The sequence below is a fragment of the Ischnura elegans genome, chromosome 7, assembly GCF_921293095.1.
Source record: "Ischnura elegans chromosome 7, ioIscEleg1.1, whole genome shotgun sequence".
NCBI lineage: Eukaryota > Metazoa > Arthropoda > Insecta > Odonata > Coenagrionidae > Ischnura > Ischnura elegans.
In genome coordinates, this window is record NC_060252.1 from 58013513 (window position 1) to 58157691 (window position 144179).

The 144179-nt window shown below is 39.2% G+C and overlaps 2 protein-coding genes across 4 annotated transcripts; both read right to left on the reverse strand.

Annotated features, from left to right (window-relative positions):
- Window positions 1–49293: 49293 nt before the first annotated feature.
- Window positions 49294–55380, reverse strand: LOC124162581 (proteasome maturation protein). The gene is made up of 4 exons (XM_046539159.1): window positions 55231–55380; window positions 54961–55058; window positions 52925–52985; window positions 49294–49770 (listed from the first exon to the last, which is right to left on the reverse strand). Exons 1-4 carry the CDS (start codon window positions 55231–55233, stop codon window positions 49507–49509), a joined length of 426 nt encoding a protein of 141 aa, XP_046395115.1. The 5' UTR covers window positions 55234–55380; the 3' UTR covers window positions 49294–49506.
- A 5704-nt stretch (window positions 55381–61084) lies between these two features.
- On the reverse strand, window positions 61085–115163 carry LOC124162389 (protein bric-a-brac 1-like). 3 transcript variants are annotated; one of them, XM_046538909.1, is made up of 5 exons: window positions 114631–115163; window positions 71374–72542; window positions 69794–69880; window positions 68477–68534; window positions 61085–67531 (listed from the first exon to the last, which is right to left on the reverse strand). In XM_046538909.1, exons 1-5 carry the CDS (start codon window positions 114638–114640, stop codon window positions 66540–66542), a joined length of 2316 nt encoding a protein of 771 aa, XP_046394865.1. In that variant the 5' UTR covers window positions 114641–115163; the 3' UTR covers window positions 61085–66539. The 3 variants fall into 3 exon arrangements, with proteins under 3 accessions (XP_046394865.1, XP_046394866.1, XP_046394863.1); XM_046538910.1 differs by lacking the exon at window positions 114631–115163 and adding an exon at window positions 79931–80009; XM_046538907.1 differs by lacking the exon at window positions 114631–115163 and having other exon boundaries at window positions 71374–72788.
- Window positions 115164–144179: the final 29016 nt, after the last annotated feature.

The window sequence follows — 144179 nt, forward strand, 5'->3', positions numbered from 1 at the left end:
GGTGTGAAGTCCGTTTACACGGGGCACGTCATTGTGCAATCTGACGAATGCACGAAGGCGCAATCAACAATACGTCGTTTAAAGTTGCTAGAACACATGCGAGAATGCGATACGGCAAAATAGCCCCTGATCTAATTCCAAGCTCGCATTCTCGCAATTTCGATATGTTTTCAGTGCTAAACTGCGGAGTGTAAAACGACTTTAAGTAAATGTGTTAAATGCATGAAAATAAAATAAAACCTGTAATAATTTGGCCTTCGCATTTTTTCATGTTCCATTCCAATCCATCAAAATTTTTCATGCTTTCGCACATTTCACTTGTACATGTTGACGTATCTACTGTGATACCAGGCCTCAAGGAATGGAATATCTTATGTCCAAAACAACATGTGCCTGCTTTGCCACCAAAAGGTGATCCTGCCGCTTGGGAAAAGTGCTACTATGTCTCAATGATTCAGGGGATGCAACCCCCCCATGAGTTTTTGCACCCACTGAAGGCTCTTCTGTACCTTCTCTGGAGACAAGAGACTCTGAAGGGAAGGAAGGAAGAGTTAAAAACTCATAACGGTTCATAGACTAGCAGTCATTGTGGAGAGCAGGGTTTTCCATCAGCGGTTCCTTAGGAAAATAACCTAATTTTCCTTGCTAGGGGTTTTGTCCAACCTGCGCAATGACGTGCCCCGTGTGCCTTTACGCTTTCAAGTTCAGTTATCCATCCATCAGTCGTAAAATTTAAACCTCTCCGAGCCGTGATTCATAAGCTGATGATATCACCAGGTATCTTGGGACACTCCTTTCCAGTGATGTCAAGAAAATAAGAAAAAATAAGCTAATTATGGGTAACTTTCACTTTTTGTGTAATTTTTATCCACCAAACTCCTTTTAAAAAAATCTAATGCCACCAATTCAACTCCAAAATAGTACGTTGAGAAACGGTGTCAGCGTAGGCTCTTTTGCACCATACATTGCACAATTATAAGCTTAATACTACTTCAATTTTCAGTAATTTCCGCAGTGTCATCGCTTGAATGTTTGACCTTTTTCTGCATCTGACATACTATTGTCAACAGGAGAAAAGGCAAATCGATAATAAACACGTTGGAATTGCAATAGTTAAAAATCAAATCGACAAATATTTAGAGGCTGCATAATATTTTCATCAAGCTAATTCAAAATAACCTTTCAGAAAGCGTCATTATCAGGTATTTATACTGGAGTACTGAGTAGAATTCCACGGAGTGAATATCTAGTGAAGGGAATGAATAACCTTGGAAAGGGGGGTTGAAATACATATTACACATCAGTGGCGTAACTGTGGGTGGGGGTGAGGAGATAGATCCCCGCCTCAAAGCCTGAGAGAAATTAAAAAATATTTAAAACTATTGTCTAGTTTTGACATAAAATAACTGGATCTGCTTAAAGTTACATTTTAAGTGCCGAAATGATGTAAAATCTATTTCCAAGCATGTCATTCTTCAAAAATTTGCCTGAACATTCCTGTCAATGTATAAGAATCGCCTTATCAACTATTTTCAGTGTCAACTTCTTTATTTCCGGTTACTACCGAGTTGGTTGCTATGACGATGACAATGGTTTCAATGTCACTACTGTCAGCCTCTTCAGGTCAGTTACTGTTAAGCGAATAATATGCAAATTAAAAATGAAGAGAAAAGTTCAGGATATAAATTACCTGCGAAATTATGTGTAAGTATGCATGCTCTTTCCTTTATTTTCTGTAAAAAGTTTCCTGAAAAAAGTTTCCTGGGGGGTCGCCCCTCCCACGCTCCACCAAAGCATATTACTAGTTACGCCACTGTAACACATACAAAATCGGCCGATGAAATACTTAACCATCCGAGCAAATAATAATAAAGAAATGATGTTTACTGCAATAAATAAAATAGATTTTCCTAAAAATTAGTTATGAAATTTTATGTTATCCCCGAAAATAAAGATTTTTATCGTAAAAATACGCCTTTGAAATTTGAAATGTCTGCGGTAATTCGGAATCCATTGTAAAAATAAGCTACCATTCTCTTTGTGGATGGCATAAAATGAACGAAACATATCTCAAGTGTAATCAGCACAGTTTCAGATTCATTCCATCACTGCACAATTACTTTTAAAATTACGTTATTTACAAAAACTGCTTAAAATTGTATCCCCTACCACCTCCTGAAGTATTTCAGATTCCTCCTGAAACACCTTAAATAATAATATTATCATAGTAATAATAAAATAATGGCTCGGTTAAAAGATAAACACCATCACTGGTCACCGATTTTCGTACAAATATTTGTTCTCGTGCACGTCAGTCGTCACTTGGTCTATTCATAGCATAAGACGCCTTTTTCTGTCATTCTTGCCGTTCACTAGTATTTCTACGATGGTCTTCATTAAGGAATATTAGTGGCAGAGCCCTGAAGAAGCTAGGACTCAAAATTCGCTATCTCACTCTTCACTGCTGTGGTATTCCATTTTAAGGTGTCTTGGATAGTTAACTTTTACTTATGCCACTACTCTTTTACATAACGCGACCCGAGTTTCGATGAGTAATCACCATCTTCAGGCGTAAATTATTGTATATTTATTTTATTATTGCTACTTAGTTACCTAACGGAGGAAGAGATGAATTTGAAACGGACGCCAATATAGGGGAAAATGATAGGTTTTATAATTTGGGTATGGGTTTAAAATATTCGTTTATCAGATTGCTGTCCTGACTTTCAATATTTTTTTATAATTTTCAACTGCTCTCTAGAGTCTAATTCACGGCGGTCATTGCATAACTTTAAAATATTCATTTTAATATCGCTCCTTTGGCAGTTGCATATTAAGTGTTTAGCAAAATTACATTTACCATGTTTGTTATTTTTGTAAGCACTTAAATGTTCTTTCTTCCTGACTTCGAAGTTTTTTTCACCCTGAGAAGACTGCTTGTAAATGTAAGGCTCCGATAGACCAATAAGACTGATGATGAGTGTATTCGTTGAAATGCAGCGATTGCAATGGCGTCTACGTGGGGCAGACAGAAAGAAGGTCTCTTCTTCCGTTAGGTAACTACGTAAAAATAATAAGATAAATACATCATAATTTGAGCCTGAAGATGATGCTTACTCATCGAAAACTGGGTCGCGTTATGTAAAAAGGTAGTGATATAAGTAATAGTGAAATATCCAAGAAAACTTAAAGCCAGGATTCGTCAAGCGTAATGGAGGAAGATTTTCGGACAAGAAAATAAAGAAGAGGAGCTATTTCATACTCGTCCGGCCACACCTTGGATATGCGGCAAGCATATGGGATCCGGTGCAGATATACTTAATCCTTGAACTTAATTAAACACAAAGAAAGCTGCGCAATTATTCAAAAACGTCTACGGGCGTACACAAAGCGTTATAAAGATGGAAAATGAATTAGGTTGGGAGCCGCTTGAGACTAGGAGGCTACGCACAAGGCTTATATTGCTTGAGCAATTGAGAATGGATATATTTAAGAGCAACAAGGAGAACATGATATTAGAACCACACTACATTCCCAGATCTGACAGAAACGATAAATTGAGGGAGATATTGCCGAACGGATAGTTATGGGAATTCGTTTTTCCCGCGAAACATAAAGGGCTTTAATAAATGCTATGGGTAGTTTCATTTGAGCATTTTCTTTTTTGCGTAAACGACTGGTGTCCTAAAAACCCCCGCCACACGCCTGTTGAGGCAGCTTGCGGGGTAGTATGTAGTTGTAGATGGAGCCATTATGGTATAAGATGTGATCATATTTCATTTAAAGCTCGCGGCCACCACTAGTAAATGCCTGGAAGGTTGTCGAGTGGAAGGGAGGGAGGGGTTTTAAAGCCGACATACTCATCACCTCCCCTTGTTTCATAGATTAAGTTAGCCCTCTTCCTGCCTCCTCGCTTTCCCAATACTCGATTACGAATTACAGCTCTCCTCAGTTCTTCAATACAGCCTCCAGTTACGTAGTGACGAAAAAATGTCGGTCGAAAAAGATTTTTCGAGAAATCGATTGTTTATCGAAGTAGAAAGCTCGACTTTTTGACTACAAACGAAATTTAAACCAAAAGATCGATAAATCGAAAAAAATCGGCGGTTCTTTAAAAAACAGTTAGTATAAAAAATGTTTATTTTTCTTTCGAAAAACATTTCTCATACACATTTGAGTTGCAGTAAAAAACCTACCTTCAATTATAATCGAAATCGCCTTTTCCAACACTACAGCCACTCTCTCATTTCTTTTCTCCTAAAAAGGAATTTTCTCTTCTCGCCGACCCTGCTCAAAACGCTTATGATCCTTCTCCTCTCCGTCAATCTCACCTCCCGCAGTTTTAGGAGGTAGTTACAAGCGCATTCATACTTTGTCATTTTTATGAAAATTTCCAAGCACATTAAGATCTCAAAATTATGCCTCGTAGACTAACAACTACAAACAATATGCTTTCCGAGCTATGAACTCGATTGCTTTAGGCTCAACATTGTGATGTCTCTTTTCATTGTCAGAATGAAATTTAAAAAATCTCATTCTTACTCTTACTCCCAGGGCTAATTATATCCTAATTGAAATTTTGCCGCACCAACAATCTCCAACCCTTTTTGTCAGTTGCTCTACTCTGAAGCTCCAACCTTCTCCAAATCAGATTTTAGTTGGTCCCACCATCTCTCTCTTGGTCTTTCTTTCGGTTCTAAGTCCATCTGTGTTTGCTTTTAGAACCTCTTTCAACTTACTTCCGTCTTCTTTTCTCAGCTTGTGGCCAAACTATTGTATTCTTCGGCCCCTAATTTCACCATTGTGATTTTATTCTGAACGTTTAAAAAAAGAAAATTTATATAAATTGCCAAGTGAAATTAATCTTCCACGCAACCGGTCGATTTCAATTAAAATTCTGTGGAATTTTATAAATTTATACTTTGATTGCGATATCCGAGTTATATTCGGGAAATTTAAACTTAAACGGCATTTTTACAGGTTCTTACGGCGCTTCTTGCTGAGCATGCGAAAAATGTTTTTTAGTGCTAGAATAAATGCCATTGTGCAAAACACTGATATGATGTCGTAATATCTTAAGACTCACGATAAAGTTTGAACGTACGCCTGTGACAGATCTTTAATGGTCGTTCTTGAGACGCTAATCACAGAGATCACTCTCACAACAGAGTCGTTGACTCAGACCCAAAATTTCAATTCGTTATAAGATTCGGAAGATGGAGGGAAAGATAAGTCAAGGCCCAACCACTCATTGTCACTCCCACAATTGCAATTCGTTATAAGAATTCGATAGATGGAGGGTAAGATGAGTTACGACGAAAAACAATCTTCTCCATTCAGCCATTCGCTCGTAAGTGCCAAATATTAAGGCACTAAAGTTGAGATCCGTTACTCATAAGTTGGTTACGTCATTAGTGATCTATCTCATTCAATCGCTCTGAAAGAACCTTTCATTCAGGGATGGAATCGCTCAGAAGGGTGTATATACAACGGCGAACCATGCGAAGTCGATGAGTGGCGGATATGTCATGAACCGCTGTACAAGAGTTGGTGACGTCATCAAATTCACCGGGGAAAGGGTTAAGGCCGTCGATATTTCGTCGTGAACAGCTTGTGAAGTATTCGATGTATCGAATGGAATAATACTGATATCTTTACTTTTCAAACTATCACAATCGACAGTAAAATGAAATCGGCGAGCAAGCTCCTTTACTACCATTTAAATGTCAACCTCGTTTCTAGCTACAGTATTGAGTACGTAATAGAAATGATCCGTGAATATTTTTCCAAGAAGTACCCACCCGCAAAATTCCGTTTAAATACCAGACCCGATCGTTTGATGTTCTCCTTCCGAGCGCAGTTTTTTTTTTTGACGAAAAATTCTAAGGTTGAAATTTCTTAATTGGATTTTAAACTGTTCCTTAAATGCATTTGATGTCATTTGAAGGGGAAAAACTTTGTTCCCTAAATACTACTGTGGAAGGAATAGACCTTGATTAAAAAACGATAATAATATCTCACACTGCCTTCCAAATATCTTCACTATATTCACGCAGATTGCAGTCAGTTGTTACGCGTCCTATGGCTAGGGATAGGAAGATCTAAGCGCTAGGATTTACTTTAAAAGTATAGCATAAAAAACCATTTCATCCAGCTAGTTAGGGTCATAGAGCTAGGGTGGATCGAAGAGTTAAGATTCAGCAGCCAAATAGCACAGTTTTTTGTGCTATTTTTATATTGTTAAAATTTCTCAATATTATGGCAACTACTTATGCTCGCAAGTAATGCTGGAATATTTTCCATCGAGACTCACAATCAGTGGCTGGGCGTTGAAGAGGCTCCTCTATCTGCGCAGACTTTCCCACTTTATCCGAAAATTTGACCAGCGGAAGGGGTATTTTTCGCCGCAAAAACGTCCTCCTTTTTTAAAAGAGGGGAATGATATATTTATAGCCTGGGTTTCCCCCTGTTATCCTCCTACTCCGGGGGTAGACGAACTTTTGTTTCGCTCCTCTGTAATCCCACTTTCCTTTATCGAGCGCTCGCAAAATACCATAGCCTAGGGCAGTGATACTTATCGAAAAGTACCCACTCGGTATGGGAGAGAGAAAGAAGATTTATCTTGGAAGATTTTCCAAAATCTAACAGTGAGCTGCAGCGGTCTGTTTGAAAGCAACGCAGTATTAGTACCCCCATTTATCTCAGCTGAAAGTAACGATTGTTACCGGTTGTTTTCTTACTGAAAGCAAAGTCACTAAAAGTAAAACGGAGCTAAGGCAGGTCTGTGAGAATTTGTGCTCGAACTCACACAGTGGTTATTCGCATGAAGCAAAATAAAAATAATACCAGATATTTTGAAATCACTAAGATGACACAAAATATATTTATCTAATTTTTAGAAAAGTAACTGTGTCATCTGAGTCATGATGGAAAAAATTCCAGTATTATAGGCGAGTTTAAATAATTGCCATTATTTAATAATTTAAACTCAATAATGAAAGCTACTACTGAGGCCGATTAACTTTTGACGTGTGCGGGGAAGTCTATTGACATTTTTAAGGGAGATTATTCGGGTTTTGCTTGGATATCTTCAACAACTTTGTTAAATAGAACGCATTTAAATGGCTTCGTTCAATTTATAAGTCAAATTTTTTTAGGTCTCTTTTTTGAAAGTTGTGACTTTTCCCATCTAAATTCAAGTAAAATATTTTTGTGATATTATCTAACTTATCCTTATAAAATTCAAATTAAGACAAATCGAAAAGGAAAAAAATAGCACCTTTTAGGTCCAGCATACAAACATATCTTTAATTCTGTGAAGATTCACTGAAGAACCAAGGACTTTTGAGCGACAATAATTCCCAAATATTCGCGGCTTTTTAGACGACTTGTCCCCTTAAATTGAGGACTATTTTCAGCGGTCTACAAAATGGCACATTGCTATATTTCACAGGTACAGTTCAATGGTCAAAAAAGAATTTAATTTATCAATTTGGAAGATTCAGTAATAATTTGTAAAAATATCTGCCTTATGAACTTTTGGGTAGCGCTCACGGGCCGTGAATTCATTTCCCCGCCCTTCTTTTCCGTTTTTCATACCGTGCAAGTGGGGTTACATGCATGGTTAAAATTTTGGGAGTAATAGGTCAGAATTTTAATTTATTTTTTATTTATTCCGGTACAACCGAAAACAGCACCATAGAAACATTTGAAAATGGTAGAGTGTACACGTCGAAACCTGGCTCAGTCAATTAAACTTTTGTAGAACATACAACTCATTTATCTTTTATTATGTTTCATGTCACTAAGTTCCACCAAATATCGCCAACCAGCCTTAAGTTGAGCACCATTGGCCTTTTATATCGGGGCTTTTAATTAAACGATTAAACGTACACGAGCATCTATTCCGTGGATAGGGGCCTACCCAGGCGGGACTCGAACCCGCAACCTCTTGTGTGGCAGGCAAGGACTTTACCCCGCTGCCACCGAGGTCGACAGATGTTTGATCACCATTAAAAAAGGGTGGACTGTGCTACTACTTTTCCAATTAAACATTGACGTCTTCAAAGCGGAAGTTGCCAGACGAGGTGGACAGGAGGCAGAGGATGGGGATGAACTGTGGGGTAAGTGATTCCTGATAACTCAGAGTGAAGGGAGCATGATGGGTAAACAGGGATGGGTTGGGTAGAGAACAGGGTTCATGTATGGGATGATGAGAGGTGGTCCGCATCTCGCGCTAAAGATAGAGATGCGGCTGGAAGCTTTAAGTCATTTAGGATATGAAAGCGGACTAGCCAACGCAAACACCGAGTTCTCCTAAGCGTACTCAAAGAGCGAAAATTCCTCAGTGGATAAATTCCCTTTATAAATTAACTTACTCCGCAAAATTATACGTTGGGCGGAGGTTTATTAACTTTTGTGGTACCATTCAAGGAAAGTAAAAAAAGTTCCTTATTAAAACAAATTTAAGATTACTGTTGAAAGAGCCGAACAGAAGAAGAAATATATAAAAATTAAAAATCGTCATAAAATTAAGGCATAATTGTAAACAATTGATAACGTGTGTAAAATTATACGGAAGACTAGCCAACGATATAACAGTGTCAATATTCACCTCATACGGGCAACCGTTAAATAGAAAAACTTTTTTCATCAGAAATACAGCGGGAGAAGTATGAAACTTAAGATTAATGCTCAAAGAGAATTACTCAATAACATATATAAATTTGATAAAGCTATTAATGTACGCTTGGCATTGGTCAATGTTTAAAGCAAGGATTTAGTTAGAAAGGCTTAAAAGTCGGTAATTTTATAGTTTATGCACTAATATTTAGCGTACTATACGGTAAACACTTTTCAGACATATTAATCAAAGCGCAATAAAACAAGAAAGGTAACGGTACTTTTATCATAAAAATAGCTTAAAGGGTATGGTTTTCGTAAGCATTCTAATTTGAAACTCCACTTTGCTTTTGGTAGGGACAGTGGTTAACTGTTTCCAATTGGTAACCTCTGATACGCGAAGGTTAAGCAGTATAAGTGATAATATCTGCAGCGTTTTTGCCGTGGTTCTTGGCTGGAGCTTTCGCTAACTTGCTGCGTGGCTACATGAGTGTGCCCCTCATCGTAGAGAGGGTGATAGCCTAGCTGCGGTTTTATCGACCGTTGAGGGTATGGGATGCGCACCCTGAGGTCGGCGCCCTATTGTGCCCTTTCACCTTTGTCTCTTCACGGATATTAACGAAATCGCAGATACAATGCCACTCGCTAAATGACCATTGTAAGAAGTGTCATCGGCGTTAAATACAATGCTATGGGTTGGTAAATACAGAGTAGATGGGTTATTTTAAAGGGTATTTACCGTGAAAGCGGACAAACGATGCCATGTGCACATACCCGGGATATATAGTGCGAAGTGTTCAGGCTTCATTTGATCGAATCACACATCTTTAGTGCGAAATAATTCATTTTGTAATGTTCCACAAAACTTTATTATTCCGACACTGGGTTTCAATTACTAGAAAGTCATTATCAATATCATTACCCTTGCTGTAATAATATCATTCGCGTGGGATCAGGTCGTTGTGGTGGCTAGAGTGTTGGCTTCCCACCCGGCGGGCTAGGGCTCAAATCCCGGCGGTGGCAGAGAATTTTCAGAGATTGCCCGATCCCTGCTTTAATATTGTGTGGAGGACATTTCAAGCGCAACACTCCGTCCGTCGGATGGGACGCTAAGCCGTGGTCCTCTTTCATTAAGACCAGGATAATACCGACGCCGGGTTTCTCTGCATCCTTCCTTCTACACCCTTCCCTCATGGCGCAAATGACCTCGGCTGTCGGTCGCCTACTTCAAAATACCATACCTATACATATATCATTAGCCATGGTATTACTATCTAGCAGTTGAAACCCAGGTTCGGAATAATAAAGTTTTGTGGAACATTACAAAGTGAATTATATCGCACTATAGATATGCGGTTCCACCAACTGAAGCCTGAACACTTGATATGTACTTGTAATACTTTTCCAGAGAGAAATTTTTGCATCTGAAACTAATTCATTCATGGTTCCGTGAGTTTTATGGTGAAGCAGGGCTTTTTTGAGGTCTAAAAGATAAATTGATTATCAAAGGACTTTAAATTCGCCACAGACTGACTCCAAAATTATTTTTTGTCAATCTATTGAAAAATGTTATTCATGCCCTCACCCCATTGACTATTTCCCTGAAGGTACGAAATCAACCATGTGAGATTTCGTGGAACATCAAGATCATTAATAATTAAAAAAAATATAATACATAATTAAATTTTCTTGAAATTATAGTTTCCTTAACCTTTTCTTCGTCACAACTTGTACGACCACCGCTTTCCCTCTCTATTTTTGATCCTGGGTACCCTTGGTTATGTGTTATACCACGAGGCTTACATGGCTATCACGTTTTCTCTAAATTTGGTCACTTCCTATTCATCAGTCCTTTCTGGGCAACTACTTGCCTCTCACCGAAGGAAAATTTTCCCCACTCCCTTTATACGTTTTACATGTTGCGAGTCCCTAGCTAGTGTCAGTCGAACCTCACCCACATCAGTCAAGTCGGGTCTTATCGAATACCGCCGTATCTAGGAGACCAAGAGAAAGCGGGAGCTAATTCGGTCGTAAAATCATCAGCGGGAGGTGGGCAATATTTTTCTCGCCTTGAGAGCCTTTCGACGAATTAAAAGTTTAATAATTGCTTCAATTGGGTCTTATTAACGTCTCATCATTATCATTGGTCATTACAACTTCTCTGAGATAAATTACGTTTGTGCATACACCAGGATATGATTTCTCTATGTGCCCCCAAAATAAATTTTCCGGTGGAAAATAAAAAAGTGGTAAAATTGACCATGTCGCAGCGATTATTTTAAAGGTACTAGTATGGCCAGCCACCATAAATTTAAATTACCATCATGTACGCGCTGCTGCTCTGCTAGTCTTAAGCTTCACTAAGATAGACAATACTTTCTCTTCTAACGCAAAGAAAATTTTTAGTACTTAGTAAAAGATAAAGATTTTAAAGGGTGATAACTCAGTGGATAAGTAGGGGTAAATTTCAGACCTTTTCGTTGGAGTTCAATTTCTGAGTTACCAAGGGAGGAATCAGATAGGCAAACCACTCCGGGATGAAATTTATAATCACTGTTCGGCACACTATTGGTAGAATCAACTGCATTTATTAGCTGCAATTTATTTCACACTGTAAATAAGGCATTTTTTTGTTTGTGGCGGACTTAGTACTAAAACTTTTCTCTGCGTCAGAAGAGAAAATTATGTGCCTGCTAGAACTGATCACGTTAAAGAATAAAATAACGCAGTTATTAATTCCATGAAATGCGGTTACCATACGCTTGTGGAAAAACCAGTCCCAGCCAAACTGCAGAACAAATCAAACGAGCAGAAAGTGAAAAATGATCCTGCGTCTATCACTGCCAATACCTCGCTTCGAATTTGAGGTCAAGTGCACCCGTATGGGCGAGGAAACATGTTGAAGTGCCCTAGTAGGGACATGCCTGTCTCTGATTTGATCTGCGTCCCTTATGTTGGTTTGCTTATAATTCAATTCCCAGCATGCATCTGCAGCCCACGCATAGGCTTGACGGAATGTATGGTAGGCGAATTTTTCATCTTGTACCGTTCCTCCGATACCTCGTCCGCTTAACATGCTACTGGCAACGATCACCAAAGAAGAAAATGGGCAGTAGGTATATCATATTTGAATTGAAAGAAATTTGAATAAGTACTTCGTTGAAATAAAAGGTAGTTGCACTTAATAATAAATAATGATATAAGTGTAATGAGTGCAACTACATTTTATTTCAACGAAGTACCTACTTACTCAAAATTATTATTATTATTATTTGCTTTTCTCTTCTGACGCAGAGGAAATTTTTTGTACAAGGCGATATCGTAAATTAAAAGGTAGTTGATTATTACACTGTTCCCTTTGTCTCCTTGTTATTCAGATCTCCTTTAGCTAGCTTCTCTTCGATGAGTCGTTACAAAGTTGTGATTCATTTTCATGCGGTGCGATATATCTGGGTTAAGAATTGTGGAAGTAATTATTTTTGCGCAGTTTTGTTTAATTCCTGCATGATTACGCTGGTGGATTACTTCACAGTTCACTACCAAAGATTTTAAAGGGCGATGACTCAGTGGATGAGCATGGATAAATTTCAGACCTTTTCGTAGTTATTCAATTTCTGAATTAGCAAAGGAGGAATCAGATAGGCTGACCACTCCGATATGAATTTTATAATCACTGTTCGGCAAACTCTTAGAAAAATTAGCTGCTTAATTTATTTTACACTGTAAATAATGCAGTTTTTTGTTTGTGACGGAAGTTTTCTTAGAGGAGACATCACTTACCACAGATTTGACGTAACTTTAGAGATTTTGCCGACGAATGACATGAAGAGCCACTGATACGATATTGGTGGATAAGAGCAACGAACTTTTATTTCAATGTGTCGAACTTCCACTATATAACTCCAGAATCGGTTGAAGTACTTCGTTCTAATCCAGGTGTCTTATTCCGGCCTTATATCCTGGAATCAGATAATTTTGGAATAACAATGGCAAGTTATAGGAGAAGCAGGACGTTCTAGCCAGGTCGGCTGGTCGGTAATCGCGCGGGGACCCGACCTTAGGGGGCTCCCTCAACGATCGCGTCTTCCGTAAAGCGTATATGAAAGGTGCAATATAAAAACACTCAATTACTTAAACCAAAGCTCTTTATAATTACAAAATTCTGCGTTTTCAAAGTTGCTTTACATTGTATGAATAATCAGGGTTAAAAGATTATTCTAAAACTAAATAAAACATAGGTGTCAGAAAATAAAAGAGAACCTTTCATAACGATTATTAGAAAAGGTTATCAAAGAGATTCTTTAGATTTCATCGCAGTGTCAAGGAAAAAAAATTTCTAAATAAAAGACAATGGAACTGAACCATAATGCATTATAATATTTTATAAGCTGTGAAATTCTCACTTATTATAGCATTTTTTCTTATGAAATTGCTATTTTAAATTAATTATTATCTGGTTTTTAATGGCCATAATAGCGTCAAAATATATTTCCGAGAATGAAATTTCCAAAAAAATTTCCGGGGTAGGACCCCCGGGGGACCCCAATCACCCCAGCCCGCCCTGATTAGAGACATACTTTTTCGGCGATGAATGTTCTCATTGACAGAAATATCGCAGCACGAGTAGGTTTTACAACTATTCATTTAATTTCGAAGATAAGTACGGCAGAGGCAGTGGCGTAACTATGGGGGTATGAGGGGATAGATCCCCCCGAAGCCTCAAAGAAATAAAAAAATATTTAAAAGTATTGTCTAGTTTTGACATATGATAACTACATCTGCCTAAAGTTAAATCTTTAGTGTCAAAATGATGTATAATGTATTTCCAGGCATGTCAATTTTCAAAAATTTTACCAGAGGGGTCGCCACATCCAAGGCGTATTCCTTTACGCGATTGGGCAGAGGGGAAATAATGGGATTTTTAAAATATGCTAATGGAACTTTGGAGCGGGTTTAAGTTCATCTCCAATTTGCAAAGAGCTCATGTGGAATAGTACAAGTTCCATTTCGGGTGATGAGGAGTGGATTGTTGATGCCTTGAAAGGTCTCCACAGATAGGAGGATTTTTTACACAAGAATTAAAGTAGATGCTGCATGAATACTTTTTACCTGTAATAAAACTTATCCATTCTCGATCCTAAAATAAGACTATTGCGAAGTTAATCATAAATACATTAAGAGGTAACAAAATAATTCAGGTCATGTATTTCACTCACTTGGTCATACGCAATACGATTAAAAAAATCTCTGCAGTATAGAAATGAGGAAATCGTGGCACCAGCTAAAGGGTGTTTCGCAGATGACAGAATTGATTGCGAAAACCTTACGTAAAGGGACACAGAAAAGACTGGAGGAAGAGTATCAGGAGGAAGAGTTACTGCCTTACGTAAAAGGACTGACATATGTAACAGACACTTTTATAGTAACTTTTATAGGCAATTATAAGCCAATAGTCTCGTTCTAGACCATGGTTATCCAATTCTGAAATAATCGAAAGCTCAATTTACGGTAGAATGAGGAGATAACTAACTTAAAATCACAGCTGGTATAGATCTGGACAGTGGTTAATCTTGTAAATAGTTTGAAAAGGCACTTAGTTTGGACTCCGGGCAGAATACGATGGTTCTTCCACGACGCTCCTCCAATAATAAAGAATAGTAAGAAGAATATTGATAGTATTCCCCTGGAGAAATTTCAGGAATGCATCACAAAGGAATATCATTTGGCTTAGATAAAAAACTTATACCCCTACCAAAACCAAATATAACGTTGAGTAAATGATATTTTTTGTATGTAGGACCAAAGATATACAATGTATTACCCCAGTCATGTACTTACTATTTCAAAGTCTGGGAAGACATTTTTGGGAAATGCATATCCTTACCTTCTTACCAAAGGGAGTTTAGTGCAAATATTGTAGTACATAATCGATGTAAATAAGTTATAACTAAACTGTTAGTTCAAGTCACGCACTTACACTGTAAAGAGATAGTCATGGTATCAATACTATCATGGTATCTATATGTATATTCCAGTAAAAGCATAATATTTATTATTATATGATGGTAGCCTTGAACAGTTTCTCCTTCAAGGCTGCCTAAAATTACTCTAAATTTGCTATTGGAAAGGAAATTTGTTCTACGGAGTAATAAAACTTATTTCTTGTTATTACTTACTTAATTATGTCACCTTTTTATTTGTCAGCATGATAAAGTAATCGAAATTTAATAAATGGCCACACCCAGTAGATAAAAAAGCTCATGAGTTTTAGTTAGGTACCAACGACGCGACGGCAAAAGTATTGATGTCTTCAAATGTCTTTAACACATTCAGTGCGGATGACATATATATATGTCATGAGGGCTTTTCCACTCAGGCGGATGACATAAATGTATGTCTTCGGGAGTACGTTTTTCCGCTGGTCACTAGGGTGCTCCGAGCGCGCCTAGCGTTACTTTTTCACCCTCCCGCAGTTCGGGAGTGACCTTACACCATTGCGGAAGTGTCCGTTTCTAGTTCTACGTGTTCCTTCATTTTTAGTGTTTTTTTGTTTACTTTACTGCTGTTTTTGGAAAAATTTGGAAGGTGAGATTTTTCTTTTCATTTCCTTCGTCTCTTTTTCATCATTCTTATCGTAAATATCATAATCATGTCTTACATATGAATTATTTTTTTTAATTTGTTTTTTTACCTTAATTTTTAATTTATTCATATTTTATGTGCTATCACAAAAATTATGATTAGACTAACTTTTTTATTAAAGATATTTATCCCCGTTTCGTACTCACTACATTATAAAAAATGATCTAAGTACGGTGCTTCAGTTGATGATGTTATATTTGAATTTCTTTTGCTAGGAACATTTTTTATTAATGCAAATTACGTTTATCCTGCGTGATTTTTTTGGGTCATTTTCCTACTTTTACGGCATATTTCCCCATTCTTTTCCCTAGGTCAATTACCAATCCTCTATTCATTTCGATTTTATTTCATTTTCTGAGTTATTCATACGTGTTGGGTTAGTTGCAGATTTTCTTCCTTTACATAAAAAAATAACATATTGATGGCGTATGCAACACTGCATTACATTATCTACAGTATTGGTCTGTATTTTTTTACTCGTTTATTTGTTTCCTTAGCTTTGTAAACGAAATTGCGGAAAAGAATAGACTCAGAGGTATTTTAAGCATTACGGCATTTAACCATTATTTATTCCCTTGAAATAGTATTTTTATCTTATTTTTTAATTTATTCATATCTTATGTGCAACCACAAAAATTATTATCAGTCTTAGTTTTTGTTAATAACGTGTATTCCCGTCTCAAAACTTACTATTTTATTCCAAAACGTTTCCATGTGGTCCAAAAGGTCGTCTTTAATACTTTATTAATAATTTTAAAATAATTATTTCAAATTACGTTTTTTTTACATAATTTGGGTTTTTTTCCTAATTTTACGGCATATTTTCTCAGTCATTGCTCCGCATCAATTACTTGTCCTCTGATCATTATGGTGTTTTCATTTTGTAGGTCATAAATACATTCTAGTGTTAGGTACAGATACAGTCTTAATTTTCATAAAAACTAAGGTATTAATCACATATGCAACACTGTATTACACAAATTGTACTATTTTGCTGGATAATTTTTAAGGCTCATGGTTGGAGTCCCTCCCTACCAGCGGCACTCCCAGAGATTATTTCAACTTGCCAATGATATTTTATTTGAAATAATCCTCTCATAGACAGAGAAAAATGCAGAAAGCATTTTCCTCCGAGATCCTTCACCAAGGGCCTTCACTAAGGGCATAATGGATTGGAAGCTGTTGGACAGGGAGAACTGGAAACTTGGCTGGGCCTTCTTCTCCACATGGGCGCAATTAGGGTAACACGATTTCTAACGATTGGAGGTCAGAATTAGTGTGAGTACCGATATTCGGGAGAAAATGTGCCGTGATGGGTTTTTAGGAATGATGCAGGCTCTTCAGTTCTCCGCTAACCGTGAAGGCATCCATAGGACAGTGACTGCAATTTGCCCAGAATGTGAAGGTCAACCAGGGCTCTGTCTAAGGCCTTGCTTTCAAATATATCATAAAAATTTGTGAGAATTTTTATTGAAATGTTTCAATTTTGCAATAACTCTGAGGTAACATAGATTAAAAAAATTTTTATCCCATAAATTTATATTTTTCTTGCCGTTCATTGTGTGTTCTACTTCTGTGACTTGAAAAAATTAAATCTACGGCTGTTGAAACAAAAAAAATACACGTAAAGACTAATTCCAAGATATTTCCGCCATTAACCTAAGGAATCAATGGTAGAAGAAGTATTATAAACGGAAATATGAAAAGTTCACCCCTTCATACAAGGAAAATTGCATGTGTGTAATGCGGGTTGCGTGAATTGTCAATTACTGGTGACGGGTGGCATACATGTATGTCATTAGGGTTTTTTACAAATTGCTTGAAATAGAAACAAAAAAAATTGCAAATTCTGTAGTATTACTTCCAAGATCACCGTTATGAAGGAAAATCACCCATCCGTCACTGGAGGTTTCGGTGAAAATATCATCCGCATTGAATGTGTTAAGGCGCATAAAACAACCCGGGGGACTGCATTTATGGCATTTCACAGAATATCGGCCAAGTTCTGGTATCAGAGCAGATGGATCGATGTTTTTCCTCCGCCATCGTCATCGTCGTTGTATAATACCCTTGATTATGGTATCAGACCAAGCCATCGAAACGTCAGATCGTGGCGTGTTTGAAATTCAGAGCAATTTTTTTCCAATGGTGTCATTTCAGCGCATCAATCCTTCTGAATTCTATCGATACCATTGCAATAGTTTCGCTGGAAAATTGTTAATGAGCCTCACTAGTGTCATTTACATCCACGAAATTAGATATTCTCAACTAAAACTTCATAGGCTAGACAATTGGCAATGTTGAGGTGTACCATCCGCTGGTGATGAAATTGCTAGTATAAGGTTTTATGCTCATCTTCGGTTACACCATAATAGTACTTGCAATGATTATTTTCTAACTATATGACGTCTTAAGATCTACACTATTAAAAAAAATTCCAAAAATATCCACTATGACATTATTATGCCGTCAAATGGGCCTAATAGATGGCGCTTTTGTTAATTCAGAGGTAAGTGATAATATTTTGCAGCATATTTAAATTCAATTCTAAAGCAATTCCCTGAAATAAGTCTTGAAAACGTGACCAAAAGAAAACGTTGCATCTTCGTGCATAATCCATCAAAAACTTTTAAAAGGTTTTATGGAAAGTAATCACTTAATGATCACCAGTAACTTGTTCATTAAAATTAATTAATTGTAAATTGCAAAAAATTAAAACTTTAGAATAGCAATTTTAACGGAGCTTAGCTACTTATTAATATCCAGCCCATCTCTGGTACTGATTCATGTATCCTCTGAAGACGCAAGGGCAATTACGATAGCCTCAAACTCACATGGTGAAAACCACACTCACTCAAGCCATCAAATACCTAATATCAAAGTAGACGTTAATAGTAGGGAAATAACAATCGCGGAGTAATCAAGGGTTCGAAAAGTGGAGCTGCAGAAGATTGTTGATGATCAAATGGATCGACGGAGTAAGTAATGAGGAAGTCCTAAGAAGAATAGGAGAGAAGAGAAGCCTCCTGAAAACCTTAAAAAGAAGAAGAAACAACTTTATAGGCCATATCTTAAGACATGATGGCCTGATGAAGACAATCGTCGAGGAATAAGTGGATCGTAAGAAAGGGATAGGAAGACATCCAATTAAAAATATGGAACTAATAAAGAAGGATGTGAAGGAGAAGAAATACGAAGGTGTGAAAAGATTAGGTGATAGGAGAATTGAGTGGAGAGCTACGTCAAACCAATCTTAGGATTCAAAAAAGGCTATTCGGGCTTCCAGCCGGGTGGTCTCCCTCCAATCTGCCGACGTTTCGGAACACGAGTCGGGTTCCATCCTCAGGGCTAATGGTGAGTGGATGAAGTTTCTTAGGATTGTTGATCAGTGATAATGATGAGACGTAAATAGTAAGCGCTTGAAGTAATTACTAAAATTTTAAGTCGTCGAAAGCCTCTCATGGCGAGAAAAAATATTGCCTCTCCCCGCTGATGATTTTACGACTGAATTCGTCACCGCTTTCTCTTGGCCTCCTGATTCGACTCTAAGACCCGACTCGATTGATGTGGGTGAGGTTCGACTGATACAAGCTGGAGATTCGCAACACGTGAAATGTATAATGAGAGTGGGGAAAAGTTTCCTTCGGTGAGAGGCAAGTAGTTGCTCAGAAAGGACTGATGAATAGAAGTAACCAAATTTAGAGAAAACGTGATAGCCATGTAAGCCTCGTGGTATAACACATTTCTGCTATCCGGCAAATGACGAAACTCAATCCGATGGGCTACCAATTCACAGCGATGACCTTCACGTAAGCTATGTTCGTATTCATCCTAAAACTCCTTGAGAAAATATAAATGGTTTAAGTGAGAACTGATTTCTATTAATGAGGGGCAGTCTTTTAATTTCGTAAGAATCTCATGGAAGTTAGAATACTTTAATTACGGTTAACCTTGAACTACGGCTATTCCAATCCCATTTTGTATATTTCCCTTGCTTGAAGGCCCGTTTACACGGTAAATTAACACATACGAGTTAATGTGTGAATGCAAGTACGATTCTGGTGGACCAGAACGGAGCATGTTCAAATCCATGAACCAAATTTAAACAGGTTCTATTTTATGGTCATGCATTCGTATAAATTGTGTGGTTACACGGTGCATTTTCGTATTCATTCACCCGCTCATAAATTGTGACAATAACTCATAAATGTGAATGTACCGTGTAAACCAGTGGCGCCGAATTCATGGGGCCTGAGGGGGCCCGAGCCCCCTCAAAAAATCGTTATGGGTGTGAGGAAAAAATGTACCAGGCTTGTCGATTTTCCCCGGAGTGTCCAGATACCGAGATTCGAGTAATCAGGGTTCTAATGTTGATCATATGACACTTTTAAAAGGCTTAAAAAGCTTAAAACTCACTACTTATAAAATTTCCCGGGGCAAGATCCCCAGTTCGGGCCCCCCCAATACTTTTTGTAAATCGGCGTCCCTGGTGTAAACAGACCGTGATACACGGCACCTTCCAGAAACTCAATATCGATTGCTAACTTCTAACAGCACGTATCTCAAAATTTGGCCGGTCTGAGTTAATACTGTTACTAAAAAATAAAATTTAAACAAAAAACAACTCTTTGTTGGTAAATGTGTGCTTCTTTTCCAGTTTTATATAGCTTTGGTTTTTTAATTCCAATTAAAATTATGTACAATTGAAAAAATTAAATTGTTTTTTTGCTCTCCTGAAAAGTTGATGTTTTTGATGTACGCATTGTTAGAACTTAGCCATCGATATTCTCTTTTCCTCGCTGTCCCGTGGAATAAAAAAATCATTTTTTTTATTCCAAGAATTTAGCTACTCGAAAACCATCCAGACGCATAAAAGATGAAAACAATTATTTACACTGTCCATGCAAGGACAGGACATGTATCGTGGAGTTAAGAAATAGATTTTATCATGCGTGAATTAATTTTATTTAAAAATGAAAAGCGATAGGGATCACTGCAATTACCAATGCACCTCAAACGACGGTATGAACCTTGAGTAATAAATATAGAGGTAATATTAAATATTTTTGTAGACCTTACAATTTATTTTTCCAGTGCAATGAAGTTTTCACCTTCAAGTTCACCAGTGACGTCATGGCCAAATTAGCACAGACGGAACGCACTTTCTTAACTTTTTCAGAAGTGAAATATTGCTCTGTGTGTTTTTATTACAAGTTATTATTTGCATTTTATTGCAATTTTTTTTGTTTTTACGAATGTACAAATTTTGAGGTGACAAAATTGATAAAAGTGTTGTTTGACTACTTTGCCTCTTGTTAACCACCACTGAAGTTCACCATTTAAAAATAGGATTTTATGATTCTTGAGGTATTATTACGAGAGATAGTATACGTTTTATACACCTCACCTTTATATGTTTTGCCATTTTTACTATATTGATATAGGTACTTTTATTTTCATAACTCAAAATGTACTTTTATGAGCTGCAATATTTTTCTAAACCAAAATAAACAATAAGGTGCCTTCTTTTTTAAGATTTCTCTTTCGTCGACAAGTTCCGTGGCTGTCTTTTTTTTTCATCTGTCATTTTTCAAATTGAGGTTATTTCTCAAAAGTTACAGAAAAAGTCATGATGTGACTCAGCTAGAGGAAGCAGGTAAGAAAACGAGGAACCTCATACGGCTAGAGGCGTCCAACTCAAGCGCAAATCAAATTTGCGAGAGTAATTTTTAATTAATAAGAAGAGGGATTTTTCTCAGCCGATCGTAAAATAAGGACAATAGAGTTGATTTCTCCCTTCACTGGAATTCGTGGAATGGCACACGATCCAAAAGATATTATTCGGCTCCACGAAGCCTTTGCTGACCGTATTTGGAGTACAAACTGCCCGAATTCCAAAAGAGACTTAGTCCGCGAATAAGCTGAATAGATTCTCCGCGACGCATGATACACTCTGGCGAACATTCTTGCGAAAGGAAACAATGTGCGCCCCAGGCGTCTTTCATCTATAAATTGCTTGCAGAGCACGGTCGCCTCAGAGGGAACCGTTTGGAGAGAGACACGGTTGGTTATGAAACGAGGCCATCGGCATATTAGCGAAAAAATATTCAATCTCCAGTGCAGGGAGTGGAGAGCTATGTCTACATCCCGTAATGGATGTTCTAGCAATGGAAGGGGATCGTAGAATGGTACACATGTCTAGCAGCGGATCAGTATAGGGAAAATTGGGTATGGCTAGGGGGCTCGAAAAAAATCGACACTTCATGTTCGAAAAAAATTAGGTCTAAACAAAAACATGTTTATTATTCATTCGAAAAACACTCGAAATACACATTTGAGTGACACAAAAAAACCCAAATACCACTTGCAATACATGCTTGAATCATTGGCAGTCAAAATTTATAAATGCATGTACATTAAAGTCTGGGGATTATCTCAAGGAACCATTCGACTTCACTAAAATTTTTAAGACAGATTAACAGACTGTGATCCTTTCTTCATGATCGAAGGCGTGCCTTTCCAAATTTACCGGCCTCAGACAAAAGTCTTTCGCATGGTACGGATGACGTTATCATACTCAGCACTCTGATCGCGAATTAGAACGTGTTAGGATATTCACTATTTTCTATCTTATGTATCTTCTCTATCTCTATATCTTCTCTATGAGCACTACGGGTACTGAGATCAAACGAAATGGACAAGATCGAAGTTAAAAATCGAATTCGGATTGAAATTCGAAGATCATTGCTCGATCTTGATTTCCTCGATCTTTGAATATTAAAACTCGATTTTCGATTTTTCATTATACCTATACTACGGGGGCACAAGTCGTTCGTAATACGATCGACCAGGTTTCGTACGCTCTCGTTAGCGGAACGCAATGATATAAATTTCAATGGAAGGGATTTGATGAAACTTAATGAAAGAGATACCGATGTGATGGATACCGAACCATGAGCGTAAATGTTTTTTTTTAATTCAAGGTAAGTGACATTAGTATAAAATATGTAATTTAAAGCGCTGTTATAATTTTGGTTTCCTAACCTTTTCTGTATTATAACTAGAACAACCACGGCTAGCCCACTCTAGTTTTGATCCATGGGTACGCCCTTCTACCGAACCCACATTAATTTAAGTTATTCCACTAAGGCGATCACTTCAGCGATAAGCAGGGACGAAGAGTGACCGCAGAGGCAGTGCGTGGAACTGTGTTCTGGTGGCTGTGCTGTTTGCCGAGCTGTAATGTTTAATTCACTAGCATGGTGATTTAGGCACTGCAGACTGCAGGGATTTAAAGGTAGAATCTCATGAGGTCACAATTAAATATTTGAACCAAGAATATTACCAAAGAGGATCCTCAAGTCGGCCTCTTAATGTGTGGTCACCCACCGCGAATTTAAATGGGTTTACAAAGGTCGCCACTCGCGTTACTATTGGACAAATTGATATGAGTTTCACGGGGAAATTAGGGATGTAAACCGAAATTAATATACTTGATGATGTGATATATCATATTCATAACTTTTCAATGCTATTCCTTGCAATTACAAACAATATTATGCAAAGTATTGGAAAAGAGCGAATCGCATTGTACTTATCACTGCGCCGCGGACATTTTTGAAAACCGATTAAAATGTGACCGAAGTGGCGACAGAAATCAGATTTCTATGGGCCTCCTCTACGCATTTCTCTTGATTTGAGCCCTTTTCTGAATTAAACGTTACCTCTCATCTCTTCTTAAACGCCCTTTCCAACCTTTCCATTTTTCTCATCAATCTTTATGATGCTCATTCAAAGTTCAGAACCAGTACCATTTAACGCCAGATTAACCACTACATGTCCTACAATCCTATCCGCGAAAGGCTCTCGTATTCTGCCGCCTCATGGTCCATAGCTGCTTATAATTTACTCTAATTCTCCTCGTAAAGTTATGGCCCAAGGCGACGCGTACGAGAGATTTATTTGAAAATGTGTTCAATATTTTATAAAATTATTATTATATTTTTTTACTTCTGGTCCAACCTAGATTAACCAAAGCCTAAGATAAATTTTCCAATACATTTTCCCAATGTTATAGGCTTAAAGAATTCATCAAACAATTTTGGATAAGATTTAGATCTTCTCCTATAACAAATGAGTGCCTTTTGTATTGACTTATAACGAACGGTAGTCGTGGTATATCGTCTGTATGTGTATGGTTTTTGAAGCGACAAAAATCGAGATTGGCGGAGGAAATTTTGTTGCATAAGTCAGCAATGATGATCCAAAACTGAAAACCCGTTGCTGGAATCAGGTAAAATTACTTTGAGCAAACAGTTATTGATTTCAAGTATTAATCCTTTTTCTAATAAACTCAGATAAAAATATTTAGAACAGACAAGGGCATTCCATGCTTTTTTAATGTCGATTTTATCATTCGTTATCATTGTAGCTGATATTGATGGAATATATATATTTTAGTACATATACGCATTAGGTATACGAATACACTGGACATCACGAGACCCATAGCAAGAATTTGAAGCAGAAAGGAGTAATTAACTTCATTAAAATTCATCATAAATGGAAAAATTAATACAGTATTAACCGGCTTGTAATTACTTAAAGTTACACAACTATAATATATAAGTGTACTATGAAAGTTAGCTACAATGGAAAGAAGCGAGAACTATAAAGGATAGAAGAGAAAGGCTAGATTACCTGTCAAATTACTTTGTATCAAAAGAGGAACAATTTCTAAGTTTACCAAAAAATGATCATTGGCGGTATTTCTATTACTTTTTCTTCAAAACTAGCCATTGCTTGCTCTCTTTGTACTGAATTACTCGTTTCTGAAAAGTAATTCGAGTATTTTTCATGGGTAGAGGTTTCGTACTGGATAATTTTAGAAGAAAATAAGCAAAAACACATGGAAAAAATTTCATCGTCGTGGCGAGTTTATGTTGTAGGTTGAGAATGCAGTAATTGCATAACAATGTATCGTCCATAATAATTCAATAATCGGATAACCTTCATTAAAGAGATAATAATCTTAATTTTTTCGAAGAAACTGCTACGTCGAACAGAATTTTCAGCTGTTAATAAATATAATATGAGAAACTAAAAAGTTAACTATCCCGCGCCTTAATGTATTTAAGTAAGGTAATAATTAAGAAAATACTAATATACCGTGGCCTTAAAGGTGAAATCTCATTGTGTTGAATCTTATTTCTTTGCGACCTTGTAAATTAATGCTACTCATTGCGCGTCGCCAATGCCTCAAGGAACCATATGAACCATACTTTGAGGTCAGCAAAGTCTACAGCATACTTTAATTGAATAAATTATTTATTCCTTATTGATTCAGGTCAATGCCCACATAATTAAAACTTATATTTGGTGATAATACCAAAAATTAAGTAATCACATTTCCTGCCCATACTGGGCCTTCACCTTAGAACTTTTATCTGATAATTTGATGTTTAAATGGGAAGAAGGGAACAATATTATACTTTAGATAAAATATTCCTATGGCCGTTTTACAAGCAATGCGTAGGTTTGAACTGCATTAATTTCCCATTTTGGCGTGAAATTGCGCGAATGCACAAATGAGTTTGGAACAGGCGCTATTTTACTTACCATCTCACGTCCATGCATGTTCGCATACGTTCTAACAGTTCACAACGCAATTTTGACTTCGCCTTCGTACACACGTCAGATTGTGCAATTACGTGCCCCGTTAAAAACTGCCATAAGGACGACACAATTCTAACTGCGGTCAATTCCTCGAGAAAATTACTTAAATGCGCGGGGCAATGCAAATATCTTGTCTGCGACGACTCTTTTGACCTTTGTTTACACATAACAGCCAAGGAAAAATAACGGGTTTATTTATTACGTTCCGACGGCTTTGAAACAACTCAAATGGCGCCAGCCTTATTTCTATTGTTTCCGAGAGATCCTCGGCAAGAGGACTCCGTTCCCTCTGCCGTTTCCCAGCAGAAATCGACGAGGAAAACACTCGGTAGAGAGGGGGGAGTGAAACGATATCTGCGACAGTTTGAAATCCTTAAAAATAGAGCAGAAACGGAATACAAAGAAGAGGAGGAAAGCGGACCAGAGGGACGGGGTGGAAGAATGTAGACAGAGAATAGAAAGATGACTGTGCGTTGCGTAAGATAGCGAAATCGGGGCAGCGGGAAATGGCGGGAAACCTCCTGCCGCCTTCATGTTCGCCGGGCAGCGACGTCCCCTCAAACCGTGGCCGCTGCTGCAACCGGGAGAGGGGTGGGATCCATCCGCGCCGCGACTGCTCTCTGGCTGTCGCCCGCCGACGGGATAAAACACCTGCGAATGGCTTTTATTTCCCCGATCCTCTCGCATCGCTCGTGATCACCTCCTGCGCCGTCTGCAGCGACGCACGAAGCAAACGAGGACCAACTTCAGGCGAAAGGCTTCGCTCGCAGCTCCGTATCAACCTCTTCCACTTCAATTCATTTTATGAATATCATTCTCCAACCTAAATTTATTTTTCCTGTGGTTCTTCTTAAATGGAATGGTATGGTAATGAAATTTTATTTTGCCGTTTGTAATCAGCGTAGAACAGTGAAATAAAAAGAGATTATTATTTCATATTGTTCACAAACGAATACTCTTCCCGTAAGAACATCAAGAGTACAGCATTCGCTACTCGCATAAAATCATTTTTTCCTGCCAATGCATCATATTTCATGAAATGTGAGTTCTTTGTGCACATTGTGCATGTTTTGACATTGTAAAACTTTCAAAATATTTCTATTGTTCCCCTAATTTTGTGCTAAAATTATGAAAACCTGATGACGAGCTACATTCGTCATTTCAGCGTGTGGTCTGTTATTCTATGTATCATCTTGCATCTAAATTGAATCCAAAATTTCTGGTTTCCTTCTCTGTTATAATTTAAATTTAAGGTTATTTCTACCGAGGTAAATTATTGGATACTGCAATAATGTAACTAATAGATCGGATTAAACGAAGACTATAAGCTGTGAAAAATGGATTGGTTAAAAAAATATCGATTTCGAAATTCATTCTCAACTTGTAATGTAACCGCGTCTCACCTGTTATGGAGTGGGTAGTTTCTAACATGTTATAATCTCATTCCGCTAGTTACATTTCCCGGTCTTGTCCACTTTTTCTCCTCATACGGCCACGCCTTAACACTATTTCTTCAACTTTTCATCGTCTTCGTTGCTGTGTGTTTAGTTTGCCATATGTCACCATTTTGTACAACTTCAGGAAAATTTTCAGCATTTTATGGGCACTCAGAGCCTTTCATTTATTTTATACTTTATTGTTTTAAAATTGAACCATAACATTACAATTGTGCTCTACATTATCAATTGCCCGACTCTAATCAAACTACGTCAATATTTCATTACTTATATTCCTTTTTAAGCGGTGAATTATGGAATATTATTCACATTCTTATTTTTATTTAATAATTATTTGCAATTATCACTCCCAGTCCGTGCTCCTTTTCCGCATCATTTATTTAAGCTATTCGTATCCTTCTATACTCTACTATGATCATTTTTATTTTATTATCTTTCCGTGGCCACTTCTTTTATGCGGCTTAATTAATTTTTATTTCTTATGAATTAATTATAATAAATAAAATTGATTATAATAAAGAAAATAAAAATTGTATGTAAATATCTGATAATTTTATTTATAATTACAATTCACATTATAATTAATATAAAAATACATAAAAATTATATTTCATAAAATATCTATATTAATTTTTATTATTTAAATTGAGAAATTCTTTTTTTTAGTTTTCAGGATTTCCAGATAAAATCAGATAATCATGATTATTTTTATATTATTATAATTCCATTGTCACTGTTATTTACGGCTGGAATAATGAGGAACATTTTTTTAATAAGCTTGCACGGTTTCCAGGTAACATCAGATTGACACGAAATTTTCTCCAAAAGTGCATTTCAATGTCACCTCACGCCAGTGACGCGCACCATTTCGTTTTGCTGGTCGAGAGGCGGAGAAGTTTCGTTAACCGACGCGAGCTCCTGCCTCGTCCTCCCGAGGAAAACAATGCCACTATAAAGTCGCAAGAGGTATCGACAACGAATCGCCTCCTTTTCGCGAACTCCCCTCAACCTTGGCCGACGTGCAAAAATCACTCCGCGGCCCAAACACACGGATAGTTCCACCGACACGGAATTGCGTCGAATTCGCAAACATAAGGACGGCGGAGGTCTCTTTTTGTCTACTAGCGAAGTCTCCTTCGTCTATTCCGAAGGAGGAGGAGCAAGAGGAGGGGCTTCCTAGCACTCCCTTGCGCTCCTAACGTACCAGATCGGCATGAAACGGGAGGAGGTGCACTTCTCAATAGCATTCCTCGGCTCCCGAGTCGAGGCTTGGTGAGCGGCGGAGGAAGAAGAAGACCTCGGCCTCATAGATCCCCATTACCGGGAGGGCATAAACAAGACGTGACGGACGGCGTCTGCGTCTCCAGCGGGAACAGACGCGGCGCAGACAGGAGCGATTTGTGCAATCGATAGGGAGGTGTCGGCGAAAAAAAGGCGCAAAACCGACTCGCCCGCTTACATTCTCCACAGTCGTCTCGCTCCTCAAGGTAGCCGGACATCAGCGTTGCTCGTTCTTACTTTTACTTCGCTCTTTCAAATATTTTCATTTCGTAATCGGCCTGAGAAGTGCACCAATCCAAGTCAGATCGCAGCCAAAGTCTTTGTTTAGACCGTGTCGGGGCTCTCTGCTGTTCACGTTTTGGGGTTGAAGAAGCCGCCGCAATCAAACCTCCGTTCCTACCCATCGTGCGGAGGCACTAATTTCGTTTGTTCCCCCGAATGGGCTTAATCGCAAATTAACTCAGAAGATAAGAATGTGAGTACGTTGTTCAACAAGAGAACCATAAAGTAGGCGGTGTAAGATTCTTATGTCCACCTAGTTTCCCCAGTTCGCTCCTTATATGAAAAGAATTTCTATCATGATACCTAGATACTTTTATTTTGTCTCATCAAATATACACTTCCAATCAATTTTTCAAGGTTAAAAAAGTGATTCTCCGCGAGCATCATATCCTAAGAACACACGAGTGTAATTGTCGCCTGAGTGAACTATAATTTAATTATCAATGGAATACCTGAATGCTGTTGCGAATGTTTACACTATTCTTTTCGATGCTTTATTGATACTGAAAGTAAAGTTAGAAAAATCCTCGCAATTGGCGATTTTATCTGATAAAACGTAAGCAGTGAGTGAATGCACGTAATATATATCCACTGTAACTCTCGGGGTGATTAAAAAAATTATGGAATATTCATGTCAACCGAGACCAATCATCATCATTACGAAATTCAGAATTAAATGTGAATTTGAATATTTTCATAACTGCTAAAATAAACCAACTTTTCCGCGCTGAGTGATTGGGTTATGAAGAGAGTATTTTATGAATAATTTTTAGTGAATGAGGTTATTATGTGGGTGACATTGGCAAAAAAAATCCCAATATTTCCGAAAAATGGCGTACCTCATTTTCTTTATTTGTAGAAGCAAGATACAACGATAGACACAACATTTCGAGCGAATGAACCCACGCATTCTGTTCATCAACTAGCATTCGAATTTTATTCAAAATTCCAGTGCAGCTTCTTTGTTATAGTTTAAATGTAACGTTATTTCTTCCGAGGGAAATACATGTACTTATTATGAATGTAATAGATCGGATTGAACGAAGACTATAAGCTGTGAAAATGCATCATTGGATTGGTTAAGTAAATGTTGATTTCCCATTTTTTTTCTCAATTTGTAATGAAACAGCGTCAACATCTTGAAGACACGCGAATCTCAGCTACTTATACCAGGATGTTGATTCATGTTACTACGAAATCTAGAAACTTGATAGACCAATGAGAATCACAGTCCTTGAAAATCAGAATGATTATCCTGAAAGGAGTATACTGTTATGCTCCGTGAAGAGGTCTTTGTGTTTTTGGCAATCAATATCAGCTTGAGTGAACAGAAGTGAGCTGATCTCCACGTAACTCATCTTTAGCAGGGTTTCCGAATGAGGAAAAATTAATAATATTTAAAATAATTATAAATTGATAGTAATACTAATATCCTTGAAAATAATAACGGGGGGGAATTTGTCAGCGATACTAAACATCGTTTTCACTCTCAATTCCAAATCAGGAAAAATAAATCGAGAAAAAATTACTTCGTAGAGATACTTCTTTTGCATAAGGATCTAGTGCGTGTGCAGCAAATTAAGATCCTGTTAAGGTAAAGAAGAGTGGACGCACTGTATTCAGATTCATAGTTAACATCAGGGGCTCATGTATGGAATATAGTGACAATAATACTGAAAAAGATAAATATAAAAAATATCTCCAATTAGGTCAATGAAAGAAGAGTAACCTCATCCAAAGCTTTTTACTGTTAATTGATAAAGATGACACAAAAAAACAGAAATTGAGCTTGATGTAAATGTAATGGATCGGATTAAACGAAGGCTAAAAACTGTGAAAAATGGATAGTCAAAAACATGTTGATTTCGCAAATTTATTCTCGAATAGCAATGTAACCGCGTGGACATCGGAGGAAAAAAAGTGAGAAAAAAAACGATTATTTCCGAAATTTTCGGTCCAAAATTAAAACCAAAATGTTTTCACTAAATCGCACGGCACTTCCGTCTTCGCGATGTAGGCGCGTCTTTCTGCGAAGAAGACGGGAGAGGGTGCAGTTTTCCAGATCTCCAGAAGCGGCGGATGATCGCCGCTTCCGAAGTATCCTGCATTGGTCACTATTTTGGGAATTCACTCCGCGGGACGCAAATCCCGAAAGGTAACATTCTCCCAATCATTCCCAAAGTCAGCGGTTTTGGCTGAGATCGAGCAAGCGACTCACTAGTTGGCACTGGACACCCTCTATATCCTCAAGGAGTTCAGAGCTCGTGCACACGTACGTGAATCACATATGGCTTGGCGCGCATTTTTTTAAAGGTTTAATTGGGCTGCAAGCCCATTTATTTTCAGCAGCCAAGCAAGCGAAGGCTGGAGAATTTGCGGTATCAACAAAGATCTGCTTTTCCAATGCCACGGGGAGTACGGGCGGATTCATTATAAAATTTGGGGGGGAGGTCATGACCTGGGTTCGGCGAGTATGGAATACCCCACGGGAGAGGGGGATTTTTACAGTAGGGAGTGCTCTACGCTGCTGCTACGATGAATGCAACTCAAACTTCTCTCACGTATGGGACTTGTAGCCAAGCATTTTACATATACTCCCATTACTCCTTGATATAAAAACTATTAAACTAATTGAAATTAAAAATTTCTAGTAGGGGGTCATGACCTAATGACCCACCCCCTAAATTCGCCCCTGGTGAGGAGATGGGACGGTTTTCACTTTTCCCAATTTATGTCACCACCATGGGCGAAGTTCAGAGTTTTATGTTGGAGGGCCAGCAATACTGCGGGGGGTTTTGGGGCTGTGGAACGGAGAAAACCCAGTGAAACGGAGAAAACCACAGTGAAACGGAGGTTATTCTATAGCCCCTGAATGTTCCTGGAAACTTCCTTTATGTTAGCCTCTGAAAGCAGCATTTTAAGTACTATCTAAGACGAAAATTTACTTAAACATTTGATATTTTTGTTTTCACTGTACTTGAATGTTCAGGTTTCATACTTTTTTTGAAGAAATTATCATTTAAGTTAGGGAATAGGGGCATAGAGTAAGTATATTCGGTATCCCTATCCCCCTAGAGTATATATATATATACTATCTATATACTATACTATACATACACTATAGTATATATATACATATAAATTCAGAGGTAAGGAAAGAAAGGGATAGGAACATGGAATAGAAAAAGGACGAGGACAACGGTAATACACACAGTAACGGATACAGAAAGAATTACGTGCAAAAGGTATTTTGAGCTACCTAAACTATTATCGTAATGAAAAATAATCAAGCTAAATGTAAAATTTCAGATAGTTTTACTTAAACTGATTATAGGCATATACAAGACAATGCTATCTAATGATATAAAAAAGTAAAAATTGTGGTTCTGCAAAGTTCGGCAGTGAGGGTAGCCCCTCAAGGGGGGGCGTGTGCCCGTTGTGCCCCCCCTTATGTATCCGCCACTAAACACACACATTTCTATAGTCAGTATAAATAGAATTTCCCTTCCCATATACCGATGTTCATTTCATTGGGGGAGGCCCTCCCTCATATTCGCCCATTAGGCGACAACAACCTTTTTCAACACTGAAAACTGATTCGCAAAGCATAACGGCAGAGTTAGACCACCCTGCGGTGTAGCCTTGGTGATGAGAAGCAGTCTCACCAGCCAGGACACTTCAGGAATATTTGTCAATTGCAGTTATGTGATTCAGTCTGACAGGTTCTCTCTATCTTCAACCCATACTCTTTCTAAAAATGCTTAAGGATAACTTAAGACATTGGATTGATAATAGTAGGAGAGGCCAAGATCATCCTAAGATTAGGCGAACTCACTTTCAAAAGAACACTCCACCTTATTTCTTATTTAAATACCTGTTAATGATAGGGCATAGTATCACTGCATGCCACGTTCATGTCCTCATGCACAAATTATTGAATTAATTTCATACTTATCATTTTTAATTTCCCTCATTTCAGACACGTCTTTTTTGCAATAAGACGCGCCTACATCGCTAAGACAGAAGTACCATGCGATATTATACTCATTGTTAAATTCACTATCATTAGTCCCACCAATCATTCTTCTGTTGATTAAATTAAATGGTGAAAGTTAAGAATAATACAATAGACCCTCGCTTTGGTATATTAATCTGTTCCAATCGTAAAGCAAATACCATTGAATGTTGAATCAGCATTATTATTTCCCAACGAGGAATAAGTTTAAAGATAATCAGAGTACGTAATTTTAAAATGTATTTCATTAACAGATTATGCATAAATGTACGTAATTGATGATAAAGTGCTAGAGTCAATACGAAACATGTGAAATTTGAGACTTGAAAAGGGCACAAAAACCAGCTCAGATTTTGTGCTGAATCCATTGAAAGTCAGATCTATTATAAAGTGGAGGTTTACTGCATGATCACACAAAAATACACCTGAATTGGAGGAAAATGAAGAAAGACTGAAGTAAAAATATGTGTAAGTATACTTTGGGACAAAAATATGCCTTTGGCATAAATAGTCATCTGGGTGTTCCTTCTCCACTGAGGGATTTCCATTAATAAAAATAATACGAAGACTTCCATTCCTGTGTCTATGCTACCTGGAACTTCAGTATACACTGCAACAGTGAAGTGCTTAGCGGTGAAGAATCTGTTCCATCAATTAAGCTGTTTGAACCAGTTTCAGTATCCTGAGTCAAATCCTTCTTGAATAAGGGCCCGAAAAATGCTCCTTAAGCTGATGATGCTCCAAATCCATACAATGATGGGATTTGGCAGGTAAGTATAGATAATAGCATCCTTGAAGAATAAAGTGAAGCAGTAAAAAGGGATTATTCTGCCGCAAGATGCTGAATTGTGAATTTGAGACCCAGGCTTTCTACCTTCCTAAAGAGGTCAATTCAGTGAAGCGATGTTTGCAGGTCCCTCGTAACAGTGGCATCCTCATTTAAAACTTATTACTTATTTTCAAAGTTATTTACAGCAGCATCCTCATTTCCGAGGAGGTAGGGGGCCCTGATTTCTTTTACACCTTAACGGAGACTACTTTCAACATCTCTAAAGAGTAGTTTGTTCCCAAATCAGACGTTGACCCTTATAATGCCAGCGGGCCAATCCATCAGCCTGGGGGATATGTGTGAAGAGTACCAAGGGCCGATCTATCGGCCGGGTTTTTTTTACACTCACGCCTTTTATTTTTTGTTTTTCATGTAGCTTTGGTAACTATTTTTAGTATCTGTCATTCTTTAATATACCTGTACCTTTTGAGAGCAAATAAAAAAATAGTTTCTGAAAATGCGTATTAGGCTTTATGTAAATTTTTAAGCACAAACCTACAAATTCGCCAAAAAAAAGCCCTGGCATTATTCAGCATACCGGGAAAAATAGGCTGGCACTAAAGGGTTAAAATAATTGGGAGTCCATAAATAAAAAATTGATGAAAGATACCATTTCAATTTTGGAAAATAAATTCACCGACGAAAGCATTGCCACCCAGATGTCTGATAACTATGAATGCATGGACTAAAATGCTAGGTAGTTGCTGTCTAGGTAGATGAGCTTTCCATTACTGATCAAACATTGATAATGTTTGAAAAATCAGCAATCAACATCATTGAGCCTCAACCTCTGTTAGACCACAGAGGAATATTCTCATGTAAAATTTTGGTAAAGATTCATTTTGACTAATTCAACATCAATTTATAGTGGATAGTAATGCCTTACAACTCATGACACAATATATGATTTTCAATGTTATGGCAACAAGTTCTAAATTTTCTTAGAATTTTTAAATTTCTGCACCAGCACTAGGTTGAAGAATATTGAAATAAAAATAATTAAATAATATTCAATTGGAAGTGTTTAAGAAGAACAATATTCCACATTAAGTCGTCATTAGTAATACCCTCACTGTGTGTTGCACCAATGTGAAGAAAATTTTAACTACCAAAGGCAACTTTTATACATCACACAGATGCTTCTAAGAAACCTGAACCAAACAAAACTCTGTACTTGCCAGAGGTACACCCAACAATCATGAGAAAAGGGGACAGTAGATGTTGCAACTGAGTGGCAAAGGAATTCACTGATCTAGAAGGCAAAAATAAACACATGACCCTTCTTTTTTTCCTGAAATAAGTTTCTACAGTCTATGAAACATTGCCGGCCTCGGTGACGGAGGGGTAACATTCTCGCCTGCCAAAGAAGAGGTCGCGGGTTCGAGTCCCGCCTGGGTAGGTTTCCCCGATCCAGGGCATGGTCGTTTGTGTACGTTTAATTGTTACATTTGTTGAACACCCCGGTGTAAAATGGCCAATACGAGCTGTATCCGGTGGTTTGAGAATAAATAAAATAAAATAAGAAAGATGAGTTTTGCTGAAGTAATTACATTCTTCTGTATGTAGAATCAGTGGCATTAATAGAGCCCCATTTCTGGGGCGTCTCTAAGAGCCAATGGCCTTACATTCACTCCTGAGGAAACTACCATTAGCAACTTTTTCATCTTCTTGGCCACAATGCAGAGCATAGCCATGGTGACCAGAGGCCATTGCTACTGTCAGGGCACTTCAGAAATATTCTTCAAACTCAGGTACACGATTTCAGACAAAACGGTTTAACTATTGTCTCCCATACGCATTCTAGATTCAATAGTTCTTAGCAATAACTTAAGATGGTTGATCAATAATACAATAGAATAGAATAGAATAGATATTTATTATGCTCTGGGAAAAAACCCTTGGAGCAAAAAACACAATTTACAAAAATAATGGCTCATCAAAGCAAAAAGTTCATGAAAAATGTCAAGTAAAGTTGTTTGATACGCACCTATAAAAAAGAAATAACACGTAACAAGGATTGAAATTTGACATCATAGGCAGACGGAATATAGTACATAATACATAATAATGATACATAATAGGCTGTATTTTCGTGGGAGTTTATTTTAGCTCTCCACTGAGTAAATCCATGTACAATTTAATTTTAAAAGCATGGATGGAGCCCCTCTGTCTAAGATCCTCAGGGAGAGAATTCCAGAATTTTGATCCCGTTATCAGAAATGATTTCTGGTAGATATTAGTACGTGGAGTAGGATAACATAAATAGTCATTTTTGCGAGATGACATATGGGTGGTTACTGATCTGTTCATAAAGATTTCCCGGAGATAATTAGGGATTCTCTCTCTGAAAATCTTAAAAAGAAGAGCACCGAGTAGATATTTCCTTCGATTACAAAGATTTAGCCAACCAAGGCTGATTCTGTACTGTGATACATGAACATCCTTTCTTAAATTGAATACATATCTTACACATGAATTAAGTAGCCTTTGTAACTTTTTATCCAGCTCTTTAGGCATGTCATTATAAACAAGACTACAATAGTCAAAGGAAGGGAATACCAGGGTAGAAATTAACATTTTTCGGGTGGATATAGGAAGTAAGTGCTTGTGCAGTTTTAGTTGATACAGTGTGATATTGACTTTATTACAGATTTCGTTCACATGTTGGTTCCAAGACAAATTTTTTGTGAGGGTTAGTCCAAGAGTGCGAACAGAGTCGCTGAACGGTATTTGATGGTCACCAACTACAACTGGAGGAAGGTGATTATAATCTATTTTGTTTAGGATCCTTGAGCTACCGATGATTATTGCTTTCGTCTTCAAACAGTTCAGTATGAGGTGGTTTTTACCCACCCATTTTGTGATTTCTCTCACGTCATGATTCACTAGATTAATACTATCAGCTATGTTTTTAATCGAAGTATGGATGTATATTTGAAGGTCATCTGCATATATCATATATTTACAATTTTTAATCGCAATTGAAATGTCATTGACAAATATAGAAAATAGCAGAGGTCCCAGGACAGATCCTTGAGGAACTCCGAAAGATACTGGAGCCCATGCGGATAAGTTATTTTCAGGTCCTAAGACTGCTTGAAATCTATTGCCTAGGTAGGAGCAGAACCAGTTTAAAGCTGAACAAGAGAAACCAAGCTTCACCATCTTATGGATTAGTAGATTATGATCAACTCGATCGAATGCTTTACTGAAATCAAAAAGAACTAGTATTGTAACCATACGCTTATCAATATGAAGTCGAATGTCATCGGTTATCTTTAGTAGTGCCGTCTGCGTACTGTATCCATGCCGAAAACCTGATTGCATAGCGTCAAGTTTGTTATTGTTATTTAGGTACTCTGTAACTTGCTTGAAAACAATTCTCTCCAACATTTTCGACAGGGCGCACAGAATAGAGATTGGCCGGAAGTCAGAAGGTAATTTTGCATTTTTTGTCTTCTTTATCGGACGAATAAGTGCTTTTTTCCACTCCGATGGAAATACTGAATTATCGAGAGAATGGTTGAAAATTTCAAGGATGTAAGGTAATAGGGCATATTTGGCAAGTTGAATAATCTTTACTGGAATGTCGTCAACTCCAGTGGCATTTGACTTGGAGAACTCCAATACTTCGATCAGAGTCTCAGGAGTTACGTGCTTAAAGTAAAAGTTGTTATCACTGAATGGTATAACTCGCTCAAGTCTGGAGTTAGCTGGGGCATCATTATGACTAATCGTAGTTGACAAAAAGTAGGAGTTTAGCTGATCGAGAGTTATATTTGGGGGTAGAGAAGAGTCCCGTCTTCGAACCAGCCCAAGATTTCGAAGCTCACGCCAAATCAATTTCGGGTCTCTCTGCGAGGAAAGCTTCGAGGAATAAAACTGGCGTTTACTGTCATTGATGGCTGATTTAACGCGAACATTTAACATTTAACGCGATACATGGGGGTATGATCAATGTAAGGCTGAACTAACTCATTCTAAATAAGGATTTCCCATGATATTTTGTACGTAAAGCTATATAAATAAAAGAAAGTAGAAAATCGTGTTAGTTAGAACACTTATAACTCGAGAAAGGCTGCACTGATTTTAATGATATCAGGTTATTTGGATTCGTCTCAGCCCCGGATAACATATAGAACATTAAAAAATTGGAAAAGTTCACACAAAAAAATCATCTTTTTCTTAGGGATATGTTTTTAGAAGTTAGTTACACAACAATAATTGAGAAGCTGGTCAAAACTACAAATTAAATTATTTGTTTTGTTTTTACCAATTTAATAACTGAACTTCGTAACAATATAACATTTTTATTACTAAATATATTTTAAATATTGAAATAGAAAAAGGACGAGGACAACGGTGCTGTGGTAGGTGGAAAAAAGCCAGAAATCAGAGGGTAAAAATGCGGCCTGACTGGGATTCGAACCCAGAACCTCCTGGTTGCCGGCCAGGTGCTCTACCAGTTGCGCTACCAGGACGCTTAGATTTACCATGATTTCGGCGGGGGTTTATACACAGAAAACTCCCTTTGCTGTGGCCCACGAGAGTAACCAATAGATGGCACTGGGGCAGCTCACCACTCACCAAGGGAAGGAATGGACGAGGACACAAGGATGAAAGGAAAGGTACACACTCACACGATAGTGGGAAAGAGACAGGAACACGCGTTTCGGGGCACGCAGAGCCCAAGTGAAATAAGCCAATATGGCCGATACACTACTTCATTCATTCACACATCTACTCTATTCCATGTTCCTATCCCTTTCTTTCCTTACCTTTGAATTTATATGTATGTTTGCGCTTAAGGCGCCGTGTGAATGAATGAAGTAAAATATTGAAATTATATATTAAAATTGAATTCAAGCTAATTGTAAGCCCAGCTTGAGTTGACGCTTCAACAGTGTTTGTAAACAAATCTCCAAGCAATAAGGTAGTTTCCTTCATCAAAGAAAACGAAAGGCATTGATTGCGATTCGTTACACACCATTAGTGTATTCAAAATATACAAATTATTTGGTTTTAGAATCCCCAGTTTAGACGAATGGCAATGGTCAATTTTAATTGCATTTGAAAAGGGCCAGATTGGCGTCCATGCGATGCCACTCCACGTGACGTCAAAGGGACCTAGTTTCTATACAAGTAGATAAGAGTTCTACATCGTCTGAGATTACCATTGCATGCATGAGGCACAGAGCTCGGGGAAACATGTCTTAATAATCACCATAATTAAGCCAAGCGCTACCTACTAGCAGGGTACTCTGCTACCTGCTAGCAGCCTGCATCAGCAGCCATAGCCTCACACCAACGTGGCCTCACACGGCGGCAGCCAGAACCCGAATGACGTCACACGGGCTTTTCCCAGCATTCATACTTAGCTGTCCCATTTTCGCACACTTGAAAATGTTCACTTTTCATTTAGTTGCAAAAAATAGATATCGTCAAATAAAAATCTAAAAGTGTGAAGGAGTAATAATCTTTCGATTTAGGCAATAAAAAAATAAAAGGAAACCACCCTATTGTTGACAATTGGTAATGTCCGTGTTCCTGTCGAGGAATAGAGCAGTTTGGTTGTGGAAGTGCTGATGGAAATGAGGTTAAAGATCTGGAACTTCTGGAAAGACTGTATCCATTTAAGGAGAGAGTCAAAATTTTTTCCCTGATTTTGAAATTTATTTTGTTGCAGAAAATTATAATTGGTCATTGTGTGTCTCTTAAGCCTTGAGTTGGACAATTTAATGCATTGGAAAAAACCCGTGGAGGAGAAACTCCATTCATTTTATGAAAACAATTTCTGGACCTTGATAGATGAGCCTGAGGACAAGAATATTGTTAAATATAAGAGCCAGCTAGTCTTCAAGCTAAAAAGAGATTTTGAAGATCATTTTTCCTCATTGATAGCTCATTTGGTTGCAAAGGGTTGCTCTAAACATTATGCGGCTGATTATAAGAAAACAATTGCTCCAGTCATAAGATGTAGTGCCTAGATACTTCTGTTTACTCTTTCTATGCACATGAATCTAGGAATGCATCACCTTAATGTATCTATGGACTTAAATGAAAACTTAATATTAAAATGAAAATATTTATGTACATACAAGAATGTTTTGATATTGATGGCAAAGTATGTAAACCGCACAAGGGATTTTGGTATGAGAAAGCCAATGAAATATAATTTTTCCTTTCGGTAACAACCTTGACACAATGGAAAGACTTGCACTTTCCTATGACTTGGAGAGCTACACTGGTGGGAATACATAATTCTCAAATAGGTAGGGCACCCATTTCATTTACGTTGAAGAAGAGGAGCCAGAGGTAGATCCAAGGTAGTCCACATGATGGTGTCACATAAAAAACACAGCTGCAAAGGACGTGGGGAAACTCTACAACTATCTCTTTCCTGAAAACATGGAAAACAATTAAATGAGCCCTGGATTTTATTCCAGGACTAAGCCCTTTAGAATAGGTGTTGTTCACGGAAGCAAGGTCCTCGAGGTCCTGACAATGCGAAACCATTGCAAAGACTTATCATCAGTAGCAGCATACAAGAAAGAAGAAAAGACGACCAAGAAGATGGAGAAGAGGAAGTCAGCAACAAATGTAAGGGCAATGATGAGGGAGGGTAGGCTTGAAAATATAAAAAGAGAGATGGAGAAAGGGAGGATAGTTATCTTATGATTCTGCAAAGCAAGGTGGAAGGATAATAGGGACTACTGGAGTGGCGGGTATAGGATTATACATATTAAGTGGTGGGGAGAAGTCAATGAGGGATAGTTCTGATATTAAACGGGGAGATTGCTAAGAGAATGGTATGTATACAGCAGGTAAGCAATATGATTTTAGAGGTAGAAATCGAGACACAACCCACCAACCTTGTGGTGGTTCCAGCGTACATATCAACCATAGTGAGTAGAAAGTAGATGGGGAGTATGGACAGCTTAAGGAAATAATTATGGAAGTCCCTGGTAAGAAAAATCTGGAGGTGATGGGGGACTGTAACATTTAGTCGGAGAAGGCAGGAATGGAAACGAAATAAGAGTATATCGATTAGGAACACGAAAAGACCTGGGGGAGAAAGCAGTACAATTTTGCTGAAGGAAAAAGTTATTTCTCTACAACACATGGTGTAAACATAATTATGGAAGGAGGTACACAAGGAAGAGTCCAGTGAATATGGGGAGATACTGAATAGATCATGTTATGGTAATGCAGGGGTTTAGGAATAGTGAGAGCAGCTTCCCTGTGGTGGATGAGCATTTAGACCACAGCCTACATAGTTCTAATGAAATGTAAAGTAAAATTCAAAAGACCAAGGAAAATTAGAATGGCAAGAAAATGGAAAGTCGAAGTCTTGAAGGGAAGGGAATACCAAGAACTGGTGTTGCATGATACAATTTAAGAATTATTAATGCATTAAATAAGAAGATGATGTAAAGAGGCTTCCCCCACCTTAATTGTGAAACACTATTTCACATGATCAGCTAGCCATGAGCATAAATGAATGCATTGTATTAAACTAAAACATTCCATCTCTTGTCAAAAAATTTTAAACTCTTGCAATCACAAGCTAAACATATTTGTCATAGATATGGCAACAAGTTTTCTATTTGGGGGTAAAAAAAAGGTAGAGATGGGTTGAATAGCAGATTTCTCGAACTCGAATATTAATTCATTGCTCAGATATTCGAATATCTCGAATTGCGCAAAGCCTATTAAACGTACGTTTTTTCTTCTATTTCACTGGATGAATGTATAAATAAAAATGTACACAGTGGAACCTCGATCTATCGTTTTTCAAGTGGATGGAAAAAAAAAAAACGATGAATGCGGGAATGTTTGACTAGGTTGCCTATGCAGCAGGAAACCCAAAATTTTGGCAAGTAATTGTGATTTCCTTTAAAGGATTCAAACAGGAATTTATCTGATTAATGGAATATTTTAATTTTATGGAAACAATTTGGGCATATAGTTGATTCAACTAACATCTCCTTCAAATGTCCTAAGGGGACACACCACCTCGCGAAAAAATGATTGCATGCCGTCTCGGCATTTACACTGCTACGATGGATTTCTGTCTGATGTATACATTCTTATCTACCTAACGCCATTTCAGCGGCACGCCCTACTGATACCTACTCGGCTTCATCCAACTTCTTATTTTCAACAGGTAGCTCGCTTTACCCCCACTCCTACTGTCAAGTGCTAGCGGACAATCCGAGGTGTTTTGCAAACTATACGCGATTCTCCACTGGATTTTCTTCTTCAATTATTTTCAGTCCATCTTTGGAAGTTCTCATGAGATAAGCAGATGAATTTGAATTGCTAGCAGGGAGAAACCAAATATCCTGAGAAAATATCCCTTCGTCTGTAACTGTAACAATGGAGATTTATAGCATAACTCATAAATTGTAACTTGATATATGTTTTCGGAAAAAAATACAGCATCAACTTCCAAGAAGCTCAGCTGCAAGGATATCGAGTTTCGCCAGAACGCTAAGTCTCTGTCGTATTTTGACATTTATTTCCTTGAGTAAAATGCTTAAGTCAGAAATACGTCGTGTTTGGTCTTATTCTTTTTTAACTTACGCGCACATAAGTAATATTTAAATCCAATAAGGTGTAATATCAATTGCCGAAAGTCATTGTTAGACACCTTTTTTTGGGCTAATAGATGACTCAGGCAGCAGTTGACCTCCAGAAATGGGGAACTTCGAAGCAGTTATAGGCAGAAAAGGTCAGCGGGGAGGAGGAGGGAAGGGTGAAACAAGATTCTATTATTCTCCTGTAACTTGATATTTTCTTTTGAAGCCTTTGATTTATGGTCTTCGTTATACGAACCCTGCGCGAGCTGGGGCCTTTTGTTTGATTTCGGAGAGGAGGAAAGCATCTTAGGAGGAGGGGCTGAGAGCTGATGGATGGAGGGGGTAGCAGATTTTGGGAATTTTGCTGCGTAGTTACTATCCCACAGCACTGAGGTTCTCGGAAACCGGGGATTTTCGGATTTTTTCAACTGATCATTTTTGGTTCCCCACGTATTTAAGGTTTTACCTTTAGCATAATTATTTGAGATCTCGTATATCGAATACTAGAAAGTATTCGAGTATTTCTTTCTAGTATTCGAGGTATTCGCGAATACTATTTGCACATCTAAAAAAAAAGGCATTATGAAAAAAAACAATATCAATCTTATAGTGTAGCTTACGTATGTAAAATATCAGTGTAAGATCAAATGAAATGGTTGCAAGATCTGCCTGTAGTTACTGTCTCTCTTCAGAAAAGCTGGCACAGCTCTGTACCAAGCTTTTAGCTCTACTAGTCATATTAGTCTTGTTTAGGTCATAGTGTTTGCCGAAAGGCGAAAAAAGTGACAATTTCTGGAAACTGGACGAATATAAGTATGCCAGAACACACAAAGTGGATTGGAATTTGGTTGAAGATGCATAAAATTATAAAATGCAGATAACCAAGATGAGCATTTAACACATTCCGTGCTGACCGTTTTTTGAAGAAATTGCCCTGTGGCTGACTTTTTGGCAAAAATTTGTTTTTTTTTTATTATTATTTTAACGACGTGATCTTATGATTTGTGATGCCTGCTACATGTTTTTGCACTTTTTTAAAAAAAATAACCCTTCATTTCTTGAAAATTTGAAATTTAAATTTTCAAAGTATCCTGTCAAACCTTTGATACCTTCCCGCAACACACCTACATGATTCCCACATTTCTTTGCTCTTTGTCAGTACTGTAGCGAAAACCCGTTCAGACTTTATCACTTTCTCGAAAAAACTAATGGAAATAGTAATGCAGCAAACGTTATTTTTATAATCTGGAAATGATACATTCAAATACGATTTTAAATGTTTTATTGCTCAAAAGAAAATATTGTGAGTATTACCAATATTTCCAGCAAATGTGTTGCTCCCCATTATGGAAAAATTATTATGAACAATATGATATCCTTTGGATAAGATTTTATAATGATAAACATTGGTTTATAAATGAAAGGGAAAATTTGTATAAAAGAAGAATTGTTGCAACGAAACATATTGTTTTACAAATCAAAAATTGACCAGCATTTTTAGAATAATTTTTCAGTTACTAAATACTTCGCATAAAATAATATCTTTTTAAATAAATATTGAAATAGAAAATATAAAAGGTAAACATTAAAAAATAATTTTTTTCTGCTGGGTAAATAATTTTCTGCACCACAAATTCTTGTGATACTTCTGGAAACAGTCAAGACACAATCGAGGATCAGGTAGGCAGGTGGGGCTATAATATGATGTGTCCTGGTGGACATTCTTCTTGAAGCACTGCCTACATCTCTTCTGTTTTCGTCTTTTTCATATAATCGGGTAAATGTCCTAATAAGCCCTTGGTTTTGGTTGAGGCAGGCTAGGATGACTATCTCCTCAAAGGGATCGAAGGTACAGATATTGTCATAAGAGATTCTATAACTGGAATTAGAAAGTCGATGAGAGGAATTTTTCAAAAATTTTCTTTGAATAAAAATTACGTTTCAGCAACAGTGATTTCAGTTGGTGGATTCCCAATTTTTAGTACCATTTGATGGATTTCCTTTCAATGGGAAAGTCAGACATCATTTGATCCCAATGATCGAGGCCACAATTGTAATTGCTGTATTCAACCACCGCATGTGGCTTTCTCGGCGTGCACCCTCGTTTTTTCGTAGATTCGTTCATTTTTTGCACTGAATTCAGCGATGACCATCCGCATTTCCCTCTTATCCGTCCACCTTAGGATACCGATTTTATACTCATGAAAGGCCTCCACCACCTCACCTTTCTTTAATTCATAGCAGAGCACCAAAAGAGGAATAACTTTCTTGCCTCTCCTCAGTGTCCCCGTCAAGTTAGGTTTCCCATTTGGATGGAGTCTAGAACTGGCTACACTGTTATAAAAGTTATCAATATAAAAGGATTAGCCTCAGTCTAAATGATCCTCCATCATTTCTTTACCATCTTCTCCGAATGCCCTTTTCCAGACACTTCTGAGTTGGAGGACCTGCAGCGCCAAACCCTTTGCTTGCGTCAACATATACAACTTTATTGCGTACCTGTAGCGCTTTCCCCTCACATATTCACTATATCCCAGCCTAGCTCTCCATGGAACCATAGACTTCCAAACTTAGGTCACGTGAGCGGGTCACTACTTTTTCCATTGATTCCTTGAATGCGTCTATATGGGGCTAATTTTGAATAATCAGTGGGCCAGAGGAGTGTTAGAGTCAGAGAACGTAGATAGGTTCTTGTTGATTTGAAGGGCTTGGAGAATCGACATGAATTGATCAAGCGACTTCTCTCTCCTGAAGCAATGCAAGTCATATAAAGATTGAGCTTTTTAATTATTGAAGATACGGGAAATTTTGATAATTCTTGTATGAAAAATAAGGCCAAAAAGTGGGGAAATTCTTCTATGGTTAAATATTTTCATCTAGTAAATTTCCTTCAGGACACGTATAGCCCATTTTATATCCTCGGATGTATATATCCTCGGGCCGGATCAGTTTCTCCGAGTTCGGCGACATGTGACTGGGTTAGTGGAAATTGTTCTCTTAGGCTTTTTTTTGTTGGGGAGGATGCCAAATAGAATGCTTGTAAGTATTTCAGATATTATGGAAAAAATCAAGTAATGAGTCTCTAATTCAAATGCTAGTGAACATAAGGATGGGGAAGTCTGGCTATTGTGCATGAAATGTAAATAGTAAAAATAAATTGCAATGTGGAACCAGGACTTTACTGAAGTTATTGTAAAATTTATGCAAATACACTTATTATTTCATGCATAGCAGCAAATAAACATAGGGATAACATCAAATTTTGCCATGATGAAATCATAGCAAATAAAATTCACTCAGAAACTTTAAAAGTATAAAAACGGAAGCATTTATTAATATCGTAAGGATAAAAATACACATACCTGGAGTATGTCCGAAATTAGGCAACCAGCTAAGCAATTTACCACGATAGCGTTAATTGAAGTTAAAAATAAAAATAACAACAAGGGAAAAATATTTGTATTCCTTCTTGTAAAAACCAATTAAATAAGCACAATCTAATCATTGCGTTAAAAGTCATAAATAAAGATAAAATACCTTGTAATAAAGTAATTACCTATCCTCGTCAAATGCAAAAGTATCTTTTTATTATTTCGCTTTGAATATTTGTAAAAGTTTTTTTTTTAAGGTATAATAAAAATTGTGAGAATATATAACTGTTTTCTGCATTATAAAATGAAAGTAATAAAAAATACATTGTAAAAAGCCACTCCCAAAGACGTCCTTGCAGAGAAAAACCAGGTAAAATAGAAAAACACAGAAAAAATCGAAAAAAAAATTTTTCGGAGCTTTCCGCACGGCAAACAGGCAAAGAGTGGTGACTGACCCTCTCCCATGCCCTAACAGCGGTGGCTGGCGCTCAGGGCGGAATATAACGCAAAAGGGAATCATGACGTAGCGTCTACGTCATCAGCCACTGGGTAGTGGCTGCCATGACGTAGACGCTACGTCATCAGCACGGAACGTGTTAAACCCAAGCAGTAAAAAACGGGCAGGAAGCCTATTATCCCAAATGGTCGAAGAGGACCTTAGATGTATTTCTCAGTTTTTCTCTTCCAATGTGCTGACCTCAGTGGTGCCAGGATAACATCCCCAACAGCCACCCTAGAGTTTATGGGTTCGAATACCACTGGGATGGATTTATCACTATCCAGGGCACAGATGTAGGTGATTGTCAAACAAGTTAATGGTAAGACAGAACTATCTGGTCCTGAATTCAATTGTAATAAATTCCACATTATTAAAATTAAAACTTAGATAAACTTCACTTATCAACTAATGAGGCTGTGCTAATATATGTACTTCAAATGAGTCCATATAGTTTAACACAGCAAACTACATACTATAGGAGCCGTTTTCTGCATGGACATGTAAAGATACAAAACTTGCAAAGTCTTACTTATATTTGACTTGAAAGTTGTTGTTCACTACATACTTTAAATTTAACAGTGTTCTTTCACCAATTATAATAAGAATATTTCGTGACCCTAGAGATGCTTATTTAGTGAATGGTCATTATCAACCTCTAGGGAAAATAAGTGAAATACCTACACGAGTACCCTTGATGGATTCTATTGCGAGGTTGCATCTTATTTTTTCACTATTTTTCTAATCTTTTTCTTGTATTTCCCTTATACTAAGTAACTGAAACTTACAAAAAATTTGTTCAATTCATTTAAGTAGAGATTATTTGGAGAGGAAGGGTACTCACATAGTGAAGAGGTAAGAGGCGGAGATAGACGTAGAGGTGTACCTTGTGGTTCACCAGGAGGTCGCGTGAGACTGCTTTCAAAGACAAACATGTTTGTCTTTCGAGCGGTGTATTGCGAGATGTATCAGGAGGCTTCTCCGTGATTGGTGCGTTCCAGGCACGTTTTATTTGACATCCTAATGTTTTCCTGAAATTTGTCTCGGTAATACTTAAGTTGCAAATATAGATGGTGATTTTCCCTCAGATTTTGTCGCGCTTCATTTATGGGCTGAGCACTGAATTTGGGATTACTTGAAGACCAATCAGCCACCACTTACATGCTGATGACATGTCGTCACCATCACCACTACTATTGCTTAACATTGTAAAAAGGTTACAACTAACCAAATAACCATTATACTTGATGCTACATGGTGAAAGACTGGCTTGTGGTCGAGACTATGGGAAAGCTGCGTGCATAAACCTCTTTACTATGCGATACTACCTCTACCTCCACCTCAATCTCCATCTCTACCTCTATCTCCACCTCCTCACTATGCAGGTACCCTAAATGTAAGCCACTACACATCGCACATGCAGCTAATGGTTAGGGGTGCTGATACGGGGCTGGATGACACAGAAAAAGTGGTCAAAATTCACTCCGTAATCAGCTGCCCGAGTGGTTATGCAAGATAGGAATTGAATTTCAACAAATAATGTGTACGTAAGAATTCAATAACCATGCAACATCCTAAAGAGATCTTATTAGGTTTTGCAAAGTTTTAAGATCATAATAATGTCCACATAGTGCAGGATCTAATCATGTCACTGAGATTTGATCCAAAGAAACCCTCTGGTTTGTTAAATGATGATTTACACACTACACCAACAAAACGATTATACCCTTAGGCATTTCCATATCCCAATTCGTCGGCTGTGTACAGATGTGCCGACGAGTATACACTCCATTCTAGGTGAGATGTGGGCAAGTCATACTTCAGAGAACAGGAGGAAGAATTTAAATTTAAAAAAATGCATTATAGGAGAAGTCTTGTACACATTGTCATATGCAATGGATAAGATTACCCGGTGTAAGGGAAATATAGTTTTCAAAATTCCCAGCTGTATGAGAGTATCACGGGAACAAAATTTTGCAAGATGGATGCCTTCAAGTAGTTCCTGAGCTGGCCACTTTCAGATGCCAATGAAATTTGCATTAATTTTCTCCACCACAGTGCATAGTGGAAATAAGGCTGGCATCAAAAACATATTAAATTACGTAATAGGAAGTCTTGGGCACACATTTTGTTGTTACAGACCAAATGAAGGAAATGTGTTCATTGAAAAATAAATCTAACTCCATAAAAAAAACATGCAAAATCATCTTTCACAATACATCATTTTAGTACTTAATTGTTTACCACTGAGGCAATGTTAAACTAAGAAACTGTTTAAAATACATTATAAAAGCAGCTTTTTAACTTCTTTCCCAATTTCTGAAACACAACATGTTACTGGGGAAAATGAAGGGTAGAATGAGATTTCATACCCCATTACTGCTAGTGGTCGTTTTCCACTTCACTAAATAAGTTTAAAAAATTAAAAATACATAAGTTTCATGCTATTTTAGGGTTCAAACAGCATTAGTAAACTAAATTTGCATAAATATCATTAAAAAAACAATTTTGAAATCCTGGGCATTTAGGGGTATCACATCCACCAGAGATACAGAGTCGGGGCTCACAACTATGAGATGGCGTTGACGTCCATTACATCAACAGGATGGGTGTTGTGGGCGCGGCAGCTGTTATTTAGTTTCACTAAATTAGAAATGCGCCAGCTGTCTAAAGGCCGTTTCACACGGGGCATGTAATTGCACAATCTGATGTGTGTACAGAGGTGCAGTTAAAACTGTGTCGCATAAAGCGATGAATTGCTAGAACACATGCTAGAATGCATGGACAAGAGATGACAAAAGAGCCCCTGGTCTAATTTTGTTTGTGCATTTGCACAATTTCACACCACATTGAGAAATTAATCCACCTCTAACCTGTGCCATAACATGCCCAATGTAAAATGGCCTTAAGAGGGAATAAGGGTGGAATAGTCAAGTGAGTGCCTACGAATATTGGAAAAGTTGTTTCATGGACCTCTGAGAAGGTTCATTAAATCCCCCCAGCACACAAGAATGCATTTTAGTAGAAATGCTTGAAGGGTGTAACAACATAATATTTTTCACTCCACATAAAATTCCACACAAAAAAGACGAATCCACATAATATTTTTTTGAGTGGAGATACCCCTCTCCCTTTCTCCTCATCTGCAAGGCAGACGCACCTTTCCTCTTTTCGAGAAATCATAAAATACCCTGAAATCATAGACTCGGGGGAGAGACCCACCCTCGCTTGGTGAAGGCTATGCTCTCCGGGACACTGTACATTCTTTGTCAAATAAAGTCTCTTCCCAATAGCATCACTTTGATTTCAATCCTTTGGTACCTATTAACCCTTATCAGAGAATGGACTTGGCCACTTGGGTTGATTTCTCCATTTCAATTGTATACACTGTTTTGTCGGGACACGACAACGGACATAATAGAGTTTATCAAGTAAATAGGTGACGTGTTTCATTACTGCAGTGTTTAGAGTACTGGTTCACCATACCAGTGACCCAGGTACTTAACCCTTTTACTGCCAGCCCATTTTGGGTGGGATGTGCGAAGACTGCCAAGGCTATTTACCAGAATTTGCAACATTTCAGATTTTAAAAATTTCAGCTACTTAATTTTATTTAATACATCCAGATTTTTTCCCAATACTTAAGATATATTTATATCTTATAACCATAAATAGATTATGGGGATTTACTTAAATTAAAACTGTTGAAAAGGCCACAATCACGAAAAAAAAATGCAAATAAGTCAGTCCCATATATCGGCCCCTGGCAGTTTTCGCTCAACCAGCTAGGGCTGATTTATCGGCCCAGTGGCAGTAAAAGGGTTAAAACTTAGTAAATATGATAAGAATAAAAATATTTGCTCCTATCATCTTCTTTCGTTAATGGCCCCTTAAAGTCAATCCTGAAATTTCATTCCTTCCACTAATGATAAGACAAGCACATATAATATCCTGGTACAACTATAACTACACAGAATAAAATGACGATTTTTCTCTCCATGAAGAATTATTTCATTGCACATGCATCAATAGCAACAAAAATTTAAGAAAAAATTTTATTACCAGATTGGTACAATGGAATAAAACCATGTCTCCATACTTGCCTCACACTTTTCACAGAACAAAAAACTTAAATTTGAAATGTTTACTGCACAAATGTGAAAGGTCGAATACTCAATTAAGCCACAGTAAACACGAATCCTGTAACATATAGTAATTACTTATCAATGAATGGGAAAACAAGAACTTGATTGTCTATAAGATACCCATTTGTTTTTCAACAACTGCATGTGGTTGGCCTGCAACTTCCCGAAATTCACAGGTATTCAGAATGTCTTCAAAGCCAATTTCTTCATCCCTACCAAGGAGAACATCAAGAGATGGCCTGGAGCTAGGCAAAAATGGAAGACGTCCAACTCTGGAAACAGCCTTCCGTTCCATCTGAAGCCGCAGGGGGGCATGTAGACCTTGAGTATTCCTTAGAATGTTGAAGTCTATTACCTCCTTTCTGGCAAGGTACTGCAAGAAAACGAGACAATTTAACTGAACATACCGTACAAGACGGAAACATACTGGCTTTGGTAATAATAGAAACTAAAAATGATGAAAACTATGATCCTTTTCTAATATCTATACGACTGGCCAGTCATGCAAGCTGGGAAGAGAGAGATTGAGAGACAGGGATTGCCATGTTTCCTCAAAAGACTTAGCCCGTGAATGGAAACAAAAGAGTGTTTCAAAAACTCTCTTCCCACTTGGCAACACAGGAGAATGTTTATACAAGTGAATGATATATGAAGGTATCAAGTGGTCACCAATACTGTAGGTGGTTGTGAAACTGAAAAAATAAACGGTGGTTCAACTGAAAAAATATGATCTTTTACAAATATATTTGCGACTGACCTAGTCATGCAAGCGCAGAATGTTATGGGCGGCAGGAAGTGGGAGCTGCAACACTAGGGATGTGAGATAGGGATGCAAGCGTTGCCATGTTTCTCAAAAGTTTTTGCCATTGCATGATCAAGATTGTGTCACAAACTCTCCTACCACTTGGCAACACAGCTAGTTTACTCACGAAGCTTACACCACAGAGGTCTAAAAGCAATTGAATTTCCCAGAGGCTAGCCCCCACCTATTGTCATTTGGACAGTTTTCAGGAAGTCACATGCCCTTCACCCTCACACCCCAATACACTTGGGCCCGACTCTCAGTCACAGAGATATTTGAAATGAACTCTAGTTGCCACCCAGGCAGACTTATTGCAGGGAGTCGCCACAAAGAATTTTTTTTGACATTTCTCTAAATTAGTAATAATAATAACAACAACAATAATTCGTCTTTATTGTGCAAGATTGGGACTAGAAAGTCCAATCTTCCATCTAATCCCTCGTCAAACATTAAACTTTTGCAGTTGAATACATTTTCAAGTTGCTCATGAAATTACATGCAGAAAAATTACACGAAGAGAGACAGAAGTACGCTTTTCAATCAACAAACAAAATTATAAGTTAACAAAGTTACCAATTACCAAGTGTAAACAAATGTGAGCAAACGTAGGAAAAACCTAAGGATAATGTCCTTATCGGAAAAAACCCACTGCAGGAAAATGCCCACACAAGAGGGTGTCGTTAAAAACCTGCGAAAACCTACTGAGAAAGAGCTAATGTAAACATGGGTATCTAAAAATACAAGAAATTACAAAGAAATGTCACCCAGTACCTAGAAAGAAAAAGAAAATTAGATGAAGCTGGAGGAGATAAGTGTTGAATTTTTCCTACTGTTCCCATGATGTTACATGTCTCGTTGTTGTTCTCAAAGAAGTTTTACGTGCAGTGCCCTTTTGAAGTAGGCGAGTGAGGATGATTTACATAGCAGTAAGTCAATGTTGTTCCACTCACGGCATGCAGTCACAATGAATGATTTATTGAATCCGAGTGTCCGGTATCGGTATCTACCGATTCGATCGATAGATTTTTCTTCCTCATAGGAAAATCTACTAGAATTGGTAGAATATTAATTGCTTATGCTTGGTTTCACTAATAGTAGGGCCCCCTTCGCTTCTATAGCGTTGGGGTGTTTTTCCCTCGTCCCATCCCTACCGTACCTTTCCCTTCCCAGAGGCGTCGGCGGGCTCCCATCGCGGCGGCGCCTCTATCCTTTTTCCTTCCCCTCCCCGGGTGTCTGGGCGTAAAAGCCACTGGCTTCGTTCCCAGCCCCGGTGCATTGTATCCTTCAAAGGGTTCACCTAGAACCCTCAAACTCTCTATCCGGTATAGGTATCCAAAGATTTGATCGATGGGCTTTCCTAATGTATAGGAAAATCCTCCAAAATCGTTGGCACATTAATGGCTGATGCCGGGTTTCACTATTTAGTGGGGCCTGGTCACTTCTATAGCAGCAAGGGTATACCCCGTCCCTCCCTTCCCTCCCTATCCCTGAGGCATTGTTGGGCTATCACGGTGGCGCCTCTTTCCTTTTTCCTTCCATTCCAAACCCCTCCCCGGGAGCGCGGGCACATCAGTTAAGTAACAGGGTCCCGGCCCCGGTGTGTTGTAACCCTCAGAGGACCCCCCTTGGGTCCTGATCTCTGTCCGGTTAGGTGTCTCTCCGTGGTGTACTCACGAATGATCCACCACAGAGGTTTAAAAGTGATTGAATTTCCAGGAGTCTAGTCTCTTCCTATTGAATTTTGGTTTGTTTTCAAGAAGTCACGTGACCTCCCCAATCTCCCGAATAAACTTGGGCCTGCCTCACAGACGCAAAGATATTCAAAAGAAAATCTAAAAAAAAAAAGAGGAAGTTGCAATATTTGTTCCAAATGTGAAAATATATTTTGCCTATGTTCTGATTGACTCTTCCAGGGTTTTCATCAAAGTCAAGGACTGCACAGTGGCTAATATTTCAACCTTGGGATTAACAATGACCAGGTTGAATAATCACATCCTTTGGATAATTAAGTACTCACTTTATTCAATTTTCAAATAGATAATGGGCTAAAGTCTCCAATACAAAATATGGCAAGATTTTTTCTTTTTGAATTTAAATGAAATACTACCAAAACACCGTGTGAGAAAATAACCTTTTATAATAACCTTTTATATAAATAAAATAAGATTTTGCTTTATTAATGCACCTAATCTATCAGTTTTACCTTAGTCTAAAAATAAGTCTCCGAGAGATGAATCGTTATTGTTACATATTTAACACTGGTGGTAACATACATATTAACTGTGTTGGATACACAGCAATAACAATACATGTGCACTTTTACAAGAACCCTCCTTAACCACAAAGCTGAGTGTGTTTTATCTTTCTTCAATAGTTAATGCCAAGATGAAAACTTTCTGAGTGTGTAGGCATTTTTGTATGATTAGTCTGATACTTTCTGCAACATTTAATATGTCTGTGACAATGTCCTATAGACATTGCTCGCTCTTCCACTTTAAGGCATTAATATTCAAAGGCACGAATTCAAATACATGTGAAAAAATGTAATGTTGGAGCATTTAGTTTTTTTCCATTTTTGATCCCTCCTCCACATGTATGAAAAAAAGCATTTGCCAAAACCCATAAGCGAGCAAATGCGTAACCTCTCCCTACCCAAGGAGAGCTTACATATACTTAAACGACCCCAGCACTAAATGCATAGGAGTACAAATATTTAGTTACTTACAGTTTTCTCAGACACTTCCAGGGGATGGCATGGCTTAGCAGGAGGCCTGGCAGCTGCCAATCTAAAATACACACCCAAAGAAAATGGCCATAATTATAATTATTCTCTCAGACAATCAGTATCACATATTCTTAACTGTCAACCAACACATCAGTCTATGGTCTCATCAGGGCTGGCAAATGCCAATTCATTTGACAAACTTATGCACAGTCAAAAAAAGTACAGAAGTAAACAGGCAGCTCCTGAAGAGCCACCGCTCGGAACTTGCCTAAAGCACATCAACATCGCATGATAATATCTCATACCTTGGCAGTGGTTTTGACATAAGACGTGCTAAGTAGAGAGGTGGGAAGTGAGGGTAACAAACAGTGTGGGGGGACTTGTAACATGCATTAAGATCAGGGTAACCACAACTTGTTCAATGATATAAAATCACTAACGTGACAAACTTGAAGATGATTTCTGAAACTGTAGAAGTAGAGTTAAGAGATTTTTAACCTCTATCACTTGGGCTGAATAAAATTAGCAGACTGATATCCACTCGTGATGATGGGGCTTGGTTACCATATACATCCAAAAATAATGCATCACTTTATCAAGCTCTTTACCACACCAAAAGTTCTCAGTCATATAATCTGCAGAGAACTTACCATTTTGTTGTGTTTACCTCAGTTGATGAAATAATCCCAGCCGATGCATAAGACCATAAAATGAGGAAGTATTACCATTCAACTAGCATCTTACCTCACCTACTAAAGCCTCTATAGCTCTTTGACACTCTCCTCTTCCCACTTTTTCCACAACCCCAATTCTGCTGCCCCACCAACCACCGACTCCACTTACCTCTCCTTATTTCGTAACCACTTCCACCATACAAAAATTTCTCATAATGTTGATGAGAATTGAGCTCCATGGGGTAGCTCTTTATGAGCTGCCGATTTACTTTTGAGTGATGCTCTATGATGTACTTAGGCACAATCCTAACTTCAATAGGGTGGTTTCCTTCATCAAAGAAAACAAATGGCACTGATTGCGATTCGCTACCCACCATTAGTGTATTCATCATATACAATTTATTTGGTATATAGAGAGTATTAAATTTAAATATAGCAAGAAATACCACATGCAGCCTAGTCACAAAAAGACTAAAGTCACAAGTGTTTCTTAAGCTTTCAATGGCAATGAACCTGAGGCTTAACAAGAAAGTAAACTGAAATGATTTGTGACGCACAGCAGAAAATGGACACATAAGCAAGGACAACTGGGAGAGAATACAATTGGCAAAGAAGGCATTTCTTATTTTACTATACCGGGACTAGCCATGGTGATATCTTTTACGGAGTCAACTGCAATGCACAATAAGGCATTTCTTTATGTAAAAAAGTTACCAGGACGACCATTGCATTTGTGCTTTAAGATAAGGTGAGCAAAAATCTCTTATAGAGTCCAACACTGTATAAATTTGGATGTTGAGGATGACATGAGGCTAAACAGATTTGACGATGGGGTTAGATTTGCATAATGGAGGAGGTGAAAAAGATGGAAAGAGAGCGAGGAATTAAGAAGTGCTAAATAACTTGGGACACAAGAGAAAACTGATAGAGATGGTTTATAGTGTGTGTACTAATGGGAGAGTGAAAGATTAAAACTTTGATAGAATGAAGGATATAATGAAGAATGCATAATGACGATTGGACTCAGTAACATGATGCATACTTCATGAAAGGGTAGTTCAACCAGGGTGAAGCCAAACTCCAGGCATTTTCTAAACAAGCCATTTCATTTAGGTTCTACGCACAATTAATACCAACTGTTTCCGACATAGTTATTATGAAGGACCTCTGCAACCAATTCTACCTTCATTCGTTACGCCACTAAGTACACTATCACGCTAATTAAGGTAACCGAAGTTGAAATGAATACGCATTAATTCATTTGAAACTTAATTGGTCTCTTAAGCATCACATGAAAATCATAAACATGATCACAAAAAATAGTGGACTTTCCAATATAAAGGGAATACACAGTAACCTCACCCGTATGTCATAATATTCTCAACTCCGTAATTGTCGTCTTTGCCAAAGGGATGTCCCGCATTGCCAGCTTTGGGCCTAGCTGAATTAAATCCCACGTTCTGAAAGATTAAACCAAAAGTAAATAGTGAATATTACAATTCGTTTCAGCATCATTGATGAAAATGCATCGTTTACGAGTCAATCACCAACAATACGCCTCTCGTTCATTGACAAGGAATTGAAACCTTAGAAAAATATATTTTACCGAGTGCAAATATGGTTATTGCTTACCATTTTTAGTTAATACTTAATAACACAACTAAATAAATTAGCCACAAAACAACAGTCAAATATATCTGATGTCACCGGGTTCTATGGAAGGTTTACAAGTTTGCAAGTAATGCGATTCTTGCGCATTTCGATGCTCTCATGAAACAAAAGACGCTTGAGATCACGGGAGTTTTATTTAAGATATTCAACTGTGGTAGGAAAGATTTTCATCAGATTTTCCCTTGAAGAAAAATAAATTAAATGTTTAAAAATATTTATCAATCCCCAGTATAGATGAAATTTATTAATAAAAATAAGAGAAAGACATATAATAGACGGTATTGCCATTTTCATGGCTCCACTGTTGATTTCAGGTAAAACTTGATCGTGTTATTTTTTTTTCAAAAATTTTCTCTTTGCATAAACTTTCCTTGAAATACTTCATTTCATTTGTTTTTATTGGCGGGTTATTCATCATCACCAAGGAGGTTGGAATATTCGAACCTCCTTGACCATCACAGATTGCATCTGCAGCTCTTCAGCCCGGTATGGTCCAAGTCTTCCTCCATAAATATATTTTCCTCAATTTAGGTCTTCTTCTAACTTTATCCCTCTATTTTGTGACTGTCATTGCTTCAAATCATCCTCCACATCTTGTAGCCGTCTCTTCTGTGGCCTAGTTCCTCGTCTGACCCCTTTCTATCTTGCTATTTTGAAATTAGTATAAAGTAAACTACGTTTATCCTTTCTCTCCAGTATTTCATCTATCTTTATATTTATTCTAATGCTCTAACTCTCTCCATTTCTAATTGGGCCATATATGGGGCCACCTACAGGTTCTCATATGAGAATAAAAGTTCTGATACATAGTGGGGCCTGGAGATCTTAAAAACTTGAAATATAAAAGCTATCCTTTGCAGTGAGTACATATATACATGTTTTTTTTTATTATTCACTCTATTGTTAAAATAACAGTTTATAAAGTTATTGGAAAGATTCTGCTCAAACTTAATGCTATATATTGTGTGTAATCTCCACGATAATGTCTATATTTCATTGTGAATAACTGCGTCTGCAAAGGTATTTTTACATAATCCTAGAATTTTTATGAGTTTGTGCAGCGCTGGATTCAGGATAGGACAAGGGGGTTATATTGGAGGATCATGTGGGGGTAACCTCCCAGGAGTAGTGGGGGTCCAAACAAAAATTACCATTTTATCTTGTGTAAATTCGATACCCAAGGGGAGGCTGTAGCTTCCCCTAGTCCCTCTCCGGATCCACCATTGAGTTCAAGCATAAATTAAGGTAGTAAGTGGTAGACTTTTCTATCGTATGAATAACCATATGTTCAAGATTGCTGTCATACAACGACCATTACCATTGTATATCGATGACAATTACATCTCTCTTCAGTCAGCTGTTCTACATCCCAAAAGTACTGTTGAAATCTAGATCTCAAGTACTTATTTATAATAAATACTTTGTACTTCTCAGTTTAAATTTTGTGCTTTCCTCATCATTACCTGTGGGCTGTGGGAGTTCACGATTTTAAATGCAAGCCGGTGCAGAAGAGACCTCCTGTGCAGGAGGCACCCCCTGCCACGAGGGCTGGTCTGGTAGAATTAAGCCCCTTAGCAGTCTTTATGGTGAGGGAGTGGCAGAAATAAACCACATTTTCAACATAATTGGGTTTAATACAAAAAATATTAATATACAATATTTAATGATCCGTCGAAGGACCAGCGCTGATCAGGGAGATGATACGGCAGCAGTTGTTGTACAAGCCTGTCACCGTGAAGAAAAGCAATGAGGTAGATCATCCGAGTTGATCGGCTGGAGAGAGAGAAGTGCTCTGCTGATGGCAAAAAGAGAGAGAGAGCGGCTTTGCTCCAGTGGCGTACCGAGGCGAGGCGGGTCCAGGGGGTCCGGACACCCCAAAAAAAAAAAAACACATTCACATTTCTTTATGGAAGAAAACAAATTATTTCAAAATCATGAATATACAAAAGATTTCTTTGAAAAATGCAGTTTATTCCTTTAAGAAAAGTGTTAAAGTTAGTTTAAAACCCTCTACTAGGTACGCTGTTTTAAAAATTTTCCCCCCCTGGTTTTGGGCCCCTTGAACAAAATTCCTAGCTTTGCCACTGCTTGGCCCAACCAGTCACTTCATCGCTTGGTAGCGAGAGGGGATAGAGGGGAGGCTGATGATCGCTCCATTCACCGCATACACTCCCACAAGCAAGACAAAAACAGAACTCGCTGTATCAAACAGAAGGAAAGTGCCCAAGTGCAAGATATCTGGGAAGCAATAAAAATGTTGGGTATATGCCTTAGTCAGTGTGCAAATCCTATAAAAACTTTCCCGCATGCTGAGGGTTAACCTTTTTGCTATGAATGATGAAAATATGGGGCAGGACTTTCTTCACCAGGGAGATGAAAGCAGCAAATTTTTGTCTGAGATTTTTCTATGGAGGCGAACGAATGCCGAAAATATATGTTTCGTTGCTCTCCCCCATTTATGACGGTCATGGGTTTGCAAGTCTTATTTTCGGGACCAACAAAGCGGGACTTAGGCCTTACCCTCGAAATCCTGGAGGAGGTAGCCGGACCCCTTGTCTACCCCTCTTTGTGGTTAGGGACTGCGGTCATTCAATTGTTCATTCAGTCAGTTTCCAAAATAAATATTAGTTCCTTTCTCAGAAAATATAAACTAAGAATTGAATTCTTTAACTTTTGAGCAGTGTTTACAATTTTAAATGAAATTCTACGATAAATGTTAACTTATATATCGATTTCAGTATATACATCAACATAGAAATTACTGCTGCACTAAATGCATTAATATTGACGGTAGAGCTTCATTCAAATAATTTAACAATTCTTGGAATAAAACAAGGAATTCAATTCGAAGTCTGCAATTTACGTGCAAGCAACAGTTATCCATATAGCTAATTCATGTAAACAAAGCATGATTGACCGCGAACTAATGCCGCTGGTAGGGTTATAAACCCCGAAAAGAGGGAGCCTGACTACCTACGGAGTCCAAGATAATGCGGAGTCCCCGCTAGGAAGGGTCAAAAAGGGTTGGTGCTGAGAGTATGTGATTATTGTGTACTATACAACAAAAATTTCAACGATCTAGACTTGTATTAAAAGAAATACTGCTTTGTAAAAGATGTTAAGAATATGTTTCGCGACTGTGATAGTATTTAGTTAATATTTTTCAGCATTTGTTATCGTGATTGTTACTATTTTGTGGCTGTGACCAATTTATTTTCAATTTTTTTGTAGTTATATTCTTGTATTGTTCACCCTATGATTATGTATATGTTGGGCGAACATTAAACATAATAAATAAATAAATAAATTATCCGCAAGACCCTTCTTAACAAATGCCCTGCAAAAATGCTCCTTATGGAGGGGACGGAAAATTCTCTTTGGGCTCAGTCCAGGCCCTTGCTGGGCTGCCAGGACACCGGTATATATCCCGGTGCACCCTCCAGCCTGGAAATCTTCAGCGCTCCCTGTTAGTCCTCCCCCTGCATAGTGCTGGCGCCTTCTGGGTATGGCCGTCCAACGCCCTAAAAAGGGGTCCAGCACGGGCCTGGCTCAGTCATGCTAAAGAGAGAACTCCATGGTCTAGAAAGGGTAATGTGCATTTTAGATTTGGACCACCTGCACACGAGTTGATTGAATTACAATGTTAGTTGCCTACTATGTGTACTCGTGACACTAGTAAAATTGGTGTCTCAACTGTTAATGATCTCTTTTTGTCCATGAGTGAGGCTGATTGCAGATCAATCACTTGTTTTAATATAGTATTAATATGCTGGAAATACACCTATAATCAATACAGTATTGGCTGTAGCTCATCCCGCCTATACTTCAGTCCGATTTGAACCCAGTAGCTCTGTAACCTAATGATCTATTTTCTAGGCCATCATGCTCCTTTGATTCTACATTTTAAAGCATAGACATAGTGAAATATCGAATACAAAGCTTGAAAATAGTTTTTGTTCCATACGACTGATATCCTTTCGGAATCTGTAATCCCCATAGGATGAAACCAGGTGGATTTCAAATCAGTTGTGTTTCAGTCAACTCATGCACAACTACCTGTTTTTGTACACATGTTAAGTTACAAATTAGTAGGTATCTAACTTAACTGGTTTGCAATTCAAATTGCAAAACACGCCTTAGTTCAGATGGCCCAAGTCTTATTCCTTCGTACATTCAGGCTCAAACATTTGGATGTGGGGAGTGGTTTGTTATTCATCTATGAACAATTTCAGAATTTATTTCGTGGAAATGTTAAGTATATATGGCATGAGGAAAACTCATCATTGAATTCCTGTACACTGGAAAGTATGGTATTATTACCATTTTTCAAGGTTAATGGAATAAAAAAGCTTTAACTATGAGTGTGGCTTTACTGCTCTCTAAAATACTCCTTTGATTAATGCAAGCATATCATATACATAGTATCCCAATAACATCCAGGCAACATGTCGGCGTTAAAATATGATATTCATGTTAATCCATTTAACGTTATATGGATATCTGCCGAATATCCAAAGGATCCACACAGCAACATCGTAGCGATGTCTAACAGTGGACACTGAGATCCATATTACAACATCTCTTAGATATCTTCACGACATCTAATGAGTAGATATTCGTGGTCATCCTGTCTTATTCTTGGTCTCCTTGGGCACTTTCCCTTTGGATGTCCTCTCCACTCAGTTTTTATAATTCTGTTATCTTCTCCTCTTCTAATATGACCAAGCCATCTGATCGTCTCTGCTTCTTACCACAGCCACAATATTGGCCTTATGAATAATTCTAGTATTACTATGTTCTTTTTAGCTTTCCACCTCTCTGCTACATGTGTTGGTCCATAAATTCTTCTTAACACGTTGCGTACGGATGGCGAGAATTCTCGTCATTTTTTTCCCGAACGATCCGAACGGGCAAGCGAATATGTATTGTACACTTTAAAGTTGTTTAGGTTGATGCGCCTAAGTGACGAGAATCTTCGTCATCCGTCCGGAATGTTCGGGTAAAAAATTACGAGAATTCTCGCCATCCGTACGCAACGTGTTAATATTATGTTTTCGAATGTTGTCGACTTTTTCTGTGTGTTTCGTCGGAGTCCAAACTTCTGCTCCATGCAAAAGAACTGGTTGGATATTACTTTTGTATATCTCATCTTTTGTATTTCTTGATAGAAGATTGCTCTTCAATAATTTTAATAGACTCTAATGGTAATTTTTGGCTATACATAATTAGTTTTGCTTGTATTTCCTGTTCCATTTTATTTTGGCTAATTATAAAAATTCCTTGGTACTTGAACTATTCTTTCATGGTTAATTTGTCACCTCTTACATCCAACATTGACTTGCTGGCTCTGCCTCTCTTTCTAATTTCGAATATGTATTTGTTTTGGCATCATTAGCTTGGAAGTCAAATGCACCTGCTTCTGCTAAGAAGGCATCTGGTAACAAAAGCTAATATGTTAATTTTACCTTCTATTTCTCTAGTTTTATCAAACTGTGTTTAAAAATAACTAATGAATACCTAAAATTCCCTTGTTTATGAATATCAGACCCCAGCATTCAGCATTAAATCACTCCCATTACTCCTTTGCCACCATAGAAAAACTATTCAGCTAATAAAAATTATAATTTTTGATAAAATTCATGACCCCATGTGACCTGCCCCCTAAATTATCCCCTATTTCCACCAAGGCATTAAGGCCAAAGTAATGTACCCTTCCCCTCCCAAAAACAACAGCTTTAAGCTGCCCCTGACCTTTCCCAGCCAGTCCTCTCCCTCCCTTTGAAGCGAAATTAAGGAAAGTAAGTCAGAAAACAACTTCAGAGGAGAAAAGTAGAAATTTATTTCACATTACACAGTGCAGTGCAAGATTTATAATCTTCTACAATAATAATAAAAATATCAGCCTTCCTCCAAGTAGCACTTATAAAATTTTTGATACATGTTTTTTTCCCAATAAATCAGTTTGACTGTTAATCACTAAATCACCAGGTAATGAAATCAAACAATCATAAAAATGTTTTAAAGTAACAAAAGAACCATTAACAAAGTTCACAGAGACAAGTGGAAGTAAACACAATGAATAATTAATCTCCAAAAATTTTCAAACAACAAACATGTGGCTGCATCCAGACATTTGAATGGTAGTACATGGCAATAAAAATTAATTTATCCCATAAAACCATTAAGAACTTAGCATTTGAATCCATGGAAAACTTTTGAGAAATATTATGAAATATCTGTTTATAAGCAGTTGCAACTCAGTCCGAGGGTAAAATTTTGGCAACTTAATTGCAGTGAAAATTACTGGTCATAAAAGATATACCTTGTCGTCATTGTCTGGATGCAGCGACTATGTTATCAGTTACCACTTTAAAAGCAGCAACATGAAACAAATGGCAGACAAAGTGACACCATTAAAATACAAATTCCCCACTGAAAAATTCATGCTTACGTTGCAAACTATAAGACCTCTGTCACAAGACTTAGTCATCATTCAGAGATTTTCAATAAAATATCTTTTATCATAAAATCTGTAATATTGTGTGCATGAAATATATCAGAGGCATCCATTTAATATATTGAAGCATTCCCCAAAGTAACTATAAAATTATTACTTGGTTGCTGAGGTAGTATTCTTGGTTTATTACATCAGTGTAAAAGCAGTCTTTTGTAATGCCCTGAGGAATATACCGTAAGGCATATATGAGGAACAAAACGAAATTGATGAAATATTCCGATGAATCAAGAGTCATTTTTCTCAACAATAGGAAATATTCAAATACCTCTTTATCACAGGAATATAAAGAAACAAAAAATATTCCAAAAAATAACATTTTTATGTTGATCTCTATTTTTGATACTATTGGAATCATTAATGTTAGAAACAAACCTTATATCAATTCAGCTTACTCCAAGTTTAAAAATTTGCCTGGAAATCCAAAACTTGGTATCAAGAATAGAAATGGAGCATTTGAACGGTGTGGTTACTCTCGTACTACTTTAAATGGCAAAACTAATGATACAACAATGAAAAATAAATGCATGAATTTGGTAAAAAAAATTTGATGCATTTGCAACGGCAGCAAAATATTATCAACTGGTTTATAGTCCTCCTAATCCTAAGGCAATTGTGGTATCTGAACATGAATCTTAGACAACGCCGAAACTGAAATACATACTTTTGTGCTGGATTCAAACAAGAATGTGTTTTTGCCAATAGCTCGAATACAGTATCTGAAAATAGCCAAGTTAGCCATTTCCATATTTAAAGATGATTAATCTTAATGTACATTTTAGAAATACATTTTAAACATCTAAATCCTAACAAAAATGACCTATTTACATTTTACCAATACATTTCTTTTCCTCCTGAGGTACATGTAATATACTTAGTATGAAATTTACTGAGGTAGTTCAAATAAGCACATGGATTATTTATTTGAGTCATATTTTTGCTTAAGGAACTTCTCTGAATGTTTTGCCTCCGGCTGATTGAATGCAATGGCATTAGAATGGTTGGTTATATCCTTCATATGCATAGAAAATTACATGATCAAACAGATAACACTTACATTCAATAAAATTAAAAAGATAAATAGCATTTACTAAGAGCAGAAGATCTAGAGTACAAATTAAAAAGGCACTCATAATTTGCAGAGTAATCATTTGAATTTGTCATTCACCTGACCATCTGTCTGACTATTCACTCACCAATCACAAGCAAAAGTTGGCAATAGAATGTCCACAATGAAACATTTAACTAATACAAGTCAGTCTTAATGTGGCATAAGTTCTACATAAACTCAAATATGTTTCAAAACCACCCGAATAAGTATGCACCTCAGTGGAACTAGTGCAGTACATACTCATATGAGAAGGCACAGCTCAAAGGGAATATATCACCTTCGAGCAATGTTATACAAGTGGATTTACATCTGGAGCAAAACAAAACATTTTGAACTAATTATAAATCAGTCTTTAAAAATGTAAATACATGCATGAAATTTAGGAAGTTTCATGACTTAAGTTTAACAACTGAATTACCAAACATGGATGACAAATAAAGTATATATAAGTAAAATATATATGTATAAAAATTAGTAATTATATATAAAGACGTGTGTGTATATAAATGCATACATATTCTTAAAACAGTATAATGCACAATGAATGTATTCAGCACAAACTAAAATTGTTAGTAGATTATGGGGACAAGATAATTACAAAAAAATACATGGGTACGCACTATCTTTCCAGTTGCCCTCTTTAAGACAAATTCCGACATGAGTGTTCAAGGAGGTTTTAGGTTCATTTGGGCGATTCTAAGTTGTATGCACTCTCGGAATTTAAATATGCAATTATTATGGCATTAACCACAAAACACGTATCGATATTCCTCAACTTAGGACTGGAGGTAGAAAGTTGTTACTTTTAACGTGTAAATTTTTCATGCATCAGCAACCACACACTTATTTCTGGTTCACAAAGAATGTAAGAACTCTTAAAGAACTACCTAAAAATTATGGGTAGTCAATGCTATGATACAAATGAAAATTCCAAGTTTTTACCAATTTGGAAAGAAAAAAAAACTTTAGCAATCATCTTGATAGATTATAAAAACCATCAGGGGGTTTTATTCTCAACCTGTAATCTGGATGACCCCATGACGGTTTAATCTGACTTAGTCACAAAATAATGGAGGTTAGAAATCTTAAAGAGCTTCTATGGGGTCGATGGTCAGAAATGGAGAGTAATGTCCAATATCATTCCGTCCCATACACTTTCTGTTCCTCATCTCACACCTAGCTTACTATGAGTTCCTATTCGAAGTACTTACATTCTAAGAAAACCAGACCTTGCACCAAAATTTTAGCTCCAAACAGTCACATCACACGTGTGTTATTCTATTATCCGCCAATGAAGTACATTTTTTACAATTTCAATGTTATCTACGCCGCTTAACTAAAATGTTCCAATCTGTAAAAATTATAGCTAAGTGGAATGTCCATATGTCTAATAATGTAACCATGACCAATTCCAAGGCACATTATTTATAATATATATTTCTAACAAATTCTAACTAAACTCTGTTAACTTTAACACCAACACTGTCACAAAGCCTCATAAAAATGCAACATTTTTTTCAGAGCTGAGACTAACATATTTCCATGGCTGAATCACAGAACCTCACCTGTTTAGCCCAATCATATCCTAGGGATATGATTATGTGTCTCTATTTACAAGCAAGTATTGCAACGGCCAGAAAGCTGGGGAAAATGTTACTCATAAGAAAACATTCTCCTCTGTGTTAAGGATAAGGCATCAAACCATTAACACTCATCCTCATTCTGGGAACAATTAACAAGATAATTGTGAGTGATTCAGTCTTTTGTTCAATGTTTACAAATGCTAAAGTAAGTTTTAAGGACAAAAAAGATTAAATATTGAAGTTTGTACATAATAGAAATATATAACTTCTAAAATAATGTTAACATAACTATGGTGAACATTTGACTCTTCATGATGTGCAAACGGTAAAATACAAGAATCATTAGTTGAAAATCCAAAATAAAATTTAATTGCATCTTTGTGTTGCAAGAGGTAGTATGTGTTAAAAATGCATTGGATCGGAAATCCACCAGGTCACTCAGTTGTGTGAACAATGAATTATGCCTCATTGACTAGAGTATTGTTCAATAAAATATGGATCATAAAATCAGTCTGTACTCTTTGTCAAAGGTATATGAATAAATTGTAAATACCCATTCAATGAGCCTTATTTTCCTTAAAAAAAATCAGTCAAGTAATCACAGGTATGGAGTAAAAATAATTAAAAATCTTATGAATATAACATGATGCCTGAAGTAGGCGAACAACGGCTGGGTTATTTTTGCTGTAGATAGTCAACAATGAGACAACAGGTGATTAACATGATATTTTGATTGCTATTTTTGTGTTAGAAGAAGTAAATAAAATGAGAATGTAAGGCGTGCATTAAAATTTCAAAATGAAGTACCTATATACTCTTCACCAGTGATGTCTTCTATGCTACGGTGATATTGTTTGTTAAGATGCTGACATCAGTGACATCAAATGCATCATGGCTATGCAACTAAACAAAAACTCTTACCCTCTCATTACAAAACGGAGGCCATCCCCATTATCAGAGAGATATATATATAATATATATTCATATTTAATTACCTTTTCTAGAAAAATCCTTCACTTTCTTCAAGCAACACCTACATTAAAATGCAAGGAGAGTACAACATAAGTAAAAATTTTTTGTTTATATAAAAGCATAAAGAAAGAGAATGCCTCCGCTTATAGCAGCATTCTCTCAAGCTTCTTGAGTCTCTCAAAATATTACTTCTCCGTAAAATCAGCGAACGTTCATCTTCCTCTCCATTACTATTTTCTTAGAAAAATCTCTGGCATCATGATTTTCTTTGAAAACCTCATCCCTTTCCCAGCAGAATTTTAGGCAAAATACTCCCAAGTGCTGCGTCTAATGACCTCTCTTTATATTTGGCATTTTGAATCTATTCTCCTACGAAGAAACTAACTCTTCATCAAAGAAATTACTGCTGTCGCATCAGAGATAGCCTCTAAATATCTTTATCATTCCTTATCATCTTTACCAAAGTCTTTTAGAAAAAGCAGCGAAGAGGTACGCTGCTGTCAGTCTCTGTCATCACAGAACTCCTCTTTACAACTGTAAGGAGCTTACAGTGGAACAATCAATGTCCAATACACACCTAAATCTAAAAGTATTTCAGTCTTATAATAGTTCCCCAAGGAACAATTAATCATTGGCATCAAATATCCTCAATGATCATAAGCAGTTTGGTCCCTTAGGAAGCTAGTGAATATGCCCCATGCAAAGGACAAACATAGAGCCATTATCATGGCTAGTTAATGCCATATTGACTTTTTCCTTCATGTATCAGAGCAAAACTATAACGGATAAGATTTAAAAAGTGATAAAACTGGTAGAAAACTTAATAAGATAACAACATGACAATTTGCTAAAAGAATATTTGGCTGGAGCTGGTTTGCAATGAGAGTGTTTGCCATTTGGCAATGAAACTGGGGATCGAGAATCGGGATCAAGACTGCACTACGAAAATAACAGGAGCCAAAGGCCTAATTCAGGTGCAGTCAAGTTTTGCAGGGCATTTGTTGGAAGTGAAAGAGGGATGGGCATAACAAGCCGCACATTCAAATGCTGTCAACCCAAGGTAGCAAAAATAGCTTGGCCCACATCACTTTCAGTCTAACACCTCCTCATTCTTCCCGCCAGGGCCTCCCACGCGGCCTTCCTCCATTCGTTCAGCCTTCACAACCACACCTTCACGCCGAGTTTCCCCCGGCACAAAGGCCACCACCGAACCGACCTCCCTGTGGCGATTGCCCACCGAGAGGTCCTCCACCTCATCCTCTCCCCCCTCCTCACCTTCCTCTTCCTCGTTCTCGCCCTTGATGTCGCCACTGTGATAGGCACCAGGCGGAGGGCTTGACATGCACGATGGACCGACTCCCTCGCGCGAAATAGGCCGACCCACGTCGTTCATGTCCCCGTCTTCAACATGCCGCGGCACTGCCGTGACGACGGATCCCCTCGGCTCCGGCACATCGTTGACTACCTCCATGGGAGGAGTGCGGGAGGGATGGTGGTGGCTAGGCGGGCGGGATGAGGTGGCATTGGTAGTGTTGGGTGTGGGAGGGGGAGTGGAGGAATGGCGTTGTTGGGCATGGTGCGACGGAGCGTGAGCAAAGTGGAGGTGAGGGTGGCTGGACATTCTGTGGAGCTGTGGTGAGTGGCTCTCGTCCATGCCTCCATCCACCGGACTGCCCCCGTCCCCAGAGCCCTCGTGCCCGCCTCCGGGAGGCGTCTCAGGGTCGCCCTCGTTTGGCGAGGAGTTGGGCGTGGTGGATGGAGGAGGCTGCTGAGATTGCTGGGAAGATGGGGGTGGTGTTGGGGTAGTGGATTTACTAAGGGACTCGTTACTGTTACCGCCTTGGTGATGAGACATGGGGGCGCTGGATCTCTTGAAGGGTCGACTGGTGGTGATTCCTAGCTTTTTCACTTTGTCGTAGAGGGTGCGAGAGGGTACGCCATACTTGCGTGCTGCCTGGAGGGCACTCATCCCAGTCCTGACGGCTTCAATGGCTGACATGATGTCACTGCGTGTGTATTGCTTGTAGCGTTTCCACTCTGGTTTCTGGGTTGGAACATAGGTTGCAATTCCTGATGAAATTCCTTAAACAAAATATTTCATTTAATTCAGATATTGAAAAAGACCTTGGACAGCAAAATCACACCTTCAACTAGTAGCACTTGATTTTCAGACACAATAAATTAATATATGGGAGATATGAGAAGTCTAATGCCAGAACTTTTCACTATTATTAAGCTTAAGAGAACATCATATTTGTTGGCTGTAAATGGAAAAATGATTATAATAAAATTTTGCAATTGTTCTAACCAAAATATTTCAATTCAGCTTAAGGGCGTAACCAGGATCAAAACTGGGGGGGGGGGGGGGGGCAGGCCATGGTTGTTCAAGTTGTAGGTAAGATTTAAGCATGAAAAAGGTGAATGAAATCAAAATTTTAAGGAAACTGTAACAGCTCTTTGTTAGTTTTTCAAATTATTTGCTTGAAAAAGTATTATTTTCCTTAAGAACATTTGCGATTTTTGCTTCTAGGGGGGGACAGCTGCCCCCTCCTGCCCCTCGTTGGGTATGCCCATGCTTCAGCTGTCATTATATTAATTTGAAAATACCATCCTGATTTTATCTGATTTCAACGAGGAAGGACTGTAATTTTCCCTTTATCTTTTGCTGCCACTCTTGAGCTCCAAGCTCAAACTGAGATTCAGAATATGAATATCAGAGCACTCTTTTGTAATTCAAATTTATTCTCTGAGTAATTACTTTCAGTATATTAATAGCTTAATTTAGGTAAAAGACCAAGCTCTATTCTCAATTCCATAGAAAACCAAAACTTGAATTCTAATCCTATTTAATTTTTTTACCTATGAAAAATCATGTATATTATTAAGTTTATTTTATGATAATGTTACACCAAGAGTAAAAGAACTATCCTAACACTTATGCAACCAAGATTACATCTCATGCATGTGCTAATTTTAATTCATGTGCAAAGAAAGAAGATACAATCTTATTAAGTATCAAGTACCAACCTTTCATTTCCCCAGAGAATGTAGGCTGAGTGGACCCAGGCAGCATCATCACGTTTTTCTGAGGAAAGAATAATGAATAATTTAATAATAAATCTTAGAACTCTTTCAATATTAACAATAAAGCCACAAGAATTTTCTGAAACATATACTTGTTATACATACTTTTACCCTTACAAACGATCCCTTATAACCCAGATTCAGAGATATTCTCTGCTAGATTACATGCTTATAATTAAAAATGAAAAAGCTAATATACTTAATGGAAATCAACAGTTTGTGGCATGACTTCAGGGAATTTTTTCACGTTGAAATGCAAAACATATATAAATTTGTACGATAGTATAATTTTTTAATTTCAACTCATATAACAGATAAACAATGAAAATAATTTTTTTGCATCTTACACTAGAATAATTTGGATTGAGAGAACTAGAAAAAGCATTTTATGAGGAGAAATTAGATGAATTAATGGTACTAAGCAGCCATTAAAGCTTGTGAGACAAAAAAAATATTTTGCACCGACTTAAGTACAGAATGCCACCCATCAAATATTTCCCAAAGAGACAAAAAGAAAGTCCATACAACTATAGAAAAATATAAATTTACGGTTATCATTTGAAAATGCAGATGATATCACCACAAATGGCAGACAAAAAGTTAACTTATAACAATGAAATGAATATCTTGGATCATGAGGGTAAGTTATTGCAATTTTACATTAACACGCCGGGAATTACATTTGCAGATTCTTTAGGAATTATTGACAGAACAAGCAAATTGATTATGATGTTTGCTTTAGAAATCATAGTTTCAGAAACTTGAGCAAAGTTATCACAAGATGAAAGACTGTAGCACTTGATAATTAGTGCAATCTTATAAATATGTAGAAACAAAATGGGGTCATTCAATCAGACCTAAACTCGAAATTAATGAGAAGAATTTGGTAGGTGTAAACAAGTGGATCCAGGATGGAGACAAGGTGAGATGCTAGGTTTGGGGCCTGAGGGGTAACCTCCCAACAGAGGCGGAGGTTTGGGAGGTTATGAAAATTTGGAGAAAATTTAAGGGTCTTGACGAGACTAGGTAGTCCTATTACTAATTTTCCAAAGAATTAAGTTTTAAAAACATGTATTTATGAACATTTTCAGTAACTTTGCCTCGTGATAAATTTCCATAATGCAACACATTTTTATATTCGGCAATTGAACAGAATTACGATTTTTTCTAGTGTAAAGTGGATACTTTTAGTCCCTAACTTTTAATCCTTTCACACAAGTTTTTAGGGGTGTTGTTGGTGAGGGAATAAATGTTTTTTACCTTGTCATTGTAGGCCTCATCATCAGCATTTGAGATGTTGGTATAGGGAGAGTGATCATCATCATAGGACTGTTCGTATTTCATTATCTGTAAAAAAAAGAGGATTTCATAAAAATTAAGCCATGTCAAAAATGGAGCAATTTCAAAATAAAAAACATTACTTTCTAAGACAGACTTCAGCAGCAGCATATGAAAAAATACCCATCAATATCGCAAAGGTCACAATATCACAATGCACCAACACTATAATGTATAAATTTAATATCTGGTATCATCATTCTATAGGATTCCGAGGGCTGTGTCTCTATAGATGTAATTTCAAATAATTAATATGGACAAATGAAATAGATTTTAATTGTGTTTTCATGACCCAAAGTTTTAGGGTGGAGTAGTTATCAACCTTTACATAAGCTAGAGTTAAAAAGTAATAACCTTCATATATTCACTCATTTAGCATTCAATCATAAATACCCAGGCTTAGCCATACCACTACAGTCACCATGACTTATTACTTAGTATAAGCTCTCATTAATCAGAGAAATCTTTGCTGTAGAGTTCACAACAGAACAATGGTAGGTTAGTATTCAAGATAGATTAAAATTTTAAGTCACTAAATTGCATACTTTTAAATTATAGCCAGCACCGGAATACAAGCTCACACTTTGAAAATATTTTTCAAGTTTCAATGAGGATCATGATTTTTAAACCATCCAAAATAAAGCTACTCCTATTTTTTACTAATCCGAAATGGGTCTTAATGCTGACAAAATTTGGGTCTAAATACACTATATGTGATGGAGGAAGGGATACAACAAAAGGTCAAAGCCATAGACTGGACAAGGCTTAGGTAGTTTCATGGATATAATTGCAATAATAATCATGCCTTCATTTATGCCAGCAAAATTATATCTGTGAATTACTCTCTTCTTTTTAACTTTCCTCTATTCGACTAGTTTGGGACATTCACACATAGGCAAGTCCTGGATGGTAGAAGTCAAACCTGTGATTTCAGGGTGAGCAGGTGAGGATTTTACCAAAGCAAATAGCCAGATACAGGGGCGGATCCAGGATATTTTTCAGGGGGGAGGGGGCGCAAGGGTTTTAAAGGCTAATGATCTTCTCATACTTGAGATTAAATACAAGATATAACAATTAATGTACGAAATATTCTCTTTATTTTAACATGAAAGTTTTTAATATGAAATTCAATGATTGCAACTTTGTAATACACCAAACAAAATGAATGTAATGCTAACAATAAGAAAACTTTTGTCAATTTTTTAAGGGCATGTGCCCCCCGCCCTATATCCACCAGATACACAGAGCTGAGAAAGCTCAACGTGGCCTCTGTGCAAGACCACATCGTCTAACATGATCCTATGCAAGAGGGTATCCTCACTGATTATTTGAAACTTCTCAGGGGCAAGATAATAGACTCAAATATACACCAAGGATGAAGTTCGCCCTAAAAAAAATATAACAATAAATATTCTTTCATGGTAAACCTCACCCTTGATGTAAATAAAATTGCACCCACTCATGTGAAGGCCACTTGTTTCATACAGTGTAATGATACTCACCCTCACAGATTCCGAAGCCGATCCATTGGAGCTCTCACGATCTGGCGATGCTCCAGACCCATGGCGGCAGACGAGTGACACAGGCCTTTGGGCCGGCTGAGAAGAATCTGCACCATCGCTCCCTCCATCCCCATGCTCCCGATGCGATGAGTGTCCCGAGAGCAGCGCTACTGGCCTCTGCATACCCATCCCTTGGTGGTGACTGTGGCTCTGACCCAGGACCGTGCGCAGGATTGGGGTGTCGCGCCTCTGGGGAGGGGGCGGAGAGGGAAAGCGCTGGATGGCGCCCCCGTCCCCACCTCCCGATGGCCTCCTCCTCTTGGGGGAGGATGAAAGGTCGCCAGCTTCGTCCCTGGTGATGCCCTCGGGCTGCTGAAGGTGGTGTGAGGAGGAGGGGGGCATGGGGGGGCATGGGTGGTGGTGGTGGGTTGATGGGGGCGGAAGGGTGCCATGCTGGATGAGGGAGTGGGCGTGGTGGTGGGACTGCATGGGGTGCACGTGGTGCGGGTGGTGCTGGGATCGGTGGGCGCCTGGGGGGAGCGCCCAAGGGGACAGTGCCACGGGGCGCTGACCACTGCGGTCCATGCTGCTGCTCCCCGGCATCCCAGGAGGCTGGGGAGATGGTGGCGAAGGCACGTAAGTGTGGGCGTGGGACACCGAGGTCATGCCGGCGGCCCTCGGAGGCGAGAGGTTTGGCGGGACGGATGAAACCGACGTGGTCACCGTCGAGGTGGAGGGTGGCGAGTGATGGCTGGGAGGAGGAGAATCCGTCCGGACATTCTCCTCCACAAGTCCCTTGACCTTGAGGGTTTCGGCGACCCGTAGCAGGGCCGCCAACTGGTCTTGGGCGACATTGACCTCTCCCCTGTACATATACTCAAGGATGGCCTTGATCTCGGGGTAGCCGACATCTTTGAGGACAACCACTAAGTGCCTGCATGAGAGATCAGTGAAGAGGGACCGAAAGTATGAGGAGCAGGCAGCCAGCACCATCCGGTGGCATTTAATCGAGGCACCCTCGCAAGCAAGTGTGACGTCCGTGAAGGCCTCATTTTGCAGCAGTTGGTCAAACACTGTGAGCAAGTTGGAGCGGTGGTTATTCCATCGGAGGCAGTACTGCTGGGCCGCACTCCCCATCTTCGCCTCTCCTTCGTAGGAGTGAGGCGGCTCTATAGGAATAGAGGAGAGAGCAGGAAAGTTGAGTCTAGATGCATGGTAAAACATTAAAAGATGAAACGGCTAAATGTAATGGCTAAATCATAATGAAAATTCAAGGGAACTAACTTGCCATTATCAAAAATTTAGGTTTTATAATTTAACCTCTTCAATGATAATTTTTGTCATAAAACATCTCTTTACTTTGTGCACATGAAGAGGATCAGGGGCGCAGCCAGGTATTAAGGCTGAGGGGGATTTAGGTGCAACTAATACTGGGGTGTGTGGGGGTAGGAATACCCACCAGGATAAGCGGTAGGTGTGAGATTAATAAATTGCAGAATTTTAAGATAAACGGTTCAAAATGGTGAGTTTAACGGCTTTCTGAGGGATATTTAATTAATCCTCACACTATTCTATTAGTAATATCAATCCAATTAAGTAAAATTGATTAAACTTAAAAACTTCTCTGAGCTCTGGGGGGGAGGGGTTTAACCCCCAAAACCCCCCCCTCGCTGCGCCACTGAAAAGGATGTCAATATCTACTATGAATATCTAGAATATTATAGAACCAGCTATCTACAGAATTATAATGCAAGTAAATATGGCAAGGATCCTCTCCCTGATTGGAAAAAATCAAAAAAGCCAAAAAAAAATCAATTTAAAATAATTCGGCATGCACCCAAAATTTATCAATCGGTAGCTGTGACATGTTAATGGGGAAAATATTCATCTTCTAAATTATACACATCAGGAATATCAACCATTTTGTTGCCATATTTTTCATGAAGGAAACCATTAAAAGTGGAGCTCAACTATAAGTTTAATTTATTTGATTTACGGTGAAAAAATAGTAATCTAAATTGATTACTAGTTACTAATATGCATAAATTATTTTTAAACCCTGTTTACTAAGCAGGCGAAATAAAACTCTCATTGGATGGCCACTTCAAAGAATGCCATCTTTTCAATTTCTCCAGAAATTACGGAGGGGGCGACTCCAAACCCCTCTCAGTCCATCCCTGTGGATTAAAGGTTTAGTCTTTTTTCCCCTCCCTCTACAAGAGCAATCCATAAACACATACCTTTGACAGAGCTATTTGCACATATGCTATTAAATAAATATAGCATTCTGCTCCTTAGGATATTAAGACGACGCATGTACCCCACTTCACTACTTATTTACGGACATTTTACTTGTTTAAAAAACAGCTTTCATCTTCAAATACTCAGGGTGTGTAGAGATGGCCCTCACAATTTACCTATCTCTCAAATATGAATAATTTACATCCGTATTTTGCCGGAAGAACAAGATTTACATTTATTATTCAAAATCAGTCAAAACTGCGTCATTTATGGCGGTGAATCGCTAGAACACATGTAAGAATGCTTGGACGTGGGATGGCAAAATATCCCCTGTTCTAATTTCATTCGTGTAATCGCAATCGGCAATTGCGAAAATTAATACAGTTACAACTTGCGCAATTAGGTGCCACATTTGAAACGGCCTTTATGGCGTGCAACGGCGAAAATCCAACGAAATTAGAACAGGGGCTACTTTGCAATCTCATGTCCATGCGTGTTAGCAATTCACAGCTTTATACGGCGCAAAGTTGACTGCGCATTCGTACACGCGTCGGATTGTGTGATTGCGTGCCTTGTGTAAAACGGCCTTTATAACTCCCGTTCCTCAAACTTTTTATCCGTCACCACCTGACGTCACGACACATCAAAATTTCAAACATGCGAATGTTGGTAGAACCCATTGGAGGCTTGGGGTGAGCCATAGCTTGGTTAGTTTTGCGGGTATATCCCTCACGCCAACTGGCCGGAAACAAGAGTCGCATTCCCAAGATTTTTTTTATTCCAATGCCGGGAGCGGATCGCTCAGCACGTTATCGAAGTAGTTTGGGTTACCGACGATACCTGCTAACCCATCTAGACATCGATATTTTACGTATTAGAAATTGATTTCGATATAATATTTACTAAACGACCTCAATTATTTCTTTATGAAATGTTCCATTTGAATTGTTCCCCATCATATTTTGGACACTATTTAAAAGAAAAAATAGGAATTATGATTAAAAATATTAAGTGTAATGAAATGCGAACGATAGATTTTCATAAAGGCAAATGAATTGAATGACGTTTACAGAAAAAGGCACGAATTTTCAACCACTAGGAAGGACCATCATCTTTGCATGAAGATGCGGTCGAAAAAATATTTTTACCTAAGGGTCTGATCGAAAAAATATATTATAGAATTTAATTCCAGACAACGATAAAGAGGTTGACCTATCTCACACATCCCTAATCAGTAATGACGTCGAAACGATACTTCGAGCAGGAGACCGGAAATCGCTCCATGACGATGTTCGAACTCGACTACAGATACCTACGTAATTTATCATATGTAACTTAGATGGAGTAAAATTTGAAAAAAGTTATTACTTAACCTATAAAAAACACGAACGACCACTTTTTCCGCAGTCAATTTTTTCCAATTTTACTGCAACGCCTGAGGGGGCATAGGGGGGAGGTGCTCAAAAAGAAACTCATCGTGAAGAATGGCGGAGGCATACAGTTTTTCTTGACGACCTCATTACTGACGAAACAATACTACCTATGGCCTTCGAAGTGACGAATGTTATTGACACCAAGCAACTGACCTGTCTACCCGGTCTCCCCATTAGGTGACGAGACTACACGATAAGCTTCCAAGGTTAAAAATTAGAAGAAAAAAACTCCCTTCTCTCTCGTCTCGAGTGACGTCATAATTTCCATTTCATCATAAACGGTGTGTAACACTTCACATCTCCCAGATGTGACGTACACTAGGTTTTCATACCGAAAGCATTACGAGCTAATCCTTACACATGTGTGCACGAGGTGGCTTGCCGAAAAAAAATTTGCTGTGCCATTATTTCTACGTATCCTATCCGAGGAGATAAGATAAACAACTAAAGACAGCGTGATCACTGATCGACAAACAATTTCATCCTTCCGTTTCCACGAAATGCCATGGTCGTCACGGTGACCGTGTTTTCGCCACATTTTCTCAGGTTTCCATGACATTGAAGGATGTGATATGAAAAAGAGCGATCTAAAAAAGGAAAAAAAACTCTTAGGAAGCTAGAAATTATGAGATCGTAAAATATACCTCAATATCACAATCCCTCAACGACTTTGAGGGAAACTCAACCATCGGCTCGTCTTTTAACTCCACTCCCTCGAGGGCATCAGAACGTTAATTGGCGGCTTCATTTCCGAAACAATGCGGGCGTTGCCATTGGTAACGCAACAGGAACTGGGAAAGATTGGACGAGTGGCTATAGCGACAACGCCACGAAAATGGCTAGGGGAGGGGTTTCTAGCACGCCAAACCAAACCCAAGAAGCGTTGGCATGCACACGCTGACTTGGGCGGTTCCACGTGCAGTGTCGCCAGCCAAACGCTCAGACCTTCAGAAGCGCACCAAGCTATTTCAAAAAATACTATTATCATCGGTTACCTATTTCCTTATTGATCACGAGAATCCACTCAGCGACATAAAAATTTGTTTACGCAACGAGCAAAGGACAACAGTAAGCTGATGAGTTTTTAGCGCACGTAATCAAGAAAAATACTTGAATTAGTGCAAGCAAAATAATAAGATCCAAATGTTTTTCCTGAAAAATGTCGTTTTCGCTAAAGTTTGTGTACTATTCTCGCGAGGCCTCATGTAAACTTACGATACTTAAACGCCTTACTTGGAATATGGTTGTGATAGCAAATTTAATCATTCACGGTGCGAGGCTATAATTTTTAGACATCCGTAATGTAAATCATGGCGCCTTGGAGCGGTGTTCATAACAATGGCGTTCATTTACAAGTACCACGCATTTTCATTCGTGTTAAGTCACGTACGTAAAATTGGCAAGAACAATACCCGCAAGGTTTTCTTTATTTTCACTCGAATCTGATATGAAAAACTATCACACCACCGGGCCAAGCTATGCCGGTACATGGAAGGGTAGTGATGGGAACGGGGGATGATTCAACTTGAAACAGATGAAGAACGATTCGCGCGCACCTCGCGAAGGTGCGTTTTTAGTGCCTTCGAGACGTATCACAGGGTGCACTTACCTGCACAATCTGACGTGTGTACGAAGGCGCAGTCAAAATTGCGTCGCGTAAAGCGGTAAATTGCGAGAATGCATGGACGTGAGATGGCAAAATAACCCGTTCTAATTTCGTTCATGCATTCGATTAATTGCACGCCATAATGTGAAATTAATGCAGTCCTAACATGCGCGTAAAACGGCCTCCAGAAACTCGCTCTACGATTTCACGCTGCTGCGTAACCTCACCATGACACAATGCGAACCCAGAGAGTGGAAGTCGTCGTGACATGTGAGTGACTCCCGATTCCCCTTCCCCGCGACTCTACGACCATAAGAGATGATGCACACTGAACTAGCGGACACAGATAACACGAGGGGAGACATCTAGAGGGGGGTGCGAGTTGGTTGTGGCTCAAGAGGAAAATGAGGAAGAAGAAGCCGCACATGCAAGAGAGAGAGAGAGACAAGATGGTCGCGTGCAGAAACACCGTTGTCGCACAATGCGACAGCCAAACACGCTGAACGAGGCGAACTGAAGTACAAGAAGCGGAGCAGAGGCTCAATCAAACAATTTTCAGGAATAAAACAAAGAAAAGTAGTAGGACAATATTGGGCGATTCAAGGCAAACAAACACATTATGAATCGAGATGAAAATTTTGGTACTGTCGACTCCTTAGAGCCTGTTTACGCCCATGTCTGTTTGAACGCGTGAATGAACACGAAAATCCACCGTGTAACCACCCAACTTTTGCGAATGAATGTACAGAAAATAGAACATGTTCTCGTTTGCTTCATGCATTCAAACAATTTCCGTTCTGGTCCACAAAAATCGTTTATGCTAACAGACATAGGCGGATCCAGGGGGGGGGGGCACGGGGGCACGTGCCCCCCCCAGACCCTTAAAAATATGATAGATTTTTAATACGGTCCCATTATAATTTCGTTCGTTTTGTATAACAAGGTATCCTTGTGCCCCCCCCTGAACAAAATCCTGGATACGGCCTTGCTTGTGCCCCTCCCAGAAAGAAATCCTGGATCCGCCCCTGCTAACAGATATTAACTCGTACGTGCTAATGTATCGTGTAAACAAGCCTTTGTACTGTTGTAGGCTACAACAATGCGTTTAGACGTGTAACATCGCCATCGGATCAACTTTTGATTCAACTTTAAATCTACAGTTGACCATACGATGACTGTATGTTTCGCTACGCGTGGAAGCAATCTTCGACAATAAAATGAGTGGGCTTCACAAAAAAGTTCTATTGTGATTCACTCAAAGAAAAGAAGGATTTAAGGAGGAAAACATAACTGAAGACGAGTTTTTACACAACTCCACCTGCGAGTCTACATTAATCGCCGGTTTTATATGCTGGGATAGCATTAGCCATAAAATGGTGCGCCATTCACCCTAATTGGTAGGTGCACTGAAGTCATGATTGAGTGAAGTGCATCAGGCTAACAGCTCTTAATGTTAAAGTTAATACACATTCCGGTTTTTATTGCATAGAAAATTATTAAGGGCAATATAAAACTTGAAAAGAAAGTTCCCTTTTGCCGTGGGCTTAAGGTTTCCATTCATATACCAAATAATAGTTAGGTACATACGAGAAGTGGTGGTATGAGAATATCGAACAATTTCTTTAAAAAAATCGCACATAATAAATGAAGTAAGCGCTTGGACAATTCTTTTAAGCCCGACTTCTTTATCACCTTACTTCCCCTGATGGTAGCTAAGGATAGCTAGGATGGATATAATATGCACGAGTCCCCCTCTGAGTATTATCCTAATTGAAAACCACACGCAAGTCGCGCGAGTGTAATCGCCAGCCACCAAAACACCGCCAACTCAACTCGGTAAGGGATAGGTAGGGAGGAGGAGGGGGGCGGATAGAAAAAAATAGGGGACGTAGAGCATGATAGGATAAGGGGGAAGGGAGAGGAGGTTTAATAGTCAAGGGGAGGGGGAGATGACGTTTCCTGAAACTTTTTTTTTTGACACAAAGGATGGAGAGAGGCAGACAACATGTACTTAATAAGGAAGTGGATGCCCCGCCCCCTTCGAGGCAGACCAACCAACCCTCCCCCACAGAGCCGCAAGACCCTCACACCACTACCGGCGTAAAAACCCTTCGCAAACCCTGCTCCGAGTTCCCTTTTCTGAAAAACCCTGACCGCCCCTCCCTTTCCTTATCGATCGCCTCCTCTCCCCCGCTAGGACAAGGGGCAATAGAAGATTGTGCGGTTAAAGGGGAGTGGTGAGCATATCCCTCCTTCCAGAAAACTTTTCTCTCCAATTAAGAACCAGAAACACCCTGCGGCCCGTCGGGTCCTCAGTGTCTACCAAGGACTTGCAACACGACAATGGCCCCCCGTGAGTATAACTCTCTATCGCGGGTAGGTCCCTCGTCGCCAAGACTACGGAAACCATGGGGGGACCCGCAAGAGACCACTGCGAATCGGAGAAGTCGCTAAGTCCAATGAATTAGCGGATAAGTCATTTAAAACTTCTTCGAATGATATCAACCATTCAGTTTCTCCCAAGAACTTGCAATACTACGAGGGCCACCTAACAGGGGGAAATTTTTGCGTTAAGATGTTCCAGGAAACCATTATGGACTTGACGGGGACATAGCGGTTCGGAAAAGTCCGAAGACTTAAGTCGCTCAGCCGGAAAAGGCTTAGTCGAAAATTAAACGAGAGTGAATTTCAACACCCTCCGTTAACGATAGCGGGATTGTTTCTCCACTGCTCTCCCATGGAAGTCAACGCACGTCCGCTTCTGTCTCCCCTCGCGAGCATCCTCTCTTATCTGACGGGCTTTCCGACGACAGGGACGTGAATCGCGTTTTAGAGCACGAACGCGAAAAAACACGAAGCGCAGCGCGAGCATTTCGAAAGGAAGTCCACCTCACTCGCTGAGCCCGGCCCCCGATGGAGAGGATCGCCGGCCGCTCCGAGGGCAACCGCCGACATACCCCAGCGGCCCTCGGCGGAAAGGCCGAGACCGACGACACTTCATTATAACTAGCAGCGCGCACATTCACCCACTCCGGGACAATAAAACACAGCACACAGAAACTGACACTCCCGAGGACTCCACCACCGACGGCCGCCGATAATCCTTCCTCCGCGGCGGCGGTACCTCCTGGTCGCCGCGATTTCCTAACACATCGCCGGAGAGCTACGCGGGAGGTATTCCCCGCGAGGAAATGGGCGACCAAAAGAAAACAAAGAAACAGCGGGCGCATGCCCTCTCCTCTTTATCTTCCTGCACGCCATTTATGTCAGGCCTCACCTGAAGCGGTGGCTGGCAGGCGGTGCTGCAGCCTCCCTTATGTCCTTCCCGACCAGTGAGTCGCTCCAGTCTGTGTGCGCAATGGTCAACAACCTCACCCGCCTACCCTCGCTCCGAAAAGGCTGCGCGCGGGGCGGCCTCTCTGTCGGTGCTGCCACCTCGCGCCGCCGACGCGAACCAAACCCAAGAACCCTCCCCCTCCCCCAACCACTCTCTACATCCTCCTCCTCCTCCTCTTCCTTGATTCCCTCCCCTCCACGGCGGACCCTCCTTTCTGAGGGGGTTAAAACCTACCCCATCCCAATGTCACTCACCCTCCCTCTTTCGTCTCCAGCAGACATACGCACTATTCGCCATAGGACGTCTAAGGGAAGGCAAGATGGAGGGGGAGGGGAGGGGGGACATGAAAAGGGTAAGGGGGTGGGGATAAAGGGGGGAGGGGTTTGAGGGTTTTCTAGGGTTCCGACGACGGAGGGGGAGCTTTTCAAGGAGTGCAGAGGGAAGAGGGGGATGAGGGATGGAGTGAGGGTTGGGGGTTGTAGGGGAGGAAGATAAAAAAAGGGGTGCAACGCCTTCAGGGGGGGGTAGGGAAGGAGACGGAAAACCATTCCGAAAGCCCCCCTTGCAATGGCGTCCCCAGACGGGCAAGTTGGCTGCCTTCTTTAGGGGGAGAAGCTACCAAAGGGAACTCAAGACGTGGCCATTGTGAGGATGTGCATAAGCAAAGGACGAGGGATTTTATACTCTCACTCGGAATAATTATTAGGTATTCTAACGCGAAGGGCTTGGCTGTCACTAACCAATGTCGGTCTCCAATGACACTTGCTTTATGTCGCAATTATGAGCAAGATCACCGAATACAAGGATAACTTCGTTGTATCATTTAAATTCATCATGAAATGAGCACTAACTAAAACTATGCATCGTTGGAGCAGTGTAGTACTTCGACGAAATGCTTAATTGTGCACCGCCTTTCTCTCATTGCTATTTTTTTCTATTCGTTCGCAAATGGTTATTCATTGCTCATTTATAAGTTGATTGGATATATAATTTCTCACTCGGAATAATTATTGCTTAGGTATTCTAACGCGAAGTGCTGGGTTTTCGCCGATCACTGTCCGTCTCCTATAACACTAGCCTGATGTCGAAATTATAAGCATGATCGAATCCAAGGATAATTAAGTTATATCACTTATAAATCATCATGAGGCGAGCATTGACGAAAAGAAATGCATCCTAGGAGTCGGAAGGGAATCTGTAATACCTCAGGAAGCGGTAGGGGAGACAATGTTTAGCATTTTATGTCCATAAACAAGGGTTCGCATCTCCTTAGTTACCGAGCTATGGCAACGCAAACATTTTTTGAACGCTCTTTGCATCTACCACGAAAACGGTTTTTCTTGAGTATCCAGCCTTTTCGAAATTTTATTCAATACTCTGGATTGTTAAGGACATTGAATAATTAAAGTTGGACGAAAATGTGACATTATAATTGCCTGAAACAATTAATCTCTGAGCTTAATTAATTGAGAGGTTTCAGCTACTATTAACAATACGATTGCGCAATCTCATCTATTTTCGCAACACATGAACAATAATTAGGATTATCAACAGCAATATACATCGAGATAATATAAATCTATCGATCTTCTCAATACCATTCCCGGCAAATCCAATTGCTATTATGCAAACATGGGAATGCCAGGATCGCATCAACGCGCAGCTGACGTTTTTAGAAAACAGATTGAAAGCGCGCGAAGTGACCGCTTGGAGTTTCTACGGGGAGGTTTGGGGCCTATATGTAGCTCCCATGGTTCCCATCACCTCAGAAGAAAATACAAGATATTTACAACCTCACGGATGCCTCTTCCAACGCAAGGCAGCTCATAGCGAACATCGCGGCTAGCGGAGACGTAAAATGGGAAGTTTGCTGTATCACGGATGAGGCTATCCAACGGATTTTGATAATGCATATTTACCCCATAGCTGATTAAATTCTTTTTGCACTATTAATTATGAGCTTTTGGCAGCCTCATAAGTATAAGAACCTGCATCGATACAGCCTTCCGTAAATAAATATATGTATTTGTTGGTATTGTCATGCAAGAACGAAAATGTTACAAACATTTTTATGCAAATAACGAATATTTCATTCAGTCAATTTATGAACGAATGTGAATACATGCGTCTTTTTTATAACACATCAAGCTATATTATATAAACACTTGACATGGCTACGAGTTGGAACATAATATGAGATTCAAATCCATAGGCGGATTTAGGGAGGGGGCAGGGGGGCACGTGCCCCCAAACGCTTAAATATAGACGAGATTTTTAATACAAATATTAATAAATGTTATATTTCAGTATTAAAGTTATAAATATATACAAACTAATAGCTTTTATATTATATTTAGGAGTATATTTCGTAGAGTAATGGTCGCAGGTAGTTTTTAACAAAATTTATTTGAAGTAATATGAGTAAACCGTTTGCCTGTCAGACACTAGCGCTCCCCCAGAAAAAATTCCTGGATCCGCCCTTGTTCAAATCTAACATAAAACTTCGATTTTATACATGGAAATTATATCCATGCCTTTAGCAGTTTCTTTTGTATCTTTTTTTAAACACTCTGGTATGTATATTTTTTAAATAGTTTAAGTCCTAAGTAAACAAAGGAACTCTTAAAAAATGTTGGGTGTGGTTTTGGAGTCATTGCACATCGCTTCCTTCTTAAATAGTATTCATCACTACCAGTACTAGCGGGATAGTCCGCTATCTCTCTACGTTTACGACGGTTTATTGAGTGTATCACGAGGGAGCGAATTGATGAACAGGAGACAGTGTTGAATAAGGGGATAGACATTTGTAGGACGAGTAGGAGGGTTTATTCCGGGTATGAAGGAGGGGATCACAATGAATACAATGAGGATGGGTAGGAATTATGCTAACCTGGTGAGAGTGAAAGGGTCCACGCAAGAGTGCAGTAATACACCACTATCAAGGGTGGACAAGACAGAAATCAGAATATCCCAGGCGAAGAGAGCATTCCACCAAAAGAAGATCTACTTAAGCGGGAAATTTAAACATAGAAGTATGGAAACAGTTTCTCAGAACTTACACTTGGAGTATACTTCTATACGGAAGTGAGGCATGGACAATAACAGCCGCGGAGAAATCAAGAGTTGCGGCCTTCGAAATGTGGTGCTATGGACGAATGATGAGAATCAAATGGATCGACCGAGTTATTAACGAGAAATTCTTGAGATGAGTGGGAGAGAAGAAAAGCCTCATGAAAACCTTGATGAGAAGACGGAACAACCTTATAGGTATATCTTGAGACAATTTGGCTTATTGAAGACAATCGTCGAGGGGCAAGTAGATGGCAAGAACGGGAAAGGAAAACCTCGAACAATATATATGGAACAGGTAAAGAATGATGTGAAAGAAACAAAATACGAAGAAGTGAAAAGATTAGCTGATAGAAGAAATGAGTGAAGAGCCGTAACAAACCAATCTTAGGATTGTAGACCAGTGGCGATGATCAAGGGTAGAGGGGAGAGCGTGATATCCCACCCAGGACAGGATAACGAATCTCTTAACAAACACATGAAGGCATCCAAAATATAGAACAATGAATGGAAAACCTGCGACACTCCTACACAGCAATGAAGAAATTAAAAGGCAAGGTAAATTTATTTATCGATGGTTTTTTTACCCATCAATTTTGTCAGGGAGTAATTAAAGTATACCGGGACTAGGCACGGTGATAACTTCACGGAGTCGCCCGCACTGCACAAATTGTACGAAAAATCCACAGAGTAAAAATGATTCGCCTTGATCGGGATCAGATTAGCAGGTCCAATAAATTTACACAGAAGAGAATGACGCCTCGGTGGCTTAGCAAAAGCACTCGACCGGCAATCGGGGGAACCGGGTTCGTATCCCGGTCAATGCGAATGATTTTTTTTCTCCGTGAATTTTTCGTACAAATAGTGAGAGAGGTTTAAAATCGAAATCAGAGATATTAGGTAACTGTGGGTAGTGATTCTTCCAGGTTTCCTCCTCGTCCATCTATTTTTCTGGACAATATTTCGCCAACGTTTCAGTAGCCTAAGCTCTACTCAGGTCTACTGTGGTTTACTCTGAGGAAGTCAACTAGAACGTTGGTGAAATATTTTCCAGAAAAATGGATAAACGCGGAGGGAATCCCGGAAGAATCACTACCCACGGTCAAAATCGCCACAAAAGCCTACATGGAAATACCCGGGAAAGACCGTGATCCCGGTTAATGCGAAAGATTTTTTCTCTGTGGACGTTTCGTGCAATTTGTGCATTGGGGGTGACTCCGTAAAGTTATCTCCGTGGCTAGTCCCGGTATACTTAAAATATTTAGCGGCTTCTATTTTCACTAGATTATAGTGGAAAGATTGCGTATTTGGGTAAAATTCATACGTAAAAACTACTGATTCTAATGAGAAAAAAGATTTAAAATTGCAAAAAACTGACGTATTTTGCGATTTTGGTCGACATTTGGACAGTGAACTAGAACTAAGCAAAACAGATTCAAGACAAAAAAATCGAGGGTGCATTTTGACCGGCATAATTGTCGCATTAGAGAAAAACGTACGTGTAGTGTATGTACCCAAAAGATTTCAAGATGATGGCAAGTTAACGATTAATAGATAACGAGGAAACAGAATGGAGAGATGAGACGAAGAGGTAAAATGTCTGTTAATGGCAAAATTTCTATGACAAATACTCGCAATAACCGTGGAAAATTGCAAGTATTCAATCAATGTGAGATTCTAAATGTTTTCCATAACAGGAGTTCGAGGTTGTCTGTTTGGAGAGAAGGCTTTCTTTAGGGCCAGGCCATTTTTCGTCTTTCAATTTCAAATATTAATTTGACCATAGGTTTTCCACCATATGATAATTTAATATTGGTAGACTTTCCCCTGCTGCATTCTTAATTAATTAAAAAAAAATTAATATGTCTTAATATTTCGGGGGGAGGGCTCCGAACCCCCCCTCACTAAGCCACTGGTGAGAGCCGAAGCTATTACGGCGGTGAGATATTGATCTTCTACCACACGGATACCATTCTCCTATCTCTCCGTCTCTAATGGCATTTTCATTCCTAGATGCGTAGAACCTCCATGGCTAACTGCTTCTAACGGGTTGCGAGCCGTGCAGTTCCAACGAATAGCGACATCTTGAAGACGTGCGGTTCATATTGATGAGGCCTATGTCTAGCCTCTAAAAGGGCAGCATGCGTAACATCCAATAAAAGGAATAGGCTCCTGATACGAGTATGGATTCGCATTGCACACTTGTCTCTTCCATGGTGGACAACACTGTACACAGAATAGTGGAGAAAGCTAGACATAGTGAATTATGTAATCACACCAATTCCTCACTGACGACAGCAGATGTCGGATACTATTTCTTAAGGACAATTGCTAAAAGTACTATAAGGGCCTTATTTAATCGGTTCGCACGAAAAACTAAGTCAATTACACGGACGAGGTAAAGCCTAAATATGATCTCATTTGTTCTCTACCGCCTCTCGTTAAAACATTCGGGTTAAACGCATTATTTGTGCTTACTACGCTAGAAAATTTACAATACTCTATTATTTTGGCTCTGATAATAATTAATTTTGATAATTCACATGAAAATATAAATAACGCTAAAACTGGTACCAAAAATTGAAATGAGGTGCAATATTAGAGTCACCGCAAATATTAAACTTAAGGACTTTACCGAGTTCCGTTATTTTTTGGGTTTTGGGTTGTCATTAAATTCGCACTGAAATCTAAATGGAAATGCAGATTTAAAAGGCATGAAAAAGTAATACACTAGAATGTACCTTCATTTTCGACCTTTCTTCATGCTTTCTATCCCAATATTCCTTTTATCGTCGAAGGATGACGTCAATTCAAGCATCAGGAAGTAAAAAGAACAAACATTTCGAATAAAGTGTTTTGAATCGCGAGTGACCACCATGGAATCTCATGACTATCGCAGTTGTGTACCGAAAAAACTGATATGAGGTGCAATGCTAGAGCTATCGTAGAAATAAAACGTAGGGGCCTTTCCCTGCTCCGCTATTTTTTGGGTTCTGACCAAATCATACTGTAATTGAAGTCGAAATTCGTGCTGATTGAATCGAAATTGAGGATACGTCGAACTAATGGGCGTGGAAAAGCATTTAACTTAACTGCACCATTATTTTCCACCTACCTACATGCTTTGTCAACTTTTTACGGAGATATAACGTGGAACGGCATATCATATGATAAAAAAGATGTAGTACTGTCCACTAATTTTATTTAACAGCTCTCACCACGTGTTTAGATTACCCTGCAATCATCATCAGGAGGCACTGTGTGTAAAAAAAGCGAGACACTCTAGTTTGAGGAACTCTATCGTTTAAACGAAGTAATTAATTTCAATGCAACAAAAAGCACACTATTGAGAAATTATTTCTGCGTTCCGTTGTTTCATTTACTAAAAAAAAATTCGGATCCATAGTATTTTCTGTACTTTTATTTATTTATTTCACATACCACCGAAAACCACTGTTCGGCCTATGCATCGGGGTCGACAACTTTTAACAATCAAACGTCCAACATCCATGCTCAGCCATGGATAAGGGTAACTTACCCAGGTGGGACTCGAACCCCGCGACCTTCGGTTTGGCAGGCGAGGACTTTACCCCGCCGCCACCGAGGCAATTTTTCTAAAGAAAAAGTACCTGTATTTTGAGCGTAAAATTAAGTTGCCCCACTTTGTGCCAGGTTCTGAGTACCTGATGATGATCGGCAATCGAAACACGTGTTCCTTTGTTATTCCTTTATATTATCGAAGGATGACATCAACTCAAGCAGCAGGAAAGAAAAAAAACGAACAAATATTTCGAATCGCGAGTGGCCACCACGGAACCTCCTGAACATCGGAGTTGGAGCCGCCTCGAGATGTGTGGAGGGCAGAAAAAACATCCCGAATGCATCGGAACCGCGCATAAGCCGGAATGTGAAGTTGTGTTCGCGCGCTCGGGAGCACTGCCAAGTCAAAGCAAAGCCAATCGGTCAACGGCCGGAACTTGTTTCCCGGCCACTCCCAAAAAAATCACAATCTCTTGTGACCTAAAACAACATTGATCCGCGCCTGTTCCCGCTTGCAACGGACTCGTGAAATTTATAACGCCATCGGAAGACAAGATGCTCAAAAATACGCAGATGAGTGCGTGAGCACAGTTGCGATGAAAACCACCACGATATTTGCCTTACGAACTTCCTCCCTGTGTTTCAGATAGGTAACCTTGAACTGTACCAGTCAATATCCTTAGGTTTTTTAGAAAGTCGGGTATCTTAAGGTTTTTTCCAAGTTAGCTCACATCTTTTTACAGTTGGTAAATGTAATTTTGTTCACTTTGAATTTTTTTCTGCTTCAATCAAAACATTCCCCTTTGTTTCTTTTCTGTTAATTAGACTTAATTAAAGTATAAGAGTAACTTAACAATGTATTCCTCTGCAAAAATATAATTATGACGAGGAGTTTGATGGAAGATGGGGTTTTCTGGTCCCAAGAAAGACAAATTATTATCATTATCAATCCCGTCACACGATTCTATGAAGTATGGTGCCCCAGTAGATTGGTAATGAAAATATCGATTTCGATTGAAGTCGAAAATCGAGTTAAGTGGTTAAAGATCGATGAAATCGAGATCTAGGCATGATCTTCGAGTTTCGATCCCAACTAGATTTTTGAACTTCGATCTTGATCATTTCGTCAGCGCTGACCAAAAGGTTTCCCGGTTCAAACCTAGGTCTTAGGTACACCCGCAGAAAATCCCCGGAAGTGCTAGGCGGCTAAGGAAAAAATACTAGCCCTACTCCACTGAGTGTGTTCATTTCACACGTCCGTGGCTTAATCTGGAATGAGCTCTACCCTCATCTATCCAAATCAATCTCCTGGTTGAATCACTGAATGAATGAGAAGCGTCAATAAAATTAACGAGAAAAAATTCCATATAATTCCATTTAAAAACTTTGACCACCCACCCGCTCCTCTGCACTTGCAATCTTAATGCGATAATTAATTTCAAAAATAATTCATGAGTTAGGCGAAAAAGAATAGACAGAGTACATTCAAATAAGAAGTACATAGTAGTGATGAAATCAATTTTTTAAACTGCACATTGTGAGTGAGGTGGGTATCGCCACTGAGTAAGTATAATCTTACTCTACAGTATCGCTCACAAAACCATGAATTTGTACCCAAATACTTCAAGACAGCGAATTTCCCATAAATGCCGAATTAAGAAAGTGTTGCCTACAAAATCGAATCATTATCATAACGTTCGACTCAAGTCTTGATAGAAGCTGGATAGACATGAACCACTCCTAAAGCAATGACGATATTTGATTCATCGCAAATAAGTATCTGGTACGCAACGCTTCAGAAAGTTATTTTTCTTCCTAATTTTTAATGAATGATGCGTCGATTGGAGTAAAAAGCTTCGAGCGTAACATTGAAAAATTCGTCTAACACCAAATGAAGTTTGCTTCAGGAATATAGCTGCGATAACTCTTAGGATACGAAACGTATTACGGGACAATAATTGAGATTGGTGTTAGATTTCATTCCAACTTTCTGTAACAAAAAAGAGAAGGTTTTTTTGCCTACGCTAAAAAGACGCCAGACACGAAGCGCTGGCAAATCGAAGCTATTGACTGTTAAAAAAAAGTTACGCAAGAGTGCATTCGCCCCGTGTTTACCAAGGCTAAAGAAATTTCGAGACTCTCCGAGAGACTGCGCTGCCGGACGAGAGAATGGAGAAGTTTTCTGATTTTAGCTTGGAAAAGGGGGTCAAATTTTGGCTGGCGGAAAAACGTCCTGCCTCCCATAAAAATCTTCGCAATGATACTGGTAAAATAGAGTATTTAATTTTTTTAAACAGGTAATTATGCTCCATTCACATGAACTTCCTGTTTTGAGCCAAAATGCGTGAATATTACGTGTAGCGTCGTAGTTGGTGAAATGTATTTTTTTCATGCACGTGTTCTTCTCCATCTTACGATTATTCATCAACACACTTCTCCTTTACATTAATCAGGCTTTAGAATCACATAAAATGATAGCAGTCCTATAGGGGAAATTTACAAACTAATAGGAACCTTTCGCAACAAGAAGTTTTAAGACGAAAGAATCAAAGTTATTCTCATATATATGTTTTTTTTTTCATTTTAAGAACTTCCGCGGTCAAAAACTGTTTGAAAACCAATTCAGGTTAACGACGCAGTTAAGACTAATTTCAGACATTCCAGATAATTCTCCTGCATGGATATTTCGCAATAAACGATTCAGCTGGTGACGTAGCAAAAGTAGTAATGGTTTGAGCCATTATCCAAGTTTTACGAACGTATTAGTCTCTGACTCAAACAGATGTACGCCCAAGGTTACGTTTTCGGCGTGATGAACTGCGTGCGCCTTGAATTCTTCTTCCACAGAAACAAATTGGTTGCGTTTGTGCCTGGATATCGATCGACGACAGAAATATGTCAGTATAGCCTTGAAGAATTTCCCCCCTACAATTCGTCCGAAAATGGATTTTCAGTTTTGCCGTCCGCGGCACTCAGATCGCTCGCGTATTTGCGCATTAACCCTGATACTTGATTCCCTCACGATTGGGCCTATACTTACCTCACTATTGACACCGGCTACACAAAAACATTTATGACTCATACTAACAGAAATCCACAATGTACACAGGCGTGATCGCCAACTGAAAACATTCTTTTCATCGAAAATTTTAAATAGTTTTTCGGGCATTGAAAGGATAAAGTTGATGATGAGTAATTGAAACCCGCAATAATCTGAACCAATGAAACTTGCAAAGGTTTAATTGAATCGAATCCGAGCACGAGGCCCAATAGAAGCAACGCTTTCAAAATGATTCATCAAAAATAAATAAATTATTCAATGCCAAATAGCAGTGATAGAGAAAAATTATAAATGAAAGAGTAAATGAGAAAACTAGAGAAGGGATCCAATGGCAAGTACTTTAGTATTTCTGTTATTTAACAACGAAAAAGGCATTTTGACAGGTCGTAGCTCCCGTAAAAATCTTTGAAATCATACTGATATAGCATAGTTTTTAATTTTGTGACAGATTATGACGCTTCGCATAAATTTCCTGTTTGGAGTCACAATGAATGAATACTACACGTAGCGTCAAAATCGGTGTGTTATACATTTTTTCATGCATATGTTCTTCTTCATCATACGATTATTAATCATAAATGCTTCTTAAAAGTTATCAGGTAGAGAAAAATTATAAATTATACACGTAAATTAGACAGAAAAGGGATCTAATGGATTTCGGTATTGAACAACGAAGCAAAGCAAGTTTGAAAGGCATTGCTATGACATAAGGCATTGGGAGAGGCTATGGAAATTTATGAAATCTATTAAAAGGATAAAACCGATGATGAATCATTGTACCTCACAATACTATGTACCTATGGAACATGTAAAGGCTTAAATGAGTCGAATCGGAGCACAAAACCTAATAGTACTAATGTCATCGAAATGATTAGCTAAAATAAAAAAAAATTCAATGAAGGCCAAATAGCAGATGATCACTTAATACGTAATTTAATAACAGTGGCAGGTACTCAGAAAAAGTACCTTCAACGCTTTTTAATCAAGCCTTTCCGTTTAGGTACCCTAGCCATTATAGCCTAAGAGACTGGAGGTGGAATCATAAATATCATCTTCAACGTTATTGATATGAATAGTCGCAATTCGCTCACGTTAATCACGTTTGATAGAAAAAAATGGCGTTCGAAAAAGAGAAATACTGTAATCCAGAGCAACTAGTTCATAGAAAGTCATTAAAATGCAACTCGCGATGGAAATAAATTACGCGAAATATCCCTCTTGTTGTATGATACTTATCTATTGTCCTAAATTTCTGTCTCAGCATCTCAATTGAAATTAACTAGGCGGAGGAGAAAAAATTGAACAAAAAAGGGAAGAGTTGATCATTTAAACCAAAACGTTCATAATTATCATTTGTTACAGCTTTTTACTACTCTTTACGTTATACCACCTTAAACCTGATATCTTCCTTCCCCTACTGTCTCCTTGTGAAACCGATCGTATATCCGAAGAAAGTGCTCTTAAAAGAGATTCTGACGAGGAGGTTGCGAGAATTATTTACCTCACATAAGACATTCAAAATAATATTAGAAAACTTTAAAAAATCTCGTGTTAAGAAGCATAAGCTGATTTGGACCTCATAATCGCAGAAAAAACGTAGATTGGCAAGCACAGAAAGAGGAAAGTTGATGTTCTCCGCTTATTTCTGGTATCATCGCCTTGACGCCCGCTTCAGCGGATTTTTACCAATCCAGAGCAATCTACTGCGCGCTGACCTAAATTTCTACGCCAATCGACCGAATAGAAAAAAATCCTAGCAAGGAAAACTATCAGGCGTTTCAATGAGGTGAGAATTCTTCCTAAAATTTTATAATCATGGCACACATTCTGTCTTCGAACTAGAATGACTAAACCTGATGCGCTCTGCCATCATCACTTTAAAATGAAGAACTTAAAGTTAAGCCTGAATCGCTCGACCATTTCTGTCCGTCTGAGAGATAGCTCCGACGATAGTTATAAGCTTTAAGGATATAGCCATAAGAAATGATCGCTCGACTCATCATTTTCTGTATCACACGTTCATTCCCAACGTCCCTATTTCCATCGCTTATTCCGTCACATTCCGTATTTACATCAGCCCTTTAATTAAATACCAATCGTGGCTTTACAACCGCTGTAAGAGGGCGTGTGTTCTGATTGGTTGAAGTACGTTGCAAGCTACTGTTTCAGCGGTGGAGACAGGGACAAACCGAGTGATGGAAAAAGTCATTATTTCTCCTGAGCAGTGGCGTAACTATGAGGGGGATGAGGGGATAGATCCCCCCCAAAGCCTCAGAGAAAAAAAAATATTTAAAGCAATTGTCTAGTTTTGACATATAATAACTGCATCTCCTTAAAGCTAAATGTTTAGTGACAAAATGATGTGAAATGTATTTCTAGGCATGTCATTTTTCAAAAAATTTTCCCGGGGGAGAGGGTCGCCACCCCAGGCCATCCCATCACCCCAAGGCATATTCTTAGTTATGCTCCTGAGGTCCTTTTTCCCAACTCCGAGAAAAATACTAGCGCCACCGAAAATTAAAATTCGTTTGAATCTATTTTTTTTTTGTGTCCTTTATTATTTTTTACCCAGAATTGGTTATATTTGTGGTACATATCTCCTAGAGGAATATCAAGAGGAAGATAAATAAATAAATACTTTTTAAAACTTACTTTTACAGACACGTTAAATACAGCTCAGAGCCAGTGAGCGATGAAAAAATTAGCTCTAACATTTCATGGTCGGAGCACGTTGGGAAGCTATTCCAAGGATAAAACCAACGTTATGGAATGAACTTTATTATGGAAAGATCTTTCTTCCAATCTCTTTCAAGTTACGTTACCAAGGAAAGCGATATCGGCGTGAATAAAGGAGCTGAGTGAGTTAATTATTTGTTTTGACTCCAGCGGTGGGGAGCCCAACCTTTCGTGGCGTAGGCGTGTGAGATGAACCAGACGCCACCGCGGTGAATGAGAGCTAAGATATTAAACGCGCGCGTCGGAGATCCGAGCCGGCCGATATATACGGGTCTAGTGTGCACGAACAGCTTGTTGTTGCTTAAGTGATCCCGACTTGTGCCTTCGTCGGGGGAGGATAGATAGATACACGCCCACTCGCTCCAGCAGCAGCAGACGTCCACTTGAGGATGACTTGCGTCTTTTTCGAGTCGCCACCCCTCCATGCAGAGGCGGATTCAGCATCAAATTTGTATAAACGAAGCTTTATTTCTTGGGACCAAAAATTTTAAAACACTTCGCCGAAAACAATCAAACAGAGTAACAACATATATACATTCCCGAGGCATGTGAAACTGGAAATTTTGCAACAATGATATTACAGGGGATATCTCATGGAAGTATTTTCAAACCATTTTTCTGTCGGCGCACACGTCTCGTTTTAATTGCTCATTGTCAGTAAGAATCATCATCAATTTAAATACATTTTTCCTGGCTACGGCCATGCAGTTTCGGAATAATGGATGAGAAAGCTTCAAGGTTATCGAAAATGATATTAATTCAAGGACTACTCTTCAAGAAAAAACAAAAAAAATAGGATGGAAAGGATAACATACATGGATTTTTGCCTCAAATGTATCAAATTTGCGCTTTCGTTAAAATAGTATTGGTAGTTCTGCAGGGAAACTGCAATTTCCCATGTCCATTCACTTACCGTTCTCACAATTACAGATTTCCATTGCTTTATCCTTGAAATTAGTAATTAAGACAATTTAACTCAGCTGAAAAGACGAAAGATTACAACCAAAGCTGAAATATGAACGCATAAATTTCGACTTTTTCAAGAAATTATCTCGTAAAGAGAATTGTTCCCGTCTACTTTAAGAGTATTCCTCCCCACAAACTGGTCAACTGTCGAGGCTGACAGCTTATAATGGGACCAAATTATTCGGGGAAAACCAGACTTCCTATCAGAAGGTTTCAGTGAATATCATCAATGGGCCGATTTAGCTAATGGCCTCTTCTCCGAAAGAAAACTATGTATTCAATTTTCCCCGTGTCTTCGCGCTGGAGTAAGAGACCAGATACCATCTATTAATAATGACCATCTCAATTGGTATTGAACTTTGGCGCATCGGTCGATTCGAAATGCCCTTTTATGGTGGATGGTATGTTAATATATAATTTGGTGATCCGGTGGAAGGCTAAAATCGCTACCGGTTCCTGTCTCACAGCCAATCGAACGCAATTCAGCGAAAAAAAAGCTTTGAATTACGGGCCACCACTGGGTTTAGCTATTCATCACCTGTTATCCCAGCAAACCAATTTGAAGGTCTGGGTGACGCAACACGTGACAATGCCACCCTCTGAGTCCGCTGCAGATGCAAGACAGGACTTAGATCTCATTTAAAAGATAGCAAAATTACAACCGGAGAGGACTCGGAATGTTTCCGGGCAATTCGCTCTCCACATTATCGGCAAGACTATAGGCAGGTAATTTAAAGAATTCCGACCAGTTTTCTCCTTACAAAAGTTTGATACGAAGTTCATTAGATCATTAGCTAGACACACTTGACTCACTCTATGAAAGCGTCAATTACGGTAAAAATCGAAATAAATTTTTGGTAATAAAAAATTGGACAAAATTTTCGAAAATCTTTAACGGCTCAAAGATTATTATTGCTGATACAATTTTGAATCTGACACCTCTTTAATTAAAAATACATACATGATTGACAATATTTACATAATTGATAAAAATACCAGTATTTTTATCTGTGTGTCGATGTCTAATATATTATAAATAATGTTATATCAAACAAATCTGAAGCGTTTAGTTCAGAAATACGATTACGTAAAAGTGCGATAAGAATAAACGAAAAAAATAATGTACAGGTGTGTTAATACACATAGATAAAGTATATGTTATTGCCCGGGTATGCATTTTATTCTCCTAAGTATCCAAGTATCTTTACTATTCATAATCATTTTTAAAATGCAATATATGTTACATTTGCTCCAAATAACAAGATATTTGATATTAACTCCCATTTCAAGTAATACAAATATTACTGAATCCTCATGTGATCTTTTGTTGGTTTAAACGTTAGCACCAGAGTTAAATATCCCGAAGAGAAAACCTCACATAGCACTTTCTTAATGTTACCTATATTCTATTACTAAATGTAAAAATTACGCTATATTTTCTATCATTATTATTTCCATTGTTTTCAAAAGGAATTAAGTACATCATATTTATATAGTAATAGTGAAAGGTGAAGGCACTACTACAAGAATAAATCCATTTATAACCGCGTAAAAAGAACACCGAGTAAAGAAGACAGTTCGCTAAATTGTATGCTAGAACTGTTTCTCTCTAAGCACCTTCAGTAGGTAGGAAGCCGGTGCAGAAACTGGGTTTCTCTCCATCGTCCTTCCATTACCAAAACAATTACACACTTCCTCTCACCCATCCTCAACTCATGTGTTAAAAACCCCAGTAACAGACTATATCCCCAAATATCCCCCCGGCGGAGAGGTTTTTCCAAATCTAAAAATGGACGATTAGTTCCCCCTCGCATATGCATGCATAAATGAGGCTCCGCCTCTGTGCCGTGTCGTTCTTCATTACGCGAAGAGAATTCGCTCCCTCCACGAACATTTCCGCCCCGTGGTTTGCGAGCGCAGACGAGATACCGGGAACCGCACACGCCAAAATTAGCGTGCCACTCCGGGGCTATTGCGAGTCGGGATATCTTGGTGATTTAGGGTGGGGGAAAGAGCCAATTTGCTGGCACGAAAAGAGTAAAAAATAAATATATAGGAGCAGGATTACGACCGGTATTCCATGGTTCTAAGGAAAGCCGCAGAAGATCCAAGATGAAGCTTTCTTTGTCGAAATTTCCCGTTGGCGATGCACCTTGTGAAGATGAGGAAACTAGACTACTTGGGGAAATATTTTAGGCTTTCCCGGTGAATACTATCTAAACAGAGGGTGGAGAAAAAATACGTCACGAAATTTTAACCCTGTATAGCTGATGCCAGTCAAACCAAAATTACCATTGATGTTTAGGTGGAAACTCACCATATTTAAACAACATAAACTTTGAGCTCCGAGCTCCGAACATAAACTAAGTGTTCCGATTGGCTGCAAGTTTTCCCAGTTGCCGGATACCTTGTATGCATCGCGATCTCCGCTAGGCAAAGAATTCGAAGTCATGAGTTGTTCAGACCAACTTGCGGCTGTTCAACAAGTTCGTAACCGGACACCACACAAGGCCAATCGAAGATCTCGGCTCAAAGCTTCCGTAGATTAAAATTGGTAGGTTTTCGACCTAAATAGCATTGGTAATTTTGGTTTTAATGGCATCAGCTATCCAGGGTTAAAATTTCGTTACATAATTTTTCTCTTACCTGAATATTTCTGGGGTTTCCAATTAGGACAAAGGAGTTATCTCCGACGTGTTTCGGCAGCTTACTTTGTTACTGCCTTCAGAGATTAATATTACGAAGGTTAAGTTGATGCCAGATGGAAACCAGAGAAATTATACCGCATGAATACTTGGCGTCTCGGGTATATGATCAAAGTGCCTTGTCCTCGTTAATCCAAAGGCATAATTAGGAGCACCCTCAAAGATTTGTCGCAAAGAGGACTTCACTGGGCATGCACTGATAACTGGACTGGACTTGTACATAAAAAAGAAGCTAAGAATCTATTTGTGAAGTGATTTAGACCAATTTTTGCGTTTTTCGCGACTGTGACCTATTTAGTTAGTATTTTCACAATTTTTTGTGCTTATACTTTTGGATTGCTCACCAGTAACGCCATGGCAAAATTAGCAGTGCAGGCAAAATTAGCAGAACGCACTTTCCTGAACTTTTTTGGAAGTGAAGCATCACTCTGTGTGTTTTATTAATACAAGCAATTATTCACATTTTATTACAAAACTTTTTGTTATAGTTATGAATGTATAAATTAAAAATTTTGAGGCAACAACATTGATAAAAGTGTTATTTGGCAATTATGCCTTTCGTCAACCTGTGCCGGAACGGCATTCCGGCGCGTTACGGCACCATGACACCACTGTTGTTCACCCTATAATTACGAATATGTTGGGCGAAAGTTAAATACAATAAGTAAATAAAACCACCTAACAATGCCGCGATACATTTCCACATCAGAATATCCTTATTTCTGGAATTTTATTCTAATTATTTCATTAATATAATTATTTGCAGAATGATCCCATGAAAATCATTTCACAAACGTTATTTCTAATCTAAAAAATAGATTAACTGCCTATGTTTCTCCCCATACACCTTTCGTCCGGGTCGGCGAGTACATCCTCATTCATATTCCCAGTGCATCAGGCTTGCCATCAGCTGAACAAAGCGAGACTGGACCCACTGGCAGCCGGATGATGACCCAAGATCTCTTTAATTCAAATTATATGAAAAAAATGCAGCAGGAGCCTAAAAAGACCACTTAATCATACTTTCACGGAGCCTTTTACAGTAAGTTATGGCATACAACTCACCATCGCGGATAAAGGCTTTCATGAACCCAAGAGAGCCTCATTCTTTTTGGAAAGTTCGAGAAAACAAACTCACAGCTAAGAAAACACCATTATGACATCGGAGCGACATCAAGGATAGTACAGTGTGAAGACTTTTAAACTGCATTGAAAGATTTTAGAATTCCAATCACTTGGTATTTTTCGTATCTGAAACATATGTCAAAGGTTAGACTCGCCACCCATATCATAGATTTAAACAAATGGCTGGGCAACTCCCATTATAAAACTTGATTAATAACTTGACAAAATCCACATTCACTAATTTTTCTCGTCTCCAAATACACTGAAAATAAGGTGTTATTCATTAAAAATATTTGCTTTCAAGTTGCACTTAAAATACAATCACCTTTTATTACGTTACTACATTATATGAAAATATCAGGAATAAATTTAGTAGCGGTGAAGGCCGTATTTGACACTTCATAATATTGTTAATCCATTTATCAACTGTTTGCCTATATTGAGAGACTAGCACAAATTGAAATTATATTGTAAATACGATTTTGTTTGGCCGTACGTTTGCAGTTAGCTGGCCTTCCGTACAAAATAACCCTCCACAAAAATGATCAATTTTATGCCATTGATTATTTTCCCGCTTCTGGAAAATATGACCTAATGAAATTATAAGTACTCAGAAAATAATACTCTGCTGTATACCCGAAATTTATACCATTTGATTCCTTCTAAACGGTAAATCTCCTCTGCTCTTTTCCGCATTGATGAAGTTTTTACTTCTTTCCTATCACAACTTTGAAAGTTCCGGTGAGCTTATAAATCCCCTTGCTAAAATAACTCACTTCCCGCCGCTCGAATAAAATCATCCCTTAACATATCTTTACACCCCAACCACGCCTCTCGGAGTTTTATTGGGCTTTCTTATTGTTCCTCTCACACATCCCCTCCATCCTCAACCCAACAACTCAAACGCCCACCGAGTATTGTTATCCTAAACCCTTTAAGCACACATTTGGAGACATTAAACACCACACCCTAAATCAAGCACGTCAAATAAGGGTATCTGCCCGCAGGCACTTTAAATGAACATTGAGCTGGCCTAGGAGGCGGGTAGGTTAAGTCCTAGTATGCTATTCCAGGGATCCTGGGTTCGAAAGTCCGCTTGGGTGGATATTCTCTCATCCACGGCATGGATGTGGGTAAGTGTGCATCAACATAATTGTAACAAAGGACTGTATTGCGCAAAATTCGGTAGATAAATAAATACGATTATTATTATTATTTTCTTTATTTTCCCACTTGTTATCAAGCAAGGTTTTGCCCACCAACAGCAAGTCAAGTTTAACTGTGTTTTGTCCGGTCATTCTACAAATAGGAACGGTTGGATAATATTACAGGTGCCCATGATGACTGGTTTTTGTATTTTTTTCTGATGTGCCTTCCAGGTTTAGTTTTTTTAATTGATGAAGCAATTCACATGGTGTGATTCCAGTAGTTTTTATGACAATTGGGAATATTATATCCACCAATTGTATTTTCCACATGGATTTAACCTCTGTAGCAAGTTCGGCATATTATTATTATTATTAACATATTGTCCTCACCACTCAATGGAGAAGGGTAAGAAATTTTTCTCCGTGTCACATAACGAGTTTTCACGCAAAAAATAGTGAAACAGCGTTTGTCATGGGCCTCACATCGAAAATACTCAGAGAAAATTTGAGAAACGTACTCATAAGTTTCAGGATTATCTCGAGATCATGGTTGAGAAATCGTACTCAAAAAAGCTTTTCAGTGGAACTCATTATTCATTGTATAGTGTTCATAGTGGAACCTTCGCCAGAGGCATTTTAAGTATCGACTAATGTAAACATCAGCGAAGAATCTGCAAATGACGCCAGAATTCCCTAGTACCATAAACATTCCCTCAAAGCTATTCAACAAGGGATCGTCGTCTTCTCGGAATTCATGTACCGGGAGCTGAAAATACTCGCGAATCCGAATGGTGAATCAGGCAACCGAAACTTTTAGAGGAAACAGAACATAGAAAGTATCCTCAGTGGTTAAATGCTAAAATTTGGCTAGCCTCTGTGACGTACACTTCACTGATATTTTTTGAACATCCCTAATAGTGATGGAAAAATGTCGGTCGGCATGTATTTTTCGAGCAATCGATTTTTTTTATCGTAATTAAAAGTTCGACTTTTCAAAAAAATCGAAATTTGAACCAAAAGATCGATTAGAGGAAAAAATCGGCGGATCTATTAAAAAAACACAGTTTTTACGAAAATATGTTTATTTTTCATTCGAACAATTCACTCAAAATACACAATTTGGTATCGAATTCGAAATATCGAATTAGAATATGCCAGAATTATTAATGGTAAACATTTACAAACTTAAGATATGAAAAGATCAAGGGAGGACACTAGCACCCTCTCTTCGCGGCAAAAGATAAAAGAATAACTTTTCCTTTAGGGAACAACGTATTGTACCCTGAAACATTTGATTTTGAGCTTAAAATTATATCAAAAACTTATGAGTAGATACGTTTCGCAAAAAAAGGCAGAGGTGAGAGTACGAGAAAAAAGTGAACAATGAGGAGAAGAGGCAAAAAATAATAAGAAATTGACCCATGTAAGGCATAATTGGTCACGCCTAAGATTAAAAAAATTGAAATCAAAACAACGCAGCGCACGAGTAATTAAAATACATTGTTGTCAGATTTCAACACAAATGGATGAGAATGAAGGGACAAAAGAGAGGCTTTCAAATTAGGAAGAGAAACCTTTTCAATTAGTGCAACAATTTTTCCTTTGCTTATTTCACACGTTTACTTTCAACATATATTTGGCATATAATATGCTGTTATGTCATCAAAATCCGAAACTACGGCTAGTTGAAAAAATGAAACTAGGTGAGAGCCAACCAGTTCTTTTATCTCGTTCTAAAATGATTATCTTGAACGAATCTACTTCCTGCACTTTTTAAATCACATGAGCCTTGAGTTACAGGCAGGATATTTCCAACAGACAGGGAAGCTGAAGCACCGATTAAAGGTAGCCCTTGGTTTTGGAAAATCAGTATCCAACTGTACGACTACGGGTGGTTACAAAGTACCTATATATTTCTTTTTTCAGCCAATCATTAAGTGAAGTGTTTCTTGTATATAAGGGGATCGTATTGGCTTCCCACCTTTCAGGCCTTGGCTCAAATCCTGGCTAAGTCAGACATTTTCAGAGACCGCCCTCTCCCTACTTGAATGCTTTCTGGAGGGCACTTCAAGAACATGACTCCGTCCGTCGGATGGGACGTAAAAGTAGTCTCTTTGGCGCCTTTCGTTAGGGGCAGGCTAATGCCGACGCCGGGTTTCTCTCCACCTTACAGTAAGACGCAAATGACCTACGATGTCGACCGCATCTTCCAAATAATATACCACATGTATACATGTGATACGTAAATTTCAACAGTCAACAGATGTAAGCCACTTTATATGATCCGTGGAAAAGGAATAAAGCGTGCGACATTTAACTTCGCATCCTTATTGAAAGAAACATGATGAATAGGGAATATTGCGTTCGAAGTACTACTCAATTATTTACTTCAACTGTAAAGGTTATTCACATGGCACAATAAACACATTTCCTTACGCCAGCGTTATCTTCATTCCGATAGCATGACATTTTCTGCTCGTGGTGTCACCATTTACTTCCAATAGCACTGTCTTGACCTTGACTCTTCCTTATCCGAGAGACGCTTGTTCTATGAGTGCTGCTACGCGAGTTGGATCGTCAGAAATGCAGCGCAGAATTCTTGGCGCGTGGTCGTCAACAAAACAAAGGCGAGCCATGCGTAATTCTCAAGCTACCATACGATTGGTATCGGCTTTGCCAGACAGAGATTCTTTTTTATGCTTACATGAGTATGTACCTCTCGGGACTAAAGTGATTTTGCAATGCCCTCGAGCTTTCCTCATTGACCCTTCTGTTCTGAATCCAAATGACACTTAAGAACAGTTAATTGTAGTTTTATCCCAGCTTATTATTCAGCATTCACCCCAATATTATTGACGATTTCGATTACCTTTTTGTTTATTTTAAATTGCGACGAAGATATTATAATATTCACCACTTATTCTTAAAATTTACGTGCAAATTACAGCAAGATAATCGTGGTTTCTTTGTGTTTTCCGTGATGAAACACTTTTGCTTCACACTACGGAGTCAGCTAACGCTAAACATGATTACACCCAAAGGAGTAAGTACTTACTTTTCTTTATCTTTTTTTTTTTTGAAAGTCAGAAATATTTACATCCGGTCTTTGGCTGAAATTATCTCTCCTCACTGTGTTAATAAAAAAAACACGTGATACAGATTCGCAATGCCGAGGAGAAGCGGAGACGCGCTGAGCCGCTCAGCAAGAGTTAGTGACGTCATTAACTCCTCAAGAAAGCGTTAAGCTCGGCAATTTTTCGCAGCGAGTGGCTCTAGAAGTAGAGTATGGATCGAAAAACGGGGAAATACTGTGAAACGTACACTTTTACTTCACAAATCAAAATAACACATAAATTGCAAACACAATTCTCCTGGATAACTACTCTCGAAGAAAAATCAGGAGCGACGACGTGAGCGAACGTACACCACCGTTCACCATTACATGACTCCCATTATTTTTTTTTCAAGAATTTTGGGGGCGAGAAGCCAAGGGGTACAAGTGATACTTTTTACTAAACTGAGGTAGATACAGACATTAGATAAAAAAAAACAAACGAGATCAACCAGATATTTAGTAGTGCATTCGATTTTCCACACAATGTCAGCACAGAAAAGAGACTCACTCGTAGCCCAGGGCCACCAAGTTTTTTGTGTTTCTTCTATCAATTTATGTTCATAACTCTGTTTAGAAAACAAATAAAATGTTTCCATTGGCCTCTCACCCCCTCAATTTTTGTCCACCATTACGTGACTGTCATTACTTTCTCACGTAGTCAACAATAATTGATACAAATGGCTTCTATATTTTTCAAACTCTATCACAATCGACAAAAGAGGCGGTGATAGGGGCGCGATCGGCGTTTCCAGCTGTACATTCATTAGGCATCTCGCTAAGTGGTGCTAACTCCTCTCTAGGTATGGATTATGGATCTTGATATTCATCCTACATCTTAAATAAGTATTAAAGTTTAGCGGTGTTTTAAATGGTGTTATCCTTCACCATTTTTTAGCTTTTTATATATTTATCCAATAAAAGCCAATGCGGCCTTCATATTGTGTATAAAACTTATAACATGAAGCTTTAACAAATATAAACTATAAAAATACTACGTAAATATAGCCAAAAAATCTAATTACTACAATAAAAGCCAATACGGCCTTAATACCGTGTATAAAACTTATAACATGAAGCTTTAACAAATATAAACTATAAAAATACTACGTAAATATAGCCAAAAAAATCTAATTACTACAATAAAAGCCAATACGGCCTTAATACCGTGTATAAAACTTATAACATGAAGCTTTAACTAGTATAAACTATAAAAATACTATGTAAATATAGCCAAAAAAAGCTATAAAAGTAATATATACTTTTTATAGTTTTTTTTCTTCGGTTTATAGTTGTTTAAGCTTCAGATTATAAGTTTTATATTCAATATACAGGCCATATCGGCTGTTTCTGAATAAATAAAATGTTAAAAAATGGTGAAGGATCCAACAATTTATGACACCACTGGACTTTGATAGCTATTTATTAGGTGGAATGAATATCAAGATCCACAGACCATACCCAGAGATGAGTTTGCACCACTGTGCAGGGCGCCTGATGAGCGTGCAGCCGGAAACGCCGATCGCCCCTCCCTTATCCACCGCCTCCACAAGCATCGAAAGACCTGCCGTACTCCTCCCCCTGGGGGGACGCGAGTGGAAGGGTGTGGCAGACGGAGTGGGTGTGGAAGAAGTCTGTAAGGATGAGGGTTCCCGAAATAACGCGCGCATCGCTCCCTTGTCTTATTCCGTGCACCGGAGGGGAGAGCGCGCCATTTCTCCGAAGTCGCGAGGGTTCGTGAGCCTCTTTGCCCCCGAGCTCAAATGGGAAGCTCTAATACCGGGAACGACTCGGTACCGAGGAAGAGTGAATTAACTAGATGGGAGGGAATGAATAAAAAAAAACCTTCTCCCTACCGGACGGGGCGTCGAACCGGTGCAGGCGAAGAAAGTAACACACGAGAGATGAGAAAAAGGCACCAAGTTACCATGCTGGTGGAATACTCGATTTCGATTAAAATCAAAAATAGAGTTTTAATATTGAAAGCTCGAGGAAATCGAAATCGAGCTACTGGGATACCAATACTGCTGGAAAATCGATTTCGATTAAAATCGGAAATCTAGTTTTGATATTGAAAGATCGAGGAAATCGAGATCGAACAACTGAGATACCATTATGTAATGAAAAAATCGATTTCGATTAAAATCGGAAATCGAATTTTTAAAGTAAAAGATCGAGGAAATCGAGATCGAGCTACTAAGAATACAATACTGCTGGAAAATCGGTTTCAATTAAAATCGAAAATCAAGTTTTAATTGTGAAAGATGGAAGAAATCGTAATCGAGAAACTAAGATACCATTAGTGATTTTAAAAATCGATTTTAACAAAAATCGTGTTTTAATAGGGAAAGGTCGAGGAAATTGAGATCGAGCCACTGAGATACAATTAGTGATGGAAAAGTTTTCATCGCGAAAGATCAAGGAAATTGAGATCAAGTCATAGCCTTTGAGCTTCGATCAAAACTCGATTTAGTACGCGGTATTTTAAAAAATATTTTCTGCGGAAGTAAACTAAAAATAACATTTTTTATTTTTAACCTATCTTCTCCCTTAATCCACAGAATTCTTACAGCGAATAGGGTAGTTTCCTACATCAAATTAAACGAAAGGCATTGATTGCGATTCGTTACCCACCATTAGTGTATTCATAATATACAAATTATTTGGTTTTAGAAATCCCAATTTAGACGAATGTTAATGGCCAATTTCAACCTCATTTGAAAAAGGCCAGATTGGCGCCCATGCAATGCCACTCCTCGTGACGTCACAGGAACCTAGATGCTATACGGGAAGTCGGGAGTTTTACATCGTCTGAGATTACCCATGCATGCATGAGGCACAGAGCTTAGGGAAAAATCTCTTAATAATCTTCTATTAAAACTGCTTAGAAGGCCGGAAAGTTTCCTTCGTTTATTAGTAATAATAATAATCCTTCTTTAAGCCAAGCGCTACCTACTTGCTGGGTACTTTGCTACCTGCTAGCAGCCTGCATCGTAGCGGCGCTCAAAGCCTCGCCCCAAGGTCACCTCACACGGCGGCAGCCGGAACCAGAATGACGTCACACGGGTTTTTCCCAGCATTCATACCTACCCGTCGCGTTTCCGCGCGCTTGCAAATTTTCACTTTTCATTTAACCGCGAAAAATAGATATCATCATTTAAAAATCTAAGAATCTGAAATGCGTACTCCAGCAGTACATCTTTCGATTTAGGCAATAAAAAATAATAGGAAACCACCCTATTGACAGAGCGAGTGAGCGGCCCTCTTGTCACTTAAGATATTTGTCGGTTATAATTGCTGCAGTTGCATGACTTTTCTAGTACCTTCTTATAATGGCAATCAATTTTCACCTACGATAATTACTCCATCTATAACTGCATTTAACCTCCAAAGTATAGCATTTATCTCTTTTAAAAAACGATTAAGTATGCACTAATTATTAGCTAGTACGGAATTTTTATTTTCGTAGAGGACTAACGCCGCAGACATGGATGCAAGCTCAGCATTTTTACAAGGTATAATGCCAGGGGACGCGGTTTAAGACCTAACTGCCTCAGAAGAACTATAATCGCTTATAGTTCAAATAACTAACTAGGCAAAGATTACAGCTAACGCTAATTAGAGACCTATTTTTCAAATATTATTTTCAAAGGAAGTGATTGTAAAGTTTGAGAGAATTTTCCAAAAATCGGACGAGACCATAGTAATCTTCTTTAATTGTTATGTCAAAAAAAATTTCCTTATCAAGTAAAGAAATCATCATTTCTCCATATTTTATATATAGATCTCAATTACCACAAGGGAAACTGGTGAGGACAACTTCTTTGATATCAAGAGTGGAAAACCAGATTATCAAGATTACAAAGGTGAAAAATAGAAAATTTCCGGGCGGATGTATCATCAAAACCGGAGGTTGATGACTTGGAACGAGAAAAAAAGAGCGAATCGCTATTTCCTGGAACGCGTATCTATAAATATAAATAAGTACGAAGTGACGCGTGAAAGATCCCCTTTATAATTTAGGTATAAATGGGAAACATGGACGTATTCTCTCTCCCTTGTCATAATCCGACTGAAAAAACGCACTTATAGGCCAGTTAATGATAAAAAATTACTTGGTATTTTACGTGCGGGAAAACCATAATAAGAATGGCGGAATAGCAAATTAAAAATATACATTTATTCTCATTTACAGTCTATATAATCTATACATATCCGTTAATTAACAAAATGAATTTCTAAGGCACTTATAACAATTAACATGCTTCCATGCATCACTGATAAATTCAAGCTTTAGTATAAATAACCTTTCCATTATAGAAATAAAAATGTAACACATCGTAAGGTTCACCAATTATGCTGTATATTAATCATAATCGGTGAACTTTGAAGCGTAATACTTTTATTATCATGGTATCACAATCGAAAAAGGCGCCAAAATAACAAGAAAGTAAAATATGACAAGTTCAATATAAATAAAGGATCTTAGAATTTCCGATCATCCGATGATAGTATGCGTGGATAATTTTTTATCATAATTTCTAATAAAATGGTTTATTTCCACAAAAACCGGGATTTCACGCTATCTCTTCACATTAGGCTGCATCCGTTGGATTACAGAATAAAGTAGCTACAGAAGAACCGAAACATTTTTCACAAATGTTTTTGCAAGCTATATTCTGTAGTGCATATATTCTTCTGTAGTATCACATATCAAAGGCCTCTACCCTTGATTTCTCCGCGGCTGTCATAGTCTATGCCTCACTTTCGTAGAGAAAAGTAAGTTCTTCACACATTCCAAAAATATTTTGTCGACCATTCTTTGAACGATACAGAGTCATTATCATATCATGCCTTAATATGGAGTTGTCGGCACCATAGTTGAAAATAAAGTATTAGAGTAGAAGTTGCGGATTGAGTCTTAATTTTCTATTTCGTGTTTCCACAAAATAAAGGCGGCGTTTAAAAATTAAAAAAAGGGGATAAAGATAAGAATTATAAATGCATTTTCATTGGGTTACAATTAATTTTTGGCAATGCACCTTCCACAGTCGTTATAAGTTGAAAGGAATGAATGGGGACGAATTCAAAGAAAGAGTAGGACAGGTCGTATAAAGGGTAAGCACAGGTTGCAAGGTAACCCTTCACCTTCCAAAACAGTATGATTAAGCTCAAAAAATCTGCATTTTCACCTTAAAGAAGTAAAGTTCCAAAACCTGGGCAAGACCGTTGCAAAATTTGTGAAACATACAATACTAGTGTAGCTATCTGTAAAGTCAATTTTTTCGGAGAGATATCGCGGAACAACATATTCAATGATCAACCAAGATATCGTATTGCCAAAAATTTTGTTATAAAAGCGTGTTTCCATTGATACACAATCATCATCAGGTACATTTTTTACCAATCAAAATACGTGTAGTACGCTATTATAATAAAATTCGTGGGAAATACGATATCTTCGATGTCATGAGTGCATCTCTGATTATGCTTCTTGTTACACATTTCCAACAAATTCCCCATCCACCCTTAAGTTGGACGATTTCAAAAGCAGGTTGAGCCCTAATCGTGTTCACAAATGGAGGTAGAACAATTTACTGGAGACCATACCCACAACTATTGTTACTTCACGTTTTAGCGGAAATCCGTCCTTACAACCCCACCCCAAATTTTGCGCCAGGGAATTTGCTGGAGCGTCAAAACGAACAAGGGGGGCACGGGCGGAAAAGAGAAAATTGGATTTTACCAAGTCGACCCCCACAGGGGTGACCCGTCTATGACCCGCGGGCGACTCGCCCGCCTCGCCGAAAGACTGGAAAAAAAATACTCCCTTATTCCCCCAGTCTGGTCGCGGAGTAAAGCGGAAGTGACGCAAAAGGTATACCGGAAAGTATTCCCCACTGGCGAATCCTGGCGTTTCCGTTTGCGATTGATGAGATCCGGGGAGGGACGGACGTGGGAAACGTTGAAGAGACAAGAGGGGGCCGCCGACGGCGGTCGCGGACATATCTGCGGGACGAAGGGTTGCTCGCCGGCAGCGACAGTGCGGGGCGCGACTGACGGGACAACGCCATTACGGTGTTCATACACATCTACGAGGTACGGTGCAAGCCACCACCAAGGTTATGTAATGTTTGGTTCTTTCCCGGCGAACAATAGCAGTGAAGATTGCTCGGGATTTGCACCGGGTCAGGTCCTCCATATCGATGTCTAAGTTCATAACAACACGTACCTCAAAATTTGGCCGGTCTGAGTTAATACTGCTAATACGGTTAATAAAAAAATAAAATTCAAGCAAAAAAACAACTTTCTCTTTGAAAATGTATGCTTCTTTTTCAGTGTTATGCATTTTTGGTTCTTAATTTCAATAAAAATCATATACAATTTAAAAAATAAATCGTTTTTTTTTGGCTCTCCTGAAAAGTTGCTATTTTTGAGATACGTGTTGTTAGAACTTAGTCATCGATATCTCTTTCCCACGTTTCGACAAGCAACTCGCCCATCGTCTTCAGGGATTCAGGAATCCAACGACTTGGATTGACTTGGATTCTTGAGTCCCTGAAGACGATGGGTGAGTTGCTATTCGAAACGTTGGAAGGAGATATGGAGTACCTGACCCCGTATAAAACCCGAGAAATCTTCACTGCTACCACCAGGGTGTGTGGCAGGAGTTGATTCCACATCAGGCATTCAGCACTCATTCTGACACTCTCGTATACCAGACGCTTCTTGTGGAGATATTTCTCCCGTTTTCTATGGGCAATAAACTTCAGCCTCGTAATCTTCATCCCTGAAGACTGTGGCAAAGTAAGATGCCGAAACACGTCAGAGATAACTCCTTTGAAGCGGATGGAAACAAATAAATATATGTGCATAGAATCTAGTGGCAAAGTCTAAAATCTTTCGCGAAGTTGTTTTTTCATCTTCGGAAGGAGCTTCGCTGCCGGGAAATATCGGCGGAGAGGGCTTTATCACGGGCCTTTTGCGGATTTCCTTAAAACAGTATATGCATCTACGAGGCAGGCAGGCCACCACCACAGGGCGAGTAGCACGAGCTGATCCCACAACAGCCATTCGGGACTCATCCTAGCCTTAATCAGACACGCGCTCGCTTGCCGGTCACAGGCCAAGCACACAGGGCCACGACACACGGTCAGACCAGAAACTAAGAGAGTGTTAAGGAGACGAACATGCTACCATGCAAATAAAAGTATTAGTTAGTGATAGAAAACGAATAGTTTGCGTAGTAACTGCTCCATGCATGAGTTACATGAACATGCCAAAAAATATAGCTTGTGTCAGTGGCACAGCGAGGTGGGGTTTCGGGGGATAATACTCCCCCAGAGCTCAGACATTGTTTAAAGTTTAATCTATTTTATTTAATTGGAGTAATATTACTCATAGAATAGTGTAAGGATTAATAAAATATCCCTCAGAAGGCTGTGAAACTCACCATTTTGAACCATTTATCTTTAATATTTCTGGCGGAGGGCCCTCGCACCTACCGCTTTTCCTGGCAGGTATGCCATACCCTCAGCCCCCTCAGTATTAGTTGCGCCTGAAACCCCGCCAGCCTTAATTCCTAGCTGCGCTCTTGGCTTGTGTTGCTCTAATTTCCACACGCACTCTCCCTCTACATAAGAAGCTGGCTTTACATGATTCACTTTCAAGTAATCAATTGTTTAACACTACATGTTGCTCAAAGTGTACTCTTGTGGTGCAAAATTGCTTAGTTCATTTTAAGGTAGGCGCGTGGCCAGAAATTTGATCCAGGGGTCCTTGGAGGGCATGATGGTTGCTTATACTGATTTTTACCATTAAGCTATTGTACCGATTAAGGTAGGTTTCCATAGAGTACTTCACAGTATGGAAGCGTTCTGGCAGCCTCCCCTTCCATCATTGACTTCCCTCCTCGATTCACAGTAAGACCTACTCCCTTGCAAACTGTCAATAAATCCAGTAAGAGAATTGAGTTAGCAAAGGAGGTGTTCATAAAAAAAGGAAATAGCTAATTAGAGAATGAGAGATTTTAAAGAAAAGGTTATTGAAGAGACTGATCTGGAGAGTGACGCTTTACGGTGCGGAAACGTTGACGCTTAGGAAGGAGGACGAGAGAAGACTGGATGCGTTCGAGATATGGGTTTGGAAAAGAATGGAGAAGGTGAAGTGGACACAGAGGAGGAACGACGAAGTGTTGCACATGGTGAGTGAGGAGAGGCAGCTTCTAGATGAGATACGGAGGAGACAGAGGGTATGGATGGAGGGAGTACGTAGCGGGGAGGGGATGTTTAAAACAGTGTTAGAGGGTAGAATGTTGGGCAAACGAGGGAGAGGAAGGAAGAGAACAGGATTTTTAGAGAGAATGAAAGGGAGTAGGCCTTATTGTGCATTTCAAAGGGAAGTACATGAAGGAAGGGGAGGCTGTCAGAATGCTTCTTAAGTACTCCATGAAAACTTACCTTAATCGATGGAATACTTTCATAAATAATAAATATTGTGAATGAACCTGAGTAGTAGGATTTCTGTTAAAAGTAGAGAAAACCACCCTGTAATATTGTAATTCTAGTATTCCTGCTTTCAACGGTTATCGAGAAAAAAATGTTTAGAGAATTGAAACGAGGTAGGTGGCTGGTGCAAGTGCTTACAATTTAATACAAGGTTTGATTCTTTTTCTTACTATAATATTTTATCACCACTATGCGTATTTATACTTATTGATACTGTGCTCGAAAGTTAAGGCGAAGGGCGCTGAGTATGGATTCGAAAAGGGTTTTTTGGAAAAGGATCAAAGGGCTGCCAGATTGTTGGCTTTCCACCCCGTGGGCTCAGTTTCGAATCTCGGCAGTGGCAGAGATTTTTCGGGGACTGCCCGATCCCTGCTTGGATACTGTGCGGAGAACATTTCAAGCCTAACATTCCGTCCGTCGGATGGGACGTTAAGCCGTTGTCCCTCTGGCGCCTTTCGTTAAGTGCAGACTAATGCTGACGCCGGGTTTCTCTCCACCCTTCCTTCCATACCGTTACCTCATAGCGCAAATGACCTCAGCTTTCGGTCGGCTCCGCAATATAATATATACCATTAAATTTATTATTTAATGTTACATTTAGTTAAACTTGAAACCTTACTACTCTACACGGTCGCCTCAACCAGACGTAAGCATTACATTTTCTCCAAGAAATATGACCATAGGGACAATTTAGCGTCGTTGCGAACCGGCGATGCATGACACGGAGTGGTATCTATTTGGCAACTAATTGTAAGTGTAAATCGCGGCTCACTAAAAAAATATCTCCACATTCAGGATTCGATCCTTTACTCGAAAGATAAGCCAAAAATCCATTCGTGAAACTAATACGATCGCTACGCGACTTTTAGCAGCCGGTGATTAGAGGACAAAACCAGCGGGACGGGTCAATGGCTTGGGATAGTTTGCCTCAATAACGACCTATGTTATGTCTGTGCAGCCTCTGCCCTAGATAGACCCATGACGTGATCGAGTTTGACAGCAAAAAGAATGATAAGCCGTTTACGCACCATTCCAATATCTGAATATAGAAACGAGAATACGTTGAATCAACAAGAATAGAGGCACAGGAAGTTTCAGCTTTCAAACATATCCGTTTTGTCACATCAGCTAAATTTTTAAGTGAGTCAATTGGATGACAGAAAACAAGGAAAGGTTCATTCAAAAAATTGCCAGGCATTTTTCTCAACGCAACTCCGCAGTGGTTAGACAATTCCAAACGTGTTGCTATAGACTGGATAACATGAACATAGAGATCTTGGCAGCCAAATCCGACTATTGTTTTATCTGGCTAAAAATTTAACTTTAATTTCGCGTTTTCACCAAAAAATTTTCAAATATTCACCAGTTTCTTTTCTGACGTCACTTCCGCTTCATTTGTCCTTATATAGTGAAATATTTCGATTAGTAATGGTGGATTAATTGTACCTTACGAAAAATTCTAATTGCATATGCGTCAACACAGCTCTCCTCAGAAGCTCAGGGCTAAAGAAGGAGTTGGTTAAAGAAAGAAGAGAAGAAAAATTTATGGTTAAGTCAGCTAAAACTAAAAAGATCAAACGAGTTAAACAGGGGACATTCATGCTAACCAAATCCTGTAGAAGTTTTTCACAAGCTTTAGGGTGGATATCAATGGATAAACATGCCAATCGTAACAACAGCAAGCGAAATTTTACAATGAGATGAAATAATTATTTAGTCAAATATTTAGTTTGGGGAACTAACTATGGGTATAAGTTCTCAGTAGACAATAATTACCAATAATTTTAACTCGGTTAAGGAGCGACAGGGAAAAAGGAATTTAATAATGATTTACCGACAACTAACAAATGAATCACAGTTGTTTCGATCAGATTGAGAAACGATTTCAGAAAAAAACTGCAGAAGTCCTTTAAAAAATCAAGAGTTTTTGCACCAAGGATACTTATCCTACACTCACTAAATATTTTTACGGCATGCACATACGGGTCCAACATCCAAGGAAAGGGTCATTACAAAAATTTATAACACGCCACGTAGTTTTCAGAATTACAACAATAATAATTTGATGAACGATATAAAGATTTAACTGAAGTTCAATTATTCAATTGCTACAATATTTGTCATATTGATTCATAGGACAACAATAACGATCCCGGTCAAGGCGAATGATTTTTTCTCTTTGGATTTTTCGCACAATTTGTGCATTGCGGGTGAATCCCGTAAAGTTATCACCGTGGCTAGTCCCGGTATATAAAAAAAACAGTACAGTTATGGCAATAATTAGAATTATGACAACATATACTTGCAAAACTCTTGAAATATAGAAATAGTTGGCAAGAAAGTAATGAATATAAGGGGTAACATAAAACCCAATGAAAAGTGAATAAACGTGTAGTTTTGAGTGAAATGAAAGAAATATGAAATGTAAGCATGTGAATAGGGTATGAAATGTCATCTGACTTGACTGGTTCCAGGCCCTGCGGATTTTTTTAGTTGCATTGAAAATGGAAAACATATTTTAAGGGATTAAACTTAAAATCCAGTTCGGGTCATAATTTTTCTTCAAGGGTTGTTTTACTTGTTGCTGGTAGTGGCCGTAGGTATTTAATTGTAAACTATTCAGACAAAAAGAGCACATTATAATGTTATAAATAATAAATTAATAAGGCTACCTTTTGGGAGGTAAAACCACTGCAACATCCCAAGTGAACGAATCCAAACAATTAGTCGAAAATATATCACGAACTTTTTAATGGATTTATAGGGAATTAACTTGCAATGCCCATCCAGATATCCACTATTTTTAGCGCGTATTGCACTGATTCCAATATTTCCGCAGAATGTCTCTCCGGTTAGTTATTCCAACAAATATAGAGTAGTGGTTGACCTTAGGGAATGGCTGTGCAGTCATAATACGGTCACAAATAGGAGAAAAAAACGCATAATACTATTATAAAAGACATTGCCATCGGAGGCTACGTTTAGGTGCTAAAACCATTGCATCATCCCGAGAGAACAAATGTAAGCAATTCCTCTAAAAGATATCATGAACTTATCAATTTACAGGGAATCAACTCACAATGCTCATTCATACATCAACTATTTTTCACCGCCTATTTCGCTGACCTCAATATTTCCGCAGAATGTCTCTCCATTTAGTTGTTCTAACAAATATAGAGCACTGGTCAACCGTAGGGAATGACTGAGCGGTCATAACACGGTGACGAAGCGGTGAAAATCCCTGGTAAAACGCCATTGAGTTTCATTTCTTTCGCATGATTCGCACGTCGGCCGGCAGTTTTTCGCGCGAATTCAGCAGACGCCGGAAATTCCTATGCGCGTCGAAAACTCGTTCCAGCTCAAAACAAAAGGTGCTCGCTGCCTCGGGCGGCATTCGAATCCGCGACCGCTGAGTCAGCCCGCGGGGAAGCAAAACACAGCACAGCGTTCACATATACATTGTCTGCTGCTGGCTCAGTCAATGAATCCCAAAGACTAAACTATGATGACTTTACGAGCAGGAAAATACGTCCAAGTGACCGGAGGGGAAAGAAGAAGATTGCCAATTTTCATCCAGATCTAGCATCCAAGAGATCATTTTTCACAAACAACTTGTGGAATGGCGTCAATGACAGCAAAAATCGTGGCATCATGAATACCGGGCATGATAGAGATCCTTGAACTTTTTTTCTAACGCCAATCACCTTCAATTGCTACGTCTCTGAACATGTCAATGATGCAGCCATTTACCCGGTGGAGAACCCGATAATCCTTATAGCACCTGATAGGTGGGCCGGAAAAATCTTAGATCTTAATCAGTGCAATTCAGGATATCAATGCTTGCGTCGCCCCCAATTAATGGAAATAATAAAAAAACATCGAATCGCAACAGTCCGGAATTCTGGGGTATCCAGGGGTCCAGGCGCACCCGAAATTAGGAAAATGTTTAGCGTTCAATCTGTTTTCCGACCGCCTCTTAGAGCTGTCGCAGTAGTTGCAAGACATGCACTAATACTATCGCACTTTTTCAACGTTATTTTACCGAAGCAAATTAATTTTAAATTTAGAATATCATGTGGTAGGTAACCTAATTAAAAATATCTTGTCCTAAACTTTTATTGGTTTTGGTCCAACCACTCTCAAAGAATATCCATGTGCTCTATTGCAAGAATTGAAGTACCCAATTTGACACGATTGTCTGTGTGCAATGAATAATGTTAATTCGGTTTCTTTGAGTCTCGAAGAATTTTAAATCAAAATTTTAGTAAACGTTTAGGTGTATTAATATACCTTCATCAGGGCTATGAATGAATATGAGTACATAATTTTGATACATAAAAGTCATAAAATATTATAGCAATGTTTTACAATAATAAAATAAAAAACGAAAAGAATTCAGTAGTTAATTGATTATAAAGATGCGGCTAGAATTTTGACGTGAAGGTGTAAACATACACCAAAACGTTGACAAAAAATGTCATTTAAAATTTTTCGAGAAATTAACTCCAAGACACTGAAACAACATAAAACACAGAGGTCGAGCGAAATAAAAAAAGATCAAGCAATGCATGATGGCGAATTTTACCAACCGTTAAAGGATAGGTCAAATGTTCTACGAATTTTTTCGTGGAAAAATGACCGTTTGTTTCTGGTTTTTTGAGCGGCACTCACCTCTGAGCATTGGGACGGCTACTGAGGGACCGCATGCAACAGCCGCCCGACTGCGGCCTGCCCCTGCTTTATATCCACGGGTCCAGCTCCAGCCCTCCCTGCACGAGCTCCGGCCTCGAACGACGTCCTCCAGCGTCGAATGCTCCCACGCACGGCGAAAAACCCCACGCACCGGAAGCAGTCCGCAGATAAACAAACAATACTACCGCTTTTCAACGAAACGACACACTGCAGGACTTCGGGGAGGCCTCGGAAAAAAGTCACACTTGTCCGGGGGGTATGAACTATTCCGAGGTATAACACGGTGGGCGTACAGTTCAACGTTCTCGGCGTCGTAATATATTTTTCGCCGCGGCACACAGTCACTTGGACCGGCGCTAGGGCCGGCAGGAGACGGGCATGTCCCGAAAAAAGTTCACGAACACAAGCGCGAAGAGCGAACGGAGGTGATCCCAGCAGGGAAAAAAGGCGTCCCCCTAAAGTTTTTTTTGAGAGTTCGTCCGAGGAGACCTCCTGTGGATGTTTGAGTGTGCTCTCCCGTCACCGGCTCATGAGGAACTTTGGACTGAGTTTCGCCAAGAGGGATCAGAGGGGCGTGGGAGGGAGGGCTCTCGAGAAGTTAGGAGAGGGGATGGAGGGGAAGGAGAGGGGGAGGGGGAGATAGCGGCGGAGGGGGGGAAGATAGGGAATGTTTGAGGGGTGGATGGGGGAGGGGTGGAAAGCCTGATGCCATGTTCACACCACCACCATGGTGCGTACCAGCGCATGCACACGGCTGAAAGGGAAGGGCACGATGGTACCATGACGACATCATATCACGCAGCCGTCAGAAAGCACGCCTCCTACGATTCAAGGCGAATCATTGAAGAGGTGCTACGAATACTGATGCTGTGGTGCAGGGTGAAAGACTGCGGGACTTGGAATGCTCCTCGGGTATCCCTCCGAGTAATTTATGAAATTGTCGTAGACGTTTCGGAATCAGAGTCGGCTTCCTTCTTCAGGGCTGACGTCTCGTCCATGCCATTTTCGCACCACCACCATGGTGCTCTTGCAGCGCATTCACACGGCTGAAAGGGAGAAACCTGCTTACGACGCGATATCACGCAGCCGCCAGGAAGGGTGCCTGATGCAATTTGAGGCAAATCAGTGAGGAGCTTCCACGAAAACTGATGTGGCGACCGTAAGTGGTGCCACCATATTTTGTATTGTTGCCAAGGAGTCCTGGATGTTTCGGTTATGTACCTAGGCCAGAGATGGTGATTGTAAAGGGCCTTGCTTAATTAGCACAAATTAATTAATTAGATAAACGTGGAGATCATCTAACTTATCCATCAGCACACTGATGTTGTGGTGTGAGGCGAATCGAGAAGCCTTCCAAGTCCCAAGGTGTTTCACCTTGGGACATGGAAGGCTTCTCGAATATCCCTCTTGGTAATTGTAGAAATTGCCGTCTACGTTTCGGAATCCGATTCGGCTGCCATCTTCAGGACTAATGTCAGATCCGCGCAAGACCTCTTGAGGAGGAGTAGGTGATAGAGATACCTGATGACAGCACGGTCTCACAGATGCCAGTTACTTTTCCATAACTAAGAAGACCGTGTAGCCCCACACGACGCTGAACGCCGAGAAAACACAAGAGCATACTTTATTTTGAGACATGTTCATCATTACGCTATGGAAGCTATTAACTTATTATTTCAATAATTTTGCAACAACCTTGAAAACAGGCTCTTTGCGCCCTTCACATTAGATTAATCTAGTTCTCAATAAATGGCTACAGGGGCAGATCCAGGATTTTTTTTCTGGGGAGAGGGGCACAAGGGTCTGACAGGTCTTCTCATATTTGAGATTAAAAACCAAATACAACAATTACTATAGAAAATATTTTCTTTATTTTGATACGATAGACATTAATAATAAATAAAATGATCGAATCTCCGTAATACACAAAACAAAACGAACGTAATGACAACCATAATAAAAATCTTGTCTATTTTTAAGCGTATGGGGGGAGGCATGTGCCCCCGTACCCTCCTCCTAACTCCGCCTATGATGGGCTAAATAAACCCTAAAAACGTGGATAACGGGAAGGTCAAGGGACATCCCCTATATATGTAGAGAAGGAAAGGTGTCAAGTGCACCCCTCCATATGATCCCCCTCGAAACTTGATATACAACTCTGCCTTGAGGGTAAAAACATACAGAGGCGATCTTCGAACCAGCGACCTTCGGTTAACAGAGGTAGACTTTATCCGTAAGCCATTCAGCTTGCTGCGAATAGCAAAATGCATGCGGCATAACCTGGCTTGGACGTTCAGGGGTTACGTTTCATTTACAGGGGAATGCATTTCGGGAAGATTCATGTGGAGGGGATAAACCCAATCATGTATACATATCCCAAACATTTCACATAACCCCTTGACTATCCCCACGCCCTCTGCTTGCTACGGCCTTTTCACCAGGAAATTATTTCATAATGAGTTCCTACTGGCATAACAGGCAAATATCCTTGCATTTATAATTTTACGGAGTAGTGATAACTTGATCGGGTATCCTACTGAACCACCGGGTCATCGCGAGGATACTGATGCCAAAACTCCTCACTTCAAAACACACAAAAACAAAATACCGAATATCCGGTGACGTAACCGAGGAGATTCATTGCGAAAACCTTCAATGTATGTTCAATCATTTTTTCATGCGTACTTTCAGGTAAATATTTTCGGGACTACAGATTCAATCACCAATCATTACGAAAGCTAGCCAAAGATATATAATCCAAAGTCATATAAATTCCTGAAAAGATTTCTTGCCAACCTACTTGATGTCTATGAATCAACCTTGGTAAACTGAGGTTATTACATGTAATAATGAGAGAATAAATGCCTTGCTAGTGTTTTTGTAAAAACGTTTTGGGATAGAAAATCCTGATAACTTGTTAATTAATTAAATGTTACCAGCAATTTTCCACAGATACTTTAATTTCACTTAATATTGTAATTGAGGATCAGTTTGTTGCGGCAGCTAGAGGGATGGCTTCCCACGGTGTGGTTATGTGTTAACATTCCGGCGCGGCGGTGGCGGAGAATTATCAGAGACTGCCCTGTATCTCCATGAGTGATTTGTGTAGAATTCATGAAAAGCTTCAAGTACCGTATTCCGTCCATTTTAAATCGGATGGGACGTTAAACCGTAGTCCCCTTGGCGCCTAATACCGTCGCCGAGTTTCTCTCCACCCTGCCTCTCCTACCCTTCCCTGAAGACACAAATGAGCTTTCGGTCGTCTCGTCAAATTATCATACCATACCTTATTATGAAGAAAGAAAATATCAGCAAATTAGCTCAGGCGAAGGAAGCATCCCACCAAAAGAAATATCTACCAGGAGAGGGATATTTAAGCATAAAAGTAAATAGAAATTTATCGGAACTTATATTTGGTTTATGCTTCTCTTCTATGGTACTGATCAAAATGGATCGATCGAGTAAGTAATGAGGAACTCCTGAGAAGAATAGAGGTGAAGGAAAGCGCCGTGGAAATGTTGTTGAGATGACGAAACGACTTTGTCGGTCATATCTCAAGGCCTGATGAAGACAATCGTCGTGGAGCAAGTAGATGGCTAGAATGGAAAAAGAAGATCGCGAATAAATTATGTGAAGCAAGAAAAGAAGGATAAAGAAGAAACAAGTGGAAATGAAAAGAATAGGTGAGAGGAGAATTGAAAGGGGAGATGCATCAAACCAATCTTAGGATTCATTTTATCAGGGATAATGATAATGTTCTTAAGATAATACGAAATTGATTTTAACTGGTAATAAAATGAAATTTAAGTATTTGGATACGATTGCCTTTCAATTTATTAATGTGCAAGAATTACTCCATATTATGCCTGAAACGGCCCTCCCTATTACTAAAAAAAACTCAGAAACATTAATTTCACATCATTAAATTCATATCTTTTCTATGTTCTCATTCAAAGGCTCGATACCGTTCGCCTGCTCGCCCTGAACGCTTCACGCCCACTCGACTTGATAAATGTTTATTATTTGAGGTTGATCCGTGTAGCTCTCAATACTATGACATAAGGCAGAAGAGAAGAGAGACAAAACGTTATTATCACCTCAGTTTACTATAACTATAGTCATTCATGTTCGCCCTAATTCCCTGGAATCGAATATCAACAACCTTTTCAAACCTGTGGAATGCATGCACACATTGACACCACGATGCAAAGAAATTTCGGCGTTAAAAAAATCAAAGAAAAAAAAACCTCTAGGTCTACATGTAAACTTTCCTCGTAGAAATGACCATTGTTGCACACTTCATAAAATAATTTGCATATATACTTTGATTGTTCGCCGATTATGAACTTTCATAATAGAAAATTTCAGCATCAGTTAAAATTGAAAATGTATATGATATACATATTAGGGTCTGTTGGCGGCGCCCCGGCAGCATTGTTTTCTTTTTCTGCCGAGTCAAAAAAATAAAGCATCAGCCTTCTTGAATACAATTCTGTTGTGAATGTGAAAATCTCGATGGCCTCAAATACACGCACTCAATTCATTGAACTCAGGGCCGGCCTTAGGGCGGGGCGACCGGAGTGACCGCCCCGGGCCCCGCGCTTTGGGGGGCCCCGCGTTCGTGAAAAAAAATTAAAATATAAGATAGTTTTGAAAACGCAATTTCAACTATTACTGTATTGTTAAGTCCGTGTTAGACAAAAAATAATTTTATGAAAAAGGAATAATAATGCAGTAATTTTTATTGTGCAATTGCGTTTGTCACATACTTAGCCAGAGAGTGGTCATCATCATCATTAGTCAACAATCCTAAGATTGGTTTGACGCAGCTCTCCATTTCTCTCTCCTATCCGCTAATCTTTTCATAGCTACATATTTCTTCTCTTTAACATCCTTTATAACCTGTCCTATATAACTCATTCGGGGCCGTCCCTTGCCCTTTTTCCCTTCCACTAGTCCTTCAACGATTGTCTTCATCAGACCATCGTGCCTCAAAATGTGTCCAACTAAGGTATCCCTTCTTCTGCATAAGGTTTTTAGGAGGTTTCTCTTTTCTCCCACTCTTCTTAGCACTTCCTCGTTACTCACACAGTCAATCCATTTTATCTTCATCATTCTTCGAGAGTGGTAGGGATTCAAAATGCTCGAGTTTATAGATGGGGTATAGAGTTTAAAATCCTAAGTTACTTAGCTATGGAAACGAAAACACTTTTTGGATGCACTTTTCAGTTACCATGGAAACGGTCTCTAAAAATTGATCTCAAAATGAATTTCGCAATGGTATTGTTGATGCTCAGCTCTCGTTAAATGATACTCAAAGAATGTTTCAGGAAATTATAATCGCACATTTTCGTCCAACCTTTATGCCCTTAAAAATCTAGAGTATTAAAGAAAATGTCGAAAAGGATGGATACCCAAGAAGAACCGTTCTCCTGGTAACTACAAAGTTTATCTAAAACAGTTTGCGCTGCCATCGCGCAGTAACTGAGAAGTTAGCACCAAAGTTTATGGATAAAAAATGCTTACAATTGTGTCTCCTAACACCTCATGAAGTATTGCAGATTACTCTTGAAACATCCTCATCATACTGCATGCTGAAAATTACTATGTTGCGATGATTACGACCGTGAAAACGGCAGTGTCTTCAGTTCTGCGTAATGTGACACGCACGATGGTTGAAAAAAAAATTTCGTGGCGTGAACTCGACATTATGCGAAGAGGGGTGGGCAGGTTTTGGGGTGGGGGTAATAGACTGCACCTCACCCTTACCTCCCCTCTCTCCCCCCCTCCATATCGACTGCGTCTTCTCGAAACTGTTCTCGCCTAAAAGTGTTTCCCCTCCAACGGGCGTGGATGTTATGCTCTCGGCCAAGTGTGGGTGTCTGTGCGTGTGTGCGCGTCTGCCCGTATCGCCCCACGCCTCCCCTTGTCTAGTCGGAGGCAAATACTAATGCAGAGATAGCGTGAAAAAGTCTCGATGCCTCCTCTCGCCTCTGCACGCACCGAACTTTTCACGCCCGTTCGATTGGTGGTAACGGAAAAATGTCGGACGAAATCGATTTTTCGAGCGATCGATTTTCAATCGAAATGAAATGATCGACTTTACAATGAAAATCGAAAATTAAAACAAAATACCGATTATGTAAGATTCAACACTTTTCCGGCGAACAACATGTAAGAACTCTTCTCGGGATACCGATTAATCGAAAAACGTCCACAACAATTTTAGGCATTTTTTTGTCCATAAACATGGGGTCGCAACTACTTAGTTATGAACTATGGCAACGAAAACATTTTTTTGCATACACTTTGTAGTTACCATGGAAACGGATTTTCTTGTTAATCCAGCCTTTTCGAAATATTATTTATAAAATTTTTTTTGATAGTACTCTGTACATAATAAGGACATTAAACAATCAAGGTTGGACGAAAATGATCAATGTTATTTTTCTGAAACAATTAATCTCAAAATGTGTGTGATTGCGCAATAATACTGCTGATCCTCGTTCAAAACTCTCGTTTAATTAAGATCATATATACTGGGAACCTGCAATAATCGGTCAAATACTTGATACTATTTTTTGTAAATAAAGTATTTATGCGATGAATTGTAATGTATTAAGCGGTGGCTGACTTAATAGGGGGCTAATGATGCTCTTATAAACAAGAACTCCATTTTTCAAACCTCCTCTTCTTTATGCAGAGTAATGTATTATTCGTTTTTTTCCAAGGCCGCCCAACCTTCTGCAATATGAATGCTATAGATGCATTAATTCCTCATTATGCTTTAGTTTTAGTTTTTTAGCTCTTCCTACGCGTTATTGAATGCTTTAACTGGATGCAATATCTTTTGCTGAACTAGGAAGGATATATACAGCATTCTTTGCCATAAATAACGGACCTAAGATAAAATTGAAGATACTGTCGACTATGGCAAGATATTTGGGGAAAAATACAAAATTTAATCCGCACTCACTTTAATTGCCCCCATAACTATAAAAAGTGACAATCGCAGAGATACAAATGGGAGCAAATTTTTAAAATATGTATTGACGGGTTCTTTGGAACATCATTGGGTTAATCCCTCAGCTGCCGACTACGTTTCAAGGGATTGGATTCCAATCCTGAAGAAACTGACTCGTTCTTTAAAAAAACTCAATCACTCGTTCATTGAAAATGACTCGTCTCATATGTCCGCAGGAATGGAGGAAGTACCGCAGAGTAACCGAATGCCCAACATATATCATCAATCTATCGCAACGCAATCATTTTTTTGGATGCACTTTGCAGCTTACACGAAATAAGTAATGAATTCCTCACTGAAGGACCTCTCTTACAGACCTCATCAAGACGAAAATGGTACAATATATCAATAAAATTAATAAAAATAATAAACTTACATGATTGCCAGGGGTACGAAATTGCCACGGGAGGTGAATAAATACGTTTTAACCCGCCGAAGGGCTCTCAAAGCCTTACCCTCGGTGGGTGAAAACCGACATTCCTCCCCGTAGATGATAGCCAAGGTACGGCAACAGATTGAAAAAACGGGAAATATTCGCAATTGTTAGTGCTCTATCAGGATCAGCAAAAAAATGCGAAACAAGCCCGATATCTCCCATTCAAGGACAACGTTTAGTTCTTTCTTTATGTAAACTAGTTAGTATCGATCTAAAATTGAGGTTCGTTACGAACCGATTAAATATCACATTAATGTGTACATATTTTCAGCTATTCTAAGATATATTAGCAATCATAGTTAAGAGAAATTGGACTGCCAATACGAGAATAAGTATTTTTCAGCGTGAATCGGGATAAAACTTAGCACATTTTGCAAAGTAGAAAAAAGGACCACCTATAAGACTGTGCTATTACCCTCATCCCTTTCGGGGTCCCTTTCGCCAGAATTACACCCTCTATTTCCGTTCCGGACTCCCCATATAATTTTTTTACCCTTGTGTCGCCGGCAGCCACCCCAATGGGACAATATGTAAAGGGTAAGAAGGCGGTGAGGTTAATGACACCGAGGCAGCGGAAACCCAAGGGTGTAAAATCTCGCAACTCTTTTCCTTTCCTAAGCCAAATAGAGGTGAAAGTTGTATAACCCTGCTTTTCAAAAGGGATCAGTGCAGGGGGTTCGCCAAGAACCCCGTTAAAAAATTTCAACCCTTTTTCCCAAGAAAAAATTTACTCTGATAATCTTTGAACCGCATATAAACCTGCCCGCGGAATGGCGACTTTTTGCAATTTCTGCTCCATTATTAGACGTTTACGAGTAGATATCTTCATACAGGAAAATCAAAACGCCCGTAAAAGTTGGAAATATACATGTGGACGAAGCGGGTTTGTAAAATGCCTCGCAACAGTGAGTTACAATGCACTTGTCATGAATAACTATTTGTATTTCCTACGAGAAATGGTTGCGCTAAGTTCAGGTTGCTCAAAAGGAACATGAAATTATAATTATTTTTCATCGGTGCACAATAGAAAAATTGTGTCATGAAATTTTAACCAGGGATGGCAAGTGAAACAAAATGGAAATGTTTCGTTTCGACCCGGAGCGAAAGGAAAATACGAGACCTAGGTTTAATTCCGTTTCCTCAGAAAATTAAATCACCAAGGAGTTTAGTTTCCTCCGGGACGAAACTTTACTCCTGGGAAAAAAACTAAATTAATCGAAACTCCGCTACTCATAGTTAAGTTTCGATCCCAGAAATTGAGTGGAGGGAGAAAAGAGGGAATAGCTTCGACCGATTTCATGTCAGACCCTTGCATGCGATTTTGCGCTCACCGTTCTGCTGTTTGTGGTCAAAATATGAGTGCCGCATGCATGTAATGGCGGTCGGCCGAACCTCTTCCTCATTCAACCATCCTTCGTAATCAGTGTGTGGGTTGAAACTATACCCTTCGAAGGTGAAGCACGCGGTGTGAAACATTATTTGTGTTTGGTTTCATCCCAGAGTTTTAGTTTAGTTTCGACCCGAAGTAGTTTTGACTCCGATTTCGCTTCGATCCTGAGTTTAGATCCTCGGGTTTAAATCCATTTCGTTTCTTCTCTACATTTCGGGACCGGGAAAGAAACTATTGAAATTTTACTGGTTTTGACTTTCGTTTCGTTTCACTTGTCATCCCTGATTTTAACCCTGGGGTGAGAGGATGTTGAAAATGGTGTTAGAGGGTAGAATGTTAGGGAAACGAGGGAGGGGAAGGAAAAGAATAGGATTTTTAGATAGGTTGAAAGAGAGTAGGCCTTACAGTGAATTAAAGAAGGTAGTGCTGGAAGGAAAGGGAGGTTCCCAGCTCATTTCTTGAATACTCCATAGAAACCTACCTTAATCGGTAGAATACTATAATAATAATATGATGCCAGTAGGTACCAAAATTGCTATTGATTCTAGGGCCAAAAACGCACCATTTTGAACCGCAGAAACTTACAGCCAGGCGCTCCGATCGTCCGTGAGTTTGCCCCGTTGCCAGATACTCTGTATAACTTATGACTTCGAATGCTTTGCCTGCTGGAGATCGCGATGTATCCAAGACATGCGGCAATAGGGTAAACTCGCGGACAATCAAACCACCTGGCTCAACACTTCTGAAGTTTAAAAATGATTCGTTTTCGACCTAAACGTCATTAGTAATTTTGGTTCCTGCAAGCATCAGCTATGCAAGGTTAGAATTATCGTGACACTATTTTTCTCCACCCTGCGTATGTGCTCTACATGCATATTTATGAATACCTTACTGAAAGACTTCTCTAAAGGCCGTTTTACACGGTACACGGAATTGCGCAGTCTGACGTACGTGCGAAGGCGCAATCAAAATTGCGTCGTGTAAAGCGGTGAATTGCTAGAACACATGCGAGAATGCGTGGATGCGAGACGGCAAGATAGCCGCTGTTCTAATTTAGTTCATGCATTCGCGCAATTCTACGCCATTTTAGAAATTAATGGAGCTCTAACCTGCGCATCTCCGTGCCCCGTGTAACACGGCCTTAACAGACCTCATCGAGACGATAATGGCACAGTGAATCAATTCAATATAAGGAAATAGTTTTTTTTGCACACTTGGAAATCATCTACGGCGAGGTGAATAGGTCCGTTTTAACTCTCTGAGGGGCTCTCAAAGCCTGACCCTCGGTGGGTGAACCTTCGATTCTGCCCCCCATAGATGACAGCCAAGTCACGGCCACAGATAACTAAAACAGGAAAATATTCGTAGTCGTCCCTGCGCTATCAATAACAGCAATTAAAACATTGCAAAACAAGTCCAATATCTCTCATTCAAGGACAGAACTGCGAAATTTTACAGTGTAGGGAAGACCAAGGCGAATTTGTATGGCTTTAGGTTTTCGATTTACACATTTTTTTCTCAAATATTTTTAACCCTTTGACAATATTGAGGCATCCTGAATTGTAATGCACCCTACTTTACAGATTTTTGAACATTCACATGAAAGTAAATGTAATACGTATGTAAACATGTCCTGTCTCCCCGCGTTCGCTAAAAAGGAATTTTTACAGCTTTTGCGGAGGGTGAAGTTAAGCCTACGGTTACCTGTCCATAGTCATGGCCTCGAATGCCAGTTCGCTCTGTTGTCACATCCCAGAGTAAACGTGTGTGACCTTCAAGAAAATAGAAAAATTTTGTATGTTAAAGTCGTTAAGAATCGTCATTTAAAACCTTCTGTTATTAATTTATGGTGAAATGGAGAAAAGTGGAAGTCTATAATTACAGCAAATTTTCTGAATATTGACCAATAGCCAATTCATGGTAACTGCGGTGCAAAGTTGGACTTCAGAACCTGTTTGTTTTTAAAATTTTATCCTTAAACATAGTACCTTCCAAGTTGGAAGCTGGTGATTTACATATAATCGCCAAATGCGAAGCGTACAAAAATGTTAGGCCACACACCGTGTTAGAAATGCCTTAGAGTGTGGACTCATTCAGGGAAAAAAACACATTCCATACCATAGTCCCGTGGTCTGACGACTCCTCCATAGGGGTAGGGCAATGTCCTTTGGGATATACCACTTTCTAGCTCACGCGAGACCAGGTCTGATAGTGAGGAGTTTCATACTGATAGCACAACAACGGGTTTTTCGACATAACAGAGAGAAAATGGCCATATTTATATTTGAATACAGAATATAAAATATTGAATTTAGAATATAAGGAAAATAATTCCATGAACATTTTTTTCCGGGTTTTGTAGGTCGGTTAGCGTTTGACATTACTTCCATTGAGACTCGTCATAGATAACAAAATATCTTTTAATACACTGCTAAGCCCTACCACGTTGACATCGCATGATTTTGATTCAGAAACTGTAAAGAGACACATATTGGCTTCGAGAGATCAAGGAAAGCTTCGCGGTTTTTTTACTAGTAAAATAAATGAGATCACAGAATGATAACTTACTTAAAAATGGTGAATAAGGCACACAATATTTATCGGTGATGATTTAGCATCAAGTGGTTCAACAAAATAATGATTAGCGGTACAATAACTCGCAACTTGCAGTTTCATTAAAAATTAATTAAATCCCGCTTTTATCCGAGAACGTCAACGCTTTTCATACAGACAGCATAATCGATTTCGTTTTACTTTATACTGTGTTCGGATAAAGCGAGTTAAAAAAATATTTTATTGTCTACTTTTTAGCGGTGAATGATTTAATCGATGAAACAAGAGCTGTTAAAAAAATTCTACAAAAAATGTAACAAACGCAATTATTTTTATAGTATTCTACCGATTAAGATAGATTTCCATGGAGCACTAAATAAGTAAACTGGGAGCCTTCCTTTCCTTCCAGCACTGCCTTCTTCAATTCACTGTAAGGCCTACTCCCTTTCAATCTATCTATAAACCCTACTCTCTTCCTTCCCCTCTCTCTCGTTTTCCTAACATTCTACCCTCTAACACCATTTTCAACATTCCCTCCCCGCTAAGTACTCCATCTATCCTTCTGTTTCCTCATTGTCTCATCTAAAAGTTGCCTCTCCTCTCCCACCATGTCCGGCACTTGGTCGTTCCTCCTCCTCTTCATCTGTTTCACCTTCTCCATTCTTCTCCATCAATAAAAAATTCAAAACTATTTCTCTATACGGATATTTACTTAATTAATTGAAGCACCAGGAAACAAAATTTCAAATTTCTGATTACTGAATATTGCATTGACATCAAAGGCAAGCAAGTGCGCAAAATTTCAAGCCAATGTGTCTATTGGAAATGGATTAAAAATAAGTAACAAGATAGGTTATTTATTTTTAATCCATTTCCATTAAAGATGAAACAGATAAAAGAAGTATTGAGAAAAAGCATGTGAAACGGATTGAGAAAGAATCAGCCGGAAAGAAGCATTGACACTGATCAGTAGCTTAACTAGGAATATGCTTTGGTGGGGATGGAATGACGTGGGGTGGCGACCCTCTCCCTCCCAGCCTCTCGCCCAGGTCCAGGAAAATTTTTGAAAAATGACTACCCTATAATTATGGTTTACATCATTTTGGCGCTAAAAATTAAACGTTAAGCAGATTCAGTTATTATCCGTCAAAACTGGACAATAGGCTATGGGGGGAATCTATCCCCTCATCCCCCCATAGTAATGCCACTGACACTGGTTTTTCGTTACGGCTGGTAATAAGACTCTTGAGTATTTTTTTTCATAAAGGAAGATGTTCAGCAACAGATGACGCAGAAAAGTCCTCTCTGTAGGAAGAGATGACTGTGGAAGTGGATCGAAAAACGATGAGCAGCATGCGCATTGCGTGATCGTTGTGGAGAGAAAACGGCTAAGGAGGATTCGGAGAAGATGGAGGTAATGGAAGTATCGGGTACCTAGAAGGTAGCGAACGTGATTATCCTTCTATTCCATCTCTACTGATGTATCGAAACCATGTTTAACGAATATCGATTAGTAACATTTTCAAAGCGTTATTTCAATGTCATTAAGTCTGATACAAAAATTCGTCAAGGGAACCCCAAATATACCAAAAGAGCTCATTTTAAAATAAAGAACTTTTACGACTTCTAAGAAGATAGGAACTTCACCTCAGCAAGGGACAAATTAAGGCTGGCTTCAGATTCCCCGAATTCAAATGGGATAGCATCAATTACACATTTTAACTATTTTCATGTGTATAATGTATTCCCATAAATTATACAGGATTTTTCAGATCAATTTAAGTGTAATGAACCCATTACCTACTCAATTTCGGAAAACTTCATTGAAATTATGCGTGCTTTTGGAGTTAAAACCAAAAAATGAAACTCTTTGTCCGATTATTACAACGAGGTTTATCCGATCGGCATGCAATATTCATGAAAAATAATATGCATCAACGAATTTGCGCAAGAAAAGCGATCATACCCGAAAGTAAGGTAAGCTCAGCAACTAATTAACCTCATATACTCGGATGATTTAAGGCAAACTTAATTTTAGGGCATTTAGGGTCGGAAAGTCTTTCTGTAAAGGGCTATAATTAAGGATAGGCTCAAATCACACAATTCTATTTGGTCAAGAGTCAGGATACTTTCTTTGGCTGTAGCCTCATAAAGTTTTTCATTTTCACTTTTATTATTTGAGTTGCGTCGTCCTATATATATCTACCTGATTTTTTAGTTAACCACCAATTATGTTGTTGTGGTTCGTATCCTTAACATTACTCATCGCACGGCAGTAAAAACCTTTAACCATAGAAAGATAACAGTTTTTGACCGTACCAAGGGAGGATAGTCAACGTTTTGAACCCTCCCCCGTAAATGTTTAGGAGATACGTTCTAATGTGTACTTACCCCCTCATACTGAACCGCCATAAATCCGCCCCTCTTTCAATTAACCCACCTAAAATTTTATTGTGGCTGAGGCTTCATTGCGCGTTAGTGTGGTCCATAGCATTAAGCAATGCTTGCTTAATAGTTTCCACCACCGGCATAAGTGTGCATTAGTTATCAATGGGAATAGTTTTTACTTTATATGTTAATGAAGCAGTGTTAGTCAGAAAAGTCACCCCGTGCCAAATACATAAATATTTCCCGGCGTGTCATATAAAAATGGTAGTAGCCAGAAAAAATGTCGGGGACGGCTTATTTAAAGAGGCGATATATTTCAGTGGAAGACGATGCAGTTAAGAACTTATTCTCCGAATATTTCAGGGGGAGGGAATTTCGAATCAAAATATGTTACACGTTGAGGCGATACTGCGTTGGTTCCAAGTATTTGCTCTCACCTTCCTTGCGAGCGAACCGTGTTCGAATCCGGGTGCCGGAAAATATTTTTCTGATTCTTACATGAAACATCTAGATTGTTCTCTAGAATTATAGCCTGGCGTTCGAGAGGATTCTTGCACTTGGGAGCTAGAATAAAATCTTGAAAAGTGTGTGGTGGTGAATTTTTGGGAAAAGTAAATATCTTCAAGAAGGAGCTACACCGCTCACGGGATTCCATCATCAAATACCGAATTAGTGAAATACTTAGGTGTCACAATTGCCCGGGATCTTTAGTGGTGAAAACTCATACTTGAAGTATGTGGGAAAGCTAACCGTAAACTGGGATTTGTAAGAAGAATTCTCGGTAAATGCCCAAAAAAGGTGAAAATAATAAGGTACCTGACTCTAATGAGGCCTCACTTAGAATATGCTGCTAGTGTATGGGACCCTTATGAAGTACGACTCATAGCTGAAATCCATCAAGTACAGCGCAGGGCGGCCAGATTTGTGATGAGTTGTTACGAAAAAAAGTGCAGCATTTCCAGTATGTTACACGAGTTAGGATGGGAATCTTTACATGAGCGTAGATCGAAGTATAGGCTTAATTTTCTTACAATTAGTAAATTCGAAGAAGATATTTTCTCAGACGACTTGAATCGTATCCTTCGTTTACCGTCGTACTGTGGTAGACATGATCATGAGAAGAAAATAAAAGAAATGGACTGCAAAACAGAGAGATTTAAAACGTCATTTTTCCCTCGTACTATTAAGGATATTAGCGTTGTCTCAATTATTAGGGTTTATGGCGTCACTCGCTAGAATGACTGATTGCATGTTTTTTTTCCACAGTTCTAACCTTGCGTGTATTTGTTATAGGAATTACTAACCATTGGCAATTTTTTTCATGAATATGCATGTATATTTTTCTAGTGTGCGTAATATTTCTATGGCCATGCGGTGTGCATGTGGCGGTCCTCTTGCATGCTGCCTGTTGGTGATTGGTCACCCCATGCCAAACACCCTAGAGGTGGCTCGCAGGGTATTATGAAGATGTAGACTAAATATCTACGTGTATTCAGGAAGCCTTTCATTCATTGCATGTGAACATAGATATATCGTTGAGAAAGTGATAGATAGGTCTAATGGAAGCGACGCGAAGGGCGGAAAAAATCCCTCCCCATTCGAATCCCGCCGCTGCATTTCGCCGTAAGCTGGGGCAGGGGCACGTCTGTTGACTTGGAGAGGAAGGGGAGGTCGTGCACGAAGCGTCACGCACGGGGAAGACGAGCCTCGGACCTCCGCCGACAGAGGGAGGATAGCGCGCGCGAAAGTGGCGTCCCTACCCGAGCGGCGGCCTTGCGAATAATCGGCGAAACGTCCTTGCGACATCCCCACCACCGACTCTGCACGCTGCCTCACACTCCCCCGTAGTGGTCGTAGTACACTAACCCGTTCGCCCTCACACTCACTAACGCTGGAGAGAGGAGGGGGGAGAATATAAGCGAATGAATGCCGGAGAGACGACCACGACCTGCCTCAAGATGATCTCTACGAACCCACCATTCAAGCAAGCGAGAGAGGGGAAGATATTCGCATAGCGGAAACGTGCGTCTGGAAAGGGGAGGGGAGGAATGGAAGTATGGGGGAATGGGAGATTGACGTCACGTCCTGCCAAAAGGGAGGGAGGAGTTGGAGGACTTTGCTGTTGATGGTGGTAGTGGTGGGGAGAAGACAGTGATGTTGGTCTCCGTGAAAAGGGTTCTTCTCCCGTATAGTGTGCAAAAGAGGAGAGGTGGGCGTGGATGTAGGAAGGGGAAAAAAGTCCCTCCCAGCATCCGGAGAGGAGTTTGTGGTGGTACTAGTGAGGGAAGGGGTAACTGTGGAGTCCTGTGGACGGAGGGGGAGCAGCACGAATGAATAAGGCAGGCGGACTGCCCCGGCTGGACGATTCTCGCCTCGTTGGCGAATTGAGTCGGAGCTCTTCTCTCGTCCGGCCGATTGGCGAGTTCTGTTCGGGCAGCAGCGAGGGAATCTTCCCCACTAAGGCGGGCGGCCGTCCCGCCGCGTGAAGCCGTGACTCTCTGGCGAAAGTGCTCCCCCATCCTTCACGATATCCGGGCTATTTTTGATCGCGTCTGTTGAGAGAAGCGGTCAATTTAAGGTCTGGTACACTAACATGTACGAGTTAATGTGTGAATGTATGAGCGATTTTAGTGGACCGAAACGGAACATGTACAAATGCGTGATTCAAATTAGAACAGGCTCTATTTTCTGTCCATTTATTTGCTCAAGTTGGGTGGTTACACGGTGCATTTTCGTGTTCATTCACGATTAACATGTACAAGTTAATGTGCGAATGCATGAACGATTTTGGCAGACCGAAACGGAACATGTACCAATGCATGAACCAAATTAGAAGAGGTTCTATTTTCCGTTTATTGGTTCGCACAAAGTTGAGTGGTTACGTAGTACTTTTTGCGTTTATTCACGATTAACATTTACGAGTTAATGTGTGATTGCATGAACGATTTTGGCAGACAAAAGCAAAACATGTACGAGTGCTTGAACCAAATTACAACAGATTCTATTTTTTTCATACATTCGCACAATTTGGGTGGTTACATGGTACTTTTTTGCGTTCATTCACGAGTTCATATATTTAGACATTAAATCACAAGGGTTGATGTACCGTGTAAACAGGCCTTTATAGGAAGAATGAAGGTATTGTATATTTTATGCCTATGTTACAGAGAATGTGCAGCTCAATGTTAGTTCCAGTTTCAATTCTACGGCGGTCAAACAAAAGTGCTTATTGCGGCTAAGGCTACCTTGTACTTGAATTACCTTGTCTAGCAAAGCTATTGCTCCATGTTACCCTCTTCAGTGCGTAGCAATTGCATTCCCATGAGTTTTGGCGAAAGAGATATTATCTTCCACCTACGGTATAAGTGATTACCTGGTTATTTTATTATTGGTAGGCGTTACAGCAATCACGTAATTTTTCATCCGACATTTCACTTAATATTTCTCGCCACCAGGGGAAAATATCGGACAGGGATTTAATGATATTATCCTAAGGCCTGAAAATCGGTACAATAACATGTGCGCGTTGATATGTGAATATATAAACGATTTTGGTGGACCGGAACGAAACATGTACCAATGCATGCACCAAATTAGAACAGGTTCTATTTTCAGTTCATGCATTCGCATAAGTTGGGTGGTTAGACGGTGCATTTTGGAGTTCATTCACGCGTTCATACATTTCGAAATTATCAGGATCGTGTTAATGTATCGCGTAACCAGGCCTTTAGAATCGAATGCAGTTCGACAAGAGGTTTTTTTTCCAGTATTCTGGTGCGTGCCGTATCATTCTCGTAAGTTCTACGATTGATTAGTACGACGCTAATATCTACTTCGCTCTCGAATCAGCTTAACTTTTCAAAGTATTTCTATTGTTCTTGACCTTTTGCTTATATTTAAATGTGAACTCTTGAACCTTCATTTTTTATAAACGTATTTTTTCTTTCTTATATCCTGAGCAACTTTTTCTGTGATACACAAATATATCGTACTGCCCGCTTAATTTTAATTTCACAAACTCTACCACACGCTTTTCGATTGGCTTGCAATCGTTATCAGGTACTGTATAATCATTGAAAGTCAAGATCAGTACGTGATGATGATTGCAAGCCGATCGAAACACGCTTAGCCATTCTCTCTTCCCCATTTCTTCTTCGACGGATTATTACCAAGACGTGTCGTACAATATTTGACTGAAATCCTCTAAAGTAAAGTTTGGATGTTTAATCATCATTCGCTCTGGATTGGTAGTGACACGTGAAAATCGCATGTGTGATAAATGCGATATTGGTGCGATGTACGTAAATAAATGCGACATAGGCGCGATGACAGGACTTTTATGATATTTAAACCGCATATTTACCTTTTTGATAGCAAAATTCATAAATTAAATGCAGAGCGCCATTGAAATGCTCCTTAGACACTTACCGCTTGTTGAATGGTAATCCTTGGGCGCCTGAAAGCTACACCGCCGCCACCAGCCCATTTTTCCTCCCTTCCACCGCGAACTTGTAAAAGGCACGAAATTGGCGAGTTCACCAACCTATATGACAGTTGCCGGAAGACAGAAACACTTCCATTTCTTCCTTGGAATGGTGTTTTTTTAAACTATGACCTTGAGTACGGAAAAAATAGATGCTACAAAATGCTATGAACAGTAATTGAAAGTGCTATAAAATGAAAGTGCTACTTTCACGTATCTCTACTCATATTTGAAAATTTTACTAAATTGTTTTCTCGAATGGTGAATTATTATTTGAGGCATGCGCAAATATCTAAAAAGGTCTATAATATATGCCCCAAATTATTTTAAGATACCTTATGGCTTCACGCGAATAATGCACCAGGAATTAAAGGTGAAACACTACCAGTTGAGAGGCAGAGACGCGCCTTCATAAGGATTATTGTCGTCGTGAAAGCGTCAAACCTTAAATGATGAAAATGGTGACGTTGAAGTGTCATCTGTTACTCCTTCTCCTCTTGTGGCTGGGACGCAGCTTAGAAAGTTTAGGCGCGTCACTGGCAAATCTTTCCGCGTTCTAAGGCTTCCAGGTTATTTCCTGGCCGCGCACGCGTGTGATTTCTTTATCGTCATCATAGGAAGACAAAGACGTATAATGAAGCATAACAAGCCATGCATCCGATGTAGGCTTTATCAGAAGTGAGATACTATAGTTGCGTATGTAACTGGTATTCCATCGATCACTTCAGGGCGAAAATAATCAGTCATTTACTTTAATTGCCACGTTTCAACAATTCATATACTTAATAATAATTATTATGACTCTCTTTAGAAATACCAATATGATACTGCGATAAGTCGTAAACACGCTTTGCATATACCTTTAAAACAAGAACATGATTTATTCTCAACATGTGCACGTACACTGGATCATTACTTCACGTACTACACCACAACCATTCGACAGCACATATTCAATTCATATTTTTTACGCGGCGAACATCTGAATACTTGCATCCGCGACGGACCCAAGAAACTTCTGACACATAAACTTGTGCAGCAGTGAACGCACTCGCTTTGTCAATCGTCGAGATAAAGGATAAAATCACCGCCATTATCCGAAATCCCCTCTCGATTCTAACGTTTTTACGCGGCGAACACTACGTCCGGGACGGATTATAATAATTTTCGCCGGAAGCAATGATGTCCCACTCCCGCGATAGTGTTGAGGATAGTTCTTAAGGCCTTTTTACAGGATAAATTAACACGTACGAGATTATGTACAAATGTAGGAACCCGAGAATGAACGCCAAAATGCACAGTGTAACCAACCAACTTCTGCTAATGCATGAAGAGTAAATAGAACCTGCTCTAATTTTATTCATGCATTTGTACAAGTTCCGTTCCGATCTACAAAAATCGTTCACGCAAAGATACCTTAACTCGCACGTGTTAATGCATTTAAAGGCCTAAATATGAGGCCAGTACGTTTAATCCCATTAGAGCAGGGGTTCCCAAACTGGGAGGCGCGCCCCCCTGGGGGGGCGTGACACCCAAATGAAATAAATAAAAAAATTACAAAAATAATTTCCTCAGATCTTTGAAATAAAGTCTTTCTAAGTTTTCATAATTGTTTTTGTAAAGTTTCAATAAAGTTGTAAACTTTATCAAAGAAGGTTATAGGTAATTATATTCGTTTTTCATGTAATACTTGTTTTAATTTTCATCATACGTACAATTATTGAATCTTTCCATTCTGCGTTACCGCATTCAACAGTGAACAAAAAAATCTACCTACTCACCGTATCAAGTAGGCACATACTTGTACGAGTACAAGTACATGTACAAGTAGGAGTTGGTATGTACGGCACCGTGGAAATAGGGTATTGCAAAATGGAAAGCTGATATGTGTAGCGGGGGGGCGTGGTACAAAAAAGTTTGGGAACCCCTGCATTAGAGGCTTAAATTTAGGAAGCACAAAGTATGCACGCAATTTATCAGTGGGCGAGACCGATAAAAAAACACTATCATTCGACCGCACTTTCTTGGTTCAGAGTTTTTTTTACGAGGCGAACATTTGAATTCTTGCATTCTCGATGGATCTGGGAAATATCTGACCGCACTCGCTTTGTCCAATGACCGAGAAAGGCTAAAAGCACCGCCATTATTCGAGATCCCTCCCTCGATTTGAAGGTTTTTACGCGACGAACACGTATCCGGGACAGATTATAATAATTTTCGCCGGAAGCAATGTCCCACCCCCGCGGTTGTGCTGAGGGTCTCTTAGAGTAGTGGCGGGAGAGGGTGAGGGAGATGACCGCTTAGACACGATGGCAAAGAGGGGACGGTGAGCTTGGCGGTTGGAAATCTGTAGAGGCTTACAATGGAAGCTGTTGGGATCTTCGGATTGATAGGTCACTTCCTGAGAGGTGAAGGGCGAAGAAGGGGGGATTTCACGTACCAACCCCATGACAACGGACTCGTCTGCATACGCGCTGTGACCGACAATGACCCCCACACCACGGGGGAGGGCAGCCATCGCGTCCTCGGACAAACCGATGGCCCTAGCCGTTGAAGGATGCACGAACGCATGGGAGAGAAGGGTTGGGAGGCGTGTTCTGTTCGCTTCGTGGGAAAGCGCAGGGCGTGGGCGATTGAGGAAGTTGCAGTGGGTGGGTGGGTCTGATGTCTGGAGGAAGTGCATGAGGTGGGGGGGTCAAGACAAAGGCCGTTCGGACCTCCATCCTACAACCCTTTAATTTCCATTCCCACTCCCTCTTGGCTCAACGGAAAGGTTTTCAGGAATGGGTCGAGTTCAGTGGCATAGTGAGGGGGGTCCAGGGGTCCAAACCCCCACCATATATTGAAAATACAATTAATTTTCTTCATAAAAGAAAAAAAATATAATGAAAAATCATGAATTTACAAAAGATTTCTTTGAAAAATGAAGTTTTTTCGATTTTGAAAAGTGTTAAAATTTGTTTAAAACCCTCTGCTTGGTACTAGTACCCTGTTTTAGAAATATTTCCCCCTGGTTTGGACCTCCCCCCGAACGATATTCCTGGCTAACCCACTGGTTGAGCTATGTCTGATCTTCGTAAAATGTAAGTGAGCCAAAATTACCTTCTACAATGGACCAGTAGCGTCGGCAGTGCCGAATGAAAAACTTCGAGGTTGCATGCTGATGTTTATTCTGGCTATTATTAGTACAAGATTTGGAATGGCAGGAGAGGCGACTTAAGTGCATCTACATAATACCCTGCGAGCCACCTCTAAGGTGTTTGGCAGAGGATGACCTATCACCAACATTTAGCATGCAAGAGGACCGCCAAATGCACACCACACAGTCCTTGAGAAGTCCACGTTCCACGGACTTATATAGTCGCCTGCAAGAATCCTGTCGAACGCCACACTAGAATTCTAGAGAACAATTTAGATGTTTCATGCTAGAACCGTTTAAATATTTTCCGGTACCCAGAATCGATCACGGACCGCCCGCGCGGGAGGCGAGGTCGGATCCTTGGAGCCAACACAGCAGTTGTGGCGACACACCACCACAGATCTAAGGCCTAGGGACGGTCGGTCGAGTTCCATTCTGGCAACGAACCTGAAGCCCCACATTTCGCCGGCCTCGGTGGCGGTGGGGTAAAGTCCATTCCCGCCACGCTAGAGGTCGCGGGTTCGAGTCCGGCCTGGATAGGTTGCTTCTACTCAGGGTAGACATGTTACTGTACATTTCATTATTCAGTTAAAAATCCCGATGTAAAAGCCCAATGGCGGTGTTTTCGGTGGCACAGAAATAAATAAATTCTCTGCCTACATTATTACTGGCAATCACATCTACAGCTTACAGACTGAGCACCATCGGTACGAACCTTGCCGACCAACCAACGATATCCTTAGCTCTTTCGGTCAGATTGGCATGGAAGGATGAATGCTTGGTGTTAGCTCAAATCACCTGAATACATCTGCACATGTTATTGTTATCTTGGTAATAATGCATTGTGTTCAACTTTACTATTGATCCCTCCGGCCTCTGTGGTAAAGACGAAGTTGGAATGTTAATATTCTGTATTCAATCCTCATCAAACAATTTTTACGAGTTAAAGTGTAGGTACGACAAAAGGTGTAAAGTCAATAAATTCCATGCAATTCTGCGCAGTATACGTTGCACGCAATATTGAGATAATTTATTCAGTGCTAACCTGCGCAATGACGTGCCCCGTGTAAAACGGCCTTATGACTTACTAATAGGTTATTTGACTACCTGAAAAGAAAAAAGACGTTCTGAATCTATCTATTTTATCACTATTATTTTATTTTTATGATCTGATTTGCCGCAATGTGTTGGCGTTCGTTAGATTTTTCTAACTTTATCGGGAAAATAAACTACTCTTGAATTTAAATAATAGGTTTAGTGATCAGTACAAAAGAGTAGGATACAGGTTTACATAACACGCTGCGAGACACCTTGACACTAACGTAAGTATTCCTTAATGCATGTTTCTGTATGTTCTTAGTATTTCTAACGGGATATTTGCTTCTTCTAGCTTCATAGGCAGATTGCCTTCATAGGCAGTTGGCAAGTTTCGCCTTTACATGAATGTGGAAGTACATTTTGTTTGTATGCGTACCATTTCTATGTGAGAATCCTCCTGACTTGAGTGCAGCCTACTAACTTATGTAATCACGTTTCTAAATTTTATTATTATTTCTAACAGCATATGGTAGTATATTTTTTAGTAGGTATTCGTGAAGTTTTTTGGACCGTGTGGTGTGTATGTGGGAGTCCAATTGCATGCTGAATGTTGGTGATCGACCACCCCCCTGCCAAACACCCTAGAGGTGGCTCGCGGGGTATTACGTAGATTTAGATGTATAGGTATCCTCATTCAGGTGGAAAAACGCCTTACACATTTCCATCGCATCAGCGAACATGTGAGGAGTGAAATCTGTTCACGATGAAACCAATCACAGTCGGTCTAGGCCACAATCTTCAGCCACCAATATCCTCGCACACCCACGGTCAACCCTTTACCTCCAGGCACGCCCACATATCCTCTCCCGTTGGGCACCCCTCATTTCGAACACCGCCCACGCCCACCGATGCAGACCAAAGGTTCTGCATCCAACGGGACGGCCGCCGCTGCCTTCGGACTACACGGCTATGCCAGACTGAGGAGAATGAAAATATGCATCATGGGAATGAATGGATGCATGCGTAGAGAAGGTCTGGATCCAAAAAGCGGCGAGGAATTTCTTCACTATTCTTCACAAGTCGGTAGATATAGTTAAACTTTATCTCGAGAACGAACATCCTCACATTCATCCTATATAACTCATTTAAGAGCCAATATTAACCCTTTATAATCTTGAACTGCTTCTGGGAAAAATTAAATTTCAAGACTTATCATCATGGGCGTACCCAGCGAGGGGCTGGAGGGGGCAGCTGCCTCCCCCCTAGCAGCAAAAATCACAAATGTCTTTAAGGAAAATAATATTTTTTCAAGCAAATAATTTTAAAAACTAATAAAGAGCTGTTACAGTTTCCTTAAAATGTTGGTTTCACTCACCGTTTCCATTCTTAAATCTTACCTATAACTTGAACAACAATGGATTTCCCCCCCCCCCTAGTTTTGTTCCTGGGTACGCACTTGCTTCTCATTTGAAAAATGTGAAACTTTTCTACTCAATCATAACTATTGTGGCAGCTACATATTTCTACATTAAACTTCACAGCATACAAGAACACGTGCATCTACATAATATCCTGCGAGCCACTCTAGGGTGTTTTGTGTTGTTTTTGTGATTCATTGTTTCTTTTGACCGCTTGGTTTGCATGCGCGAATCTTGTTGCATGCTGGAGATTTTACGCCCCCTGCCAAACTCTATAGACATGGCAACCAGAGCATTATGTAGAAGAATAATAAGGATAATCTATTTCCATTTTGGGATCGAGTTGGTGGGGCGGCTAGGGTGTGCAGTGCACACTGTGCACTCAGTGACTTTGGTTAAAATTTAGGCGGTGGCAAAGAATTTTCAGGGAAAGCTTGAATGTTGTGTGGCGTACATTTCAAGTGCAACACTCCGTCCATCTGATGGGGCGTGAAACCATGATCCCCTCAGCGCCTTTCGTTGAGAGCGGGCTAATGCCGACGCCGGGTTTCTCTCCATCCTTCCTTCCATACTCATCCCTGATGGTGAAAATGACCTCAGATGTCTATCAACTCCTCCAAATACCATACCGTTGAACATTAACCATCGGCGCCTCTTTCTAATCCCATGAAGTCGTGCTAATTGTAACATGCAGACCAATGAAATGAAAAGTTCCAAATAGCATAACATACTATTTCCATATTCATCTACATCTACATAATACCCAGCGAGCCACCTCTATGATGTATAGCAGGGGTTGATCAATCATCAGCTGGCAGCATGCAATGGGACTCCCACATTCACACCACACGAACCAAAAAAAAGTTACGCATACTAACAAATTATACTACCACATGCTGTTAGAAATAAGCGTAAGTTAAATCTTTGGTGAAAAGAGCTGAACATGACTACAGTTTTGATGTTACTTAGAAGCAACATTTGGTTATAAAGGGTAACACGGAGAAGAAACAAATTTATTTTGCAGAATTTCAACCCACAGCGCAATAAATGTTTACGTCATGCTTGCGATTCAAATGATAATTTTAGGGGACATTAGGTTAAACCTAAAGTAATAACAAACCTCCAATTTGGATCATCAAATAAGACCTCACTTGGAGCATGCTGCTAGCGTGTGGGACCCTTATGAAGTAAGACTGACAGCTGAAATCAATCCGACAGAAACGATAAATTAAGAGAGATATTTTGCTGAGCTTCCTGATCAATTTGATTTTCTTTTTTTCTATAAATAATAGTCATCCACAAAAAGCCCTACATCGGAATTTATTTTTTCCGGGAGGTCATTCAGGTATACTAAAAACAATAAAGGCCCTAAGACGCTTCCTTGAGGAACACCGGACTTTACACTCGCTGTCTCTGAGCATTCATCCCCTACCTTAAATCTTTGGGTCCTGCCCTTGAGGAATTCATCGATCCACAAGATGACTCGTCTATCTATTTCCATTGGCAACTGCCTCATCTAAAGTATAAGCCGTTCGTTATCAACTTTATCCAAGGCCTTAGAAATATCGATTATTACCGCGTCTAATTCTTTTCTCGCATCTATTGAGTCGGCAATTTCATGGAAAATTACACCGTTTCCTTATCATACTTATTCCCATATAGCGTGAAAGTGCACGAATTTCGCACGGATTACCTATTTCAATATAATTCTTGGAAAAGGGATATGCCCGCACACGTAGCAAGTTTCGAAGAGCCACGTGGCAATTGGCTTACAACTTGCTTAGTGTACCCCAAATCCCAACCCATAAAGGTATTCTCTCCTATACGAGGCGAACAAAAAGTTTCCGATCAAAATCTCACTCAAATGTCGACTCACGGGCAGCGAAAAATCTTATCTAAACTGAGGTTTGGCTTCCGACGCTGGTGACGCAATCATTATTGTTCTTTCAACACGCATTTTTCGAGCATCCGAAAAAAATAACGCTAGACTTTTGACTTGTTTGTCCACCCAGAAGATGAAGCGTCAACAATTTATATCTCATATCGGCTCAATATCTCAACATTTCAAAAATTCTCACTTTATACGTTTCTGCCAGCGGCAGATATCTATTTGGACTCTGGAGATGGATCCTTGGTAGGATTCCTAGAATTCATTTAGCCTTCACGAATACAAGGATCAAGAACTTTGCTATTTCCACATAATATCTGTGATATGTGATATTATGTGGAAATAGCAAAGTTCTTGATCCTTGTATTCGTGATATTATGGATTTCCACCAAGTTACGCCCTCTAAGATTAATTAATCATTTAGCCTTCTTTGCCCAGGATGATTCTATCGAATAAATGGCGCTTATTCCGAACGTTGCTTGGTTGTTCAGTTCGTTTACCTGTTTTGAAATTCATTAAAAATGATGTTTTGTGCATTCTGAAGCCACATCGAAATAAATTTTTACTAGTAGGTGTCACTTAATATTCTTTTACACCACGTTCAGGCTATGCTCAGGCTGAAATTGAATATTCGTAAGCTGAAATCGTTGCCAAAGGATTGCTTTCCTCATTCATCCTCAATTAGACTTTCATTAGGATATTACTATAGAATTCATTTTTAAATTTAGGCTCATCTAACGATCTACTCCAATTTAATTCCATAGCGATGAAAAAATTAGGATTCTTGTGTTAACATAGGCGAGTCACGCTGTTCTGTGCATAATATGAAAACATCAATAGATATGACGCAGGATCGATTTTCAGAAAACATTAAACTTTTTTAAAACTTGTAACAGTAAATGCAAAAGAAGAATGAATAATAACTACAATTTATACCATCAAGTCTTTATTCTGGTGTTCGCATGAACACCAAGAATTAATATTTTTCGATAGCATAACACAATATGAAACTTGAAAAAGTTCTTGATAGCAACAAGTTGAAGTTTTTGCTGAAAATTCACATGGCTAGTTAGGAAAAACATTCATTCTTCGAAAGCACCACTCTGATGATTCAATTCTGGCTTTAGCAGCAACTATCAGGGTCTAGCACTAATTAGAACTTAATGCAATACTCTGAAGATGTAGAGAAGGCGAAAGTATGCATTTCCATCAATCGCCTACCTTTCTTTTAGTTTTAGAGGCTTGCATTTCTTGGCATGTACTCATAAATAATATTCACTCATGCATGAATCAATGACTGCGCTAAATTTTCGATTTCTATTACTAACTAATAGTTTTATTCGCATGGTAGCGTGTTCTTGCCCTTAGGAATCTCCTAGTTTCTGGTCTGACCGCACCTAGCCATAGCCACCTAGGTGGCTGTGACCTAGCTGTCCTGTGTGCTTGGCCTGTGTCTGGCAAGCGACAATATGTCTGATTAAGGCTAGGATTAGTGTGCATACCTGGTGCGGAGTCATCCTGTGCCACACACCCTGAAAGTTGGCTTGCATGGTACATCGTAGGTGTAGATATTGAACCAGCCGGTTAAGTTACAAAAAACAAACTTTTTCCATGTATTCATAATGGATTGACGCATCAGGTTATCATTTTCACTACGATCCAGTGTTTGACTGCCTTTCCCACCAAATATCAATACGCAGGTGAATGACATTTAGGTGAGTTCGCAACACGATGATGCATCGCTGAATGAGGACTTCGTAATCGGGCAATCCACTCAGATTTTTCGAGGTCGTCAAATCATTTCCTTCTGACTCAATTTTTTCTATCACAACACCAAATTTTCACACTGATAGCGCTGATGACGAACATTGTAAGGTAAATTCATGCCAACACTGCTTAGCACTAGCTTGCCGAGCGGCTTACAGCTTTCCCGCTACTTCTCGGCCTTGCGCGTCCTCATGTGATTCGTTGTCAATACTACCATGACTAGGTGAGCGATTCTTTCCGTCAAGGATCGGGTTACTCTGAACGACTCAATGAACTAGAATTTGAATGACGTTACTGACTCTAGAAAAATGGGCGGCAACATTGGCATTTTTTCGTTTTTATTTAAGTTACGACAAATTGAGAATACTTTTTTTCCTCATTACTTACCTTTCCCATAAATCTTCTGAATTACCTACCTAGCGACGGATTAAAATAAAAAATCGAGTTTAAATAGAAAAAAATCGAAGTTGGAAAATCGAGTTTCGATCCAAACTCGATTTTTCAACTTCGATCTTTTCCATTTCGTTTAATCTCAGCAGCGTCACTGCCGGCCAATGATAACGGAATTCGTCGCGTATGAAAGACTTTACTCTAAGGCTGATAAAATTGAAAAGGCACGTCCTCGATCTTCGAGAAAGCATCTCATTCAATTGATCTTTCTTGAAAATACTAGTGAATACGAATGGTTACAAGCGGTATCCCAAACATAAAATGTGTATATGTTTGTAAAATTTTACAACTAAATAAATTACAATTTCGGGTCTGACGCTGAGAAGGAAGAGCAATAAATAAGTGCACCCCAAGGAAATCAAAATCGATAATTTGCTGATCATTTGAGTTATTTGCATTTGAATCGAGATATCTAAGGTCGTAATATTGCGTAAATTTTGGAAAAGGATTAAGATAGAAAAATACACGCACCAATTAAATAAAACCTCGCGGAGAAGGAAAACCTCTAACACGCAAGTTACTCGATTAATATTCACTTCGTTTGTTTGAATCAGAGCTTTTTCACGATTTATTTTTTTTGCCAAACGAGGCATTTTAATGGCCAATAAAAATACGTCAATGAACGCTGGTAGGAATTCATCGGAGAAACATTCCCTCACGCAATTCCCTCATTACGGAAGGACTTATTATTGCGGCAAAAGTTAATCACCACGAATCAGAGTCCGCAGCGGGGCAAAATAAGAGACACTCGCACCAAGAATGGGAAAATTGCGTTAAAAAGTTGTTGACAAAATTTGTGTCCGCATAAATTGGTTCCATTACTCTGCAATTTATTTAAAGGTTAAACGTTTGGTAATATTACACAGCTATTTTTATTCGACCGCCCGATTTAAACGCATGCATCATGCGTGCCATCGTCGACTGGATAATGGCACGTATGTGTCATGAATATCACGCGTAGATTTTAAATTTATTTACCTGCATAAATCAATTGTAACAGTTAAGCAATAAAATTTGGCAGAGCTTCCAGGTTACGTAGGAAGTGACGAGTAAGTCCATCAACTCAATGAATTAGGCAGAGAGTTAGATAAAAATATAAACGACGGAAACTAAATCACTTCAATCCTCTTTTATGAAGAGAAATCGATCGCATGAGTTGGCTTCCTATAAACAGTACGTCCTCAATACTCCGGTTCTTCACTTCCTCGGCCCTCCCAGAGATCCGTTGTTTTTATACAGGCTCGTTAATTTCGAGTAGTCTACTTCGCAGGTGTGCCTAGTCCAACTCAGTAAATTGCTTATTGAGAGGGTAGCCTTCCACTTCCAATGAATGTTGTAGATTATTGATACTAATCATTTATGTCATGTAAGTTTAATTTTTCTTTAATGTATTTTTACTTTACGTTAGCACTTCAACTGCGTGCATGTACTAATTTAGTGTATAATACAATATGTTATATACATATGTGTTAACAATAAAAAAGCTTCTGCCGTTTCATTATTCAATTATGATTTCCAATTACCCAGCGCTTCGGGAATCCATCAGTGCTCTGG

Coding starts and splice junctions, on each gene's coding strand:
- LOC124162581 (XM_046539159.1), bottom strand. Junction 52,986..54,960: donor GAGAATATTATGACATACGG/GTGAGGTTACTG, acceptor TGTGTATTTTAG/ATTGGCAGCTGCCAGGCCTC. Junction 49,771..52,924: donor TGGAAGTGTCTGAGAAAACT/GTAAGTAACTAA, acceptor GTTTTCTTGCAG/TACCTTGCCAGAAAGGAGGT.
- LOC124162389 (XM_046538907.1), bottom strand. CDS start 72,597: ATGTTTTACCATGCATCTAGACTCAACTTTCCTGCTCTCTCCTCTATT. Junction 69,881..71,373: donor CGGCTTCGGAATCTGTGAGG/GTGAGTATCATT, acceptor TTTTTTTTACAG/ATAATGAAATACGAACAGTC. Junction 67,532..68,476: donor ATTCTCTGGGGAAATGAAAG/GTTGGTACTTGA, acceptor ATTTTGTTTAAG/GAATTTCATCAGGAATTGCA.